The sequence below is a fragment of the Sturnira hondurensis genome, unplaced genomic scaffold (assembly GCF_014824575.4).
Source record: "Sturnira hondurensis isolate 20B ecotype Veracruz unplaced genomic scaffold, ASM1482457v3 Scaffold0011875, whole genome shotgun sequence".
Lineage (NCBI taxonomy): Eukaryota > Metazoa > Chordata > Mammalia > Chiroptera > Phyllostomidae > Sturnira > Sturnira hondurensis.
Genome location: NW_028084506.1, coordinates 600,512 through 744,690, shown reverse-complemented (window position 1 = coordinate 744,690; position 144,179 = coordinate 600,512). Strand labels below are relative to the sequence as shown.

Sequence of the window (144,179 nt, the reverse complement as noted above, 5' to 3'; positions counted from 1 at the left end):
TTGAATAGATTGGAAGAGCTGGCCAAGTGTATTAATCCAAACTCTATAAACAACTCAAAATAACTTTAGCTCATATGAGAAAAAAAATAGTCAGGTGGAATTAGTGTAAGGACACAGGAGTGTCTCACTGAAAACAAGTATAGGAAAGTATAATGTGAACCTCTACATTTTCAGAACATAAGTCCTTTTGAGATACAAGAGCAAAAGCCTTGAAGAATGAGTTGAATTTGGAAGTCACAAGAGAATGATTTCAGGGGAGAGGAACCGCTTGTGTGAAGGCACAGAATCAAGAATAACTTTGATGTGCCGAGAATTACTGCAAAGAAATTAGCCTATGAGAAAGGAAATCAAGTGGAAGCCTGCCCATGGAGAAACAGGGCTCTGGACCCCTACCCCTGCTTCAAGGCAGAGAACATAGAAGAACAAGCAGATACGCCAAGGAGCACCTCAGGTGCTCTCAGGGAATACAACAGACGCAGAACCTACCCAGGCACCAGGAGCTCAAGGAATGGAGTGAAGAGCCATCCACTGAGATCATAAAATTCCAGAAGCAGGAGGCCAGGCCTATGCCAAAGGCTGGAGCCAGCAGCCAAACAGAAAAACATTAGAATGACTGACTTCCGGGAGGATAGGTCCATGCTTTTCTTTCTTTACCTGCTCACCTCATCCACCACCAAAGAGAAAGAGAAGTTCTAGTTGTAGTCAAGGTGGAAAAGGACTCCAAGGGTGCATGAGGGCATAAATAAGGGGGTAGATTATCTCGGAATACAGGAAACCTTGATAGGAAGCACTGAGGTAAATCACCTCTGGCCTCTGGCCCCTCTGTACCTCTGTGGATGGCTGCCCCCTCTGGGAAGTGGTCTCTGGGTGGCAGGCACGGAGAGGGCTGCTCTTTGCGCAGGAGGCATCCCTGGTTGGGAACACCTGACGGAACTTCTCGTGGGTTTTTCTTCCCTTGCCCTGTTGAATCCTCAGAGTGATATGATGGTTCCACATCAGAATCTGAGGGCTTAGGTCTCTTAGAAGCGGAGGCTTAGAAGAGAGGGCAAGAGTGGCCCTGCCAACACTCTCTCAAGGTTCTCTCACCAGGAGGGGAGGGTCGTGCAGTAAAGCCTTGCCTCCCAGTTAAAGAGGTGCCCTTTGCTGGAGTGTCCTCCAAGCACTTTGTCTCCTTTAGGGACCCATGGGGAGTGGCTGAGCTAGAGTTGGATGCCCAATGGGCAATTCAGGGATTGAACATCTGAATCAAATTGATTTGCATCAGAAACAAGTGAGGAGTCCATGACAGAGGTCAGGTTGGTATTCTGAGGCCTGCGGTGGGCAGTGGGCGTGAGCAGGGGTATAGCGCACAAGTGTGGTGGAAGGTCCAAGGGCACAGTAGTGAGGGAAGGGATGAAATGGGCTGGGGAAACAAGTTCACTCTGCTCAAAAGAGGGTATTTCCCTTTTAAAAGATGCAATAGGTGATCTTGGTGTTGTACCCCAAGGCCTGGAAAAGAAAGACAAGCTTCCCAAACTGGTCCTCAGAAAACAGTGCAAGTCTGCTTCCATGAGGTGCCTTAGAGAGAGGCCTCTCTAGACACCTGTCTGATAGAACACAGCATCTGTGCTGGCACCAACAGGACAAAAATAACCAGGACCGCCAATCCTCTTTCCTTCGATTACAAACCAATCATGAGGTGGAGAGGGGGAGCCATTTGTGCCCACCTGAGATTACACAATTAGACACAGTCTGGGAAGTTTTATGCTTTTCTCCAAGGCAGCCACAGAATGAAGAGCAGAGAAATGAGAAAGACCGACACGGGACAGTGCTCTGCTGGCATCAGCCACCCACGCGCTCTGAAGCGTTTAGAATGCAGAGTTAGTTGGTTTCGCTGGTTTGATGCCCATGAGCAAGGCATCTCTGAGGTGGTCATAGACCCACAGGAATGTGACAGCCTTGATTAATATTCTTGAAAAAAAATACCGATTGTGGATTATGCTCAATGAAACTGTCGATGCTGATGAAAAGGCAAAAGAAAAAGTCACTGTGTGAACAAACAAAAATAAACAAACACTCATAGACACAGACAACAGTATGGTGGTTACCAGAGAAAAGGGGGGTGGGGGAGGTAGTAAAGGGTAAAGGGGGCCAAATCTGATGGAAGAAGATTTGACTTTGGGTGATGGGCACACAGTGCAATATACAGACCATGTGTCATAAAAGTGTGCACTTGAAAACTACATGATCTTATGAACCAACGTCACCCAAAAAATTTAACAAAAAGTCATGTGAGTCTTCTGAATGTCTGATTCACCCACTAAAGGCAAAGAACAATGAACAAGGTGTTCTCTCCCTTTTATCTGACAATTTGGATATGCCATCAGCTATTCTCAGGCTGAAATGACAGGAAACAAGCTTACCAACGACATCCTTTGGAACAACCTCGAAAGTCATTGGTTTAAGAGCCATTTTAAGGAACAATGATGTTTCCTGAAACCAGTTTAATGTGGTTTTGTTTCTGAAAATATGCTCTATACAATCATTGTTCAGTGCCCACTCATTTTCTCATCTACAGTTATATAAATATCATCCGTTGGACATAGACTCTGTTATACATATGTGCGTAAACACACCAACAAAGACTCAGTTCCTCTCTTCAAGGAATTTACAAGCAGTTGGTGATTATTATTGTTGATTGCTACTATAATTATTCAGTATCATATTAAATCAGATACCATTTCTGAAGTTATTTTTTCAGTCAAATCTCTTAAGAGCTCCTTTGAGAGATAGAAAAATCTTTTCAGGAAAAAATAACATTGGGAATTTTGAAAAACACAGAAGAATAATACGAAGAAATCAAGAAGCAATGAAAGTTCTTAGACCTAGACTACACTACTTCTTATCACCACTGTAAACCTTCAGATTTGAGGTAGAGAACACTTAGAGCAAAAACCGTGATGAAGCCAAACTTTCCCATCAAATCATTTTAATTATAATAATCATAATCATAATTCCAAAAACGCTTCTTCAGCTACTAACAAAGAACTGGTTCTGTTTGTAGCCTAACATTACTACCTTAACTATGTTCTCTACTTTAGAAGGGCCACATGTTTTGTTGGGAACCAGCCTTTTTCCTAATATTATATAATTAAATACTTATTTTTAATGTGTTGCTATGGCTTTCGATAAAACAATAAAATTAGTTTTAGTTCAAGGAGCTGTGATAAATGCCAAGCCTTTGCAAAAGTGGTTGACCATAATACGCAGAAGAAAAAAAAAGCTAGCTTTAAAAAGATTGAAAGTTAGAGATCCAGACTGCTTAACCATCAAGTTGGGAATATTATCCCATCTCTTCTCCAGTATGCAAATTTATCTTCCAAATTAGAGAGAAAAAATAATGATCAAATATTTAAGGATTATGTTTCTTTTCTTTGAAGTAGTTGGGAGAGAACTGCGAAGAACAAGAGGAAAATGGTTTACCAAAAAAAAAAAAAAAAGACACAGCATTTCACTCAAAATGTATCCATCGGAATGTTTGTCCCTGGACCNCTCTTCTCCAGTATGCAAATTTATCTTCCAAATTAGAGAGAAAAAATAATGATCAAATATTTAAGGATTATGTTTCTTTTCTTTGAAGTAGTTGGGAGAGAACTGCGAAGAACAAGAGGAAAATGGTTTACCAAAAAAAAAAAAAAAGACACAGCATTTCACTCAAAATGTATCCATCGGAATGTTTGTCCCTGGACCTGCTTTTCAAGGAGGCGCTGTCTGCTCACGATGGAATAACATTTCCTGGCAAGGAGAGGACCATCTTCTCTGTCTTTCACCTCTGGCCATGACCCTAAATTCTACCTGCTAACCTGGACATTAATTAACAGAAAAATGACTCAATAGCCCTTCAAACTCATTATATACAAACCTTAACCATTTTCCCTAGCAAAGTCAAACTCCTCACATGCTGAACACCTCACCTAACAGATCATCATTCCCAGTCCCACAAACTAGAACACTACGGGTTAGTTTTAAATCTTCACATTTTCTCTCTTACCTCTGTTACGTCAAGCCCTACCTTAAATCCACCTTCTCATCTGTCTTACTGCCCTTTCCCTAATTTAACTCCCCATGATCTTGGTGGTGAACTGATGAAAACATTCAGTGCCTCTTCCAATCTTTTTTCTCCCTCCCCATAAGTCCTTTGCAGTAATACAAGAGCTATCTCCTCAATTACATGAAGATATGGTTGTGTCTCAATATCCTTCTTGAAAATATCAGCTGAAAAATACTGCTAAGCTCTTCTGAGTGTCATGCAAGGCCCTTATAATCCAGCACTGTTTAACACTGAGGGTCTACTTCAACGTATGCATCCACACACCTCCTGCTACACTGAACTCTTCCTTCCGAAGCAATCAAGATGTTCATACTGCCAAACCTTTCTCTCGCTGGTCCTTGTGCAGAGAATGCTCTCTTGCTCACACTACATGCCCAGACTACACAAGTCTGAAATCCCTGGTTGGAAACCAGAAGAGTAGGGGCTTGTGGAAAACCAGCCCTTGAAGCAAAAGCAGGTGGGAAAACATGATGTGGTCAAATATGGGCAAAGTTGAAGATTATATGGCAAAGCTGAAAGTGCAAGGGCCTTAAAATCTAAAGGGGGCAAACCCAAGTGCAAAGCTGAAAAAATTGATTAAGGAAAAAAATCATGCTTCCTGCACCAGGTATTTAATTCATCTATAAGATGGTGCTGGACAGAGACTCTTGGCTTGATGCTCCTTTGGAGGATTCAAGACCCAACTTTCATGGGTTTTCTCACAAGCGCAGACTTTATAAGGCTAGAATCCAACACACTAACATTACAGCCTGTTCATAGCAGGCATGTGTTAGCAAATATCACTTGCTTAGAAAATAAGAAACTATTTCTCTTAGATCAACTAATAGGTTGGGTTCAAATGTTTTGGGTAGCATTTTTTTGTAATTTTCTCTCTTTGGCATACTTCCTAACTTTAAGATTTTGTTAATAAAAGGCATTGCTGACATGCAAGGGAGAGCTAAAAACAGCACATGCAATTTTATATAACCAGGCTTATCCTAGCATGTCAGGTCACCTTAATCCTTCAGTGAGCAAGGACTAGTTGAACTTTGAGGTATTTCCATTCATTATAGTCTTATTTCTTGAATGTCTGAGCTATCTGTGACCGAGAGCCAATTACCATTGCAGGCCATTAATCATCACTGTTGCTGAATGCCAAGAACTGGAGTGAATCTGCTTATACTGTTTTACCTAAGTTTCTCTACAACGCGCACACAAATGAATAGCTGGCCCCACAAGAGAAGGCCAGTCTTATGTAGGCTCTGAACTAACTGCACATAAAGCTTCACGAAAAGTGCCTGCCGACAAAATGTGGTAGTTTACGTAATTTATTTGTAACTTTTCCACATTTTAGCAATAAAGCATAATTCAAATATCATATATACCATTTTATATTTCATAACATAATACACTTGAAAACTAGTTAAAGTTTTCACTATATCAAAAGATCAGTTAGAAAGTGTTTTGAAAAAGTTGATGTGTATCAAAAACTGTGGCTGTCATGTGGTCACGGAGCTCGTATTTTAAGTCTAATCAATATAAAGTGTATGTTTTCCAAAATAAATACTACTTCCTATATGGAAGAATGCTTCTGTTTTTAATACAGAACTATGTCAGTTAAGTGAATCTAGGCTTTTGTACTTTCACAGACCCCTAGAAGACAGAGTCACAATGGAAAGGAAATACTATTTGCTCAAAACGGACCTGAAGGATTATAAAAACTAATTTCATCTACAAATGGGTAAAAAATTATATGATATGGATTTTGGCTTAATAATAGAAGACTGTCCTGATAGTCTGACATCCTAAAATAGAACGCAGTACCTTGGCGAAGAGAAAAAGTAGAATCAAGGAAACATAGAGAGGTTGAAGCTTGGGTGGTTGAAATGAACCTAAATTCCCCGTGCAGAAATTAATGACTTCTAGGAAAGTAGATTTCTAAAATTTAAATTTAGGGACTGCCCTGTAATTTAAATTTAGGTGTCATCATCTCCTCCATTATTTCAAATCTTTAACAAAGACAACTATACAGAGAATTCTGGAGGGCGAAGAACCTGAGTAGTGCCACCCTCCCACCAGGACAACAGGATTCGGAGGAAGGGATCTCACGTAGACAAGCAGAATGCAGAGTGGAAATGAAGACTTCAGAGGTGGTAGAAACTAAAAAGAATGTAAGTTTCCCAGAATTCATAAGAGATAGGAGCTAATCACAAAAGGGAAGATTTAACCCAAAATTTCTGTGGATTTCAGAAGACATTATAAGCCCAGAGTATACCTCAGTTACCATTTATTTATCCAAATTTATTGAGCACCTGCTATGTGCCAGGTACTATGCTCTAGGCTGTGGAGAGAAGATATACAGCAAGTGATCAGAATGGCTAGGGTACAGTGAGCGAGGAAGCATAGTAGGAGATGGAGCTGGAGAGTTAACAGGGGCAGATGATAGGGCCCTGTTGGCCACCAAAAGGACTTGGTTGGGGAGATGGGAGCTGCTGAGTGAGATAGGAAGCCATTGGAGAGTTTTAAATGGAGGAGTAACATGACCTGACTAACATTTTACAGGACTTCTATCCAAGGTGTTTAAAATCGTCTCAAGAGAATGAGGGGAGAAACAGGCAAACCACCTTGAAGGCCGCTAGAATCCTCCAGGTTAGAGTGATGGTGGCAGGATGGCTCTTCGCTGGGGAGGTGGTGAGAAATGGTGTGTGGGTGTATTCTGAAGGTAAAAGGTCAGGGTTTGGTGACAAATCAGAGGAAGAGTGCAAGAAGAAGAGAATATTCACAGAAGAGTCTAAGGTTTTCTGCCCGAGCAGCTGCAACAATGGAAATCAATGCAGATTTCTAAACCTGAGACTTTTTACCCAACCTTTAAACTCTAGGAAGAGACAGAACTGAATTGTACAAGTGACCATTAGACTACCCAAGAATTTTCCAGCCACATTCAGCCTGTTTTCTTCTCCATTCTCATCCTGAAACATGAAAGAAAGGCGAGCTTTCTCCATTTTCAGCCTGCTAACAGGCTCAACAGTTTTTCACCAGTACCTGAAGTGCCAATAAGAACATTTCACATGTGTTTTCATTAAGTATAACTAATATCTTATTTTGATTTTAAATAACTTTTGAGTAGATTTTCATTATTTGCAATTTTCTCATTTGGAGAAAAGCTACCTCTAGTTATGAACAGTCTATAAATTGCCAAGTTCCTTGAATAATGATTAAGACCACCCTCTAAACATGACCACAAGTCTGATCCCGAGTGGATCAGCCATTAATTCTGGGTGGAGAGAGAAAGGGGACAAGAGAAAGTTGGAAACAGGAGATTGGAACTAATTTTTTGCTATGTAAATCCATCCACCCAGGACATACTAATCCTGGGCCTGTTTTTTCCAATTTGCAGACTTAAAAGTGAAAAAATGTATCACAGGTTTGATGTGAAAAAAAAGTCTTATTTTGCAAATGCAAGCATTTAATGAAAATACTTTGATATTGCCAATGTTTGGGGTAGTGAGGATGGTGAAAAGTAGGTATGCGGTTGTCTATATGGAAAGCAATAATTAATAAATAAGAATAGAAGAATAAACTGTTTCACATATTCACAACTGTGAACCTACTTTTGCTTCACCCTGTGTTTTCACCAAGCAATAAAAGTGAAATGCAGTCGGAGAAAAGCAATCATGACTGCTGGCCAGCTGCTACCCGACCAAGCACTACAATGCACTTCCTTTTGGAGAAATATAGCCATTTTTAGCCATGATTAAATCCTACAGCTCCCAGAGGGTTGTACTCAGAATCACATGGTACAGTGTCCACTCCCTCCCTCAGGAAGATGGGTGAAGGCCTTGCCTACAGACTTGGCCAATCTCCTACCAGCTGCACCTCCACCCCCACACGCAGGAGAAAGCTGAGACTCAGTACTAACCCCTACTTCCTATATATAAAATTGCCTGAGTTATGTTTCATTTCTTACTAATTTTTCAAAGTAAATGACAGAAAGCATACATCTGTAGCTTTCAAAGCAAAAACAAAAGAAGATTCACATTCCTGTTTGATACCATAGGGTGTAATAAAATCCAAAAAGATTTCAGACTTTTATTATTGGTATGTTCAGAAATTTTGTATTTCTCGGTTTTGTGGTCTGTCATATAGAAACAGAACAAAGTAAAGAGTGAGATTTCGGGTGAAGGAATGAGAATACAGCAGAAATTATTTCTTCTCTATGGTGAATGTTATCTGTGGAATTAAAACTTCTTTCATGTAAACTATGAAGATAAAAGATCAGTTATTTTGCCATTCAGAATGAATCTGTCCTTCTACATCCATAATTATTAACACTTCCACTTAGCATACTACATGACCCTAATACAGAATTATCTAGAAATTTTGCAATTTTGTAGGTTGTGTTTTTTAAAGATTCTGAAACCCCAGTTCTCTATCTTGAGATGGTTTTAATGTGCCCTTTAATTGGAGGCAGGAAAATTATCTTAATATTAGACTCTAAAATAATTATTAAATTCCCTTCCAATGTGTAAATTATATGGCTTTCTACTTTGTTTTAAAATAAAATAGAACTGATTATCACAGCTAAATTTTATTAGAACTTTTCTGAAAAAGAAAATTTCTAAACTCCTAAAATTTCTCAATTTCTAAAAAAATTATAGTTGTAATTAAGTTGGGTTAGTTTCATCAATTCAGTAAAAATGGTTATTTACCTCCTTCAAAATATATTGACCATTAATATGCACAACAACAGTCTCCGTTTTGAGTTGGACACTTCTGGCTACACATAACAGAAAAGCCGGCTCAAAGTGGTTTAATCATATCCATTGCTTGTTAACAACATGCTGGGCGAGGTGGTCCCCTGGCTGTGCCGTGATGACACGAGGACCAGACCCACCACCAAGGCCATCTCCTCGCTCCTGACTTTTCACACTCCGATTGGCCACAGCCAGTCGGCTGCTGCTGCAATAAACCCCAAACTCAGAGAGAGAACGTTTCCTCTCAGCCCTCTGTCCTTCCAGGACGGACAGTCTCTCCTAGAAGCCCCAGAAGTCTTCGCCTTTCATAACACTGGCTGGAACTGGACTTCACGCCCCCAAACCAACCATAGCAATGAAAAATGAGGTGGCCGTGATGCCATTAAAACAGTCATGACTCACCCCCTGGCCCTGACCACCCTGTCACTCAAGCAGCCTCGGGATTCTTTCGCAAAGGAAAGAGTAAGAACACCCAAATGTCTGCCATATAGAACATGTGCTAAGTACGATATACGTATTTTCTAAAACTTGGGGAAAAAACATAGCATGTATACTTATAATTCACAAGTGAAGAAACTTCAATGAGGCTTCAAGAAATCCAATGATGCTACTGCTCACAACAGACAAGTCCGCGCTGAGGCCTCACTGACTGGCGGCCTCTGTTGGAGCCAGGCAGTCGCGGATACAACCACACCACGAAGAAAACAAACAGGTTCCTCCACACATTCATATGTTTTTGTTCCTGCAAAGAAAAACTCTCTCTGAAGTTGAGGTGACAGGGACCATCAGTTCCAGGGAAGAGAAAATACGACCCTTCCAGACTCTCCATAAACTGGCGCCGTGTGACTCGAGACCAGAACAGGTGATGTGTCATCAGTGGCGTCTGGTTGATGGTTTGAGAGCCTTGTAATTGTTTACTGACTCAGGCCCAGCTTCCCTTCACTTCTGCTTTAGGAGAAACTATTTTTCTATAATTTAGTGGTAAGTGATTTTTGAATAATGAGAACTTTGAGAGAGGAAAGAGCAAGTTATATGAACAGAGGCAAATAATTGGAGATGTTCACAATGCAAGTCATTTTTTTTCCAGAAGGAGCACCTGCTGGATTCCCTGTTTTTTTTCTTCAGTGGGGCAAAAATAACAAAAAAAGTTCTTTGTTGTTTAAAGATATTGATGCTTGGGTATGAGGTGTCAGAGCAGCTGCTCTGCACAAAAGTAGGCAGTAGCAAAACTGAATCTTCTCCACAAGATGCTAATCATTGTTCCTGTTGATACCGTCTTAGTGAAATGTCCTATTAGGTGCCGTATTTTCTGTCTGTAATCTTCCATCAAGGGAAATTAGATAGCCATCATTCTGTGTTTTTAGATAATGTTTGGGGGCAAATGTTTACTTTTAGAATAAGTTGAATCTCGAATGCTAAAAATAGACTTAATATTGATAAGTGAGTAGAAGGGGAAAAGAAGCAACACTATGGGGCCATAGTCCCAGCACTGCTTTGAACTTGCTCATTGATGTTCAGTGGTAGCTCTTCCTGTCACATTCCCTTTTTCTTAAATGGCACTTGTAAAACCTGTTTTAAGAAAACAGTTTATTTTGGCCTTGGTGACACAGAGGTTAACAGAGATGTGTTACATAGATCTCATGTAATAGCCACAGAACTGACCTGTCCTGGATGCCTTCATGTCCACCTTTGCAGGCAAAAACATAGGAACAGCTCCAAAGAGGCAGAATCAGGAATACAATGGACTTCACAAGTTGGTGAGAAATGAAGAAAGAAAGAACTAAGTCATCTTTTATCTGAAATTATACAAAATATAAATTCCAGTCTCTGTGGTTTCTGTGTTCTATGCTTTTTCTCATACACGCCAAGAAAATCTTTTTCAAGTTTGATGTGATGTCTAAGAAAATTTGTTAATTCTTCCCAATTTTATACTTTTGTGCCTATTATCTTAGAGATGTATTCTTAAGTGTTTTTAAGCTTGGTGATTCCTCAAAATAGTAAATATAGAGTTGCCACATGATCCAACAATTCCACTCCCAAATATACATAGGTGAGAAATAAAAGCATGTACACAAAAATTGCCCACAATGTTCACAGCAGCATTATTGATAATAGCCGGAAAATGAGAACAACCTAAACAGTCATCAACTAATGAATGGATAAACAAATGTGCTATGTCCATACCATGGAATATTACATGGCAATAAAAAATCATAAAGTAGTGATACATGCCACAGCATGGATGAACCTTGAACCATCATGCCAAGGGGGAGGAGTCGGTCACAAAGGACCATATACTGTATCGATCCCACGTGTCCAGAAGAGGCAAACCCATAAGCACAGAGAGGAGAGCAGCGGTTCCTAGGGCTGGGGGAGCAACAACTAATGGGGACAGGCTTCCTTTCAGCACTACTAACACACGGTCATGACTGCACCCTGCGCATGTTAAAGACCACAGAACTATACTGTTTAAATCAGTGAATTGTATGGTAAATAAAATATGTCTTCATAAAACTGTAAAAAAAAAAACTCTAGTCATAGGCCACTATATCAAACTATCATAGACTGAGTGGCTTAAACAGCAGAAACTCATTTCTCACAGTTCTGGGGCTGGAAGTCCAAGATCAAGGTGCCAACAGACTTGCTGTCTAGTGAGAATCTGCTTCCATAGTCACCATCTCCTCACGCAGCGGATGGAAGGTGTGAGGAGTTCTTTGGGGTCTCTTTTATAAGGACACTAATCCCCTTTCTGAGGACTCCACCCTCATGACCCAATCTCCTCTCAGAGGCCCCCACCCCCAAACGCCATCACATTGCATGCAGATTTGACAAACATAGGTTTTGACAAACATATGAAAATTGGAGGGGGGCACAAACACTCAGTCGACAGCATCTAGTACAGTCATGGCAAGTTTTCTAATTTGATCTATTCAAGATCAACTTCGTCAGAAGACATGGGTTTAGGTCTTGGCTTTCTTACAAGAAGAGTATGACCCGGGCAATCACTTAATCTCTCTGCGGTTGCTTCCTCCTCTTATGCAGTCAGTCAGTTTTCACCAGTGATTTAAGATCCAGTCTAACTCTAAAAGGTTAGGACTAGGTTGATCTTTACTTTCACAAAGGCAGGGTAAGAAAAACGTCTTGTGAAACAGACAGACCAGGATGGCACAGCTTGCGTCGCTCTGGCTGCCTTTCCCTAGGGCTCGGACACTGTGACAAGGGTCTGTGACGGCCGGGGCAGCATTGCAGCTTAGGGAAGTTTTGAGTCACGTTAATCGTTGGGCTGTAATAGAGCCAAGATATGTGTGCACCAAAACTCCACTTTTAAAAAATCCATTACAATGTATTCCTGATACTCTTCCTCATAACGTCAACAGACTTTAGATAATCTGTAGAGTTATGGAACTTGAATTTGAAATATTTTTTCCTTCTTTACCTTTCTATGTTTCCCAGACTATTTATGTTGTCCTGTTTCAGTAGCTTGCTCCATTTATTTTAAAAGTGAAGGGAAAACATTCCCCCTGGATGTACAACAACTTTTTAACTTGTTATAAATTAGTGGTTTTAGTTAGTTCCCTTTCACCCACCCCCATCTCCACTTCTATCTCCTTCCCCCAAGTCCAAAGAAATCTATAAATTAACAAAAATAGGTAGGGTTTGTTATTTGATTATCTCTCTAACCACCAGCACGACATGCACACACACACAAATAATTAAAATGAGAAATAATGTACAAATAGCAATCTGAAAGATACACAGATGTATTAATGGCAGTGATATTTGTAAGTTTTCACAACAGGCATTTATCTTAATGCACGTGAGACCCCGCTCCACAGGTGGAAGAGCCAGATAAGGCAATGCTGTGCATACTTTCTCTGATCCTAAAGGAATGAATTCATTCATTCTGAAGAGAGGATAACAGGACTGTCGGGAAAAGAACCAGCCTTTCAGTGCTCTGAAATCATACATGTCTCTCCTTCAATTTTCCATTCTCCAGGTGCCCATAACCTGATACCAAAAGCATTCACAGGAAGCCCTTGAGACATTCTCCCGCAGGGCGCATCTCACCTGAAAGAGGCAAAAATCAGGCCATTAAGGCTCAAGTCCCAAATATGCATCCATTTTAGTATCTATAATGAAAACAAAACAAAAGACAGGGTAACACAGTGATTCCAAGAGTGTGGTTTGATTTTCATCCAATCTAGTAAGCATGCTCTAACTCATTGCTACAAGAGGTCGTATCTCTTTCCTCAAGCTGTACGAACCATTGTTTGCAAAGCTCTCCAAGGCAAGCTGGGAAAGCATGTTTGGAAAACAAAAGATCTTTTAATTGCGGCTGACATGAATGAACTCTCTAAAACAACAGCTGTGTCTTGAGATTACATTACAAGGCATGTGAGCAGGATGCAAAGCATCCTCATAAAAAGACAAAGCCAAAGACGCCTTTTATTCTTTCTGAAAAAACATTCCCAAGCCAGGGATGCCTAATTTCAATTCCTGCAAGAAGCAGCAATCATACGTTTACAGAACGAAATTGAGAAGCAACCTTTATATTTACTGTGGCTGGTAAAAAACCAAAACCCAGGCAGGCAGTTTGGGTAGGAGTAGAAAATCCGTTGTGAAGGTTGTCCTCGTACACAGTCTAAAAGTTGGTTAGTGGCAAGGACATCAGACTATTAAAATATTGTCCAAGGAGATTATTTTCTTTCTGTCTTTCTAGTCACAGAATGTCTGCTGCTAGGTATAAATTACGGACAAAAGAACTCATTTGGAGAAATATTGACCCAGTCATACTTCATAGGTTTATTACTGCCCTGAGAGAAATGAACCTTGTGAAATTATAACTGCTGACCTACAACCAAGATCCCTTCAAAGACAGACCCCAAGGGGAATGGACGAGAAGGTTAAGGTGGGGCAGAGGAAAATTCAAAGTGCCGAAAGAGAGGAGGAAAGGGCCAAGGAGATGGGGATTTAGTGGACAGACGAACGGATGTGACACCAAGGTAATAATTATAGTGCTCTTTCTATAATTCCATTCATCAAGCAGCTTTATCTTAGACATTCAAGTCTTCCACCAAAGCTGCACACAAAATGTGACGAGAGTGCATTTGCCCTTAACATTCACCAGATTTTCAGAAGGCTCTAAAAAATAAAAAGTTAAGGACAATTGTAGGGAGAATTAAAGAAAGCTGCAAAACCTTTGATCCTCCTCTCACAGAAGATTGGGTTCTATTTTCCCACCCCTCCAATCTAAACTGGACTGTGGCTGCTTCCACCAAGAGGGAGCTTCAGGGATGATGAGACCCTAGTTCCGGGCGCAGTCTGGACGAGCCTTGGTGTTCTGAAGGCCTGAGCTACTACTGTCCTGAGACTGCTGAAAAGCTCAACTCACATGCAGAAGGCCCTAGAGGATGAAATGCTATAGGGAAAGAAAGAGAGGTCAAGAGCGCCAAGGCACCAGAGATGTGAGAGAAGAAGCCATCTATGAGCTGCTAAATCCATAAGAGATGAACGACCCAGCCTAGCCCTTCCAGAATCCTGACCCACAAAACCATGAACTAAAGAAAATGGTACTTTTAAATCATGAAAATCAGAGACAAGTTGTTTTAGAACAAGAGATAGCCATAGCACACTTTTGAAGAGACATAAGAATGTGGCATAAAACAAAACTTTTGGACAGTCTGCGAAATTAACTAAAACATGATTCTCAGCCCAAACTTTTTGTGAAGTGTTCGTAGACACTTTCTGCCTCTCATGTTGCTTACCAATGACTTACTTAACAATTCTTTATGATATTAAAAAAAGTTGCCTAAAGAAAAACATGTGGAAAATTAGAACTCATCATTTTCAAACTACCTGTCTTCCAAGAAATGGTATTTAGTTTCAGTTCGTTTTCTTAACTCTACATCACACCTAATTTCTCCCTAGTCCTCAGTCTCACTTCTTTGTATGTTCCACTCAGGGCTGTTCTTTGTTGACCTTGCCTTGTGACGCTTTACTACACTAATTAGTTGTTAGCCGCTATAAACTATTTTTGTTCTCAGAGGACTTACAGATGAGGTTCTTTCTTGAGTAACCTGTGGATGCTTTACTGCCTGATAGCAAGTGCTGATTTGATCTTTGATGAAGATTAGTCCAGGTAACTTGCTCAACACCAAAAGATAGAAAATCCTGGTATTTTTACTCAAGTTTAGATCCTATTTTTTCTCTATGCTTTCACACATATTTTTTCTAGTCTTGTATGACAAAAGGATATGTTAATTATGTAAATCTCAACCTGATTGAAGGGAGCATATTTTTATATAATTTCCTATCCTTCCACTTACCTGGAATAAAAACTTACACAGACTGGGTAAAGCCTAAATAATTACAAGTCCTACAGCCAATTTAAAACTCTAATCATGATTTCAATTTTAAAATGGATTATCCAAGTCCATATAACACTAAAATCTCCATATTTATCTTTACATTAATTTCCTATTTATCTAGTTAGAGCCTGTTGAGAGCAGAAAACCTACAAACCCCTTCCTGCCATCTTCTTTTCCCATCAGTTTTTGCCTTAGCCTGCTCACTTTGGAGTCTGCATCATCCAGTGACTTTGGGAGAGGCCGGTGATGGAAGAGGAAGAGATGGCGAGGGAGAGTTGTTCCCTCACTGATATTGGCAAGAGTTTGCTCCAGGCTTTCTGGACCGGGCAGGTTTTCACAGCCCACTCTTCCTTTCATGGGGTTCTTTGGGAATTCCTTATTTCTGCAGTACCCTTGATGTAGACCATGCACTCTTCTTGGGTTCGAATTTCTGTAGCCCCTAAAAATCTAAGAGTCCACGTCCAGCTAATTCTGCTGGGTTCCCACTTCCCTCCAGACATCTCTCAGAGGTAAGACCTAGGACAACTCCAAGCTACACATCAGTGGATCATGGGATAGAGACAGAGATTTTTTCTAAACCTGCATTTCCAACTTTTCTACCCATAGTTGACTTTCTTCTTTTAGCTGACTAGGATGATTAAAATAATAATATAGTGCAATTCCATTCCAAAGCATGCCCAGCTGTGCTCATATAATCCGAATACCCACACGTTTTTTCTTTCTCAGTGCACAAAAAAAAAATCCCAAAATATTTTCTTTGGATGACATTTTATAACCTATATTAAGTGGTGTTGTGGGTGTCAGAACTAATGTCAGTTCAAACCCACTATTTTAAGTGGACTATAAATGACCATTCAAACATGATTTGGGTATGGTATTTTCTTTTTTCTTTTTTTTAGATTTCTAGTTATTTATCTTTAGACGGGAAGGGAAGGAGAGAGGGAGAAAAATATCAATGTATGGTTTCTTCTTGTGAGTCCCCTGCTGGGAACTGGCCTGCAACCCAGGAATGTGCCCTGACTGGGAATTGAACTTCGATCCTTTGATTCGCAGGCCCGTGCTCAATCCACTGAGCTACACCAGCCAGGGCAAGTATGTTATTTTCAAATCTTTAAATTTAGCGCATAGTTTCAATGATATGAAGGTACAATGAAAGATACCTGCTAAGCTCACCTTTCCTGAAAACACTGCCCTACACAAGGATCCAAATACCATCTCTGCAGAGAAAGTCCCAGGAAAACACCCTCTGTCTTTTTGTTCCCTGATGATAGTACCTAAGGGACCCGGTATAAGAAATTAAGTTCTATCTTCCTTGAACCAGCTTTTTTAAAATTCTAGAAATAAAAATAATTATGATGTTCATTTGCAGTCATTTGGTGTTTTTTTTCTCAGTATCAAAGACGGCAATTTATTTTCATCACCTGAAACACAACACCTGAAGTAGCAATTGGAAATTTCTTGTTTTTCTTTTTCATTTTTCACAAAACTTCTAACCCAACCTGTAACATTCCCCAGGAAAAACACCCATGATATGTAATTTATTCTTCAAACTCTGTATTACTCTCATTCATAAAGAAACTTCCAAAACACCTCCTTGATGTGAAATAACTGTCTTTGTCAAAATGCTCATCATTTGAGGCTTTTCATTTCTTATTTCTTAATCTGATTTGATACTTTCACACCAGTACCTTAAGTTCTGAAAATATAGGAACTTCTCTCCCTTGGTGAAAGAAAATATCATTCCTCAAATGTTCAAGTCAAAAAAGTGCTGATCTTCTAAAGCATTCTTTCAAACTCAACCAATCACATTTCAACTTATTTTCTTTTCAATATAATGTGGCAGTGGAAATGTATAAATATATTTAAGTGAGTTGGTAAAATACATCAACATGATGGAGTATACACATATAAATTCTCTGTAGAAACCTAGAAAATGTTTAAGTTTGTTTAAATAAAAAACAGAATACAAAATAGTATTGCATATTTAAGTAGTTCCAATATGGAAAAGAATTTTCAGGTAATACAGAAACATTCAAAATTTGTGTCAGTTTTTCACAAGACAATGGGGAAACAGTGGTCTTTTCAACAAATTGTACTGGGACTACTGGATACCCACATGTACATGAATGAAAATGGATTCCTACAATTTGTTGTGGACCATAGGTATAAATGGTTATAGCCAAATCCACAAAATTATTAGAAAAAAACATAGAAGTAAATCTTTGTGACCTTGACTGAGACAAGGTTTTTTTGTTTGGTTGTTTTTAAGACAAAGCACAAGTGACAAAAGGAAAAATAAATAAATTGAACTTAATGAAATTAAAAAACTTTTGTGCTGTAGACAGTATTATCAAGAAGGCAAAAAGAAAACCAGAATGAGAGAAAATATTTGCAAAACATTTATCTGATAAGGGCCTTATGTCCACAAAGTATAAAGAACTCTTACAACTCAAGAGCAGACAAATAACCCAATTTAAAAATAGGCCAAAGATCTGAACAAATCATTTTCCAAATGGCCAATAAGCCCACGAAAAAAATGCCATTAGGAAGATGCCAACAAAACCCATAATGAAGTACTACTTTATGCCCACTCGAATGGCTATGATTTAAAAGCCAAAAACAACAACGAGCTCACATGAAGATTAGGAAAAATTGAGAGTGTCATACATCGCTTTTAAAATGGTGTAGCCACTTTGGAAAACTGTTTGACAGTTCCTCCACGTGTTACACATAGACCCTGCAATTCCACATAAATAGCCAAGAGAAATGAAAACACACGTCCACACAAAATACTGCACCTGCCTATCCACAACAGCATTGTTCATAGCAGCTAGAAAGGGAAGGCAACCCAAATGTCCAGCAACTGGTGTACAGAGAAATCAAAGGCAATGCATCCATACGATCGAATATATCATTCGGCAATAAAATAGGAATGAACTGATAAATGCTAGAACACGATGAACCTTTAAATCACTCCACTAAATGAAAGAAGCCAGTCACAAAAGACCACAAACTGTATGATTTCATTTACATGTACTATGTGGAACATAAAAATCCACAGAGACAGAAGTACATTAACAGTCGTCAAGGGCCAGGCACTGGGAGAGGTCAGGGGTGACTGCTAGCGCCTGTAGGATTTCTTTGGAAGTTAATAAAATGCTCTAACATTAGATTGTAATGACAGTTGCCCCATGTGAATGTAGTATAATATATACTGTGAATACTAACATGTTATAGGGTGAAAATACTAAAAACCATTGAATTATATACTTTAAATAGTATATTTATGGTATATGGTATGGAATAGTATATTTATGGCATATGTATGGAATTTATGGTATATGAAACATATCTCAAAGAGCAGTTATTTAAAAAGATGATGGATAGTTGCTTTTTTGAAATGTTCTTTAAACTTTATTAGTGAAATCATGTTATAATACATTAATTTTTGTGGAAATATAAGCACACTGGTCACTAACATGCCAGAATTCTATTGATTTTTTAATTGCATAATAATGATGAGTAAATTTCCTGGTAATTTAAAAATTCATGAAAACAAAAATGTAAGAGAAGCCTAAACCAAGGCTTACAAATACATGTGCCGAGTTACAGAAAAAATAAGCACAATAAAAACATGAATTCAGAAAATTAGTCACTATGGAAATTCTCCTTGGTAAGACCTTTTGATCATGCAAAATAGAATGAGCCCATGAAGAGCAGTGGTGGAGAAACCGAAACGGCATTGAAGTGGCTGCACTGAAGCATCACATTCCTAGAACTACACAGAATCAATCTGCTTCCATCTTGTGATCTTGTGAATCCCACCACTGTTTGAGCATGGTTCCGTTTCTCTTCAGTCTTACCACCTTGAGCTCAAATCTCCCCCTGTAATCATTCTCTTAGACAATAATTTTCTGACTCTTCAATATTCTGATTTGCCATCTCTGTTTCATCAATGACATCAGACAATTCAGCATCCAGACTCAGTTTGAACAGCACAGAATACAGTGCCCATTACTCCTTCTGATCTAGACTAGCAAGCTGGCAAATGTGTGGGGCGCATGTCACCATTCTCATCTCACACTTGTGTCTGCAATATTCCTTCCAGAGGAAGGCTTCGAACCCGTTGCTGCTGGCATATGGAAAAGCAACTAACTGTTGTCTGTTCCTTTGCATCTGGTCATTAAACTAACAGTCAGATGGCCAGAGAGTCCAAGGGCTCGGTTCACCACAGAGCATGAGACCCAGGGAAGCAGGGAAGCTCTGGGCATCGGAAACTGGTCACAGACTGGGTCCCTTTCTCAAGTCAGTATTGATAGATTTGTGAGGCCTCGCATGTTGTTACTCTCCAGCTCCCATGCATAACCCAGTAATCATCTAGGGAGGGGGAAGAGCCCCTCTGGTCACATCCGAGTGAGCTCTCATGGGTGGGAAGAATGGGTGAGATGACGGAAGTGACTGGATGGTCACTCTGGAAAGGTGGAATGGATTGATCTACACAGGGGATATCAGAAAAGAATGACAGCATTTCTAAAGGAAATGGTCTGCACAAAAGTAAGGCCACTGGCAACTTGATATATGAACTTAATCAGATCTGAACATGCTATTTAGATGAATGATCATAAACACAACTATTCCCATGTAATGAAGCCATCCACTGGAAAAACATGGTCACATGAAAAAGTTTGCATTTAGTACCTAGGCAATAATTTTGCTCCATCTCTTCAGCCAGTAGCAGAATTGCAGTCCATCATTGTTAACCTATTGGAGCTTTGGTTGTTTTCTTTGTTTTTCTCTTTATTTCCATGGTGTTTTCTTTATGTATCTGACCTTGTCTCCTTATGTCTTTTTTCCTTGTTGCATATTGGCATGCCAGAGAGCCAGCCAGCTCAGCACAAAAGACAAATAAAACCCCAGAATTAAAATCCCCTAAGTCAAACGACTAACTGAAGAGGAGACCAGGTTGCGGAGCAGGAAGGAAGTTTCATTATTTCAAGCCTGCTGAGTCACAGCCTGTCCTAACAGAAATGTCCATGGGCCAGAAGCGTGTGACTAGGGGCCATGGCCCCATTCTCAGGCTAAAAGAATAGGACCTTAGAGTTCAACTTTTCCAACTCCTACACTTTATAGTCCATGGAAATGAAAATGCTAGTTACATAGCTAGTTAGTGACAGAGTTAATACTAGATTCTGCTTTTTGGTGAACAAGCACACAGTTTTGGGTTGAACTGTGTCTATCCAAGAAATATGTTGATGTTCCACTCCAACCCCTGGTACCTCAAAATATGACCGTATTTGGAAATAGTGTGTCATTACAGATGTCATTAGTTAAGGTGATACTGGAATGGGGAGGGGCCCTAATCCAATACAACGGTGTGCTTGTGAGAAGACAGCCATCTGAAGACACAGAGACACAACGGGAGAATGCCATGTGAAGATGGAGGCAGAGACTGGAGTTGTCCAGTGGCAAGCTAAGGAATGCCAAAGAGTGCTTAGCAAACACTAGGAAGTTTTTCCAGAAGCTAGAAAGAGGCAAGGAAGGACTCTCCTACAGGTTTCAGACGGAGTGTGGCCTAGCCAGCACCTCGATTTCGGACTTCTAGGCTGCAGAACTATGAGACAACAAGTTTTTGTTGTTTTAAGGCACCCAGTTTGTGGTAGTTTGTTAGAGCAGCCCTGGGAAACTAACGTACACACCCTCAGAAAGAGTCTGTCCCTTTCACCTCATTCATGCTGAGCCCTTCGGGTGAGCGAGAGCCTTACTACGCAGCTGCTGTTGAGTAGAATAGTCTTGTCTTTAGGATAACAAATTTGCAGAAATGCTACTCCACAGCCCAGTCACTGTTCCGGTAAAAGCACATTCCCTTTCAGGCACCAAAACGCACATGCCTACAAGTGCAAAAGTCAACAGGCAATTTTTTCTTTTCCTTTGTGCTACATTTTAAGTCACATCAAGCCCAGAGGAGTAGCAGTCACTAGCGCACTCAATTTAGAGGACAAGGAAAATATCCTCGAGGCCAAAACACCTCCCTTACTCTTCTGTGATAGTACGTCATCTGACAGGAAGCCCTGTGGGTTAACCATTGAGCTCGACAGGGTCTCCTCAAATACAAGTCAACCTAGGAGAGACTATACCTGCTTTTCCTAATACCTCAGTGGGCGTGAGTCCCCCTGATAAAAGAATTGTACACAACAAGGCAACTCCAAATAAGGGGCAGAGTGGTGTGGTGGGAAGAACATAAGCCTTGGGGTTATGGAAACTCCAGCTGGGATCACGTTCTGCTCTGTGACCTTGGGAAAAGCATTTCACTTCTCAGAGTTTCATTATCTATACCTACCCTCCTGGGTTCATGTAATGAGTATAGATAAGCTATTTAAAACATGTGGCCTGCTTAGATACACATTAATAACATTAGGTATATATTAATAAATTCTTTAATGTGATTTTGTTGGTATTTTCACTACTGTTTTTTTAAAATCCCAGTCCCAGACAAAGATCTTGGGGGGAAATCTAATTATGTCTTCTCAATTTTCCTCTCTCCCATATTGGAGGCATGACACAGAAAAACAAGGGTCCCTATTTGACAGGTGTATCAGTCCTACTAGACTGCATATTCATGAGGCCATAGCCAGGGACCAATGACTGTTTAAATCCCTGGCCACAGGTACATAGTAAGCAGTTAAAAAATATTTGTTGCATGTTGAATACATGCTTCATAATCAATTTTCCTTGGGATTCAAAACTGAATAGTCATTTAAAATGGGCGAGTTAAAGATTCTTGTCCTAAAAACACCGATTACTATACTTTTGCTAGTAAGGAGCGCCAAGTACAAACTTCACCCAAGTTTCCTGGACTCGGTCGTAAAAGAAGCTACATCACAGCTTCCCAAAGCTAATGTTGTATTATCAATATTTTGCTTGAATTATGTTTATTTTTAAGATTTTATTTATTTGTCTTTAGAGAGGAAGGGAAGGAGAGAAATATCAATGTATGGTTGCTTCTCGTGAGTCCCCTGCTGGGAACCGGCCTGCAACCCAGGCATGTGGCCTGACTGGGAATCGAACCACGATCGTGTGGTTCGCAGGCCCACGCTCAATCCACTGAGCTATACCAGCCAGGCCTTGAATCATGTTTTTAAACAAGTTAGTCCTCTGTATATAGAAGACCAGGGATGGATCATGCACACCTTTTGGATTATCTCTTGACCCAACTTTACGTCTGTAGGTTTCCAAATACTCAATTTTCTTCACATAAGTTCAACTGTGGCCTCAGTTTTTTTTAATAAATTAATACTCAAATATAAATCAAAATTGCCTGATATCTTAATTGCCTGATATATTAATTTCATTATTTTGGAAACAATATACACAATAGCATTTCTGAGCAAGTCATCTAAGTCCCATATAATATATTAATATATTTAATGAATAGTGTTCAGCTGTTACTAGCTATTTCAATTATAATTATTATATGTGTTTAGTATTTGAAATAATGATCTACAAATCATAATTACTGGTATAGTCTGAAAGAGGAAGAGAAAAATCATAATTATGAAAATAAAATGATGCTTAAAAAGAAACAGTAATTTTGAACTGCTGGAAGTCTGAACAAAATGGCTCTGTCATGTTCTGATATCAGAGTTTTTTTTTTCAAGAATGAAAATGCCAGTTCTTTGTACAAACTCTTGTTAACTGGACTCAGTTTTTAAATCTGAAACCTTCAAAGAGGGTGCAATGCACAGAAAACATGACACCTGATAACCTGGAATGGGGTCGCACTTTATTCCTGGGGTTTGACCTCCCTTGATTCTCTATAAGCCTGTCATATTCCTTTCCTCCCTGTCCCAACGCACAGGCTTAAAATGTGCGACATTCTCTGTATTCAGTCTATTGTATCTCAGTTACATCCATTTCCTGAGTTTATTACTCCTTCCCCATTATTTGAGGACTGAGACAAACAAGAAACCCTGCTGTGGAAACTCGAGAGCATATTTAATAGGATCTTTCAACAAAATCAGTTTTTAAAACCCTGTGACTTGACTGCCATCTAGAGAAGACTAGAGATATTGACAGTAGCCGAGAGAACCAAGGATTCTGATGGGTTGGTTTCCTTTTCTCTAACCCTGAGGTGGAAAACCATAAGGAAAAGCAGCTTAAATGAGAAATGCAGAAAATATTTCAGTGTTGTATTGTGGCTTTGGGTGGTGTCATTAATTTGTTGGTTTACAAAATAATATGCAGCAATTGTATTGTTCCTAAGGACATATGACCCTATTAGTGATGGCAATCTGCTTGCCTTCAAATTTATTTTATGGATTCTTTATGGAAATAGACACCGAGGTAATGTAGTTATTACATCTGCACATTTGAAACGCTGTAATTAAAACTGGCTGGTTGTTCTCATTGAATTCTCCAGATTGTTTGAGGTTTATTGCCTCCTGCTATAAGAGTTTTTATCTTAAAACAGATTTCATAACCTGTCTATGCTTCTCTCATTATATTAATGTTGATGTTACTGGACAAGAAATTGCTTCAGCTTTGTAAAATATCTGTTTAGCAATTTTATCATGAAGTAGCTTCAATAAAACTTCGAGACCTAGGAAATTTAAAAATTATTTCTCTCATTAAATCACCCCAAAGTTTTTCTGTTTATATACAACAAAGATGATTTTTTTTTCTTCTGGCTTCTACTACCTAGAAACAAAAGAATTGGCAGTGTTCACTGCCCTTTATATTAGACTAGGAATTATTTGCTATGCAAATGCCAAGAAGTCACAACTTGAACTTACGGAAATTTTCGACCATTGCCACAACAGGATTTTTGTCATGATTTGCAAGTAATGGTAATGAGAGGGTTAAATTCAGGAAATTGGAAAACTGGAAGACATTAGGATGAATTATAAAGAACGAGGCACAGATTAAGGCTGTACATCGGAACTAGAAAGTATGAAGGGACATGAAGAGTCCACAGAGTATTAACTAAACAACCCAGGACTGAATTTTGATCCCACCCTGTGTTGCCAGTTGTCACATTTTTTGTGTGTCACATCCTCTTTGAAGAGGCCACCTCAGCCTATGCAAAAGAAAATGCATATTTGAAAGCCTATGGATGCAAATTTGGGACAAGAGAAAATCCAAAAATTGTAAATAATTCCATTCTTCATCTTCTATATACAAAGGATGTTGATTTATTTTTAAATATAATTAAAGTAAAGTGTCATTAACGCAACATTGGTATGGGAAAGCTCTAGGACAAGGTAATTTATTTTACAATTGAGTCCAGGTAAACTTAGACAAATGCACTCCCAACAGAGGTCAGCAAACTTTTTCTTGAAGGTTCAGGGGGTTAAAATTTTTGAGTTTCCACATGACATGGTCACAATTAACCAACTGCCACTGTGACATGGAAGCAGCACAGGCAATGTGTCAACAAACAGGGGTGGCTAACACGAACACCGCTCACAGTGCCCGCGGTGTCATGGATGGAATTCGAGACGAATTCACACGGACTACCGAGTCCTGTGGAAAAGGGGCAGCACGGCTACTCTCTCAAGGGGAGAGCATGCTGACCCTTGCCGGGACAGGCTTTTATTGGGTTTCAATTTGCACAGGACTACAGGTACAGCTCATTAATCATTGTCAGGCAGTGAGGGTCAAACAATAAATAGCATACAAAACACTAGGAGGGCCTATTCTGAGTCAGGGTCTATTAGCTAAAAGGCTACAAAATTTTGGGAAACAAACTCATTTCCTGCTTGGGCCTTTATTATTTAACTAAGAGCATTCTTAGCAAAGCAGGTTTCACAGGATTTCACGTATTCTTTCTCAGGCCTGATCACCGGGGGAGCCCACCCTTTCCAGCACAGGGCTGCACCGCCCTCTGTCATTGTTTCAGGCTTAAGTCAGGCAGAGGAGACAGATAGCCAAGGAATTCTCGGAGAACTTCTAGAAGACTCAGGGCAGTCAGGCTTCTTCAAAGCCGAGGGGTGAGGGTCCCTCACCCCTTTTCTCCATAGTCCCCCAAGTTCTTCCCCGGGGCCTCCATGTGATCATGCCTGTCTTAGGTGATTCCCGCCTTGGGGAATCTTACCCGTCACTGGCTAACTGATCAAGCATTGGGGGCCAGTTATGAAAAAAGGAGCAGAAGCAGCGCTCCTACCAGGGAGATAAGCTTTGTCTCCTTAGTGGCTTATGGTCAGTAGGTTGCTCACTCAGCCTTAGCCTTGGGGGGTTTACAGCTCATGAAACCAGGCAGGGTGGTTCCCAACAAGTGGCGGGGATGCAATATAACTCTACTCACAAAAACAGGCTGACTAGTTTGCCTACCACTGTGTGAGAGCAAGAGTCTTTAACTTCCCCAATGTAATGAATGTCAGATCGCAAAGCCTTAACATTCCGTATACTCGAGGAATCAAGTCTTAATTTAGGAGATTTCAGTGCAGCTCACCTGGCACCAACCTACTAAAACTAGTTCCATTTTTTTTTCATGCATCTGGTACATCTTCTAACAATATCAAACTTAAAAGAGAGCAATATAAACTCAGACATACACACACACAAATTCAGTAGTCTTCTCAGATTAAGCAATGCAGCAGAATGCGAAAGGTAAATTTGGGGTGGACAAATATCTATTGATGTGTATCTCCAAACCTGTTTTAGGATCTTATGTAATTAAAACTGGATGCATGCTAGCAGTAGTGTCCTATGGGTGGATTCTGTGAAAGCTATGAGATGCATCTTCACTTTAAAACTTAGTTTATATCTCACAATTGGTCTTCTCCTATAAGCCAGGACTATAAAAAAGGCCTCAAGAAAGAATCATTCCCCTAAAAACCTAAATACAGGAGTGACCTTGCCACACTGAGAAGTTCCTTACAGCTTCTCACTGCCCGTGAAGCAGAAGAGCTATGGCTTCTGGCTGGAGCAAATCTTGTTTACAGAGAAACCGAAAACAAGCCGACTGAGACGTTCTGCATTAGCTCAATGCAGTGTTTTCTTCTTTATTTTTTCTTCTTTTTTTTCCCCAGTGTTTTATCATCTCAAAGACAATAAGAGAAAGTTTAATAAGCCAGGTGGTGAAAGACAAATACCATATGATCTCACCTTTAACAGGAACCTAAACAACAAAACAAACAAGCAAGCAGGATATAACCAAAGACACTGAAATGGAGAACAGGTTGACAGTGACCAGAGGGGAGAGGGGAAGGAATTTCAGAGGAAAAGGGGAAGGGTTTACAGGAACTAGTATGAGGGACACATGGACAAAAACTAAGGGGGGTGGAAATGGGAGGGAGGTGGGGAGCATGGGGTGGGGGAGGGTGGGCTGGGATGGGAGTAAAAAAACAGAAAACTGTACTTGAACAACAATTAAATAAACAATTTTTTTTAAAAAGAAAGTTTCATTGCCAGTTTGATAGGTTATCAGTTTCACCTTTATTTTTTTTTACTCTTTCCAAAATTGTTCCCTCCTTTGCCTACTATGAACTCCTATGATCATTTACATCCGTGATACTTTTTTCTTTCATTTACATCTGTGATACTCTTTCTTTCCTCACTGTTAGTGGCCAGTGAGGTGTGGCCGGACAGAACACAGGCTGTAAAGAAAACAGACCTGAGCTGAAATCCCTGCTCCTACCCATACTGGCCCTGTAACCGTGGAAGTGCTACTTAACTGCTGTGAGACTTGGTTTTCCCTATATGAAATAAAGATAATGCTAAGCATTGCCCAACATTTTGTTGGGGCTAAGTGACAACATTTTGGGAGAAATCCTGCATATTGCTCACTGAAGGTTAGTTCACCTCTTCTCTCTCCCCAGACCCCTCTCCAAGACACACACTGCTAAAGCTGGGAACTGACTTACTCATATCCTCCCTCCCTCCAGTACCTGCCAGCAGATTAGACACAAAGTAGGTGCTTCATGAACGTCTCTTGAATAGCCCATGCATTCTCATATTTTTAGTTGTTATTGAAGATCTTACCATTTTAAACTGCTATGAAGATGAGACCAAAGGTATTTTCCGAGTCATGTAAAGAAAACATGTTTCATAAGTTAAAAAAAAAGAACATACTCATAACATTGGTATGCTATACACAGAGTAGGCACTCAAATATTCACTGAAAAGATGATCCATAAGTGTGTGACTGCATTGAAAAGATACAAGTCATGATATCTCACTCTGCTCTCGAGGGAGATGTATGACCCACAATACTATCAAAACTGTGGAATAACAAGGGGCTTTATCATGAGGCTTTACTACTTATTGTTAACTCCTGTAATTCACACCATGGTCTGTTGGTCAAACTTATGCACTGCTTAGCATTGCCCAAGGAAAAATATTTATGTTTATGCTTCCTGTCTAAACTGGCTTCACATTTTAATTTCCTTTTTCAATCATACAGATTATCACAGGCTGAAAAGTTGGTGGATACGTCATTTGGGGAATCAAGATTAGATGTGACTAATTTGGAGTCATCCAGGCAAAGGATTTTTGATCAGAAGACAAAATTAAATTAGAGAATCATCTCGGGAAGATAAAAATGGAAAGAGAATAGGACCCAGAAGTTATTTCAGGGCTTTATCATGAAGAAAAGAAACAGAGCCAGAGTTATTGAGAATGTGAAGAAAAATCACTAGCTATGGGGCCCATGAACAGAGTAACCAAGATGCCAATAAAAATAAAATGGAATTTTTGAAATATCAAGAAGTATATTAAAAGAAACCAATTCAATAGAAATCTCTCCTTTGTTTTTCGGTACCCATTCAGCTCTGGGTGATATGGGTTACAAATCTGTTTCCTTCTCTTTGCGTTTCTAGTCTAGAAGACATAGGTGAAGTTAGTTGTGCTAAGAATTAAATTCTTATCAGTCACTTTTTAAACTTGAATTTTTCTCATGAAACATAACTACTGCCTCCCCTGGCTATCACTGTATAAATGATTTTCCAGATACCAGCATGAAAATAACATGAAATGTCAGACATATGTTCCGATCATATTAACAGACCTCCAAAACTTATGTAGTCCCTCCTGTACAACAGCCCTGACAAGGTACTGGTCTCGCCACACAAGTCAATATGTGTTCAGGGGTATATATGTACATGGAGAAAATCCCCATTCTAGCCTGGCAAAACCCCTAACTGTGCATTCACCCCCTGCCTAGTTACAAGTCATTACACAGGCTACACCTGAACGACTGATATCCTAACCTCTCTCTAACCTCTCAGCATTTAAAAATTATGTGTTGCTTTTTTAATGTCTTCCTCCCAGATAGACCATAACTACATATGTAAAAGGAGAGAGGATTTAGGGAAGAGAAAATTACAGTTTTATCCACTGACGACCTTGCCTAGGACCAGTGGTTTTTCCGGAGAAGTCAAACACACATAGCAGAAGAAAGTCATTCAGTATTTATTAGTGGTACTAGCTTCTTCAGAATAACTGCTAGGCCCTGATTTGTTTTCATCTAAAACAATCAGAGCTAACACTTATGGAGTGTGCGCTATGTGTTAGGCACTGTTGTAAACATCTTTTACATTATGATATAATCCAATCTTCTCAGGAACCTCGGTAAGTAGGTTATTATCACTATCGCCCTTTTGCAGATGTACAACCTGAGGCTGAACAGTCAAGTAGCTTCCCAAAGGGCTTGACTGGTAACACAGCAAGGCTCTGACCCAGGCAATCTGGCTCCAGAGTTCACTCTTTTTTTTTTTGAAAAAAAATTATTTTAATTGTTGTTCAACTACAGTTTTTGGTCTTTTACTCCCATTCTAGCCCACTGCCTCCCTCCCCCCACCCAGTGCTCCCCACCTCCTTCCCATTTCCACCCCCTTTAGTTTTTGTCCATGTGTCCTTTATACCAGTTCCTGTAAATCCTTCCCCTTTTTCCCCTGAAATTCCCTCCCCTCTTCCCGCTGGTCACTGTCAGCCTGTTCTGTTTCAGTGTCTTTGGTTATATTTTGCTTGTTTGTTTGCTGTTTTGTTGTTTAGGTTCCTGTTAACACTAACCTCCCAGGCAGACTGCTAGGGGTGTCTAGTATCTTAGACTTTTAGAAACCAGTTTAGTCTAGCCTACTCATTACTGTCGGTTAAAAAAAAAAAACTTTAAAGAAAAGCAAGTTAGCTAAATGGAGCATCCTTCTGACACGGTTCTATAAAGAAAGAACATGAGTGGAGGAAAAAGCTTTACATTTAAAATCCTAATAACACACATATAGAAATTTCTCCCAAAGCCTGTGAGTATTTTGCTCTACAGAAGCATAGTCAAACTTCTGCATTCTATTAAATTAATCCATGATTCAGCATACCAGAAAATGTCCCACAACTCAGTGTGCTTAAAACAAAAAAAAATTAAATCACAAGAAAAGACATTACTTAACTGCTTAAGAAACACAGGAAACAGTTGAACTAAGGGTTACAATTAACCAAAGAGCTTAACTCAAACTGATTAGTCAGTAGCTGCAAATTTTTTCAAAAATAAAGAATAATTGGCCCTGGGTGGTGTAGCTCAGTGGACCGAGTGCAGGCTGTGAAACAAAGGGTAGCGAGTCAGGGCACATGCCTGGGTTGCAGGCCAGGTCCCCAGTGGGGGCCACATGAGAGGCAACCACACATTGGTATTTGTCTGTCTCTTTCTCCCTCCCTTCCCCTCTCTCTAAAAATAAATAAATAAAATCTTTTTAAAAAGAATAATTGATATCAAAGAGTAAATAATGAATAATAATTTATCTGCCTTTTTCAGTCAGGCATTTAATCCATGTTAAGGTCTTGGTCTTGTTCACAAATATCTAAGTTAATCATTCTTCATAGTTATGTAACAAGGAGGAGAAACAACTGCCACACAGATGACAAACAACCCCACCAGGTCCCTGATTTGGGCTTCCTGTCAGATTGAACTCGATGCTAGCTCATGGAGTACCAAATCCTTTGAGCAAAAAACTCCACTGGATTCCTGCTACCGGCAGAATGAAGTTTAACTATCTATCCTGTGGAATAACATAATTCCTCCCTCAAGTTTAATTCCCATCATTCCATTCCTTGTTTCCTTAACAGCAAAAAAAATACACAAACAAACAAAGAACCTCTCATTTTTTTGGACATGCCCTGTTTTTTTCCCATTTCCATCCTTATTTTTATGCTGTGTCTTCACTTCCAAACATTCTTCCTCCATTCTTTCTTCGAAGTTCAGCTTAGATACAGTTTCTTACACATGCACACATTCTTCTAGCTATTTGTATGTGATATGATTAATTTTATATGTCAACTTGGCCAGGCTGGAGTACCTGGTTTCAAGTCAAACACCAGTCTAGATGTTGCTGTGAAGGTATTTTTTAGATGAAAGTAACATTGAAATCAGTAGACTGAGTAAAGCAGATTCCTCAGTAATCAGTGTATCCGTGATATTTATCTATATCATGGATACACAGATCACTCAGTGTATCCACGATATAGGCCGGCCTCATCGAACCAGTTGAAGGCCCTAAAGAAAAGTCTGAGTCGAGAGTACAACATCAAGACTTTGCTGGCGTGCCCAACAGGTTTCACACTTGCCAGCCCTCACAATCACAGGAGACAATTCTTTAAAATAAATGTCTCTCTTTCTCAATAAATGCACAGATAGAAATAGACTATAAACATAGATAGCTAGAAAGATAGATGATAGATAGATGAAGATTTCTATACATACACACGAACAAGAGAGAGAATGTGTGTGTGTAGGGTATATATTTCCTGTGGTTTCTGTTTCTCTGGGGAATTCTGACTGTTCTCGAAGGATGTCTGATTTCTCTACTGGACTGTAGTCCCCTCAGAAGCAATCATCTTTCTACTCCTCAAAGAACAAGGATAACTAATGTTTTATTTTCTCTTTCCTTTGGCAGTACTGTGATTATGCACTTACCCTTCTTATCCACATTACTTCACATTCCAGACCCTTACAGTCCCTATCCAAGTGTACCCTTCACATCACAACTTAGGAGTCTCTCCAAACCACACCCACGCGCAGAGTCCCGCAGTGAAATATGTGACGTCCCTCCACTGCCTGCAGCCCCTCTACAGCCCTCATCAGATCCACTTCGCCTTCATGGCAAGTTTCTCTTACTCAACTCTCTTACCAAAATGCTCCTCATAGGCTGGTTGGTTAAGAAACAAAGTTTTCTATATGCATCATTTGCCTTGTACTAGCAGTGGTAACTGAAGAAAAAGTGATTTAAACGTCTTAAGCTATTTCCACCTTACAGAAGATGGTTCTTATTGTACTTATTGCCCCAGGAGGCTGGACATCTGGGCTGTGTGCTCCACCATCTTGGTCCCAATGTCTGCCTGACAATTCTCCACTTATCTTTAAAGTTCAAAGGTTACCTCTTCTGTGAAAGCCACCTTCCCTTCTGCAACTGGGTGGTTGTTCCTCTATCCCCCGTATACATGTCCCATGCATGTTTTGTGTGTTTGCCTCTGTAGCATGTGAGTTGCTCCCAGACTGTATTCTCATCTCATTTATTTTGAATCCCCAAATATCTAGCCTATTGCCTGAGATAATTCCCCAACCACTCCCTAATGTACATTTTTATGTTTTATAAGCATGTACATTCCTTCTATATAAGGAATATGTTGAAGTCAGCGGAAACCATAAATTATTGGCTTTTCTTTGAAAATTATTTTCTAAAACGAGAAATAAAATTAGGGAACATGAAGAAGCATCAGATGCTGTGCACCAATGAACAAACTGCTTTTTCCCTTTTTATCTGGGCATTTTGACACGGTGTGGACACAGCTGGTTATTCTGAAATTGTAACCTCTGGGTGTCTCACATTTAATCCTACAAGAATCCAAGAGTTGTCTGTTCTGCATCCAAGAAGACTAACTGTTATTGCAGTCTCCCCTCGCCATATCGCAGTTCACTTATTGTGGCTTCACTGTATCTCAGATTTTAAAACCTGCGATAGAAGTTTATATGTTGTTAAAATTACATAGGTTTAAGAGTGTAGAAAGTGCTTAAAAGCATATGAGGTGTTTATAAAAGTGTGGGAAAGGTTAATAAGAGAGTGGGAAAGGTTTATAGGAGTGTGGGAAGGGTTTATAAAGCCTTAAAATATATATAAATAATAAAATAAATATAATGAAACAAATCTACTTCGCATATTGTCACCTATCTCAAAGATCTCTGGGACATAACTCCTATGATAGGTGAGGGATCACTGTAGTCCAATAAGGTGTTGTTTGTGTGTCATCCAGCCAGAACCCATGAGCCTGCCAGGTTAAATAGTTAATATCACCATTCACTAGAAGTATTGCTATTCTGAAAATGCCTAACTTTTAAGATGGCTGAGCACAAGCAAAGCCAGGTACAAAGCTGAAATCTTTTGATAAATGTCAAGTTGCCATTAGAATGCCGCTCATAGACTTGAGGGCACAGTCAACGACATCATTCTCATCAAAGAAGCAATTGCTTCCTCTCAATACCCTGACAGCTTTGCACGAGTCCCATAGATTAGCACTGCCCTCAGAATTCTCTGGCATGTTTTAAATCTGTTGAAGTATGAAAAGAATCAAGTGTGTTTCACAAAACACGATCATAAAAATGAACTTGGCCAAAGCTGTCTTTGATGGATGATTTTGTATCATGCCCTAGACACAAAAAAAAGGCGGGGGGATTGGAAAGCGGCTGAGACATCAGTACAGAAATGTTAGATTCAGCAGTACATCAAATGCAAGAAGACATGACTGCTCTCTTAAGGGCAGGCAAAGCTCTGATACCAAATAAAACCAACTTTTCAGAAAATTGCTGTATAATAATTTCAGCATAAACGAACCCACATTTGAACATTTATACATAGATATGATACACCTTAAAGATAAATGATTAAATTTAGATTTAAATTTAGATTAAATACTGTTTTCATTCCATATACAAGATGAGATCTGACTGCCCTCTACTTTCTTAAATAGCTGGAATCTCATGTTCTTCTGTAAAACATTCTGACTGCCCCTGACATGGATGTTTCTCACTTGTTTTCTATACTTTCCCTTTTGTCCACAATTTTACTTTGTCACAAAATTATTTGTGTCCCTAGGCCTGGCTATAACTAATCTTTTATTAAGCATTATGTCATCTGATAAAATGAGAACGTAAAAGGGAAGGGTTTGTTCTCTCAATTAAGCCAAGCTGAACATAAGGAAAAACCAATGGAATTTAGTCAAGAAACACACACTATTATCTGATGCCTGGTTAAGATCACTGTGGCAGCAAAAACATGAAATTCAGCAGTCACGTTGCTTGACAAAAGAGGCAAAGGAAAGCCAGTGAAGGCAGAGGGCTGCCAAGCTGCAGGAAGGGATGTACCTCTGTGGCTCCCTTTGTCTCTTCACAGCCAAGGAGCTGCACCACTAGAGTGCTGAGTTGGCTCCAGTACACCATCTTTTCTGTCGTATTCCAGGCTCACTGAGCCATCTGTGACTAATACTAATGAGACACATGCCCTTTCCATTGCTACCTGAAAAATATGCAAAAACCACCCACTGTGCACTCCAGACTCGCCTAATTTCCCAGCAAAGAATAGAACTCCAGCTACTTGACTGACTTTTCATATTGAATCTTGAGGAATCAGAGATGCTTCATGCATCTGCAATGCTCAAGGAAATAAAATAGCTCGCACTTGGTCATATCTGATGTCTAAATTCACAACCCTCTCATTTTTAACATAATTCAGTACTCTGCTTTCCATTTTATTTTCCCTGGTCTTGACTCAGATGACAAAATTTCTATCTTTTTAACCCCCCAAATTTACTAATTTTGACAATTCCAAATATATCAAAGTGTACAATCAATGCCAACTTCACTTATTGGGTGAGTGTGCGTGCATATTACATTTTGGTTTGAGTCAAATTTGAATTTTGGTGGGTGTTGGTTTGAAAATTTTAAAATTTGTGGGAATTTTGAATAAAACAACTTCTATGAAATTATAAAATCGTGCTTAGGAAAAAAATTTAACCCCCTTAGTTTAACATCAGAGATCCTGTCATTTCAAAATGGAAGAAACTTGTTATCCTTATATTTGGAAAGAGGTAACCAAATGGAACTTCGGTGAGTATACATGACAGGAATGAGCTTGACCCATCCTCCATTCCTTCATGTGACCCATATGTACACAATAAAACACAATAAAAACAAACACAGAAAAATAAAGTGCTAATAACACAAGAGGGCTAGTCTACCAGAACGACTAGGGAAAGAACTACACTAAGCTGTTTAAAAGGCCTGATTCCTTGTGTCACTTGCCACATAAAGACTAGGAGGGGAAAAACATGGAAATTAAGATGAGAAAGCCAAGAGGGACTGAAATTCAGTCTAGGAAGGAGACAGAGGAGCGAACCAAATACAATGAGCAGAGGGCTGAAGTCCAACAGAGAAGCACATTTGGGTGTGGCCAGGAGAGCAAGTTCAATTGTTCTCCCAGCCGGGGAGGACGGTTTCTGCACACTTCCTCTTTAGACAGAGGTGAGTCTATGGACTAAATTGTGCCTCCCTAAAATTCTTGTGCTGAAGCCCTAACCTCCAATGTGATGGTATTTGGAGACAGAGCCTTTGGGAGCTAATTAGAGTTAGACGGGATCATGAGAGTAGGATCCTCATGATGAAATGAGAGCCCTTTTACAAGAAACCAGAAGGCTTGCCACTCGCTCTCCCCCACCATGTGAAGACACCACGAGAAGGCCGCTATCTACCAGCCAGAAAGAGAGCTCTCGCTAGAAACCAAATATGCTGGCACCTTGGACTGCACTTTTAGACACCAGAACTGAGATGAAGTAAATTTTTATTATTTAAGCATCCAGTCCATGGTATTTTGCTACAGCAGCCCAAGCTGGCTAAGATGGTTGGCATTCTATAAAAATTAGAAACAAAAATATGGGAAAGTGCCAGAAAAGAATATTCTGCAGGGTAAACAGAAATCGTTGTCAATCTGGTAGGCAAGTAAAAAACATATGATATTGTAAATAAAAGAGAAACTCTGTGTCATAAGGCTTCAGATCCCCTAAGAGAAACCATCTCATGCTCCACAGACCTTTAAGACTGTTCAGAGAGAAGAGGACTTCATGCTAGTGGGTTACCTCCCACCAGTGAGCACAAGGCTGCCCCAGAGAAGCTACTGGAGAAAATCAGAAGGCTTGCTGTCTCCCCAAAGAACGGATGTAGTGAGAAGCAGACCCATGGCAGCCAAGGCCCCCATGCCGCACACTCCTTTAGGACAGCCTCCAGACTCAGGCAGGTGCTATCCGCCCACAGCTCATTGAACTCATCATCACTGCTTACCTGCACCTACTGATGTAGAAGGTGGAAGAAATCCAGAAAACCAGCAAGCAACTCAAGGTACTTTGAAGCTCAGAGTCAGAGAGAAGGGCGCACAAGCATCACTACCGGTCTTACCGGTTCTGTCGAGGGACGACTGTGACTAAAGGAGACAGAAACACGGCAGGAAGAAATAACGGTCCACCTGCAGGATAGCAGAAGAAACGAGTTTGGTTCCTGATCTTCAGTCTATAGAACAACAACACATTCCTGATAAAACACTAGGTACATCTTACGAAAACAGAAACAGTATTTTGTCCAGATATCCAATAATTAAATGAAAGAATCCAAAGTAGATTTTAATATGAAGAAGGGGAAACAAAGCCTGGATCAGAAAAGCCTCTGGGATTTGTCCTCAGACGATTTAGCTTCAGAGTCTGCACTCCTAACCAACACACTAAGCTGTACAGAAATATAAGGCCCACTGAGTAACAAAGTAAGACCACAAAGGCCATTTCAGAAGATCCACAGTTTGAAAAGAAAAAGTATCAAGAATAATGTAAAAAATCCATACAGTGCTCCCTTTTCAGAGAAGTTCCTACAGTCTCTACCCCACACAGTGTGCCACAGAGCACTCATCTGGCTCTGGAGATGCAAAGCAGCTGAACCCATGATGAATTGCCACAGCTTGAGAAAGATGCTAAAAATTATAAATCCTTATCCCAGAATCTGGAGGGTTTTCTAACAACAGTCCTCAAGAATGTCTGAGCACTGCCTCAAGACTGAACATATCTACTCTGATGTCAATAGAGACTGCACAGCAAAGCAATTTCCCAGCCAGAAGCTGCTGCCGAGGGGTGGCTTAGCAAGGCAGTGCCCGTTAAAAGGTTCCGTTAGAACGGAAAAGCTCAGCAGGCTTGTCCTTTTGTGTTTCCAAACTCGGGGAAAAGTGAGCATTCGCTGCCTGGGAATCATAGTTGTACACATATATATTTTATTCCCAGACTACTTAGCTCCATATTTTTCTTTTACCACCTGGTGCAAATTCCCTATTATCCGCAATAGTCTCCCGCTAACATTCATTTAGATCCTTACTTCTGGGACTTTGCTCATGGCATCGCGCATCTACACTGCTTCCTACTTGTATTTGTGTACCCAGTCCCTACCCAGCCCCCAAAATAGAGTTTCAAATTCTATCCCATCTTAAAGTCTCCTATAAAAATTCTGGAAATTATTTCTCCCACCTATGGAGTTTGAGGACATCTGAATTGATAGTTCATGTTTGACCTTTAATTATCTATTTCATAGGGTAGTTGTAAAATGAAATTAATAGCTAAAGTAATGAATGTAAATTGTTTAGGACAGTTTGTGGCATATAGTAAGATTTCTGTGTTGCTATTATTATGATGATTTCTGATATTTCTCCTTATTACATTATTTTATGCTATTATCAAACTAAGATGTTTTATTAATTTTGTTATATGTATCCTTTGCATTTCCAATGAGAATAAAGTCAATATTATATATAGTCTCCCTCAAATTCCCCAGGCTCATAGCAGTGTACTAAACACAGAACATGCTCCCAGTGAATACTTAGATGGTTAAAAACAGAACACTAAAATTGTTGACAAATACTACCTTTTTACACTCGGAAATTTCTGAACCACGGTCAGGGAGTGAAACAGGTGGAACCATTCTTACCAAAGATTTATAGCACAAAAGAGTTGTTAAAATATCTGTCAAAGAAATAAACTGCCATTCCAAGCAATAACTAGGCAGTCTTGACCCCAAGATCTCACGTGAGCTGTGAATTCCAGGGAGAAGATGATTTATAGCTGACCATCAATCTGCACCCATGGTTCCACATAAATTTCAGAAGCATTGGTTGGCTCACAAATGTCATCAGATGTAATCCCCAAGATTCTAAAACTCTAAATAGGCAAACACATTTGACAATGTACGTATTTGTGTTTTAGAAATATCACTCTGAAAGCAGCTTAGAAAAAAAACAAATCACATGTGGAGAGATGAAAAGGAAAGCATTGAAGGCTACCACAAGGGCCCAGGTGAGAGACATTGAAAACCTGATCTGAAGCAATGTGAGTGACAGTCAGACATATGAGGTGCCGCTCTCCAATGCCTTTTCAGATGCTGCTTTCTCTATGCTCAAGTCCCCCTCCTACACAAAGCATTGCCATCCCTGAATTCTGGGTGGAATGAATTCTTTCTACCACTGTTGGATGTCACCTGTCTCCTACCATAAATCACACTATTTTCTCGTAGCTTACAAATTGACTTATCATCCTTAGAGTTGATTGATATCACTCAGAGCACAATTCAGCACTGAGCATTTTCATCATTTGATCTCTTCTCTCCACGCAGGTCTAATCAAATAGCCTCACTCCATATGCTTTGCATATATGCAAAGGTGTGGACATTGGAGTAATTAGGAAAATAAGAACTATTTTAAAAAAGCAAATAACTGACTAAAGTCATGAAAAGTGGAAATACAGTATACATTATTTACAAAGATAAACAGTATCATTTCTAGGTGTCTCTAAGTAAAATGGAAAATTAGTTTAAAGTGCACACACACAAACAAACTTTGGGTAGAAGACAATGATTGTCAAAGAAACACTGTCAGTTTTGTTAAGTAAAAAATTCTTGAAACAAATGAAATTGAAGAAGTTTCAATTAATGGAAAGAAGTCTCAAATAAATGGAAATACATCCTGTGTTCATGCACTGACAAAATAAATATTGTTAAAATGTCCATACTACCCAAAGCCATCAATAGAGTCAATAAAATCCCTATCAAAATTACAACAGCATTTTTCTCAGAAATTGAAAAAACTTCTTAAGTTTGTATGAAACCACTAAAGACTGCAAATAGCTTCTTTCTCGAGAAAGAAGCCAATCCCCAAATGAAAGGAAAAGAGAAAGCCTCAGAAAGAATGCTAGATGAAATAGAGGCAAGTCAGCTATCACATATTGAATTCAAAGCACTGGTTATCAGGAAGTTCAAAGAGCTTACAACGAGCTACCAGAAACTACAGGGGAGCTACAACGAACTCTCCGCAAACTATACCAACATGAAAAAGGAAATAAGAACTATCAACGAGGGACAAGAGGAAATGAAAAATACAATTTCTGAACTGAAGAGCACAGTGGAAGGAATCAAAAGCAGGATCGATGAAGCAGAAGATTGGATCAGGGAGTTGGAAGACAAAGTAGAAAAAACTCCCAGAAAGAGTAAGAAAAGGAAAAGAGGCTCAGAAAGAATGAAGAGGGATGAAAAGAAATGAAAGACAATATGAAACATAATAATATCCAAATAATAGGTATACCAAAAGGAGAAGAAGAAGAGCAAGGGATAGAAAACCTATTTGAAAAAGTAATGATGGAAAATTTCCCTAATTTGATGAGAGGGAAAAGTCACACAAATCCAGGAAATACAGAGAGTCCCAATCAAGAGGAACCCAAAGAGGTCCACTTCAAGACACATCATCATTAAAATGGCAAAATTCCAAGACAAAGAAAGAATCTTAAGGACAGTAAGAGAGAAACGGGAAGTAACATACATGGGAGCCCCAGTTAGGTTAGCGGTTGACTTCTCAACGGAAACGCTCCAAGCCAGAAGAGAATGGCAAAAAATATTCCAAGTAATGAGAAACAGAGACCTGCAACCAAGGCTACTTTACCCAGCAAGGCTCTCAATCAAGATAGAAGACCAATAAAGAGCTTCCAAAACAAAAGAACTTGAAAAGAATACACCTCCACCAAATCAGCTCTGCAAGATATGCTAAAGGGATGCATATCCCTTTCCTTTCAGGAAAGGAAGGAAAAGAGAGACAGGGAGGAACACAGGTACAAAAATGGCAATTAATAAGTACCTATCAATAATAACCTTAAATGTAAATGTATTAAATGCTCCAATCAAAAGACATACAATAGCTGAATAGATAAGAAAGCATGACCCACACAGATGCTGACTACAAGAGACCCACCTCAGGACAAAAGACCTACACAGACTAAAGGTGAAGGGCTAGAAACAAATTTTCCAAGCAAATGGACAGGGAAAAAGAGCCAGGGTAGCAATACTCATATCAGACAAAATAGCCTTGCAAAAAAGGGCCTAAAGAGAGACCCCAAAGGTCACTTCATATTACTCAGGGGAAGAACCCACCAAGAAGACATGAACATTGTAAATATATATGCACCCAACATAGGAACACCCAACTATATAAAGAAAATCTTACAGGACTTCAAGAAAAATGCTAACAGCAACACAATTATAGTTGGGGATTTTAACACGCCACTGTCAAAAATGGACAGACCTTCCAAACAAAATATAAACAAAGATATTGTGGCACTGAACAATGCCCCAAATGAAATGGACTGAACTAATATATATAGAGCCCTTCATCCCAAAGAAGCTAAATAGACATTCTTTTCAAATGCACATGGAACATTTTCAAAGATAGACCACATGATAGGACACAAAACAAGCCTCAACTAATTCAAGAAAATTGAAATCACACCAAGTATTTTCTCTGATCACAAGGGACTGAAACTAGAAACCAACCCCAAGGGAAAAAATCCAAAACACTCAAAATCATGGAGATTGAATAGCATGCTGTTAAACAATGAATGGATCAAGAATGAAATTAGGAAAGAAATCAAAAAGTTTCTGGAAACAAATGAAAAGGAACTCACACAACCCAAAACTTAAGGCAGTCCTGAGAGGGAAGTTCATAGCAATACAGGCTTACCTAAAAAAAAATAGAAACATTTCAAACAAACAACCTAATCCGACACCTGCAAGAACTTGAGGGACAACAAAAAAGACAGCCCAGAGCAAGTAGAAGGAAGGAAATAACCAAGATCAGAGCACAAGTAAATGACATAGAGACTAAAAGCACAATTCTAAGGATCAATGAATCCAGGAGCTGGTTTTTTGAAAAGATAAACAAAGTAGGCTCATCAAGAAAAAAAGAAAGGACCCAAATAAACACAATCAGAAGTGAAAGAGGAGAGATTACAAGTAACACCACAGAAATACAAAGGATTGTAAGAAATTACTATAAAGAATTGTATGCCAAGAAGTTTGAAAACCTAGGTGAAGTAGACAAATTTCTAGAAAAATATAATCTTCCAAAATTCGATGGAGAAGCAGAAAACCTGAACAGGTCAATAACAGCAGTGGAAATTGAAGCAGTAATCAAAAAACTCCTGACACACAAAAACCCTGGACCAGATGGTTTCACAGGAGAATTCTACTAAGAATTTAAGGAAGAGCTAACCTCTATCCTTCACACACTATTCCAAAATATCCAAAATGATTGAAGACTCCCAAATCTTTTTATGAAGCCAGCATCATCTTAATCCCAAAACCAGATTAAGACACAAAAAAAGAAAGAAAACTTCAGGCCAATATTGCTGGTGAACATACATGCTAAAATCCTCAGTAAAGTATTGGCAAATCCCATCCAACAATACATTAAAAAGAATATACACCATGACCAAGTGGGATTCACCCCAGGGATGCAAGAATGGTTCAACATTCACAAATCAGTAAATGTAATACATCACATAAACAAAAGCAAAGACAAAAATCACATGGTCAGATCAATAGATGCAGAAAAAGCTTTTGATAAGGTACAACACCCATTTATGATAAAAACACTCAACAAAGTGGGAATAGAGGGAGCATTCCTCAATATAATAAAGGCCATATATGAAAGACCTACAGCCAACATCATACTCAATGGGCAAAAACTAAAAGCTTTTCCACTAAGATCAGGAACAAGACAAGGTTGTCCACTTTCACCACTTCTATTTAATATAGTATTGGAAGTTTTATCCACAGTGATCAGACAAGAAAAGGAAATAAAAGGCATCCAAATCAGAAAGGAGAAAACAAAACTGTCACTGTTTGAAGATTGTATGATAGTGTACATGGAAAATCCTATAGACTCCACCCAAAAACTGCTTGACCTAATAAATGAATTTGGCAAAAGAGTGGGATATAAAGTCAATATCCAGAATTCAAAGGCATTTTTGTATACCAACAATGAAACAGCAGAAGCAGAAATCAAGAAAAAAATCCCATTCGATATAGCAAAAAGAAACACAAAATACCTAGGAATAAACCTAACCAAGGAGGTAAAAAACCTGTATGCAGAAAATTACACAACACTGAAGAAAGAAATAAAAGAAAACAAACAAATGGAAACACACCATGTTCATGGATTGGAAGAATTAACATCATCAAAATGTCCATACCACCCAAAGCAATTTACAGATTCAATGCAATACCTATTAAAGTACCAATGACATATTTCACAGACATAGAACAAACACTTCAAAAATTTATATGGAGCCATACATGACCCCTAATAGCAGCTGCAATGTTAAGAAAGAAGAACAAAGTAGGAGGGATCACAATACCTGATATCAAACTGTATTACAGGGCCACTGTAATCAAAACAGCCTGGTACTGGCATAAAAACAGGCACATAGACCAATGGAATAGAACAGAGAGTCCAGAAATAAACCCAAATCTCTACAGTCAATTAATATTTGACAAAGGGGGCAGTAACATAAAATGGACTAAAAATAGCCTCTTCAACAAATGGTTTTGGGAGAACTGGGCAGCTACGTGCAAAAAAATGAAACTTGAACATCAACTTACACCATACACCAAAATTAATTCAAGGTGGATAAAAGACTTAAATATAAGCCGTGAAACCATTAAAGCCCTAGAGGAGAGCATTGGCAGGAAAATCTCAGATATTTCATGCAGCAACATTTTTACTGATATGTCCCCTAGAGCAAGGGATATAAAGGAAAGAATAAACAAATGGGATCTCATCAAAATTAAAAGCTTCTGCATGGCTAAGGAAAACAGTATCAAGATACAAAGAGAAGCAACTGTTTGGGAAAACATATTTGCCAATGATACCTCAGACAAAGGTTTAATCTCCAAAATATACAAAGAACTCACTCGACTCCACTCAAAGAAGACAAGCAACCCAATTAAAAAATGGGCAGAGGACTTGAACAGACATTTCTCCAAGGAGGACATACAGAGGATCCAGAGACACATGAAAAGATGCTCGATATCGCTAGCTATCAGAGAGATGCAAATTAAAACCACAATGAGATACCACTTAACACCAGTCAGAATGGCTATCATAAACAAAGAAACAAACAACAAGTGCTGAAGGGGTTGTGGGGAAAGGGGGACCCTAGTTCACTGTTGGTGGGATTGCAGACTGGTACAACCACTATGGAAAACAGTATGGAATTTTCTAAGAAAACTAAAAATGGACGTGCCTTTTGACCCAGCAATTCCACTGTTAGGAGTATATCCTAAGAACCCTGAAACACCAATCCAAAAGAACCTATGCACCCCAATGTTCATAGCAGCACAATTTGCAATAGCCAAGAGTTGGAAGCAACCTAGATGCCCATCGGTAAATGACTGGATCAAAAAACTATGGTACATTTACACAATGGAATTCTATGCTGCAGAAAGGAAGAAGGAACTCCTACCTTTTGCAATATCATGGATGGAACTGGAAAGCATTATGCTGAGCGAAATAAGCCAGGCAGTGAAAGACAAATACCATATGATATCACTGTTAACAGGAATCTGAACAACAAAACAAACAAGCAAGCAAAATATGACCAAAGACACTGAAATACAGAACAGGCTGACAGGGTCCAGAGGGGAGAGGGGAGAGAATCACGAGGGAAAGGGGGAAGGACTCACATGAACAAGTATAAAGGACACATGGACAATAACTAAAGTGAGGGGGCGGAAATGGGAGGGAGGTGGGGAGCACTGGTGGGGGGACAGGGCTGGGAATACAAGACAGAAAACTGTACTTGTACAATAATTAAATAATAAAAAATCCTTTAGGCAATATAAGTTCAAAAAAAGTAAAATAGAAAAAGGACAAATGGACAAAACCAAGGGGGAGGGTGGAAGCAAGGGAGGGGGTCGGTTTGGAGGGGGTTGGCAGGGAGGGGGGAGAAGAAAATATTCACAACTGTAATTGAACAACAATAAAATAATTTAAATTTTTAAAAAGTCTCACAACAGAAAGAAATAATTATGTGAGACGATGGAGGTGTCAGCCCTCCCATGGTAATCATTTTCCACTATATAAATGTACCAAATCATCGCACTGTCCATCTTAAACTTACATAATGTAACAAACGTGTCAATTATATCTCAATGAACCTGGAAACTAAATAAATAAATAAATCTCTAATGTTGGGGGGTAAAGACACCTTCTGTTGAAGATGTTATAAGTGACAAGAGAATAATGTCGATTTTGCACTAGTTTAAAATTTCTCACTCCAAAATCTTTGTCCTCCTTTATCATTTGAATCTGAATATTTTCTAAATACTGGACTCATTCCTGGATTTTAAGAGTATGAAAAAGTCCTTCTTCCAAACGATCCTCTGGACTTTGAACATGTGAACTCAGCCAAATTGTTTTAAAAGTCTAATCTCAAAAGAGTAGCTTCAGTAAGAATAGCGACTTCTCTTGCTACTTGTTACAAAAAGAAAAAAACTCTACACTCTGTCTCTACCAAGTTGAAACAGCTCCTCCTTATAGTACAGTGTTTATTAAAACATGCTCAGGTTACATCCAAAAGCATTTAGAATCACTAGAGATGTCTGTAAAAATCATTCTTATCTTTGTTGATTCCTCAACTTACAATCTTAATTTTTCAGCCTAGGAATTAGTAAAAAATCTATATAATATCCACATGCATTTTTCTCAACTGCTCTATAAAAAGTTTTGTTAAATAAATTCTGCTTTTTAAAGGCAATTTCTATTTATTTTTATTCTCCTGAAGGAACTACTGTCCAGTGGTGTACATTATAATACAACTGTGCACACTTGTGAAGAATGAAGCTTTAACTCACCTAATGACTGCTGTCCACCAAAACTCTCATATGCATCTTGCCCTGGCTGGATGTCTCAGTTGGTTCAAGCACTGTCCCGTACACCAAAAGGTTGTGGGTTCAATCCCCAGTCAGGGCACATATGGGAGGCAACGATCAGTGTTCTGACATCAATGTTTCTCTCTCTCCATCTCTTTCTCTCTCCCTCTCTCCCCCCCCACCCTCCAACCCCCTGTCTCTAAAATCAATTTTAAAAAATATCCTTGAGTGAGGATTAATAAACAAGAATAAAAAATAGACTACAGACCCCAATAAAGCCCACACTGAAACCTTCATCCACCCCAGGACAAGTCCCAAGCAGAGTCGCCCTGTAAGGTGGGCACAGTGCTGATGACAACATCTCCATGCACTACTGGCACATCACAGGTATGATCCAGCCTACCTTGGAGGCTCTGTATGCTTTTATGAATAATAACAAACAGACACTAGACTCTCTCCCCAAGAGACAGCTGCCACAACACCCCACATGGAGCAGCTAGAAAGGAAGAGAATGCCCTGCCACCCAGTCCATCAAGTCAAATCTGGAAATCAAAGCAACATACTGATGAAGCTATTCCTGCCAGCACCCACACATCCAACAAAAGCAGCCACAACAAACCCTAAACCTGGCAAGTAAGAACATTTTTCTGGTGTTCAGTAAATCCCATTGTTGTCTGTCTGCAGGCAAGGTGTTCATATGGATTAATGCCAGGCTCACATTGCCAGTTTTAATTTCCACTATTGCCTACATGCAAACTCTCTGAGAAGATGAAAAAATACAAGTGGATCATCCTGCAGTTTTAGAATTTTACAATAATGAAAGTCACAATGGGCATTTCTATACTTCTTCTCCAAGCTATTGTTAAAGCATCCCGTGTTTAAACATCTTATTCCAGGTTTTAGCATTTTTCCCCCACATTAGCTAAGCAAGCTGTTTTCAGAGTTGAGTCTGAAATGTCAATCAAACCCAAAGAATCCACATGACTAAGTGTGATAACTTGTAAAACAACAGCACCTGAAACTGTTAGCTCAGATGTTAGCAACAATCTCCTAATAATCACATAGCATTTTCTTCTGCTAAATAAAACAATGTATGCCTTAAAAATATCTTTTGCACAGATAATTCTATTTTTTCCAGCTTTATTGAGGTAAAATTACATATAATTTTGTGTGAAGTTAAGATACAAAATGTGATTTGATATATGTATATATTGCAAAATGATTTCCATAATGAGTTATATACCTTTTATAACCTGTTTGTGGCAATGCAAATAAAGTTTGTCCCTGTATAAAATATAAATCTCTGCAACATAAATTATCAATTCAACCCATACTAATGGTGTATAGATTTCCTCAAATGAATTAAATAAAATGCCTCATACATGCTTATTTAACATGTATATGTGGCTCATGATTTTTTAACTTTTTGAAAATTATACTTTAATAATAATGAAATCCTATGCTTGACCTGGAGTATTTTCTTTTCTTTGATCTGTTGTGCATGCCAGAAAGAACTCACCAAATGATTTGTCACAGTACGACTGGAGTCAACTGTTTCCACTTTTTCAGAAATAATCTATCATCATCCACCACCCTACCATTAAACCAATGTCACATATCTTAGATTTTTGTTATAGAAACATTATACTCCCAGTATTAATTTATACATAGCAGGGAAAAGAGGCAGCTAACATTTACTGAGTGCTTTTAAGGTGTGCAAGCCACTGTGTTAATGAGCCTAATATAGATAATCTCATTTAATCCTGCCAACAACAGCCCTGTGAGAAAACTAATGCACAGAAAAATTAAGTAACTTGTCCAAAGGCAACCAGCTGGTAAATCATCAAGGAGGATTTAAACCACTTCAAATGTCTGACTCCAAAACTGTGCTGCCTCTTGGGTTTCTGGCAGATTTACTAATGATATTCCCTTGTTACTTAGCTGGTGGCATAGAGATTTCACTGGTTACCTTATCCAATCTGTCTATGCCTAGAAGGGAGCTCTTTGACTCTGCACCAACGCTCATCCAGGAAGTACTTCGTAAATGTTTGCTGAATGGATGAATCCAGTTTTGAATTTGTTAACAACAAGTGACTTTTCAACTACCCTTTAAAAAATAAGAAAGATTGGCTCAGAATCATCTCACAAGTGCTTACATGGAAACCCTGTGCATTCCGGGCTGGCGATCAGGAAGGAGACATCCCAGGGAGAGCGGGATGGAGAGGTGAGAAGTGGAAGATGGGGAGGGTCATTCTGCAAGAAAAAAGGGCAGGGTGCTAGCCTCAGATGGATGGATCTCTTTGGATATACACTTCCAACCTAAGTTCATAATGAATGGTCAAAAAACCCAAGGGAGAGACACTCTAAAATTTGAGACCCTCAGGGTGATTATTAAAAAAAAAATTATCAGCATTCCACCCTCACTCTACAATGCTCCGATTTTGGAGAAAGTGACATTGGAGATCATCTGGGTCGCCTTGTTGGCTTTCCCAGAATAGTGCCTATACTTGTGTGTGTTTTTTTTTTAAAAAAAAAAGGTGCGGAGGGTGGTACAACATTTTACACAGCAGTGGTCCGACGGGTTAAATCACTTTCTGTGTCCCCACATGCCCGCCAGGTAACCACCAGCGCAGGAAAGCTAAGCGCAGCAAACACCTGGCTGAATGCCCTCTTGGGAGCTCGCTGCGAAGAACCCAAGAAGCTGCCAGACGGTACTCACGGGTTAGGTTCCGGATGAATATCCGGCCCCATCCCCTACTAGTCCCCCAGCAAGATCTCCGACTATGTGTGTATGCCTAGAGGGACACTTCCCTGAGACGACTCCCAGCTGCCAGCAGTCGTACTCGAATCCAACCGATTCAGGTACTGGCCGCGTAGTCTGCAAGCGCCTCTCCACTAACCCTAACCCGCCCCGCGGCCCCGCCCCACCCCACCCCCCACTCCCCGCCTGCTCCCGGGCCTGGGGCGAGAACTCAGACGGGGCGGCACGCCCAGGGCGGCGCGCCCAGCCCGTCAGCTATAGGCTGCGGTGCGGGGCGGGAGCGGGTGTGGCCAGGCCAACCCATCTCCTCCCCAGCGGCAACTGGAGCACGTGGGGCGGCAGAGAGAGTACGAACAGTTCTTTTGCATGTAGACTTTGCTTGTTTTGCCACCCGTCCTAGGCCGGTTCAGGACCCAGACTCGCAGGGTTTCCTCTAAGCCCAGGATTTTTGGCGACCCTTTCCCAGCACGGCGCTTGAGAAATCGGACTCCTTGTGGGGGAGGAGGGCGGGAGTCACCTAAGGTGACGTTTGGAGAGAGAACGAAGAGGCAGCCCTAGTGTTTGGTTGTGCTAGTCTTTAACTACTGAAGAAGGAGCTTGGTGCTTGGGTAGCATGAATTACGCACGGTTTATCACCGCGAAGAGCGCAGCAAGAAGGCCTTCTCCCATCCGAATTTTGAGTGAGTGCTGGGGCAGAGTCGCTCTTCCTGGGATGGGAGCAGTGGTGGCAGGAACGGTCTTCGTAGAGCCTCTGGGTGGTGCCTGCAGAACGACTGCACCCCTTGGTTGCAGTCATTCATTCAACTGTGAAAGCTCAATGTGAGCCAGGCCTTGCGTGCAAATACACATTCCGGCTGGAACTGAAGGCGAGAAAGGAGCTACAATAGAGAAGAACAAGCTGTTACAGGACTCAGTCCTGAAGAGAGGGCAGGTCCTTGCCAAAACTAAGTAGGGGTTAGATACAGAGTGCAGGCCTGTGCAGAGTGAGCCGTTTGGCTTGTCAAGCAGACGGGGCTAAATGGAGCAGGGTTTTCTGTTATGAGGGCCCTTTGCTTATCTTCCCGATCACTCTGCCTTCTCAGTTGGACACCTCCATTCCTTAGTTCCTCCACCAGTGAGGTAGGCCCATGCAAAGTCATTTTAAGTTTATCTTACATTAGTATACTATCACTTGACAGTTGTATTGACTGTAACACAACATACTGAACTATGCTGTTTAGAAAGTCTTCAGTGAAAGTGTCAATTCTTCTCTTCCATATTTGTTGTAGCTGAGTTAACGCTTCGGTCACCGAAATCAGTCATCTCCTTGGCTAGTGGATCACCAAATCCAAACATGTTTCCTTTTAAGACTGCTGTCATCACCACAAATGATGGAAAGGTCATCCAATTTGATGAAGAGATAATGAAGAAAGCACTTCAATATTCTCAAAGTGCTGGGTAACTCATTTTCATGAGCAATATTGTAAAGGCCCCTGATAAATTGACTTGTCTTTTTTTTTCCTGGGCAGTCAACAGTTAGGAAGGCTAGGAGAAGCATTTTCAAAGAATTAAGAGCAACAGAATATTGAACACTTAACGCTCACATTCCTCAGGGACTTCTCACACTTACATGACTGGGGGAGTCTGAAGGCTTCTGGAAGAAAGAGCTCTACTGAGCTGAGACTGAAAAAAGTGAGAAGATAGCTAGGTAGAGAAGTGGGTTGGGAGAAGGAAGGAGAAGGATGATCCAGGAAGCAGCAGTTTTAAGTCCTGGGGCAGTTTTCTGAGAATCAGCCTCTCTTCCCAACTGTGCAAACATGTTGCCTTCAGTTCAGACGTCTTTAGTTCTTAAAGGCAAACTAGAATACCTAGAGTGCCTCTAAGATTTTCCTTAGCTGATCTTCTAATGATAAAGGATAACTTATTGTCTATAAATTATGCTTTATTAAAGGCTTCTTTGTTCTGTGATGGGAAACTATATTGAAAGGCAGTACAGGTTATGTACACATGAATGATATGTAACATGTCCATAGGCTTTTTCCCGCATGATACAAAGAACTTTGGGGGCTTAAACTTCTAGGTAACTTATGAGAATTTTCCTAAAGAGAACAAAGCATCAATTATTAAGTGAGTGCTCTATAGTAAAATAAAGATTGTAGGTTTTTAGACTAAGAAAGATGTAGATTCATATATCAGCTCATTTAATCACTGGCTGATTAACTTTATGTGAATTTCTTAATCTCTAAGTCTGTTGCCTTTTCTTGTAAATAGGGACATGAATATTGGCAAAAATTTTGAGTATTTAGAAACAATGTATAAAGTACCTAGGATATAGCTACAATTTAATTCCTCTCTATTATTATGATGTTTTACAACTATAAATTTGAAAATATATATTTATGCTTTAGAATCCCAGAGCTGTTGTCCTGGCTAAAAGAGTTACAATTAAGACTACATAATCCTCCCACCCTCCACTGCCCATCTAGCCAAGAAGAAATGGATATATGTATCACGACTGGGAGCCAAGACGGTCTTTTTAAGGTGAGGGTGAAAGGAAAGGGTACCCCACTTTAAAATCAAGTATTCATAAATACATTCATGTCTCACTGACAAACCAGAAGATCGTGTTTTGTGAATTACTGATAGTCTTTCCTGTCTTTACCTAGAGTAATAAACAGGGAACTTAGAGACATTCACTAACCTGATTTTCCTTACACATAGATCATGTAGTCAGTGACCCAGAGCTATGAAACATGCAAACAGGATTCCCACCAAAGGAGTACTCAACTCCTACCAGAAGCTGTAGTGAGCACTGCTCAATTTCATCTGGCTCAGAAATTCAGGTTACATTTTGTTCTATGTGGTTTCAGTTATGAAACTTCAGTATAAGTTTTCAGTTTTTAGAGGGCATATCCTGCTACTCTTCAGATGACGTGAGTCCTTTGCATGCCTGCATATGTAGTCACCTGTGTTCGCCACTGCTGGTGTCTCGTCTTTCCTCTGGGTTCTCTCTCTCTCTCCCCCTCGCCCCCTCCTTCCCGCCCTCCCTCTCTTCTGGGTTCCAGGAGCTTCACAGATGTAACCACCAAAGAGATAGTTCCTGTGGCTCTCTTTTATCTGTTTTTTTCTCTCTCAGGACTAATTAGTCCTGGGTAAAGATTCTTTATCTTCAGTCTTTACTTCTAGATTAAAATATGACTCTTATTGACCTTAAACTAGAGTAAGCTTCCTTTTTCTTCTTTTTATTTATGTAAATGTGAAAGCTATAATCTGGTTAACTTTAATGAATTTTAGCTAAATTATTATTACAGGATAATAGAAGGAATAAGAATCTTTAGAATTTTTCCTCCATCTTTTTTAATTAGATGAGATCAGGTGTGTTCAGGGTGGTATGGCCTTGGGCTGTCTTTTTTAACTATGAAAAATAAAAGGAGTAGCTGCTGTTAAAGTTGTTGCTTGAAGAGAAACACTTGTGATTCCATAGACTAATACAAAAGAGTTCTAATCCATGAAATTCTTTCTTAGGAAGGTATACTGTGAATTTTTTTTTTCCAGAAAAATGTTCCAGACAGTCTGTTACAGCATCAGTCATATCAAAGAAGAAAGATAGCATGGGTAGCCAAATACATCAATAATTCCCTTGTAGATATGCTTACTACAGAGTCCTTAGTGGGAATCGGGTTTAATATCTCTTCCCCTTTGTTCTCCAGGAGAGATGCTATTTTAGGTGCCCGTGTTTCTATCTACAGCCATTAAAAAGTGCTGCCAGATAACAAGGAGCCCTCCTCCTCATTTGGGATGTTTGACACCCCTGTGTCCCCTAGTTGACATGTAAAATGTATGTAACTAAGTCTTCATTTGATCTATTGACAATGCACAGACCACCCACATAATTTGCTTGGTCCTGGATATTATGTAAAGCCTGAATCCATTAAAATAAATCCAAATAAAATCTTTAAAAAGAAAAGAAAGGATTATTCGGTGACTTGTGTATGGTTTAGTCATAACAGACACGTTTGATTAGACTGGAAAGATCTACTGTCTAGCTCCATTGATATCAGTAGCATTATACTGTCTGCAAAATCTCCTAAGATTTGTCAAGTCTTGTCTTACTTGACCTCTAAATATCCTTTAACACCGTTGACCTCCCCCATCCACTCTGAAGCATTCTCCTGCCCTGGCGCTCTCAGCACTAGGTGGCTCTCCTTCAGCCCACCGGCCCTGTCTCCATGGCAGCATCCCTCTACTCAGCCATCATTTACTGGGGTTCCTCAGGCAGAGGCCTCAAACGTCTACTCCCTGGGTGCTTCCATTCACACCCATGTGATCAATCAGGCTGGTAACTTCCAAGCTCCTTCTAAGTCCATTTGTCCATCTGTCCACCTGACATCATCACAAAATGCTTTGCAAGTACTTCAAACCAAAACACTCGTCATCTTCTCCTGCATGCCTGGACAGCTTTTTGGGCCTGCCTTTCAGTGAATGGCCCCACTCCCACCATCCTTCTAGTTCCACAGCCAAAAATCCAGGAGTCCTTCTTGACACGTCCTCTTCTTCGTGCCCCTGTAGACCAGGATTATGTCCATTGGTTTTGAGTTCCTGAGTACCTCTCTGCTCTCCTCTCCAACTCCACCATCATTGTCCTACTTCAGACTATTTGTATCTGTCTGCCCTGAATAATTGTAAAACTTCCCAAACTTTCCACATGTATTCTCATTCATCTTTAATTCTTTCATATTTTAGCCAGAATGGTCTTCTTAAAATGCACATCTGATCATGTGATCCCCCTTCCCACACTCTACTTAGTTAAAATTCCCACTGGCTTCACTTGGCCCAGTGCCTGCATGGTGTGGTTTCAGCTCACTTTTGTCTGATCTCACCCCACCCTCCTCGTTACACTCTGATTGCAGCCACAGAATTCTTTCAGTTTCTTAAAGTGTACCCATTGTCAACCCGACCCGGCCTCATCACTTCCTCCAGAAACCTCTGAATGCCCTACATTTCCGGAATGCCCAAGTCCTCCTCTGACGAGGTCTTTTAGCATTGTGCCTGTGTACTTAATAGCATTCATCACTGGTGTACATAGACATTTATTTGAGTGATTACTTGATTAGTGTCTAGCTTTCCTAGTGGACTAGTATCTCTATGAGGGTAAAAACTGGCCATTATGTTATTCATTTCATCACTTTGTCTTCTATAGGACTGGCTTCTAGTAAATATTTAATACCTGTTCAAAGAAGAAATGAAAGGAGAAAATGAATTTGGGGAGCCAAACTAGTTATGTTTATGTTATTTTTCATATTACCCTAGAACAGAGGTTAGCTAACTGTGGCTTGAGAGGCAAAACCAGCCTTTATCTGATTTTGTAAATAAAGTTTTATTGGAACTCAGCCACACTCATTGGTTGACATACAGGGATGGGCAAAATTAGGTTTCCAGTTTTATGGAAGAAGACATGCAGGTTATGACTATAATAAAGTAATAAAGGAATAAGGTCTGTTTCACGTACTCAGAACTCTAAACCTACTTTTGCCTTCTCCTGTATTGTCTATGGCCCTCATTACAGAGGTAGAGACAAGTAGCTGCAATGGAGACACCACAACCCACAAAATATGTACTACCTGACATTACAGATTATTTGCCAACCTCTAATCTATAGCCATGATGAGCTAAAACTGAAAGGGTGGGGGTTGTCCTAAGAATGGAAACAGTACTATCCAAGCTAACCTATGCTTCTTTTGTTAGGTGTTTGAAATGCTCACTAATAGTGGAGATAATGTCCTCCTAAGTGAACCTGTTTATTCAGGAATACTTGAAGCTGTGAGTATACATTTCTATAAAAGGTAACTCTCTTTCTTATAATAAATAAGAAGAAACCATTGCACCTTTAGCATTATCTGTCCACTGAAAACTAAAATAGTATCTTTCATCTGTAAATAGGAGAATCTTAAATGTTATATGCCAACTATGTTAAATATACCCTCTACTTTATACATTTCTTGTTACCAAATTTAAAGGAATAGGTGCTAAAATTAGGTTGTGCAAAATCATGTCCGGGTTTCTTAAGATTTCACTTGAAATGTGACAGTTTACAAAAACTCATTTTTTGTTGCCATCTGTAATTATCATATGCATAATTATAATCATATTATATGTCAAGTTAATATAACTGTAAACTAATATGGTATAATTAGGGCTTTCCACTCCCGTGTTAAATTAATGGGACTATAATAACCACAAAAAGGAAATGAGCCATCTGGCTCTGCTGGCTCTGGCTCTCATCTGGCTCATCTGGTCAGAGCACACAGCTGAGAATTAGGTGTGGTCGGGGCACGATACTTGAGGATAGGTAAGTATTCAAATTGGAACAAAGAAGAAGAATCAGAGTCAATAGGAGACTGGAAACCATACTATATGATGACTGATTTTAGAAACTGTGGCTGTTTCTGCAAAGAAAGCGGAAGACTCGATACATATGAGAACTGTCCTCAAAGACATAGAAGTCAGCATGCGACCGGGGAATTAGATTTGTCTGTGTGTGTCCTTAGGTGAGAGAACTGGAACCAGAGGTTAGAAACCACAGGGAAGCAAATCCAACTCAGTATACCAATTCTCCAACTATCAGTCTTGCCTGACTGCTCCTCAGGCAGGTAAAGCACTGCCCATCACAGCAGATGCTCATTACACTTGATTGCCACCGAACACAAATATTGCAGAATTAATTCTAGCCTAAAGAGGGGAGGTGAATGAGGTGACCTTTATGCTCTATTGATTCTAATTTCATCAATTTTCTTTTTCATTCAAATTTAAAATGATCTTTGTAAAAATCAATATATAGCCCTGATTGGTGTGGCTCAGTTGGTTGGGAGTTGTACTGCAAAGCAAAAGGTCCCTGGTTCAATTTCTATGCCTGGGTTGCAGTTTTGATCCCCAGTTGGGGTGCATGTGACAGGCAATTGATTGATATTTCTCACATCAATGTTTCTCTCCCTCTCTTTCTCCCTCCCTTTTCACATTTCTAAAAAATAAATAAAATTTAGATAACCTCCTTTAAAATCAATATATAGAGCAATTAGCTAGTCTTCATGAAAGTTATATTATTCAATATCCCCAAGTAGAGATAAAATAAATATTATAAAATTTTTTTCCAAAGAACAATCTGAAAAGAAAATTAAAAAACAATGTTCATTTATAACATCCAAGACATCACCTGTTCATGGACTGAAAGAGTTAATATTGTTGAGATGTCAATACTGCCAAAGAAAGCTACAGATTCAGTGCAATCCCTGTGAAAATGTTCATACCCTTTTTGCAAATATAGAAAAACCAATCCTCCCTGGCTGGTGTAGCTCAGTGAATTGAGTGCAGGCTGTGAAACAAAGGGTCACCAGTTCGATTCCCAGTCAGGGCACATGCCTGGGTTGCAGGCCAGGTCCCCGGTGGGGGCCATGTAGGAGGCAACCACACATTGATGTTTCTCTAACTCTCTCCCTCCCTTTCCCTGTGTAAAAATAAATAAAATCTTTTTTTAAAAAAAGATTTTTTAAAAAAGCCAATCCTCCAATTCGCATGGGATTGGAAAGAGCCCTAATAACCATAAGAACCCTGAAAAAGCAGAACATAATTGGAGTCCTCACACTTCCCCGCTTTAAAACCCTCTGCAAAGCTGTAGTAATCAAAACGGTGCAGCACTGGTATAAGGATAGGACATCATTCCAACGGAACAGAATTGAGAGTCCGGAAGTAAACGCATACAGTTGTGGCCAATTGATTCTGACAAGGATACTGAAACCATTCACTGGGAACCACTCTGCCTGGTTTCAGGAGTTGTAACTGCCTCCTGTGGTTAAGGCTGAGTGAGCGACCTCAGGAATGCGAGCCACTAAGAAGACAAAGCTTGTCCCCTGCCCCCAATGCTCGGTCAGTTAGTCTGTGACCGGTAAGACCCCTCAGAGGAGGGGCAACCTAAGCCAGACACAATCACTTGGGAGGCCATCATGGAAGGACTTGGGGGGCTGCAACAAAGAGGGAGTGATGGACCCTCGCCCCCTGGCTGTTCTGACATAGCCCGAGACCCCTTTCCATCTGGGAGAATCGCTTCCAGGCTCTAATCCATTTAAGCCTAAAAACCTATGATGGGGGAGATGGTGCAGCTCCTTGCCGGCTAGAGCGGCATCCAGGGTGATCAGGCATAAGAAAGAGTTCCTAAAAGTCCTGTGAAACCTGCTTTGTTTAGAATGCTCTCATTTTAATGATAAGGGTCCAAGCAAGAAGTTTGTTCCTCAAAGTTTTATGGCTCTTTAGCTATCTGACCCCGGCTCAGAATAAGCCTTCATAGTTCTTTGAATACTATCTATTGTTTGATCCTTACCTGTATTCTTGTGCAAAACGAACCCAATAAAAGCCCATTGAGGAAAAGATTCTTGGCCCTTCTCCTTTGAGAGATTGGCTACCTCTCCTCCCCAAGCAGATCATGTCTTGGTAGTTTCACTTTCATCCGTGGCGGACAGGGTGGCTTTGCGGGCAAAGTTGCTCCCACAACCATTTAGTACAAAAAGAACAGTCTCTTCAGTGAATCGTGATGGGAAAACTGGATTTCCACATGAAAAAAGGAAAGAAAATGGACCCTTACTCCACACCATATAAAATTTTAACTCAAAATGAATCAAAGACCTAAATGTAAGAGGTAAAACTATAAACTTGTAAAAAGAAACATAAGGGCAAATCCTGACCTTGTGTTTCTCATTGAATTCTTAGATATGATACTAAAAACACAAGCAACAACAACAAATATCAATAGATAACTGGACTTCATTAAAAAGTTAACTGTTAAGCATCAAACAACATTATGAATAATGTGAAAAGACAGCCTAAAGAGTAGGAGAAAATATTTGCAAGTCATATATCTGATAAGGCATTAATATCCAGAATATATAAAGATCTATAATTCAACAACAAAAGACAAACAAATTTAAAAATAGACAAAGACTTGAACAGACATTTCTCCACAGAAGATATACGGATGGTCAATAAACACATGAATAGATACTCGATGTCATTAGTCATCAGGGAAATGCAAATCAAAACCAGAGGGAGAGATGACTTCACTCATACTAGGATGGCTGTTTGTTTAAATGGAACATTGCAAATATTGGTGGATATGTGAAGAAATCGGAACCTTTGCACATGGTTAGTGGAAATGTAAAATGGTGCAGCTACTGTGTAAACCATTTTTTCAGTTCCTCAAAATTCTAAACATAGAATTACCACACCTGATTCACCAGTTCCACTCCTAGTATATACCCAGAAAGAAGTGAACACTGGGACTCAAACAGAAACACACACATGCACTGCAACATTATTCGCAATAGCCAAGAGGTGGGAGCAACCCAGGTGTCCATGAGCAGATGAATAAATAAACCAAACGTAGCTTATACACACAATGGGATATTACTCAACTACAAAAGGAGCAAAGTTCCAGACACCTGCTGCAACAGGGATAAACCCTGGAAACGTTATGCCAACTGAAAGGAGCCAGGCACAAGGGATACGTATCATGTGAAATACCTAGAACCGGTAAATCCATCGAGACAGAGGCAGAATAGACATCACCAGGGTCTAGAGGGAGGGAGGGGTGGGAGTACAGAGTTTCTGTCCAGGGCGATGAAAAGAATTTGGAAATTGATGGGGGTGACGGGTGCACACACTGTGAATGTAATGAATGGCACTGAATTATACACTTTTAAATGGCCAGATTTTTTATATAGATCTTACCTCAGTTAAAAAAAAAATAACTTTTTTCTAATGATTTGACACTAATTATTAATTATTTTTCTAAATCCCTAAGACTTATGATTACATATGCCTGTAAAGATAAAACTTGTGTCTACATAAACAGCAGCATGCAAACACACAAAACATTTTCACACACCCAAACAGAAACCGTGTGCCAAGCCGTGAGGAAGTATGCTAACAAGCAATATCGTCCATTTCATGGCCCAATATAAATTTGTTTTATTCATGGTAAGACCTTTTATTTTATTTTTTATGACAGTTATCTGGGTGACATTAGTTAATAACATTATACAAGTATCAGGTGTACAACTCTATAAGACACCATCGGTATATTGCACTGTGTGCTCACCACCCAAACTCTTGTGTCCCCCCTTCAAGGACCATTTACATTTGTCATAAGCAAGGTAGTGCATAATTCGACGTTGGACTGTTAAAAAGAGTGTTTGCTTATCCTTTGAAAAAAATTGTTGAGAGCCTCATTCAATTATTGCTGTTTCTTCATTTATGATTTTTTAAATGTCTGTTTTCATCCAAGAATAAGATTCCACAGTAGTTTATAAAATTACATCTGTAAGCAAGGCCACTACTCGCCAGTTCAGCCTTAGCAGGTGGTAAAACATTGAAAGGCTTCCACACTCGGTTAGCTGCTGCCCAGTGCCCCGTCACACCCTGGTTTTCCCAGCCTCTCTCCTAAGACCACCCTGAACGTCCCATGATACAGAATTGATGCTGACAGGGAGCCTCCAGGACCCCCTTCCAGCTTGCAGGTATATCTGATGTACCCACTGCTACAGCACTTGTTAAACATTTTGAATGCCCCCTTCACTTGTAACTATTTTATATATTAGCATAACAGATGCTCTATAGAATTCCTCTGTCAAAAAATGTATTAATAAACACCTACTTTACGAATCAGTTCTAACTATACTTATAATGATAATTCAATCAGAAGAGGCTGGGTTGTGCTATACCAAAAAATGCCCCTAGTGTCTCAGTAGCTTACAGCTACAAAGACTTCTTTCTCTCCCACACTACATGTCTACTGCAAGGTGACTAACTGTGTTTCATGCCATCTTCATCCCAAGCCCCAGGCTGACAGAAGCAGTCTCTTTCTGGGATACTGCCAGTCTTAGGGCAGAGAAGGGAAAGAGAAACAGAGAAGTGCAAGCTGGATTTTAAAGTTTCTGCTTGGAAGGAACACACACTACTTCTGCTCACAATTTATTGGCCAGAGCAAGACACACAGCCAAGCCCAATTTACAGGAGCAGAGAAGTGTGATCCTTCCACTGGAAATTGATGGGCTGTTTTTGAATGATAATGGGATCTCCCCCAGGGTAACAACAGCATTACAATATGGACCCAAGTTGGACCCTCTGGAGGTAGAGCTGAGTGCAGGTTGTATGTTTAACGGTATCAAGGGTGACATTCTCAGCATGAGAATTATTTTGTTACCAGTTCTGAATCTTGGGCTTTCTTTTTTCCTTTGTGCTCAACAGCTACAACCTCTTGGCTGCAACATTATTGGTGTTCCCTGTGATGAAGATGGGATTATGCCAGAGTCCCTCAAAGCAATACTATCCAAATGGAGACCAGAAGATTCAAAGAACCCCAAGAAAAATACCCCAAAATTTCTTTATACTGTCCCAAATGGCAACAACCCTACTGGAAACTCACTCACAATTAACCGCAAAAAGGAAATCTACGAGGTATTTTCAAAGGTGTTACATGGCCAGTCCTTGGTTTTTGTTGTCGCTGACTTTTTAGAGGATCATTCTGCATGTGCCCTTATTAGCTTCATGCTTTCGAGGTAGATCAGTTTCAATAAGTGGAAGTCATCTATGTCAAGGGTCCTAATAAATTTAAACACAAGAAATTACTACATCCTTTGTTAACTATGAGATTTTTCTTTCCCTTTAATTGATATTTTCAGAGAAAGAAACAGAATTCTTGGCCTGATGTTAAATTTTATGAAGCTATTTAATATCTGAACCCCAAGTTTGATTTTCACTCTTTTATATTTATAGTTTCAACTTGTCTCTTTTATTTCTATTTGTCATTTCAATTTACAAAGAAACTCTTTGAAAATAGAGGCATGTTCCTTTTGTAAAGTCTACTTTAGCTACATGAAAACGATCCTTAAGCTTTTCACCATAAATATGTAAGTATCAAATAAATGTGGAGCTATTCAGAAATCTTTGAAAAATAAGAGAAATGTGCCTTTTGTAAAGTCTTTTGTATGTACCTGTGATCTCTAGCCTTTCACTACCAACAGTTTTTCAAAATAAGTACCAAACCCTAATTAAAAAAATACAGAGTTTAACCATTGCAGGGGAGTCATAAGAAAGATTTCAAATGGTTCCTTATATTCAATATGTATATAATGAAAAGATTGTCTGATTCTTAGTTTTCATACACTCCTGGCCCTGTCCTTGGTGTCTCTTCTTCACATACTCCCCTTGGACACCCTCACCCAGCTCCGTGGCTGTAAATTGCATTCCATTGTGGAAATGCCTGAACTCCACACTTCTTGACCCAACTTCTGTTTCCAACATCCAACACAAATGCCTAATAGGCATTTCAGACCTAACATGGCCACACAGAACTCTTCATTTTGTCCACTCACACCCCAGACCTCTCATCCCCAACCAATTAACACCCTTCATCTCCATACACTGTGCCAGCATGATCAATGACCTTTTATTCCTCTTTCCCTCTCCTCCCCAACCATCCCCGCCGCTATATCCAATCCATTCTGTGGGCTCTACCAACAAATTTAGCCAAATCCATCCGTTTCCCTCAGGCCACTGCTGTCACCACCTCAGAAACTGCCTCCTTCCCTCCCCGGTCTGCATGGACTTCCCACTGCTCTCCACTCTTGATTCTAACCATGCTTCATATAGCCACCCATGTCCTTTTCCTGCTGAAACAGAAGTATAAAGCCAGTCTCAGGTCCTCCTGTTTCCAGTCCTCCGGGGGCTTCTGCTTGCAGTTAAAATCCCCAAATTTGGCGTCTGCCTGGCAGAGGCTCTTACTGTCATTGCATCCCCCTTACAGCACTCACACTGGCCATCTCTCTAACCCTTACATGTGCCACGCTTCTGTCTCACCCAAGGGCCTCTGCTCTTTGCTCATCCCTTAGTCTAGAAGCTTCTTCCCTGATATTTGCACAACTGTCTCTTTCCTATCACTCTGAGACCTGTGTTATCTTGTCAGGAATGATTTCCCAGCAATTCAACCCAAAATAGCTACTCTGTTTCTCTTTCTCAAACATCACCCTGTTTAATGTTTTGCCCAGACCTTAAGTCTCCCATCTAACACTTCTGCTCATTATCCATTGGCTGATGTGTATTCTGCCTTTCCCACTAGAATGGAAGTTCCATGAGAAAAAGAGCCTTCACAGCCTCATCTCTTTGTCTTCATTGTCTAGACAGTAGGCCCTCAACAGCTTTTCCAGTGAATGAGCATAAAGAATTGTGATTCCAAATGCTTTTAACTTTAGCTAGCTCTTAAGAAATAAATGCATTACTTTAACCTTTTTTAGCTCGCAAGAAAATATGATTTCCTCATATTAGAAGATGATCCATACTATTTTCTCCAGTTCAACAAGGTAAGTGACGATGTGAACTTATTTCACAATTAGAAGGTAAATTGTAGTAAGTTCTTGCCCTGCACTTGATTTTCGCCTGCCTGCTAATCCACTTTGACGTTGGAAGTAAATGATTGTTAATTTGCTTCCACTTCAACTTTCAGTCTCTTAGTTTTATTATGGAATTAGTACTTTTCACTGCTGATATTACAGCTCTTTCTAGGAATTACTTACCTTAAAAAATAGTAGCCGGCTCTCTGTACCATACATTGAACAAAAGAGAAATTCAGGGTCAATGGTCATGAACTCCATTTTCTAGGGCATAGCTCCTTAATCATGGTACCAGAGGTCTGAAAGGGTTTCCTCTTACATATCATCCACAGTCTCTTGGTAGCGGCCGACTGGAATGGTGTCTGAAAAGGATTTGGAAGCTGTGTTCAAGCTGAAAGAGAAGGGCTGTGCTCATTAGTGCTGTCCCTCACGGACATCAGATAAGGCATTCCAGGCAGCAGGACACTATTTGCCCTGCCTGTGGTAAAGGTCCTGGATCGTGCCTGCAGAAACATGGTTCTAGCCTCCCTCTGTAGCTCACCGCTTTTCACAATCACTTTTTCCTAGTGGACACTATTAGCGATGCATACTCCCAATGCCTGATTTTCCAAAATTAAACACTTTATTTGCTGTCAGGGCTGCAAAGGATACATACGTGGATTTGATTCCTTCTTTAAATCTACAGAAAAGAAAAACTCTTGATTTTTCTGGATGTATTGCCTGAATGAGTTGCACCTCACTCTCATCATGGCCACGGCCCCTTCCTTATACGCATCTACTTCTTGAGTAAATACTTCAGTCAGTCTTTCATGTTGACAAAATTTCTCCCCTTCAGTCTCACCTTGTTTATACATTTCCGGTTCTGAGAGGCATCATTCTCTCCATAAACAACACTGAATGCTGCTGGTTATCTGTGCTTAGTGTACCTTATCCAACCTCAGTTTTCTTGAATCCTTTCTCTAAATCTGTTGTTCATCTTGGTTTTCAATCCATGGGGCAAGAAGGACCTAAATTCATAATAATGTCCTCTCAAGAAAATGAGTAAACTGTGATTTGTACTTTTGGCAGAAAAGTCACGAAGACAGGCATATGCTAATAAAAGAACACGCATCTCTGTGTTCCATTTTAGAGAGGTGAGGTAAAGGTAATTGTTCCGTCCCTCGGAACAGTCAACTGGGGTCCCGAGTCTACCTGAAACGGATGAATAGGGATGGGAACAAGAGGTGCAAAGAAAGGCAGCAAGACAAAGGATTCTGATCAAGCTGCAAATTTTATTTTAGGCGGGGCTGTTATATAGGGGGCAGGGGAAAAGGGGAGGTGGTCCTGATAGATTGTCCTGTGCATGCTCACTGCATGCTCCTGGCGACGATTGGTAGGTGGGCGCGTGATCAGCATCTTGATTGGTAGTTAGTACTCGTGATCCAGGGATGCCCCCAAGGGTGGGGCCACCTGGCTCGGCTGCAATATCCTGTTTGGGTTGCCTCAGCCAAGCCCTCCTGGTGCGATCTTCTTGATAGATCGCATCCGCCGTCTTTAGGCCCTGACAGTAATGGGAAGGATGGTTGTGCTGCTGTCGATCTGAATCCACACCCTCTCCAGTCTCCACAGGAAGTAATTACACAGTTACTAACCGGGTTCTCAAACCAATAATGTTTACTCTTTCCACTTCAAGCCCTGGACACCGTCGTTTCTTTCCATGGACAGTGATGGGCGAGTCATCAGATCTGACTCTTTTTCAAAGGTCCTGTCTGCTGGGTAAGGCCGTGTCTCCAACTCAAGGGTAGAACTCAAAGAGACAGAAATCTGCCTCCGCATCCTTCTGGCCAAGACATTCTTCTCATTTAAGAAGCTTGTATTCTACTTGCCTTAGCACGCCAATTAAATTAGTAATTTGAATATAGGCCATTTCTCTCTGTTCATCTCCAATGATCATAGGAACCTGAACATTAATCTAAAGTTGCAGAGGAATAGATCAGATGTTTGGTTTCATGTTCAAAGGCGCACGTTTAAGAATTCTTGGTCAAACTTGCATTATATTTTAAATATACACTTAAATTTAAATTTGAATGGTAAACAAGAAGTAGTTAGCCTTATTAGAATGTTTTAATTATCTAGGTCCATTTGCCCCAGGTCATGACTCTCTCCCTAAAGCAATCAGGAGAATAACAGGGACTCATTGTTGATACAGGAGTGTGCTATTGTGCCTTTTCTCTTTTTTGTGTAGGTTGAGAACAGGGTTTATATCTGGTCCAAAACCCTTGATAGAGAGAGTTGTTTTACACACACAAGTCACAACAATGCACGCCAGCACTTTTACACAGGTAAGGACAATTTAGGAAATAGACAAAATGTTTAATTTGATAAGAATAGAAAATAGTGGAGAGGTTGTGGGGAAAAGGGGACCCTAGCTCACTGTTGGTGGGATTGCAGACTGGTACAACCACTGTGGAAAACAGTATGGAATTTTCTAAGAAAACTAAAAATGAACGTGCCTTTTGACCCAGCAATTCCACTCTTAGGAGTATATCCTAAGAACCCTGAAACACCAATCCAAAAGAACCTATGCACCCCAATGTTCATAGCAGCACAATTCACGATAGCCAAGAGTTGGAAGCAACCTAGATGCCCATCGGTCAATGACTGGATCAAAAAACTATGGTACATTTACACAATGGAATTCTATGCTGCAGAAAGGAAGAAGGAACTACTACCCTTTGCAACATCATGGATGGAACTGGAAAGCGTTATGCTGAGTGAAATAAGCCAGGCAGTGAAAGAAAAATACCATATGATATCACCGTTAACAGGGATCTAAACAAAACAAACAAGCAAGCAAAATATGACCAATGACACTCAATTACGGAACAGGCTGACAGGGTCCAGAGGGGAGAAGGGAGAGAATCATAGGGGAAAAGGGAATGGACTCACATGAACAAGTATAAAGGACACATGGACAATAACTAAGGGTGGGGGGTGGAAATGGGAGGGAGGCAGGGAGCATGGGGTGGGGGGCGGGCAGGGTTGGGAATATAAGACAGAAAGCTGTACTTGAACAAGAATTAAATTTAAAAAAATTATTTAAAAAAAAAAAGAATAGGCCCTGGCTGGTGTAGCTCAGTGGATTGAGCACGGGCCTGCGAACCAGAGGATCGCAGTTCGATTCCCAGTCAGGGCACATGCCTGGGTTGCAGGCCAGTTCCCGGCAGGGGATACACGATACATTGTGTGTCCTCGGCAGAGGCAACCATACATTGATATTTCTCTCCCTCTCTCCTCCCCTTCCCCTCTAAAGATAAATAAATAAAATATTAAAAAAATAAGAAAAAAAAAGAATAGAAAATAAATGTTGGCAAGTAAGATTGCTTTCCCCCTCCCTGGCAATACCAGGGAGGGGAAATCACTGGTATTGAATCTCTAGTGCCACTATGGACTGAATTAAAAAACCTGACGCTGCCCATGTTTACTCTATCAGACCAATGAGAGCTGGTGTTGTAACCCGGTGTTATTTTATAGCGTAGACTAAACTCCTTGAGCGTCAGGCTGTCTCACTCATCTGGCATCCCTGGCATCTAGCCCCATAAAAACTGCAGAACTGTACAGAGTGGAACTGAGCCTGATGAAAGAGTGGAACGTGAGCTTCTTTGTCTTAAAACCTATAATGAGAACAAGAATTGCAAACCTGCCTAGTGACTCATCACCTTCACTGAACATGTGCTAACCTTCCCCAAAACACTGGTTGGTGTGTATTTGAATTAAAATAAAATTAATTTTGGAGAATGTGTAAATTTCCTCCAAGCTTTGAGAAATATTGGATCCATCCCTAATGTGATCTTGAGAATTAAATCATAAGAAGAGAATTGCTCCCTAGGAACTCAAAGTGCATACAAAAGTTTATGTGGAATAGGATATTTGTTTGATATTTTACATTCCTTAAAGTGCCTTATCAAGTTGGAGATGTTTTCCTTTCTTTTTTTTAAATTTTTATGTCTGTTATCAACAAAAATTCACTATCCATTTATGATGCTTAGAATTTCCATTTTAAATAGAAAAACACACACATATGTTACACAGTTGTATATATTACACAGTTGTATATATTATAAGTACTACATATTTCTTGTATTATAGAGGAAATGTAGTATGGCTGTCAATGGCACAGACCTGGCACTAGACAGTCTGACTCCCAGGCTCTGTGACTGCCTGTGTGACCTCAGGAAAGTTACCTTAACCCTTGTTTCTCAGTTTTCTCATCAGTAAAATAGAAATAATAACCCGCCTCATAAGGTTATTATAAGATTAAATTAGCCAAAATATATTAACATAGTACAATAGTTCCTGGCACATAGCAAGTACTATATAAATATTTGCCTTTTTTATTGTCACTGTTATTAATTAACATTTATTCTAAATCATTGACTGTATAAAGCTTGGTTCAGCTTGCTGTAGTTACTTATGGTGGTTTACATGTAATCAAGAGTGACTGGCAAAAACACCTTCTAGAGGATGAACCCTGACATTTGTTACTGTCTTCTCTCTTTTAGCTTATGATATCCCATCTTCTGCACCAGTGGGGACAAGAGGGCTTCCTGGCTCATATAGACAGGTATTGTATTTCAGGTCCCATTTTTCACATAGAAATGGACTTCACTTTATAATCCTCAATTTTTCATTATTCCACAATAAAGGGGAAAACATAATGGTAGAAAGTTTACCACCAGGTCAAATAAATACACTCTATTCCCTTATCAAACATTCATTTTAATCATGAGAGAACACATAGAGCCTCTTAGCTTCTGCAGTCAATGTACTACACACATGCTTTTCATTGTTTTCTTCTTCCAGGGTTGCTGATTACTATAGGAAGCAGAAGGACGCAATATTGGCAGCCGCAGATAAGTGGTTAGGTGGTGAGTGGAATGTATATCCCGTCCTGGGCTGAACAGTAGCACTGATATGAATGGGCGATAAACACTGCATAGTATTGTTAGTAATCCCAGGGGGCAGGAAACAAGAGTCCAGGAGTATTTTTGCAAGAAAATATTACCCTATAAATAATCTCAGAAGTAACAGTCTACAAACTCTGGCACATTTCCACCTATCTCCATTTTACCTGTCCGCTGCAAAGAATTTGTGGTTGGAAGAAAAAAAGACCAATTAGTCTAATAAGCAACCAGCAATAAGTTATCGCAAGCTAAATAAGCTCTGTTCTCAAAAGCTTTTAGAGTTATTTCCAACTTTTCCTCTAAATAGAAGAGGAACTGTGAAACAAACAACATGCTCCTTTTCTAACTAGATTACGTACAGATAAAATAGTACAAATCTGTGGAAGATTTCTCACTACAAATGATTTGCCTTTTAGTCACTAATCTCATTTATCTGTCTAACAGTATGTATTGCTGATTTGATCGAGGGATGGTTTGTATTTAATTTTCTATTAAAAATAAGAAAGTAAAATGAGTTACATGGCTTTAATTACATCATTAAAAATGCCTTTGGCATAAATAGTAGTAAGCAAAAAATGCCAATTCCTTAATTCTGTCATACCTTGCTTCCTAGGAAGTCTTGGTAAAAACAGAATTGTGTTTTTCATAAAGAGTGCTGTTCTGCCACCACAGAGTACTGCTGTACTCAACCATTTTGTACAGCGACGTTGAAGAAAAGGTTTTAATCAACAGCAACTTTGTTTTTAAAAGAAGATAGCAATCAGAATCCAAATAATTGCCTTTCCTTCTTGGTCTTTCTGTCCTAATAATCAACACAGCATAAAACCTACGGAATGCACCTGGAATTCCTGAGCTTAAGTACTTCTTGTCATAATTGATTACATTCTGATGGAAACTTTCATTCATTGGACTTCTACACCGTTACATAAGTGATAGGATTTACTAAAACACAGGAAGAATTCAGAAAGAGTTGAAGAATGCTCTTCTAAAACTGAAAGAGTCGTATTTGGCTCAGGCATGGTTCTAACTCAGGCATGGGAAGTAGATGCAAGCACGAGATTTCGTGCACTAACCTGAGACTAACCAAAATTGTAAACACGCACACATGAGTCTCCCTCCCTCCCTCCCTTCACCCCCTCTCTCACTCGCTTTTTGAAATAAAGCTCAAACACCAATTTCCAGGACTTGTAAAATTATATATATTTTTAAATACTAAAGGAAATTGTATGGAAAATACTAGTTTAAAGTTTCTGCAATTATGTCATTAAATGATACGTGTGGCATCAAAAGTAGCTTTAGGAGATATTTGTTCCCTTTTATTTGCAGGCTTGGCAGAGTGGCATGTTCCTACGGCTGGAATGTTTATATGGATTAAAATTAAGGGCATTAATGATGCAAAAAAACTGATTGAAGAAAAAGCCATTAAGAAAGAGGTAAAAAGGGGGGAGTTTTTTCTTTAACATAGTTTCTTACTTAAAAATGGAGACCTGTGCCAGTCAGGGTACACGCCTGTGTTGCGGGCCAGGTCCCCAGTTGGAGGCCTGTGAGGGGCAACCACACATTGATGTGTCTCTCCCTCTCTTTCTCCATCCTTTCCCTTCTCTCTAAAAAATAAATTTTAAAAATCTTAAAAAAACAAAAATGGAGCCCTGGGCAGTGTGGCTCAGCTACTTGGACTGTCAACCAATAACTGAAATGTTACAGGTTCAATTCCTGATTTAAGCATATGCCTAGGTTGCAGATTTGGTCAGTCAGGGAGCCTGCAATCCTCAGTCCAGATGCAGGGGATCCCTGGTCCCAGCAAGGAGGGGAGGCAACCACTCACTGCGTCTCTCTCACAGCGACGTTTCTCTCTCTCTCAAAAAGCAATGAAAAAGATGTCCTCCAATGAGGATTAAAAAAAAATGGAGAGAAATGTTTATCAGTGCCCGCCACCCCAATTAGTGTTTTAATATCAGATGTTATCTCATTATCAAAATCATAATAGATTGGGGGGGGCTACATAATTCTTCTTCTGGTCTAAATTAATGGGAAGATAGTCATTCATTTAGCTACTGGTTGGTTTCATGGCTAAGAGCACAGTCTATGGAGCCACATCCCTGGGGTTTGAGTTCCAGCTCCACCCTTTATCGGGCATGTGGCTTTCGGTAAGTTACCCTCCCTGAGTTTTACCTGTAAAATAGTAATAACGAGACTTCCTCCATCACAAAGTTGCTATGATGTGTTGTATTAACTGTATGATTGTATTATATTAATATGTATTAATATTATTAATATGAATTAATATTGTATTAATATTAATACAAAGCATTTAGAGTAGTACATGTTCGATAAGTATTAGCCATTTGGTGTTTAAGATTAGAGGATTTCCAACACCCCCCCCATTATGAAATAAAGCATCCTCATGGTAGTGAACCTAAAAGATGAACAAAAGTATCATGAAAAATTTTTAAATAGACCATAATTTCACCACCCAGATTTTATGGCCATTGGTGGTATATTTCCTTGGAGAGCTTATATATAGTTGGTATTTTGTACAGTTATTTGACATGGTTAAAATTACACAGAAAGGTTTCTGTCCTGCTGTTTTCACTTCAAATTAGCCCATAAGGATTTACTCTATGTTTTTTTAAAATTCTCCTTTTGTACTTAAATAATAAATCTATTTAGATTTCATTCAGGGGCATTGATTAAGCTTAGCAAGCCAAATATTTTTCTGATTAACTTTCCAATTTACCGAATAAATCATCCTTTCTCCATTAATTCCTTTATCATGTTTGTCACTCTTTTGTAAAAACTAAAATCTATTTCTAACATTAATTTTGTCTCGAAGCAAAGAATAGATTGTACAAAAGGACAGGGGTTGATGTTGATGTTAGTGTGTACGAGATGAGGGGTCTGAGGGTCAAATGTGGTGACTGGCTGGACTCCAGGGCCGGCCCCACTGCATCCGGAAGCTCCTTCTTCCTGTCTGCCCATCTCACTGGAGGGCAGGACACATGATTTATGAATTGTTCTAATCCTAGTAACAGCACACAGTAGGTATTTAATAAATGCTTAACTGATTTATTTCAAAGAAATACATTTTAGTATAACAAATCAATCTTGTATTTTCTTTGCTTTTCTATCAATGCCATTATCTTTAAGAACATTTGGTAAGTGGCTATTTGTATGTATCTCTGAGCTATGTACCAAGGGTATAGATTTCATATTTTATTGTAGTTTTTTTCAGTCCTCTTAATTTATTCCACATATCCTGTTGCATGTACCTTTACTCTTTCTAAATAATCTCCAATTTTATCCCCACTGCCTGAGCCGAGACTTTGGTCATCTTGTAAAGCTTCTTTTTTACCGCTCCCTCCTTCCCTTTCAGCAACGTGCTTCTAGCATATCCCACAACTTTTCCGCTATATTGGCAAAAGTGATTTTTCATTTTATTGTTACTGAAGACACTAAAAAAAACTAACTTCCTCCTTGAAATATTTTCCCCAGAGTGCTTCAAATCCTTTCACTCCCTACTCATCTTACTTTAGCAGACAGTGCCCAGATTTATACTATGTAACAGCAAGCAGTTACTTAATGCTTTTGAATGTCATGAATGCTTTTTATGATACTACATAACAATCTTGAAGACTTAACAGAATCAAAGTATATTCCAACTCACACAAAATTCTCAAATATGTGATCTGCAGGCAGCTCTGTTCCAAGCAGTGATTCAGAGACCCTGGTTCCTTCCATCTCCTTGTTCTTCAGTCTTCAACATATAGGTCCCACATGGCTACAGAATGGAAAGAGGATGGTGGATCCCACAGGGGAAGGATTTCACAGGTCAGGCCTTGAAGTAGCACATGTGACTTCACATCCATTGGCTGGGATGCAGTCATGTGTCCACATGTCATTAGAAAGAGGCTGGGGAATTGGATATATGGGTATGCCCAGGAAGCAGAGGACATGTATGTGCAATACACATATGTAATACATATGTGGTCATATACATACATATGTATAGTGTGTATAACAAAAGTGGTTCTCACCACTGTGTCTGGACATGCTTACTTAACATTGTTAATCTTTCACTTCATATATTAAATTTTTTACTTTCTTTCAGTTAAGGGGGGCAATTTTCTTCCCATCTCAAGGCTTTTACACTATATTCTCCCTAAAATACTCTTCCCCTACTTCCTCTACATTTTGCTTGGCGAACACCTACCTGTCTTTCAGATCCAAGACTAAAAGTCATTTCCAAATTTGATAACTTAAAATGGCATCTTATTGTTTGAACTTACATTACTTTTCTAGTTAGGTTACACATTTACTATTTTTATTTCCTTTGTAAGTTTCCCTTTGTTCATTAAGGCTAGAAGTCTAGTGTTTTTCTTCTCAGTTTCTGCGAATTCTTTTTATGTGGAGAAGATGTTGCATTTGCCATATTCATTGTAACCATTTTTCCCATTTCTCTGCTTTTAGTTTTGTTTATTGTATGCTATACAGAATTTTTATATAAGTTTTCTTGTGATTTTATTAATTGCCTTTAATTTTTAAAAGTCCTTCCCCATTCTGAGCCTTGATTTACCTATATTTTCTTTCCATTTTTCTTTAATGGGATGTCACTTGTTTTCCATAAACTCTCTTAGATACTAATGGTTCCTGGAAATGCTTTCTACATCGATAACTCAGCTCCCAGCCCTTACTGCAGAGCATCCTTCTCTTTGGCCTCTCCAGAACAAATGGATATAGTAAGTACAGTATTTTCTTCAGAGTAACATCAGCTATCAACTCTATTTCTTGGTGCATAAGTTTATTTTATGAAAACCAATATGTTTTAATGTCTTCTTGGGTTTCTCAAAAACACGTATTAGTGGAAAAGTCATGAACTACCATTAAAAGACACTTTACTTTGTTGCTAGACTTCTATAAACAAATGAAGAGAATGAGTTGAATTTAATTTTATTGTTTTCATGAATAGTTTTCAGACCAACTGAACAGTGTTCATTGATTAGCAGTAAGGGATGAAGAAAATCTCTTTCCTTTGTAGAATTAACATAAGCCAAAGGTACAAATTGAAGCCAGCTGTCTCTTTCATTAAGGAAAAAAAATCAGCAAGTCACAGAAAATAATATTCTCAAATTAATCAAAGTCTACCTTTAACCAAGATAACAAGCAAAGAAATGAGTTCCTAAGAACTGTGTGTCTGGGAATCCAAACAAAAGACCCAGAAATTGAATGGTGCCATTAGTTTTAAGATGAGTTTATACTTATATTTGCAGATGGACTGGTTCTTTGTGTGTTCTTCATTTACTTGCTTTCTTATGTCATTAAATATGCTTTGCGTAATTTTTTTGTTTTTATATAATAGAGTTGGACAATTGAAACTCTATAGGATGTATATATATGCAGGTGAGAGATTACATGAAAAAATAAAACGTGATGTGGAAAAAAAAAGACAATTATGACCTTGAGAACTACAAGAACAACAAGAGAAAAATCCTGGGCATCTAACATGCTTATCTCTACACATATTGTGACATTGATGGCATCCTACCATGATAAAATTGATGTCAAACTTGGTTTTCATTGCCTTATCTCAACCTTAGCTGGATATTCTGTGTTTGAATTTTTTAAGTCCTGACACTTTTCCTAAATAACATCCTAATTTCATTAATTCCTATCTACTTTCAATTCCAGGCCTTCCAGAGGTTAGCACAACTTATAAAAGAATCTTTATGAAGATATCAGACTCTTGGCAGTTCTCGCCAATTTTTTAGATAAATTATTCCTATGTTTTAGCAGCAAGAGATGATCGCTGGTGTTGGTACAGACTGGGTTGCATCAAACGTGTCGCATCTGTGGTGATTTAACTGGACAACTTTTCAAGTGTCCTTAAATCCACCAGATTGCTAAAACATACTTATAATCCACATACCTTCTGATAAACTTTCAACCTGCAAAAAAAATATTTTTATTGTGAAATTTATTGTAAAAAAAACTCTGCAGTTGCTCTGTAATTTCCCATAAATTTTCTTTGAAACTAACAATGATAGGAAATCATTTTGAAAATGTAAGAAAATAAGTTCAAGATGGTATATAATGTAAACTTTTTCTATTTTTAAAGAAAATTTAATGAAGACTTGTTCCAAAAATTATTGGAATTTGAAATCATCATAAGCGATTTCAGTAAGAGTACCACAGACATTATGTTATGCCACAAAAATCCATTTAAAATAAAATTCTGAAATTAAACATACCTAAAAGCATCAGACCTATTAATTCTCAGTAAGGAGAGAGATTGGGACTTAGAAAAATTTACTACAGTGTTTTTTCATAGCACTACTGTGTACAAAAACATATTCTTATCAGTTATGTAATTTGAGTCTACATGCCCCTTTGAGGTATTTATGATGTAATTATTTTGATGATTTTTTCTCACCTTTTCAGAGGTTTATTTTCTCCATCTGGGCACATTTTCTAACGACTGATGACAGACACATTTAGTAATGTCTTCTGAGGCTAACAAATCACAACAATGAAGCTAAGTGCTTGTCATGCATCACCTAATTTAATGCCCCAAACAACCGGACATATCATTAGTAGCCCTGTTTTACAAATGAAGAAACTAAGGTTCTGGGATGGCCTGAGTAATCCAAGGGCTGTGCTTCGGGTCGGCCAGAAGAGTGGGCAGCAGTGCAGGCTGCTGTCCTAGCAGCATTACCCCCAGTGTGTGGTGCGGTAGGACTCCCCAAAAGGAGAGGCGGAGGAGTGCAGTTCTGCAGGGGGCTGAGCAGCACTTAGTCACCCCTCCCCTAGAGGCACTCAGTGACTTGAGGGAAAAACGCCTGAAGGAAACTTGGCCCTGTAGAAAAGACTCCGAAATATATAGCCATAGATGTGTTATCAGTGGTCATCAAGAGGCAAGAATAAATGTGAAAGGCGTATGGTTATGACAATTATTAGAACATTAAGCTTCAATAATTTGTAGCAACCTAGGAAATCTCATAAGTAGGTAGAAATGCTTCAAAGTGTATTACATCTCTATGCTGTAATGAAAAATGCAGTTTATTTGAAATGTAAAATGAAGTAACAAATCTTAACCAGCAGGGGTCAGGCTTACCCTACAATTTCTTTAAAAGTTTGCAGAAAGGATTACATACTTAGTTCTGAGTGATATTACAAAAATTCAAATATATCTCATTTAGCATGAATTATGAATTAAATATTATTTAATAATACAATGTCCTGGAGTTTCATGACTAATGTTGACTAAATCTGTTCAATGAACTGCAGGAGTACAACACATTTGGGTATTAAGAGAAATCATCAAGACATTTCTGCACCCTAGACATGAAGTACAATATCAAACCTTTCTAAGTAATAGTGGGTAGAAGGTGATATATTTAAATGTTGATTTTCCTATTAATATATTTAATATATTTTGCCTTCCTAGGTGAGGCCTGTATAATTTTATATCTCATACTCCTGTTTCATTTAATTACTTAAAAATTGTTTAAGTTTTTATTCACTCTAGAAAAATATTAAAATTTATATTTAACTTTTTAGAAAGGTTAATATGTGCTTTCAATTTTTACATATACTTTAAAGTATATTTTAATACGGTTCAAAATTAAAGTGGCAAATCCCATTGGATAATCATGGTAAATTTATGTTTACTCTCAAAATATTTGCTAAGTCTAGTACAACAGACAGCACATTTTTGTCTATGAAGTTTGTTTACAGCCAGACAGCCTCTGGCTTCACTAACCAGCACAGTAAGTCCACAAGCCGGCCCGCCCCAGCGGTGTGTTGGGCCCGGGGGAGGAGAAGAGCCCGTTCCTGTCCCAGGGGGCATGTACCTTGTTACAGAGACAAGGCCAACAGAGTCTGATGTCCCTAGGAACTTCCTTAACAGGATCACACATACATTCCCCCCAAAAGGCTTACATTGTCAAAGTAGAAATGGGCAGCGCACACGAGTTTTGGGTGAGGAATGGTACGGTAAGACTCCTTAACTCAGCCACTCTCCCCGCTTCACTCCGTAGCCCCACCCCCAAACGCTCACATGTCCAGTCTTCAAAACTCAGGTCCTGAAAACTTGGATCTCAGAAAAGTTTCCTGTGCCTAGCTATCAGAGTTCCTTTTAATAATAGAACCAGAAAATTCTCACTCTATCAGTGCCAGGAGTCTAATAAACGCACGCCATGATAAAAACAAGGTAATATATATGTCTCAAATGTCGGTTAACGAAAATGAGCAGACAGACTGGGCCACGTTGTTAAAGGTTGGTGGTACGGACTACACGTGCAGCGGTGGGCAGTCTGCTGGTGAGAACGGCTAAGGAAGATTTCCTGGTGGTGAGGAAGGTGTGCTGGAGTGGAGATGGTGGGGAAGAGTCGGAGAAAGAGAAGGAAAAGGAGAAGAGCCACATTTTTGTTGGAAGAGAGTCATGAGAAAACACAAAAGAACTTTAATTATTATGGAACATTGGAAGGACCCTTCACCTAATTTAATTTTTAAAATATGTAACATGCCCTCTACTGCTCACTGATCTCATGTGCACAATAAGACGGTTGTACCCAATGATCTTCCAGGATCCTACTTGTGCTAACCCTCCATAGTTGATTATCTTCATGCCAATCACAGTGCTAGGGCTGAACTGTGCCCCGCCCCCCACCAATTTATATGTTAAGTCCTCACTCCAAGTACCTCAGGAGACCATATTCAGAAATCAGTTTGCTGCAGATATAGTTAGTTGAGCCACCCTGGAGGAGGGTGGGCCGCTAACCCAGCATGACTGATGCCCTTGTAAAAGGGGAAATCTGGACACAACATGCCCCCAGAACACCAAGTGACGGCTGGAGCAATGCTGCCACAAGTCAAGGACCCACTGGACTCCAGGACAGAGCCTGGGGCACATCCTTCCCTAGCACCACCCGAGGGGGGCTGGTCCTGCTGATGCCTTGATCTTGAATTTTTAGCCTCCAGAACTATGAGACAAGTTTCCATTTAAGCCACTCAGTTTGTGGTCCTTTGTTACAACAACCTGAAGAAACTAATAATACACCTCAAACAAAATTAACTGTCTTTATCTAATATTTTATATGTGTGTGCATAAACACATACAGTGAAATCCAACTTAAGTACTTAAATGTAGACAGCACATTAGAATTGCAGATTGGGGGGAAACTGTTTTGTGTAGAGGCTGTATGAATTCAAAGGCTGGCGAAATCTTCTTTTACCAATTTAAAATTAAGCGTGGATGCTGACGGAGCGAAATAGCTAAGGGGACCAGAAGAGGCTGCTCTCCAGGCTCTAAATCCCACAGAGGGCTGGTCACACCGCCGCTCTAACCACCCGCTGTCTGGAACGGCAGCTCGGCTGTAGGTATTCACAGCCCCCCACCACCACCACCACCACCACCACCAGCCACCCTTCTTGTTCTTGGTCAAACAGTGCCTCCGTTGGCACGTTGGGTGGGTAATGGAGGACATCTGTGATAGTGTCAACGATAAAAAAATGTTACTCAATTGCTCTGATATAAGCTGATTCCTCTCTACTGGGAGCCATGAGTCAGGGCAAGGATGACACTATGTTCTAGACAAATGGTTTCTGGAACCACACCGTGTTAGTCAGTTTGGGCTCCTACGACAAAATACCATAGGCTACGTGCTTAAACAACAGACATTTATTTCTTGTAGATCTGGAAGCTAGAAAGTCCAAGATCAAGGAGCCAGCACAGCCAGCTTCTAGTGAGATCCCTCCTCCTGGCTTACAAAGGCCTGCCTTCTCACTGGATCCTCATATGGGGGTGGGAGACAGAGAGAAAGGCAGAGGGGGGGGAGAGATATTGATCCTCTCTTAACTCTTCTTATAAGGGCACCAATCCCATCACGAGGGCTCCATCCGTATGACCTAACTACTCCCTACCCCAAACTCCCAATACCACCACATTGTGGGGTAGGGCTTCAACATGAGTTTTTGAGGACATGACTCAGTCCCTAGCACAGATCCAGTATTCACCCAGTTTTGCCTGCCCCTCCGAGGTCCTCTCCCATGTAAGTTACCTATGGGTACACAACTGCCACACCAACCCCATGGATTTTGATGGAGCTGCTAAAATGGTACACAGGCTATCTCAAACATGGTGGTATGTTGTATACATTTGTGTACAGGGCTTTACGGTGAACACTTACACAACATACAGTCAGCCTGTTCATAGATAAGACTACAAGCACTTGAGGAAAGGACCACCATGCCCATTCTGTAAATGAAGAGCAACTCAAATGGCAGGAATACGCAGGTGGCAGGAGAGAGGCATCCATGGCAGACCAGCCAGAGGACACTGGCCAGACACACAACACACAGATAACACTCTCAGTCCGGGTGGAGGTCCAGCTACTCTGCCACCACGGAACGCCAGGCCTGGGGAAAGGGGTTCCTTATACTCCACTCCAGGCTGAAGATACTGAATGTAACTAAGTGAGACGTGCACAGAGATTCGTGGAGCTCCAGGAGTCCTTGCTCTCCACATCCAGCTCAACAACACGGCGAGTGTCAGTGCTCTCGGGACCTGTCCTGCAGCTGCAGCTCTCTGCAGTGTCGCCAGCACTGCATCGTGTCGCTGACCCCACGCCCACTGACATTTGAAACCTAAACTTAGTCTGCATTCCTGGCATCTAAACCATCAAGTTGTTTCAGGATAAATCTCGCAAGGGCTTTGATCATCCAGGTTCCTTAAATAGGTTACAAACAGGCCCTGGATGGCACTTTCGGTAGTAAGGATATCATTAAAGGAAAAGCTGAGAAATGTCCAGTGCACTCACAGAAAGGACACAGAAGTATTCCATCTTCTGTCCAAAAGCATGATTGATGATGAACTTCAGATGGCCCACCAGATTTTCATTTTTTCCAGTAACAGTGACAAGCTGCACTAATCTACTCTGCCTTGTGCAATCTCCCCTGTGACACTATCCTAAAACAGTTAGAAAGAGTCTTCCCAAAATCAAAACGAAGTGAGATGAAATCCCAAACATAATTAATACCTCGGTTTTACTGCCCCACTGTCGTGGGCTGTGATCTGACAGCACTGACCAGCCAAGCAGGTGGCCATCAAACAATGTGAGTAGATCAAACCTGTCTGAGCCAACCCCGCCCCAGGATGGGCACAGCCCGGAGCTGCAGCAACTCTCAAATCCTTTCACTGAATCAAGGGATTGCCCTGGGCTTCCTGTTTCCCTTCACATGGTTAGAAACCTCTCCAAAACAGAGACAGCGGCATCTCTGACTTGAGCATCCAACTCTACCCCAGGACATAAGATACAGATCATGTGACTCCTTATTCGGTTGGACCCTCATGGTGATATGAGTCAAAGCTATAAAGGTTTAATATTAAGACAGAATGGAGTAAATCCTGTGGGCAACAGGAACTCTTGAGTATCCAGCTGCAACCTCAATTCACCTGGAATCCTGACAGACGTCTTCGAACAGACAGATCTGGCTGCCCAGACATTCGTATGGACTCTCATTTCATCCCTCGCTTTGGAAGGAGATGGTATACTCATATAGGTATGTTAAATTTTATGGTCAATGTGAGGGGTTTTCATGCTTAATTTTCACTACATACTAATTTAATTTATTTTATTTTTTAAAAAGATTTTATGTGTTGTTTTTTTTCAAGAGAGAGAGACATGAAGGGAGGGAGAAAAAGACAGAGAAACATCGAACAGTCACCTGTCATATGCACCCCAACCAGGGACTGAACCCACACCCTAGGCACGTGCCCTGATTGGAAATACAACCAGTGACCTTTAGCTTTGACAGACAACACCTGAACAACTGAGCCACACCGGTCGGGGCTACACACTAATTTTGGAACCTAGCCCTCCAGGAGAATACCAACTTGCTTCTAGCCAAATCCCATTCCTTAATTTTTTTGGTAAATAACTATTCAAAATGAAGTCATTGCCTTTCTTTCATATTATTCCTTTCCAAATGTGGACTAGTTTATCTGGAAACTGTATAAATCACTACAAAGTTCACATTTTATTCAACAGACATTTAGCAAGTACCTACCATGTTCAGGATAATACCTTGGATGCAGTGGCTAGACACAGCCTCTATCCTTAAGGGGTTTTAACAAGTTTGAGAGTATAGGCAATGTAAGTTAAACATACTTTGCATGATAAGACAATTTTAGTGTACTAGGTAAAAATAAAATAAATTTTCTGTTTCATAAAATTCTTTAAACTGATTTACAATGTAAATTCATTATATTTTTATTGTTGCTGATATTTATTCTTACTATAACCTGTCCCTGAAAATTCATTCATCATGCCCAATATTTTTATTAAATGCCCACCGTAAATAACCTATGGGAGAAGAGTCACTCTCCAATTTGTTTTATAGCTTAAAAAAAAAGCCATCCTGATTCTTCTGTAAACGAACTATCACAATAAATTATACAATGTTCCCAAGTTGTGAGACAAATCTGGCATATTTATTTTATAATAAATTAAAATTGTATGCATTAGACTCGATGTTCCCACTTATTTTCAATATTAGTTTCACTGGTCCAAAATACTACATCTAATCCATTCTAACCCTCATGAATTACATGGCTAGTTTCTTGTGATGATATTTAAGAGCCAATCGTACTGGAGCTCATAAAACATTGCCCAAATTACCACTTCCTCATAGGAGTGCTGGTGATCTGCCGTCACCTCCATGTTCAAGATGATACAGGTTGATAGTTAATGCAACAAATGAAAAATATTCTCACTCTAAAACTATCAACAGGCATTTGTAGATATTAAAAATATTGATTCCATTTAAAAGTTGCACTCAGCTGACTAGAGTATGAGGTAAAGATATACATATCCCCTTCTTAAATTCCTTCTTCCTGTCACTGCATGGTCCCATCTCTAGACCTGCTCAGGAGCTCAAGGCTCTAACTGCAGCTCCAGACTGAGCTGCCACTCTGAGAGGCCTCCTGGCTTTTTAGGGGCTCTGAAGAGATCCCCAGGGGTGACCCACATGAGGGCAGAAATCTCTGACAAGATTGGGTCAGGTGTAACAAGTGCCTCTGCATTAGAAAGTAGCAGGTGCTGGGTGAAGTGGAGTCGATGGGAGGACGGTGGGGGAGTCATTCCAGCCCCAATACCAGGCTTCCACCGGGTGCCACCATGAGAGGTTGCGTAGTTAGAGGGAAGTTAAGGGCAGTGGCAAACGACCACTACATTCTTCCATCCCCCTCAACCTTGACAACAGTGGTCAGGAGCCATGATGTAGCTGGAACATGAAGCAGGACAGAACACTCCTGATTCCAGGTGACCTTGGGCACCCAGAAGGTCCCAGCACCCTGCACCTTTGGTCTTCAGCCTCTTGGCCCTCAGGCACTGACAACAGGGGGGTCCACTTAGACCGTGGCCTCCTCCTAACTGAAGTGAGTCTCTGGTGGAGCCAGGAGTGGGGGTGTCTGAGTAAAGAATTTGGGGGTGGCTGAGTAAAGAATTTGACAGCACGGCAGCCTCTTAAAAGCTGGCAATCCTGATTTGCTCATGTAGCTTCTACAATTAAATGCATTTGTAAGCAGATCTCACAAATACAAAGAAAGGTATTTTCATACAAAATGCTGCCATCCAAAAATTGGCAACCCTTAAATTATGTAACTTCTATGACCTGTCTGTCATATCACATTTTTAATATTAGGCAGATGCCTACTGTTTGAAGGAAAACTATGCCTGAGTCAGACTCTTACAAGAAAGGAATCAAGCTGACCATTTAAGGATGTGGTATTTGGGAACTGCCCCAGAGGTCGGGCTAACAGGAATGGTGGCTGACGGCTGCAGCCTGGCTTCCAACAAGTCTCTCAGACCCTTCCAGTAATGGCTTCAGTTCTTCCTTTCCCCATGGCTCTTCTCATGGGTCTCCCCATTACATTATGAAAAGAAAGCAAATAACAATCTCAAGAAAAATAAATTGCATGGGAGTAAATACAAGTGAACATAATAAACGGAGATAGAAAACCAAGTAAATAAACCAGTATAAATAAACTAGATGCTTTAAAACCAAACCATCTAGTACTGGAAAAAGTACCCAGGAATTTCAACCTACCAACGATGCCTAGCTGAGAAATGAGTGTAGGGCAGGGTCGGGGGGTGTGATTTTCCTAGGGATGACTGTTTCGGTGCTCTTGGGTAATACTGAAACCTTCAGAACTGTTTTTGGTTCTCCTGAATTGCTGAGACCCTCAGGAATGGGGGTCCAGTGCTAGGTGAATGATAGGTTAGTAAATGCCTCAGAGATGACAAGCTGTTCTCGTCCAGGTGAACTCGTTATCTACCTTGTGTCTTGCGGGCAATAAGCAACAGTGGACTTTTAATGCAATTAAATGTAATATTCCTGTGGCAGTAGAAGATTCCTAAAGACAGGACGGGTGTTCCCATTTCAAGTGTAGTCCACTTTCAGTCATCAGCACTACAGGCCACGGCACGCACCCAGCATTACAAACCGCTGCACTCAGTCACAACCAGACCGATCTGCAGGGCCCTTTCAGGCGCCTCTCTTTCCTCCCCGCCGTGGTGGGCCAACGTCATCGTGCTCGTCAGCAGTTTTCCCTGCTCTTCTGAGTCACCTTAGCCTGCATTCCATACTTTAAGCAGCAAATTATAATTTTTATTCAGCTTAAGAAAAGTGGCCCATTTAGTTCATAAATACAGCCACAAGATTCCTCAGATTTTAGGGATGGTTAATTTCAAGACAATTTTAAAGTTCCTATAAAAGCACAAGAAAGGCTCATTGCAATTAATAGCACAACGTGCTCTCCCTCTGGGGAGCATGACGGTGCCTTTCCCTTCCTCCTCCACTTCCTCTACAGGCATGAATCTTCTAAATTCTGAAGGACCCCCCCTAGACTTGCAACCAGGGGAGCAACGGGCAGCAGAAGCTCTTCCCAGGCTAACCTCCCGAACTTGTCTCCAAGGCCCGGTTTTTTCTGACTTCCCAGTGAGCCGAAGCAACCCTGCCTCACCTCATTTCTTTCCTACAACATTTTCAGAGAAACAAAGGAGCCCAGGCTGGACTCTTCTGTAGCTTCTTCCTTGTTAAGCCCTTCCTTGTTTCACTGTCTCCAGCTTTAATAAATGTACTGTCAATAAAAAAAAAAGAAAGAAAATAAAGAGAAAGAAATTAATAGCAGAAATGCTCTATTACAATAAAGAATCCATAAACTACGATACTGAAGAATAGCCACTAACTATTCCTTAACTTTGTCCTTCAAAAATTTTTATGCATTTGGTTGATCCATCCACATGTATGATCAGCCTTGCCTTTTTGTCAGCTGACCCAAATCAGGGAGAAACATGCTGGTAACAGATCGGAAACACTTCTTTGGGAAGAAAAGCAGACTCAATACCAGACAGACTGAGGCCAGAGTCTGAATGGTATTTCAGACCAACCAAGTGACTGATGCTATCTGTATTTTTAAATGCCTGCCTCCAAGATAATCCAATGTGGAGTTCTACCACTGACTTCTAGCATGTAATTAAACAAAATTTACTGGTATCTATATATGCTAGTATCCACACTAGATTAAACTGAAAAGACCACTAAAGAGAAGCAGCAGGGCTTACAAACGCCTGCAGAGCAGGTGTGGTCCAAATGAAGACACCTATTCCTCCAGCCAGATAAGTGCACTTATATTATAACCACCGCATGGTCCACAAGTGAGGGACACTATTGATTAGCAAACTTCATCCATAACGGAGAACAAACCAAGCACGATCGTTCCTGCAACCACAGGTAGAAGTGGTACCAGTGATTTGGGAGGGGGAAGGTGGGACCATACTGAAGGTGAGAATATTTTGGCCTGTGTCTTTGTTAGGGGGCAGATGAGTTTCAATGTGTTAAGTAACTTCATTCCTCACACCGATTCAAGCCACAGTCATAGAAGTATCAGAAGTGAACTTCAGTCCTTGCCTATGGTGACAATTCACTAGTAGATGTCCAGGGCCTTCATGCTCCACACTTTGTGGTCTTGCAGGGCAGGACCTGGGCTTTGAACAGCAGCTCCCTGATGTGTCCAAACGTCACCTCACTGAGGGGGAGGCCTGAGAAAGGAAGCCGGCCATCCACATACAACAGGGCTTCTTAGCTTCCTAATGTCCTTCAAATCTTACCAGATGAAAACCAGCTCCTTCCAACACTGCCAGGCCAGCCTCTCATTGGTGTCCTCCTTGTCTGTCAATCTCCTAAACCATCAGAAGGGCTTCTAGTCCCGCCACCCACCTCACCCTCCGATCTCCCTGCACTGACCACACACCAGGGCTTCTTTCCAGCCTCCGCCCTGCCAAGAGCTCCCCTGCCCATACCAAGACTTTTGGTGTCACATGTACTGACAAGATAAAAAGAAAAATTATAACATTTTCTCTCTTCTTAGTTCTAGTCAGTAACTACTCACAAAAGAGAGGCTTGAAAATCACAATCCAACTTTCCAGGTTTACTTGGGACCCTTCTCATCATGCGGGTTTCTCGGGTTATTCCTGCTGAGGTTGCAGCGAAGCCGCAGAAGCTCACCTGGACCTGTGGGGCCCTCAGTTCTGAGTGACGTTCAAAGTGGGTGCTGTCGACTGTTGTCCTTGTGGACCATGCTCCGGGAGATCACGTTGGCTTTTTCGGATGCTTGTTTTCCCACTTGTTGACCAGTGATTTGTTTCTTTGATCAGTTTTATCAGCCAACTTTGACCTCCTCTATCCTATGGCGGCTAAGTGGATATTATGCCTTCTGTCCTTCCCAAGGATATTATACACTAAAAACCGAACAAACAAAAAAAACCTTCAAGCTATGTACATGATGTAACTTTCCCAGAGTCTAAGGTAAAGCACCTGTGAAGCCAAATTTACACAAAGGAGCCCCCTCTGGGACTCAGCTCGTCTCCCCAGTCAGGCTCCCCACACTTCTCACAAGGAGAGCCCCTCCTCCAACCTCACTACGCAAATGTCCAGCCACTTGCAGGAAGGCCCAGCACACAGGAGTGTCTGAACATTCATCCCTTCTCCTACCAGTATCCGTGCCCTGAAATCTGTGTCACTGTCTGCAATGAAGCCCTGAGGACAAGGAGACTTGGCTGCAATGCCCATTAATGTCCCAGGGTGGGAACCTGTCCAGGAGAGCGGAGCTTTGGTGCGGTCTCAAACGGAGGTCCAGGAAGGGCCTGCTCCTCCGAGCTGGGTCCTCTGCCCTACACGACCTGCAGGCACACCATTTGCTCTCCTCCGCTTTGCAGCTGGCTAACCGGCTGCACCACACACGTGCACACACACACACACACCTCCACACAACCAACATCAATGCTCAATGTAAACCATAACGAGGAAGGGAATATTTTCCTAATACTGACTCAGACTTTTTAAGAAGCTTTGTTCTCCTCAGCAAGTCACAAGATTATAGAGAAGTGTTTGCTTCCTCTCATCCCTCCCCCAGCCTCCTTCCTAATTGTACCCTTTTAGACTCCCAGGAACAAGGAAAAAGCCAAATGTAGGGTCACACAGCTGTGATTGTCCTCTTCCAGGGAGGAGGTAAGGTCAGAACCCCCACTGTCCCATTCACCCTCTGTCAAAAGAGGCTGAATTTGGGAAAGAGACGCAGGAGAATAACACCTGGCCTATATGAGTCATCAAGTAAAATCCTGCTCTAGTCCAACATGTAGAAAAACAAGCAGCTGCCTTACCACGTGCATATCCATCTATATTCTCCAGACTCACCAACACAAGCCAAGGCTATTAAATGAGCACGAACATGAATAACACCTTTAATAAATGGACAAATTCTTCCCAACCACATATATCTTTTTGCCAATGAAAACCAATTTAGGGGCTACTTGAAGTTCTAGACAAACAGATAATTTTTTCCTTTTATCCATATGATTTAAAACTATATATCTCATAAATATCATGTGAGATCAACTGGAGAGGCTATAAAAATTACTGCCACTGGACCACTATACTCAGGAGGTCTGGGATGAGTTCACCTTCCCTGGTTAAGCCAAAGGAGGCAGTTTGTCCAGGCATAGGAAGCTGCAGGTGCTCCCAGCAGACAAGGGGAGCTGGTGGAACTATAAACATTACATTCATTCCTAAATGGTTGGTTCATCTGCCTTCCGAGTGCCATACATTCAACAGAAAAAATAAACTAGAGTTAGTCTAAGAAGTAACCATATAATTAGGAGGTTATAACTACACAGTAGAAAGAAACACAATGCAAGAGAACAATGGCCTTTGTAGATTAATAACCAATACAATGCTAAGCTTTGTGCAGTTACAGACTGATAACACAACTACATCAGACTGGCTCAAAAAAAAAATCCTGATTTCCGCAGCTGAAGAAAATCACTGGGTTTCAAATCAAATCTGAGATCTTGCTTATTACTACTCAAAAGAGCATAACCACACAGCAGGCTGTATATGATGTGACTGTTCTGATATTTTTTCTTTTCACTCTATTTACAATTCTCAGGAAGAACTTTAAAAATTAATAAACTATAAATATTACATGGATATATATGTCCATTATTCATTTATCAAGTAAAATTTTCTTGAGGACAAAGATACAAAGATTGTTGAAAGGAGGTTGTGTGGTCATGCTGCCTACAATGTAATGGGGGAGACGAAGGAAAATAAATCAAGGTTAGGTGTCAAAATAGAGAGTAGGCATATGGTCCACGTGAAGTATTCAAGAGGAAGTCGCATTAGGGAGGCCAGAGGAGAATCAGCCTAAACTGAGTCTTGCAGACAATGTTTGCCAAGGAGTGAGCAAGGGGAAAGGACAGAGAGAAGGACTAAAGGAACACAGAGGCATGAATTCTCATGTCAAGAAATTCAGATTGCTAGGACATGGGACCTAAAGGGACACTGGCTGGAACCTCACCTGGAAGCAGAGATGGGGCCAGTTCATGTCTGAAATTTAGATTTTATCCTGAAGGTACTACGAATCCATTGGAGGAGTTTTAGCAGACATGTTGAAATATAAATTGTTTAAAGGGAATACCTGAGGAGGTTTGAAGAATGGATTGGGCAGGAACACAGAGAGGAGGCCCTTCTGGAAGGGAAGATGGAGGTGGAGGGTCTGTGTTCAGAGATGTCCAAGGGAAGGGTGGACAGTGCCAGTGAGCAGCCAGACGACAGGGAAAAGGCAGGTGGGTGAATCTGAAATAACGCCCACATTTGTGATGTGCATAGCTGAGATGGTGGGGGAACCAGTGTACAAGCTGGGGCACGTAGGCAGAAGAACAAGTACAGCTCCTGAGTTCTCTCTGGGACATACTGGGTTCAAATTTCCCGAGTCGCAGCAATTAAGATATTTCGTAGATTACATATAAGGGTCTGAAGTCAGGTAGATGTGTAAAAGAAGTAATGGTTTCAGGCAAAGACAAGATTTAAAATATTAACAACTGTCATGGGCAGTCAGGCATAGACAGTGACTAATCAGAACAGAGGCCTGATGGACCAGAAAGGATCCCAGCAATAAACAACTAACATGACCATATGTGCACAGGCCAACACGACCTTGGTACTGACAGCCCTCAGAGTGGATGAGGGCCCTCAGAGAGACAAGAACGGAATTGACCACAGTGCACCTGCAATGGGGGTTGGTGCAAAGTAAAAGAACCTGCAGAAGGAAGATGAGAAGGAACTGTCCAAGAGGTTTTGATTTTGATTGCATATTTCTGTATATTTTAATCATGCTGGAACACAGGGGACCAGTCAGCTTCAGATGGGGAGGAGTGGTAGAATGGGCTATGGAAGAGATGCCAATACCTGTTCCCAGGCCAGACTGTTTGTGCTGGAGGTGTCTACTGGGACCTGGGCGAGGTGAAGAGCAGTACTCGGGTGTACCAGCAAGAATGCAGTTGGGAATTTCGGGGAGGAGGATGACTCCAGCACAAGTTAGGAGCCTAGGGGGAATACTCTTCCCAGCAGTGGCCTTCCGCCAATGATGGTGTGTGTCCAGCCATGCTTAAGCTGGACAGGGATGCCCGGCTAGGAGACACTGAAATGGAACCAACTCTCACTGAGGGCATTTCCCACTGTCTGTCGCAGCAAACCTCACTGGGCAGCTGCCCCACCTGCCCATCGTCCTCCTCCCCAGATAAAAGAGACAAGTATCCCACTCACCTGCCTGGGCTCAATGCAAGGCTCTCTGAGTTCCCGAGTTTACCTCAGGCCTGTAAAATCTCTTCCCTGTAAACGTTCTCCATTTCAGACTTCTCTTCAGTAACTGAGGATTAAAAGCAAGTTTTCCACACCTGCCTCAAGTGTATTAAAGACAACAGGAGAACATTCTGCAGGTTCTGAGATTTTGAAAAGGAAGCAAAAGGAGAGTCTGAGGGTGAATGCAGAATAGCCTGAATAAAATAAATGGAATATAATATTGCAGAATTACTTGAGAGAGGACAAGATCAAATCTGTGATAAAGCAAGTGAAATTTTAGTGTTCGAGTGAAACTGTAAAGAATGCTTATTAAATACTTGAAAAACAAATGAAAGAAGGCTTGGGTTTCCTAAAAGAGAGCCAGACTGGAAAGTTCTTAGAGCTAAAATGTGTTGTTATTTGAGATGCCACAAAAAGGTGAGGTTAAAATATGATTTTTAATTTCAACCTTTTAGGGAAAAATCATGCTTTGACTCATTTGTAAACCAAATCCCATGCACCCACTACCCCCGCACCCACTACCGGTCTTGGCAGGGAAACCTGTCGGTCCACGTGTCCAGGCTATCACGCCCCTCTAGGGTCCTGCTTCCACCTGCCTCCTGACCTTCCGTATGGTGATGAGTGAGGGCAGCTACAACAACCTTGGGCGACCCAAAGCAGCCACAAGCGGCAGCCAGGCACTGCTCAGAGCATGCTCAGTCGGGTCTTGACCCACTTCTTTGGGTCCGAACTTGGGGCAAGGGGTCTGCGGTGCTATTTTGTCTCGTTTGTCAATGATCGAGAGAAGCAACAGAGGAACTGGGAGCTGCCAAAAGCCTCCACTCTAGGTAACAGCAGTCCCTAACCGTCGGCAGAGCAGGTCCAGTCTGGCTGCAGGAGCCACAACCGTCAGTGTGTGGAATCCACCTTCCCGGGTTTTAGCAGCAACCATAGAAGAGGGCGGTACTGGACTAAAAGAACCTCTGGAAGCGTGGCCAAGGGGCGGGCCTAGAAGAGCCAGGGAGGTCTAGCCGGGTCCAGGCCCCTGAAATTGACAGCCCTTGGCAAATCTAAAAAAAGAGGGGTGGGGGGACGCTAACAGTGCAAGATCTTGCTGCCAGACATATGCGAGCGTTTTAGACTAACCCACCTTTTTTATTCAAAAAGCTCCATTTTGTAATTAGAACAAAACTTAGGAACTGCAAATTATTTAAAAAAGAAAAAATTTAGAATCCCCGGAACCACACCACTTAGAAGCCACCAGTGAACGTCCTGCGTATTTCTGTCCAGCCTCTTATGCGTGAGATTTAAACTGCGGAGTAACCCGGGAAGGCCTGTTAAACTTTTGATCACAAGGTGGTTTGACAGGTGGCCCCGGAAACAGGGTAGGTTCAGGGGTTGTGTTGTTGGTTCTCTTCTGTCCCAAGATGGAATTCTAACAAATCCTATTCCTGCGCGTCCCTGAACAATTACGCAATACGACACTCAGAAAAGTTGCGGTGGAAGCCTTGGTTGCGAATGCCTCTCAATTATCAGTCACACTGCCTATGCGCTACAGCCTCAGAAATCAGTGTCCTCTGCTCTGGTACTAACTTCGGAGTACTGCAGCGGAGCCCGGGGGGCCACCAAGTTCCGCCCCAGCGGCTAAGCGGACTGAATGAAGGACTCCGAGGCACACTCAACCCGCCTCCTCCGTGGCGGGTGGATCCGAGGCTCCCACAGGTTCCAGCAACCCCGCCTTTCCCCGGTGGCTGCTGCGAAAACCCGGCGGAGACACCCCGCCCGGCTCCGCGCTTCCGCACCTCCGGGCAAGCCGCACTGGGCATGCTCAGCGCCAGCCAGCTCCGGCTCCAGTGGGTGGAAGCGCCGCACTCCCGGACGCCCGCCCGCGGCGCAGCCGGCTACGCTGCAGGAGCTGGCGGAGGTGGCTGGTCTGCAGTAGGTGCTGCCAGCCATCAGAGGCAGAACGCGGCGCAGCGGCAGCACCGAGGCTGGCCATGGCGAGGAGCGCACGGCGGCCACCTGAGTGGCGCGGCAGCGTCAGGTTAGCTGGGGCTCCCTGCGAGCTGGGGCCGCGGGGTGCGGGTAGCTGAGAGCACCGCACCGGGTGGGCGATCGAGTAGTGGCTGCGGCTATCTCCGCGGAACTTTATCTGGCGCTTAGGCTGGCAGAGTCCACGATGCAGCTTGCGCCTTGGGAGGAGGCGAGATCCCGGCAGCAGGCTCCTGGGGTCGCAGGATGTTTCAAGATCAGTGCGGGGCGCGACCCGGTGGGGACGGATGGACTGGGGGACAGCAGCTTCTCAGGCTCATACCATAAGCCTCCTACATCGTGGAACGTGGTGTCTACCGCGCACTACCGAGGAGCCTCGCTGGTCTACCGGGGGAAGGGGCGCAAAGGCGCGATGGGGGTTTTCGCCTGACTCCAGGTTGCTCGGGTCACCGTGCCTCAGTTTCCCCGAAACAGAAGGTAGGGTTTACTATCCTGTCCCGGAAGGCCCTGAGTTCGGGTTCCGGGTCCGTACCCGCGAGAGCTCGTCGTCTTGGTGCTGTAGGAGTGTGGGAAGCTGTGAGTGCCTCGAGCCGCCGCCTCGCGACTGGAGCACTCAAGAGTTTGTCGCATTTGACTTGATAGCAAGTTCACATCGAATTGCTTCATGGCTTGGAAAGGGAATCGTGCATCCTTGGCTTGAAAAACAAAGTAATTGCAGAGCTGGTTTATGTTACACTCGACCGTTAACCTGCCTTCCCCTCCAAAAAAACTGGAGCATGCAAGTTGCAAGAATTATAAAGCAAGCTAGAGAAAAAAAGGTTTGCAGGTTTATTATCTGCTCACACTGTTGAAAATAATATACTACGGTTGTACTGCCATTGTTTTTTAAGATACTTCTTGCAGAAAAGTTTGGTTACTGTAGCAATATTTATGTTACCTTGGCTTTATATTAAGAAGTTGGAAAGCCTACCATTGCAGAAGCTCAATGTTTTTTGTAAAGTTTTCTCACTTTTGTTTCAAGATGAAACACATTTGTTCAGTTGCTACTATGCTGAACATAGTGAGATTATTCAAGATGAAATGCAAGATGAAAGGAGATATATTTACAGAAGAGTAAGTTAGAACAATGTAGTTCTACTGGCATTTTACTTTTACAAAAGCAATTTGTAGATTCCATTGCGAGTTCTACTCTTGAGTTCTCCTAAAACATTTAGTACCATTACCATTCTTAGGATTATTGGACCTAATAAGAACAAGGTGAACAATCCTTGTTTTAGCAGGAACTAGTTCTGCCTCTAACTAAAGCTATATTCTCAACCTTATTTCCCTAAGTGTCACTTAATGGGTTCAGTTGTTTTGTTTATTAAGCTTATTACAAAACTTTTGTTTGCATTCTTGATAGACCTTAATAGACTTCTGGGGTGCATTGACTTTTCATTGGGTTGTGACTAGGTTTAATGCTTGTTCTTGCCTGCCACGGCTGCAGTTGTCATTCCAGCTGCCCCGATGGTTTCCCCAGGTGGACTCCATGCCATGCCCCTACAGAACCAAGATCTTGTAAAAGGCAAGGCTTGAAATGTCCATACAATAGAACAAATGATTTCCATTTTTACAAGTTAGGCCTGTAATCTTCCATTTTAGCCAAATAATTTGATGTTCATTGTTCCTAAACACATTTCTGAATACATTTATAGAATAATTTAGACATTTAAAAAACCCAATACAAATATGCAGAAATTCTGCTTCCCTTTTCTATAAAAATGCATCAGGTTAAAATCTACCATGAAGCAGTGTGTATGTGCACAGCGCACCCTGTACCGCAGGTCTCGTTGTCTCAGGCTGCGTTCCCAAATGGAAGTTAGTCTCCCCTCACCCTTGGGTTTTTCCTGACTTAGAGGAAGCAGCTAAACCTTAGTTTTCCCTTTGTGAATGTGAGGTTTAATACAGATCAATAAGCCCCTTTTGGGTCTGAAAATCATATATATATTAGTTAGGAAAGACAGTGAAACAATGAAATTTTAGCAAAAGACGTGTTTAAACACCAATCTTGGCTTCAAGAATGCCACATTCTCCTCACCTAAAACTAACAAAACCAATAGGGTTTAGATTGAAGTGGGGTTTTATTATTGCTAGTGAAGAAAAAATAGCAAAGAAGACTTTGTATTCAAATTAGGAAGCAGGTAATTTCTTCTCTTTTGTACCTAACTGTTGGGTTTTCGCAGCTCAGCTGCCAGGCACATATTTTTTTGTTTTCTTCCAATGTGTTTAGGTTTCTGTACTGCATGGTGTTACTAGTGACATTAGATATTCATAGCAAACTACTGCCTTTAAAAACAGATCTTCCCCATTCATGTGACCTGAATCTATGTAACTCCTTGTTTGGCTTGCAATTTAAATATTCGAGGCTATGTAAACTTTGCTTCATTGGGCTTTCTGTTCTATTTTTCTAATGCAGGAACTTCTAGATACTGGAATAAATATTGTGGCAAAGTTGTTTTTAGTCTCCAACACAGTACAGTCAGACGTGTTAGATGAGTATCATTTTTTTTAGAATTCATAAAGCATGTAGATAGGATCTGTGCTAACTCAGCATCTAACCAAGCCCTTGGGGGTGGGGCCTGCAATTTGCTAGCCAGGAGAACACTTAACAATTTGACAACATGTTGTGACCCATGGCAGATTACATCGAAGTTAAAAATGGCTTTAGATGCAAATGGTTGGCTTTATATACGCTCTAATACCTCCCTGGAATGGTTAAAGGATTAAGGAGTTTGGTTGATTGGGTGGTAATAATAACAAGGTAAGACCTGTCAGATCTAGCTTCTAAATTGTACTCAAAACAGAAGTCCTGTGAATTTACTAATCTTGCCTCTGCCTCCACCTGAGGTCTTTCCTCATTAAAACAGCGCCTGTATTTTCCTTCCCCACAATCTTTTATAGTTAGGCCCCTGAGGTCACAGAAATGAATAAGGCACAGTGACTCACAGTCCAGTCAGAGAGACAGGCTTGAGGAAAGATAGACTGTAGTGCAGAGTGAGTGCTGCAGGGGAGGTGGTCGTGCGTGGAACCAAGGAGGGTTGGGAATGAGCCCCTTGGGTTAGAGGGGGAGGGGCCTCATAAAAATGGTGACATTGCTACAGGACTTTAAGGAATGACTAAGGAATTAGGTAGGAGAAGTAAACTTCCAAGCAGAGAAGTAACTTTCCAGGCAGAAGGAACACCATTATTGTAGCAGAATGACAGCCCTTCCCCCCCACTTTGGGACTTTGCAGATATGATTCAACAGAGGATCTTGAGATGGAGAGATTTTTCAGGATTTTCTAGCAGGCCTGGTATAATCACAAGAGTTCTTTTTTTTATTATTAAAGATTTTATTTCTTTATCTTTAGAGGGGAAGGGAAGGAGAGAAATATCAATGTATGGTTGCCTCTTGTGAGTCCCCTGCTGGGAACCGGCCTGCAACCCAGGCATGTGCCCTGACTGGGAATTGAACCGTGATCGTGTGGTTCGAAGGCCCGAGCTCAATCCACTGAGCTACACCAGCCAGGGCTAATCACGAGAGTTCTTATAAGTGAAAGAGGGAGGCAGAAGTCAGCATCAGAGTGATGCTGTGTGAGAAAGACTTAACCAGCCATTGCTGGCTCTGAAGGTGGGAGGGGTCCACCAGCCAAGGAGTGAGGGCAGCTTTTAGAAGCTCACACAGGCAAGGAAATGGATGGTCCCCTAGAACTTCCAGAAGGACCACGGCCCTACCAACTCCTTGACGAACTCATTATGACCCATGCTGAACCTCTAACCCACAGAAATGAAAGAAATAAATGTGTGTTAAGTCACTAAGGCTGTGACTTACGTGCCATAGAAAGCTAACACAACCATATACAAAGAAGAGCTCGGTGTGATGGAATCCAGGCAGAGGCAGGAGAAGGGCAATGGAGTGGCCCTTTCATTGTGAGAAACTCAGGTCATGTAAAGGAGTTTGGATTTTATCCTATTACAGGAAAACAATGAAAGCCAGCAAAGGATTTTTAAATAGGAAGGTGCATTGACCAGTCTGTAGCCAGCTCCATCGTCCCCAAAAAGCAACGTACAGCTAAATCACAAGTTTCACAGGGCATTTTGACAAAGCGTATATAACCAGAGGGGGTCAGTGATGGATAGAGATCTGGAACAAGCATCTTATGTGATTTGGTTTTCTGAAATGCTCCGAAATGACATTTGTAGGCATGTCTGAAATTAATCGCTTAAGAAAACTTTTGTTCACAATTCCTAATAGAAAAGCACCATAGAAAGTGACGCAGAAAGGCCAAGCTGAATTTGACTGCTTTGTTTCTGCCCATTGTCCTCTTAGCGCACAGCTGTTCTGTGACTGCACACCATGCGGTCATGAGCCAAGAGCTGCAAAAGCTCAAATGTAACACATTTAAGTTGAGCATGTTGTTATGTCGTCTGGACCGACGCTGACCAGTTGGTGGAAGCTGCTTGCAGTGCTTTGGGCTTCTACAGGCTCAGCTGAGCAACTGCCGGGATCAATTAGCCACGCTTGCCCTGGGCTCCATGTTTGCTGGGGGATGGGTGGCAGCTGTAATATTAGATGTCACAGTGCAGACGTTGACCTAACTTCTGCATTAAGTATACGGAATTTAGGCATTCTTTCAAACATATTTTATTCAGACTCTTTTATGTTCAAGGGCTTGATATCTGTCCTCTAGAAACTTATAGCCCAGTCGAGTTGACATCTCTGTCTGGAAACCCTAAGCTGAAGAAATCATCTTAGTGTTACAGGAGAGGCTCTGAATTGAAATGGAACTGTATGTCAGAAAAAGTGTGAAAGACAGAAATGCATTTTTCAGACAGCAAGAAAGCCCTAGGCTGGCAAAATCTGATACTGGAAAGAACAGTACGACTTGATGAAGATTCATACTGTTGAAAACAAAACTGTGTATCTGTATTGTGTAGCTTCTAGTTGCATAACTTTTTGAGATTTTTACCCAAACTTCCCTATATAATTATGCAATAATGATTGTTTTCCACTGCAAAGGAAGAGCTCAGTGTGCGCTGTTCCTCTTTTTTGAATCTCTTTTGCTTTGGTCTCTGGGGTGTGTACCGTAGATGTTTGTTTCCTTTTTTAAATTTTTAATTTTTTTTATTGCTCTTTCTCTGAGTGTTTGTCTTTCAATTTCACTGGGCTCTGACCTTTGTTTTCTCATCTTGTGGCCCACTGTATTCTTTCCAGGTAATTTAACTTCCTCGGGACTGCATCAGTCACCCATATACCAAACCTGTATCTTCAGACCAGACTCTCTCATCTATTCATTAATTCATCGATTCATTCAACAAATATTGATAACCTGAGAGTTTATAATCTAGTGGAGGGACAGATGAACAAAAAAGACAATGCCAGTGAAATCATGAAGTTGTGCATACAGGTCGGTGAGGAAAGGAGAGCCTGGGGCTCCTGGGGGCGTGCTGGAGCGGGAAGCAGGGGTCCGCCAGTCCTGCAAGGTGATGGAAGGCAGCGTGGCGAAAGATACAGTTCCAGGGGCCTTCAAAGGGTTCAGGAAGGGGAACATGATGGGGGTGGGGAGGGGATGCTCCAATGACCTGGTTAAAGAGGTAGATGGGAGTTCGGCCATGAGGGATCACGTATGTTCTGCCAAGGACTTCATAGTTTTATGCTACTGACAAAATGAAGACGTGGAATATGTTTCAGATCAGATCATTTAGAGTCAGCTGACTTCTGCAACAACATGGTGTAAGGACTGGAGGCAGGCAAGACTAGAGGCAGGGCAAGAAGGAAGGAGTCTGTTAAGTGATGCCAGTCATAGATGATAAGCATGGGGACCAGGGAGTGGTAGCCACATGGGCAGGAAAGGAAAGGATGCTCTGAGTAGACACAGAGCTGTGTGTGAGGGAATAAGTCAAAACTTCATCATCACAGGGCATAGATGTCATAAGAGAGACATCAAAGAAAAAAAATTAATTCCTTGATGGTTCTCAAGCTTGTGGTCAGAAGCATTTGGGGTTTGCTAATCAGACTGAAAGGAAATTAGTGTGGGGTGGGCTTCCTTAATTCTGGATTACAAAGTAACTGTTGTAGAGCCTAGGCTGAAGTGACTCTTTGTAAGCAGTGGTAAAGAGGAAGTTTGCCGAGCAGACTTTTAAATATAATCCCAACTCTTTCCTTTCATTGAGGATTTGAGTTGGCTCAGGGTGCCAGGAAGAACATAAGGGGAGGTTCTGCTGCTCAAGGAAATAAACAGGTTGGGGTAAAGTGCTCCTGAAGTATCCACTGCAGGGGCACAGGCAGTTCAGCTAGGGCCAGAGGGCGTGGCCTGGGGCTAAAGCGGATCCTTCTGATCTGTTCTGAGAGCAGTACCTCTCCTAGACAAGATGGGATGCTTCTGTTCCTGGGTCTGTACTTTTCTGTACTGTCCTGAAACTAGTGAGAGCTCTACAGCATTTATAACAGGGGAGACCATCCCAAGTTAACTAGCAGCTGACTCTTTTCTCAGAGGCCTGGCCCCCCTGTAAAGAGTAGGTGGATGCACAGGGACTGTGCCTTCTTAAAGATGTAAATCCACTTACCCTGGTTCTCAGCAGAGGAAAGCGTCTGAATGAAAACTGCATTAGCGTTGGCTCCAAGATTCACCCAAGACTTCCAGTCATCATTGATGTTCCTTGCTTCTCAGCTGCCCTTGTTAATCTCATTTGGTAGATGTCTGCTTCCCTAGTGAAGCCAGACGCAGGGCTGCTTTGCCCTGTTGCCGGCCTGCCTGTCCCTCTGCTCTGGCCCTCTCCCCACCCCTCTCTTTGTCCCTCCTGCAGTCAGTCCCAAGTGGGAGGGAAAGGTTCGGACAACCCTAGATTACCTGGGCTCTGAGCGAGTCTTTCTCTTAGTAGACGTCCTAGAGCTTTTTCTCCTTTCTAAAACACTCTTGAGGAACTTGAAATTAATTTCGAGAAAACATGGGAGTATTACTAATCCTTTGCTCTACCGGAGGCTGAGCATTTCTGCCCAGTGCCTGGGAACCCAGGACCTGTAGTGGACTTTGGATCCTCTCCTGCCTTCTTAGGGCGTTTCTTCCCCACCTCCAGGTCATGGCCACCTCCCCTTCCTTACAGGGGTGGGCACTTTTACATCCTAAGTAACAGATCATCTGTCCCAAAGTCCTCTTTATTATTTCTCTTAAGAGGCCCTAGAGGCCTCTTATTAAAAGAATTTTGGAAGGGTGCCTAATATCCAATAGAGTTTTTCTGGCTGGGCCTTGCTAAGACATATTGTAACAGATTTGTATTTTTAATTGGCATGCCATGTTTATTTCCACCCCTGCTTGTCTAAAGTAAGCCATTCCTCCTGCTGAGAAACTGCCCTGTCTCTTTATTCATCTTCCAGGACTTGGCTCGTCCCAGGGAACAGTCTGTGACCTTTCCAGCTGGCCCGCCACTGAATTTCTGGTATTTACCCAGTTTGGTGCTTCATTATATATGACTTTGTAAGCAGTTGTCATCAAAATTCTAAGCACCTTTATGGTAAAGACCCAATCTTAAAGTGTTTTTTTAAATCCCCATAAGAATCTGGTACTAAATTGATAATAGCAGCCTAATAAATACTTTCGAGTTCAGTTCATTGATATGACTGGCTCCTCAAAAATTCTTCGTGGAAACCATTAAGTCCACATTTTCAACTTTCTTCTGGTGTCTTATTTTATTTTCCATTGTCACACTGAAAGTGTCTAGGGCCACTTAATTTTGGGGATTGACTGATCTTAGGATATGTGCTAAAGTATTGCTTTTATGTACAACATTTAATTTTTTAAATAGTCAATATTTTTAAATTATCATTTTAAAATAATAAATATGATGGTTTAGACATCTGTGGCACTTAGACTATGACCCAAGCTGTGGCATTCACTCTGAGAACTTGTGTCCAGGTTCCCAGAGCCCTGGCCTGAGTCCGAAGATGCGTTTCTAGGAGTTTGGCCTCCGCTTCTTTCACTGTCAATGTGTACACAACCACACAAGCCTGCACGTGGCTTAGGGTGGTGTCAGATCAGATAACTTCTGTGGTAGTGTTTTGTAACCCAAAATGCTAGGTAAACATAAGAAACATTTTATGCTCTTAGTAAGAATTAAATCAAGCAAAATTTGCCCTGGCTGGTGTAGCTCAGTGGATTGAGCATGGGCCTGCGAACCACACGATCGCAGTTCGATTCCCAGTCAGGGCACATGCCTGGGTTGCAGGCCAGTTCCCAGCAGGGGACGCACGAGAGGCAACTATACATTGATATTTCTCTCCCTCTCCCCTTCCCTTCCCCTCTAAAGATAAATGAATAAAATAAAATAAACAAAGAATAAAATTAAGCAAAACTTGACTTGCAGGGCCTCTTCTGGTCTGTTTTTCACTGAGATCAAGTTCTTAGTGCAAGACTATTGGAAACACTGGCATGAGCGAATCAGAGAAGTGATCATTATGCAATTCCTCTTTGTGGTAATGGGCTGGTAAAGGAGGAAGGAAACAGCATATCTCAAGCTTTTTCAACTACCCTCTCCGGGTAGAGCATATTTCTTCAAATAGATGAAAATCTGATAAAGGAAGAAACCCCGGGTGACCCAGTTCTGTGCTGTGGCTCTGAATGGCCCTAATCAGACAACCAGAGAGACGGGGCCTGAAGACGGGTTTCGACATTTTGAAGTCTAAACTAAGTAGGCAGTTAGTTGCTTTTCATTTCAGCAGTAGGAAGAACCTATCTTTCAGGGGATGGGGAAACTTTCCCCTTTCCTTCTGTGTTAGTTCTTCTGGCTGGGCAAATAATTAAAATGACATAATGCAAATTAACAGGAGAAAATCCAGCTTTAAAAGTGCACATGGGGAATTCACATAAGCATGAAAACCCCAGACAGTGAGGCAAAGGGAGGTATAGATGTCATTCTGGGCTGAGGAGGGGAAAGAAGGGGTCTAGGACTTGAGAAGGGATTAGTCAGTTCACAAGGAGATGACAAGAGTTACTGTTTAGGAAACAAGCGTTCGCTGGGCCCTCCTGAATCAAGGACACAGGGAAGACAAGACCTTGATGAACTGGGCTTTGCTAGGTCCCTGCCTGTCTGCCACACCTAGACCAGGTTAAACTATAGTTACCTACGATGACAGTTCCCTTCCTGGAGCAGGTACTCCTTAAATTCTTTTAGGCAGTGAGGTTCTTCCTGAGCCTTCTGGGCCTTGATTGTTTTCGCTCAAAATGATCTGCCTACCAGAGTGGCACATCTTAGGGCTCCCTTGTTCTGGACCCCCACACAGGCACCGAAGTGAGTCCCCATAAACCCACTCAGACAACACCCCAGCCCAGATTCCCACAGCCCCCTCCGGCTCCCAGGGCCCTGTCTGGAGTGCCACAGCCTCCTGGGTTATGTCAGGAAAGGAGGCATTTCTGAAGACTGACTTTTAAAGAAATCTCAGTTGATATTTTTAAGTCAGCTTCATGATAAAGAATAGATATATTTACCTAGAGTTCCTAGGAAATGAGTGGAATTTGTCAGAAATGCAGGGCAAATGTAGCTGCCCAGTGAGTTGGTAATATGACAAAATGAAAGGGCATAAAAGTACTGTATCTTCGCTCAGCAGGTATTCAGGTGCTTGGAGCAGTTTCTAGGCGGGGGCGGGGGTGGGGGGGTAGACAGTGAACAATGTCTGCAACAGAAGCAGACAGATGTTCCCAGTTCCCAGTCCTCTTGGGAACTTAAAGCTTAGTAGGGTCAGACATGTACACATATGTGGTAGTTAATGCACAGTAGTTACCAAAAACAAGGGCAGAGTAAAGGTGGACAGCAAGTGATGGGGGCAAGGCCCACTCTTTGGTTAAGATGACTGGGGAAGGCTGGCTGACGAGGGGACATATGAGCAGGCACCTGAGAGCCAGAAGGAAAAGTGTGGGAGTGAGTGTTCCAAGAACCTGGGGAACTGCTTCCAGATGGAAGGAATAGTGAGCTCAAGGTTTCTGGTGTCTGTGGCACATTGCAGGATGAGCAGAACCCTGTACGGCTGGTAGGGAGTGAGAAATGAAGATTTCACGGCAGCCAGAGACCAAATATCACTGAGGCCATGGAAAGGCCTTGTCTAGCTTTCACCCTGGAATGAGGAACCCCTGAAAATGTACATTATAATAACTTACTTTAATTTTCTTTGAGGTATTCCCCATGCACAGACTGTTACTGATCATTAAAAAAAAAATGTAATGAATGCCTTGTGCCTAGCACCATCAACAAGTATTTCAGCACCAACCACATTTCATTAGAGGGGGATTTTCATGATAAAAATTATACCCCAAGTTGCAAGAGAAGACACAATAATTCCATAGGAGTTACCCAGTGAAATGAAGATTTCAAGGCCCCAGGTGAGGGTACTGATAATCACCGGCCCCTCAGCGGTACAGCAGAGATGTACAGAGCTAGTGGTCCTTGGTCTGAAGAGGGAATTTGGGGTCAGTGGCGTGGCCAAAGGTGATAGATTCGTTAGCCCCCTTAGTCCAGGTAGCAAGGCAAGAGCAGCAAGGCTCAGTCCTTGAACTGAGCTGCCCCAAGTGTGGGCTTGAAGGGACAGGCCTGCGTCTGTAGCCATGAGGAGCATCCCCACCTGGCAGCCTCCCAGCTGGCCCATCCTGCTGCCTTAAAGAAGCCCTACAGGAATCTGAGCTGATTCACCTCTGCAGGGCACTGAGGACAGGTGGAGGTTACGGATGGGGGTGTGGGGGGAGGGGTGGTCCAAAGGCTTCAGGAGCTGGAATCTCTGTTCTCCCTCACCATGTAGTCCAGGACATAAGGAACATACAGGAAGTTGCATTTTCTATGGAGAACTAGTTCCCTTGAACTGCACAGTATATAAGCTGGCCCCTAAGCCATCCACTGAATCACAAATGGCCTGGCGATCACAGTACTTGGCCCTGGTTGAAATCTCCGCAGTGAGATTTTCAACTGTACATAAACAAGCTGCTTGCTTTTCCCCTCTTCTCTCCTCACCACACCATTTCTTTCCTTCACCAGCCCCAGTCACGTCCCTGGCTATGGTTTGTGGTCACTGAATGGTAGATTTGGAAGGGACATAAAAGATGGGCCTGTGGCTCAGAGGGATCAGCCGACTGCCACAGGCCACCTAGTAGTAAATGGCAAAACTGAGGAAAGGAGCTAGTATGTCACTCTCAGTCTGTGCGTCTTGATCCTAAAAGGCTAAATGGGCCCTCTCTTCACCCCCAAATTTCTGTTCTTGCTCTTAACCTCAGGGCCCATCTCATTTTACATCTCAGGAGCCTAATTCCACCCTAATTTTGAGCTCACCCCCTGGCCCCAGGGAGACCTGTGACAAGTTCCCCTTCACAGTGGCTGTCCCTTGGAACACTGGACGTATTCCTCTTGTTACTCTCAGTCTTTGTTAGGCACTTACTGATACTATCCTTCACACTCAGCAGTAAGTTAAATAGCTTATTGTGGGCAGTCAGGCTACAAGGTAACCAACCTTTGTAAGGTGGCTTCTATGAACTGCCCTCCCAGTTCCAGACAAATGCACTGCGTTTGGCCGGTCGGGAAGCCATCTGTGTATAATCCAGTGGGGAAACCAGGAAAGGCACTTGCACTGCCAGGGCCTTAAGAGTTTACCGAGGATGCCAGAGTCTGCGTAAAAGTGTAAACTCGCAATTGCTTCAGGCCGTGAGTCGTATTTAGGAAAGCACGCTAAACTCTGATTTAGAGACCAGGTGCTCTGTAGGCTGCACGGGGGGACATGTGTTTGCCTCCTCCACCCAGGCGGAGTGCGGGCCCACCTGGACTTGCAGTCAGCAGGGAGGGGCCGGCGCCCTCATGAAACAGCCCCCTGATGCGTGGGATCATCTGGCCGTCTTTCCAGGCCAGCGGAGGGTTCTGGTGCACCGAGGTGTGCTGGCTTCCAGGTATCCATCCTCTCCTGCCTAGTTTCACTCTGGATGTAGGTGCTTACATACTAAATACATCCAGATCTTCTTAGGAAACGGGCTTGAGACGAAATTAAAACAGGAGGAATTGAAAGCTGGCGGAAGTAGTGCTGTTGGTCGGCAGGCAACAGAAATGAATTAGACTATAATAAAAATGTATTAATCGCCCTGTGTGCATATTCCGAAAGAGGAAGGAGAACGTTTTTGAAAGGACACCATCTCTTTAAAGGGGCTGGAGAGATGCTGGAAACACTGTCTGGTGGTAGAGACAGGCAGCAAGATGGAAGCAGCCAGAGATGCTTCTGAAGCAGCCGTGGGCTGACTGCAGACTTTGATGATGATGGTGTCAGAGATTAAAGAAAAATGCCAAGCCCGCAGGCTAACCCTTTCATCTGCACTGCAGTGTGTTTGGGGGCGTGGCTTGGGTGACAACAAGGCACTGTCCACCAGTGCTGAAGCCGTTCGCATGCAGTTCCCAGGTTTGGTTTATTCCCTGGCCCATCAGGTCTGTGAGGAAACGTCTGTCTGATCAGTTAAGGATTTATATTAATTGGGCCCCAAACTATTTCAGACTACTCAATTAGAATGAGTATGTGAAGAAATAAATACACACTAACACATCAATAAACTCTTCTAAAAGATACACCTGTGATCGAAGTAGCCTTCATTGAATGTCCCGACTGCTAGAACAACTTAAAAACTGCCTGTATGGCAGGAGATTTTAATGTAGTACCAGACCCGATTTGGGCATGAGCTTTTTTACCCTGGTTCTGAGCCACTAAGTTGTGTGACTCTGGGTCATTATGTTCTCTGGGCGTCACTTTCTAGTGTCATATAAAGAAAAACTTTTATGAGAAAACATCCAAGTTTTTCCAGATCTAAAATTCTAGTTCTGTAAACAAATATCCATGGTAGACCTGTTTTTATCTTGCTTAATGATAATTTTATCTATAGAGAAAAGCATATATATCTATATATGCACACACAACCATGCACACACATATACACACGTACATATATAGATACACATACATATATATGTATGTATACATATTTTTTATCCTCACCCAAGGATATACCTACTGATTTTAGAGAGAGAGAGAGGGAGGGAGAGGGAGAGGGAGAGAGAGAGAGAAGCATCGATCTGTAGCCTCCTGTACGTGCCTCAGCCAGGGAGCAAACCAACCACCTCGGTATGTGAGTCGAACCCACAATTTGGTGCACAGGACTGTGCTCCAGCAACTGAGCCACCTGGCCAGGGCTGTAGAGGACAGCTTATAGTATCTTCTCTTTCTCCTTTTTCAGTCATTTTATTTATGAGAGCTTTATGTCATTTTTTAATCAGAAAAACATGTTACATGGAAAAAATGTGATAAGGACCCAAGAATGATTCAATAGCTTACGCCACCACAAATTAAGTCCTGCAAAGATGGTGTCTGGACCCACGTTTCATTTTTACGTTGGAAAACAGTGACTTAGATCAGCTTTTGAAAAGTGTGTACCTCTTGCATATCAAAAAAAAATAAGAGCCTAAAACTCTATAGATGCTTTAACCTTCGTGCAGTTGATGGGAGAGAATGAGACCCTTAGTTCTAGCTGTCTGAATGACTCAGGGAGCTTACAGCGCTCAGCCCGTGGTCCTTCACAGCAGTCCGTTAAGTCAGGGTGTGTGTTTTGTTCTCTCCATTTAGTGGCTGGAAATCACCCTAATGCCACATAGTCAAACAGAAGGTGTACCGAGAATGCCATGGGGCCCCCTTTCCTTATTTAGTCTTTTTCCTCTTATGAGTGGCTACTTTCATGAGACAGGTCCTCATTCTTCCTCTCAGTTTGTGACAGTGCGTAATTTACCAGTCACTGCTGCTGCTTGTCATGATACCTTCCATCAGTCGAGTTGCAGAGACAGAAAAGCGTGAAGCTAGGAGAGGTGAATGGACCCGGCGAGAGCCACAATGGACTCTGCTTGGCCACTGACCGCAGGTAGGCCCTCCTCCAAGTATAGCAGCAAGTGTGCTGGGCTGCCCAAGGGAGGCGTCAGCTGGAATCCCCGATTCTTGCATCTGTGCGCATCCCACTTACAGTGCCAGGCATTGGTTCTTGACAAATGAGACTCTCCTTTCCTCGGAGAGCTGTCTGTGTGACCAGAGGCCCCACTGCTGGGGACGTCTGCGGTGACTCAGCTGCTCTGTAGTCAGTCAGTCGTTAAATCTTGCACATTCGAATTCCTGTTCCTCTTTTGGATTTGCCTACATCTTTCCTTCCCCGCTGTGTTTCGTTCTAGCCCATTTTCTCTCTCCTTCCTGGATGTTGTAATAGGCTCCTAGCCCAACTCCATGTCATCAGCCACACTATGAACAAGGTGATCTTTCTAAACGCAAAACTGGCCGTGTCACTGGCCCCTCTCAAAACCTGCGGGACCACCCCATCCTTGGCATTTCATACCACCCCTCCATTCTCTGGACCAGCCTGCCTTTCCAGTCTATTCCGCTTTCTTCTTCTCTACACCACCAGCAGTGCCTAATTACGTACATTTCCCCAGTTGTGCCAGGTTCTGTCTAGTCACCAGGTTGAACATGGCTTTTCCTCTTTTTGAGTCAGCTTCTCTTCCCTGGTCTGCTTGGTGAACGCCCTGATAAGTAAACCACATGTCCACTACTTACAGAAAGTTTTTCCTGGCCCCCGGGCCACTGGGGTCTTCCTTCGTACACCACAGTGGCTCCTTGACGTGCCTGACGGGGCAGCTCTCACGCTGTCCTGTGATTGTCATTTTGCTTTTCTCTCTCTCACTTCTGGATTCTTGGATGATAGGGGGAAGGACGGTGTCTTACCTCTGTACTCCTCGCCCCTGGTGCTGTGCCTGGCCCAACGAGGCTATTGATTTGGACTGAATTCACATGTCTGGATTCTTCTAAAAGTAAAAATGATGCTCCTCATATTTTCATGTAATGGTCACATTTGCCATGTACATCAGGAATTACCTTTGTGTGATTAGAAGCATTAAGAATCTCTACTGAAATAGATTCTTGAATGTGGGTAGGGAACAAAGGTGGACAATGTGAATCTCTTTCTGTAATATGACTTTGGACACTGAGATAAAACTTAGCTGATTTGGCATGTAAATGATTTGATTGTAGACTGCAGTGATTGCTATAGGAACATTCTTCTTCTCTAAATTCCTTGGCCCTTTGACTCTGGGCTCCCCTAGTCCGTATTCAGACATCACCTAAACTGCCTCAAAACTCAGTACACATTGATCTTGAAAGAAGTTAGGGGAGAATGAATGGGCTAGTGAGAATTTTGTTGGTTAATTTTTCTTAAAAGTTGCAAAAGAAAATCATTTTTAAATGCTGTTTAAAAAAGACTAGTGTGTATATTTTTCACTAATTATGACATATGGGAAAGGAAGGGGCAGAAGTATATTCACAACTAAAATGGTCTCAGCTGGCTGCCAGTTTTGTGAACTCAGCGTTCGTGACACAGCGAGCATTTGAGTGCCTCCCCATTTCACGTGAAGCCGGGGTTTCTCGTCCTTGCTTCATGAGGAGAAACCTAGCAAGAGCGTCTTAAACTCAAAGGCAGCGTTTGTGGCATCATTTACGTTCAAGTGGAAAACGTGGCAACTCTCCGAAGTTGTGAAAAAATCCAGTTGTATGACTATAAAATTATTCATCATAGTTGATGGGAAAATGCCAGCATGAATACTGCCAAGAAAAAAAACAATACTGTATATTCATTTAGTCCAAAACACTCTTGAACAAGAGGCCCTTTGCTTCCCAACTCCAGAAATACAGGGTAAATGTTTTATTGCCAGCAGAGAAGTGAACAAACAAAAAGATTCAATAGAGCATATTATTAAATGTTTTTAGATAAAATACAGTTGTTGGAGGTAAGGAAGGAATCAAGTTGAAGGACATTTGATGTTTGCTAAATATTTTCTTTTTTGTTTTATTTATAGAGATATTCTGTGGAAGTTTTCCCAAAGGCCATGAGCAAACACATGAAGCTTAACAATTTGTCCACTGTGGCTTCTGTGAGACCCGGTGTTGGAATCTAGGGCCTTTGTTCTTGGATTCTGAAGGGCTGCATTTTAAGCTGCTGGATTGTAGTACTTGAGGTTTATTCTTCAGTGGCTAAAGCGTCTTTCACAATGTTATTTAGTGTTATTAGCTGAACTTTTCATAATGCGGTCCATAAAATCTGACAAGCTGAACAAAGTATATTTGTAGACTATTTCCCCAGTGTCCAAAGTGGTGTGATGGCTCTGTGCTCTTCTGGTAACTCATCGTGAGTTTACTTACCCAGAACAACTGCCATCGGGTTCCTTACAGGTGTGGTTTCTTACAGCAAGTGCATAAGCATTACTTCGGCTGCCCAGTACTGAGGAAATTCTAAATCAAGAAGCTGTCCTTGCCATTTGAGACAAAACCGAGACAAGTGCAAGCTCAGGTGCTGGGAAGAGTGCCTGAGGTTTGGAACTAGCTGCAGGCACCATGGGCAGATTAGAAGGCACCTCTGATCCATGGGGTTCACGGGGAAGGGGTGCTTGGGGGCTGTCACCCAGTCAGGCTAATGCTCCTCCTTCTACCTACCCACCCCTAAGCGTATTCCAGCTGCAGTATGTNGTGTGGTTTCTTACAGCAAGTGCATAAGCATTACTTCGGCTGCCCAGTACTGAGGAAATTCTAAATCAAGAAGCTGTCCTTGCCATTTGAGACAAAACCGAGACAAGTGCAAGCTCAGGTGCTGGGAAGAGTGCCTGAAGTTTGGAACTAGCTGCAGGCACAACGGGCAGATTAGAAGGCACCTCTGATCCATGGGGTTCACGGGGAAGGGGTGCTTGGGGCTGTCACCCAGTCAGGCTAATGCTCCTCCTTCTACCTACCCACCCCTAAGCGTATTCCAGCTGCAGTATGTATTGGAATCTGTCTTTCCCCCCATTAGGCTAGAAGTGGCCATAACCTATGACTGATTGAGCTTTGTAGAACTCCTAACCCATCCCCCCAAACCCCTGGCAGTGTGCCCAGCACAGAATCATTTTAAAAAATGAACTGCAAGGGTATGGTGTGAGATACAGTGGAGTGTTACTATAAATGATTATTTTATTAGTGTTAATTTAATGGTTGATTTTCAGAAATAAATGTTCAGAGAGTTTTAGAATAAAAATGTGTTGATGCAAACAACCTATAAATTACACATAATGTTTCCGTATCTTAGTAACTTTTCAAAATGAGAAAGGATGAGGGAGAATGGGGGGAGGGAGGAATGAGTTTGCTAACTGAAATGCCTACATTCCAGTGAAAAATCTTCCTCCGTACATCTCAAGGTCTCTAAGGGAACTAGATGCAGCTTCAGAACAGTTACTATGTTTCTAGCCAAAAGCCTACTGGCATTATTAAAATACGCTAGAGCAGCACGCAGTATCGCCTTCTCTTTATTCTGCTGGCATAGTGTGTTTGAAAATGTAACACCCATGTGGTTGGGCTTTGTGTGAATACAGCCCCTGTGTTATGCTTGTTAAAACTGATCATTCCATGTGTTACATTCATCTTCATTGGGGGAAAAAATGCTACAGTGTATTTACTACACAGATTTATTAGAACCTACCTCCCATTTTTTCTTGTTTCTCATTCTCTTCCAAGGTATTTAGTTGGGTGTCTGCTCTGACCTAAGACTCAGGGAGTCCCAGATGAGTGACCCCCAGATGAGTGACCCCCAGGTACTGCCCTCAAGATGCTCACTGCTGCATCTGCCTAGAGGGGCAGCTGACCCATTTTCAGACTTGAGTCTCTGCAAAAGGACCCAGAGCTGAAAAGCATTCGTAATTATTTCTAGTGGTAGGATGACAGTTAATGTATTCAACAAAACCAAAAATAAGGTATGTCTTTTAAATGATACCGTTTGAAGGATAAACTAAAGATCCACTTGAAAAGCACAATTTCAATAAAGGCTATTTCATACATCCTGTTAATATTTCTTGTTTATCAAGCCAAGCAGTGTGGAAATGCTTTATGTACCTTTGGCCATGGATCATAATACCTGCCCTGTACTTGTGAGTACTTGGTCAGAAAAACACAGCCCAGGAAGGTGGTCAGGTCCTGGCTCAGCCTGTCTAAAACCTGAGGCCATGCTCTCACCAGCCATTCTGTATTGAATAGATCGCATTTACAAGTTCCCTGTTAGAAGGAAACCACACATTTGGCCCAGTGAGGAGAAACATTTACAAAGTCATGGCAGGGTTATCTGTCGTGCCCTTTTAGCCTGTGCTATCTGCCTGGGCCACACGATTCATGCTGGTGGAATAATGTGTCGTTCTTCCTGGCACAGGAAGGCACTCTGGTCTCTGGGGCGGGGCGGGGGGGGGTCATCTATGGCACTAGGAGAACTCTTTTCTTTCCCAATGAACTAATCTATGGTCCGAAGAGAATTTGTCACCCACTTCCCCACTGCCCCCAGGACCTCTTCAGTTTCATTGTCTACCAAGTTGGAATAATAATTCCAGCCTTTGGAGAGAGATTCATTAATTCAGCAATTCATCAAGCATCTACCAGGGGTGTCCAACCTTTGGGCGTCTCTGGGCCACACCGGAAGAAGAATTGTCTCTGGCCACACATTCAATACATTGTGACATGTAATCACAGAAAAATCTCATGTTTTAAGTAAATTTACGATTTGGTTCTGGGCCTCATTCACAGCCATCCCAGACTGCATGGATACCCCTGAAAGTGTGAGGGGCCACTTCGGACACTGCAGATACCAAGACAACTGAGGCAGACAGATGGTCAGTGTGGGACTGGCATAAGGATAGACCTAAATATTAGTGGACTGGAATAAAGAATTTAGAAATAGACTAGTTTTGTTTTTTAACAACAAGGCAAAATAATCCATTGTACAAAGGACAGTCTTTTTTACAAACGGTGCCAAAACAACTGGATATCCATTGAGGGGGGACTGAACCTTGGTCCATACCTCAGCCACCCCTGAAAATGAATGGATCAGTGCACCAGCTCAACTGGAGAGGGACGCAGGGGAACTTTTGGTAGTGACGGGAATATCCTATATCTTTTTATTATCTTAGCTACATGGGTGTATAAATTTGTCAAAACCCCAAGTGGGTATACATTTATTGCTTGACAATTACTATGCCAGTAAAGTTGATTTTCAAAAAGAAATCATGTCCTTTGGAACCATGTACATTGGAAGATTCCAGTGAATGCTGGATAAAACCCAAATGCTTTGCTCCGTCCTGCAAAGTGCCAAGTGATCTGGGCCTGTCTACTTCTTGCCGCCTCCATTTGCTCTTGATGTTCCTTCCTCCTGGAGTGCTGTTCTCCCAGGTTCAGGTGCGGCTGATTCCTAAAGCAGCCCAGTGCAGGGACTGCCTCCTCAGTGAAGTTCTCCCGGATTGCCTAACCACTCTAGTGCATTGGGGAGTGTTTTCCAGTTGAAATTCCTATATACATGGTATTTATTTATTGTCTGCTTCTCCCCTTGAGAACATAACATCCATATAACAGGGAAGGTGTCCTCTTACTCTTCTTCTGTCTCCAGAACTAAAATAGTGTCTGCCTAATAGGTGTTCGATAATCACATTTGAATGGATAAAAAGGGTAAGGAATTCGGATTCTGTGATGTAGACACTGCAGAAACATTAGAGGTTGCTCAGTAAAGAAGTGGCACCCTACGCTTTGTGCTGCAGAATGGATGAGGGACTGGACTGGAGCCTGGGGCAAGAGTGAGGGCAGATCCTGTAGAAGGCTGCCGTGCCGCTTCTGGTAAGACGGGGAGGCCTGAAATCAGGCTCTCAGAGTAGCCGGGAAAGATGAGCGATGTAGCAACATTCAGAAGGTGGAACCAACAACGTGTAATTACTGAAGTTCTGAGGGTACGAGGGCAATAGTCAAGCTGGGGATGAATACCCATGCACACCTGTGTATTCGGTGCTGCTCTGAACTGAAATAAGGACTCCGGGAAAGGTAGCATGTTTAGCAGATTAAGATGAATGTGGTTGGCAAAGCTGAGTTACCTTCAGAACATTCTGGCAGGATGTCCAGTGGGCAGTTAGTAGTACCAGTGTGAAACCCAGAACCGAGTCAGGACTGCAAACGTGGAGTTGAGAGTTACAAGACCGGAAGTGGTAATAAAGGCATGGGAATGGAACCTTAGGAGGAGGGACAGTGATGAAAGTCTAGGGGCTGCCTAACTTTCAAGGACTGTGAAGAAGAGGAACTAGTGAAGAATAATGAGAGCGGCTAGTGGGAGCAGAGTGTAGAGCCAGGGAGAGAGTTTGAGAAAGAACAGTTAACAGTGCCAATCCCCACAGAGATTTGTCGAGAGAGAGACTGAAAACTTGGCAACTAGGAGTGACTGGTGACTTGAGCAAGAGCTGTTTCAATACAGAGCAGGCAAAATGCAGAGCTGAGTAGTTTGAAGTAATTGGCAAGGGAGGAACTTAGGATAAAATGTAGGATTCTCTTTAAAAGACAGTGGGAATTCATGCCTACGAGTCTTAGGAAGAGAAAGGTGTCTTTTGAGAACGGTAGGAACAACACTGGGCCAGGGTGCTTGATTTGAAAACTGATGACGTCCACAGCATTGTGAAAGCAGGCACTGCACCATCCAGGCGCCAATAACCAGATCGCCAGTGGTCACCAGCGACCTGGCTAGGGTTGGAGATGGTTTCTTTAATTTGGCAATTACGTGGTTGTTGCTTCTCTCCAGTAGTGCTTTGGATCCCTGAGTGTAGGAGCCAAGACCGTTAGTTTGATCTTAATTGTATACTGTCAAAGTCATGCTGGCAGAGAACAAGGGGTGAGGACATTGGGGACTGGTTCTAGACTGGGACTGAACTGGACCATGCAGGTGGAGGGTGGAGGGTGGAGAGGGAGATAGACATGGAGAAAAATGGAAGGGCTGGAAAGTCCAGTGAGAGGAGTAGGAGATCTGGAGGAAAGTTGGGGCCCAGCTAAAGGTAGTTACTTAGAACTTCAGAATTACTTGGAACTTCAGAATTTAGAATTTGGACAGATGAGAGGTCTCGAGTGTGGCCATATGATCAGTGGATGAAATGGGGCAGAGATGAGGCGAAAGTTAGATCTTCGCAAGTGGAGGTGCTGCCACCCATAATGTCACTGCATACATACTGATGTCCACCCCAGGGTCCGGGAGGCAGACGAAGAAACTAGGGGATCGAGTGAGTGATCAGGAGTCCATAGGTAACGATTACATGAGACAGACTTGGATGGCATGAAGCTCAAAAGAGCGTGGACGGCTACAGGAACAGGAAGGGTATCCTGGAAGCCACAGTGGGGAGTTAGGAGAATGCCACACTGATTCTGGAAGCTCCCATCCCCACACTGGCAGAGCCGGGACTCTGCAACAGGAGCTGGGCTCCCTGGAGGAAAACCGGCCAAGGAACACCCTGTGAAGAGTCAGGGCGTCCACAGTGAAGACAGGTGACGTGGTGGGAAGAGACCTTGTCGTGCTCAACAGAATCAGCCCAAATCAGTTTTTGAACTTTCTGAAATAATGTGACAGATTTAACATGAGAAATATATATATTTGTTCCTACTAATAGTATATATATATCAGTAGCAAAAATATTAGAGTTATTTGTCATGATGCCTGCGTGGAAAGTAACAATATTTGAAACATCTGAATTTGAGTGTTGTCTAAAAATTATGTAGATTTGTGTTTTAGCTGGGTTTCTAACATTTTATAAATAATATTTTAAGGTATGAATGTTAATATGTATGTGTATGGTCTGTTTGTTTGTTTTTAACAGGTTCTTCACCAAGAACCAACTCTCCGGAACCAGCACAGGTTTGTCCCATGGCCTGCTCTGAACAGCGTGCTGTCTGGTAGAAGATCCCAGTGGCAAACCATCTCTGTTGCCTTACAGAGCAAGCGAAGAAGATGGATCGACTGAAGAGCCATCTGCCTGTGTGCTTTCTACCTTCTGTGCCCTGTTTGATCCTAGTATCCACTCTGGCGACTGCGAAGAGTGTGACCAACAGCACTTTAAATGGCACTGACGTGGTCTGGGGCTTTATGCCCGTAATCATTGCCAGAACGGACCATATCATAGTCAAGGAAGGGAGTAGTGCCTTGATTAACTGTAGTGTTGATGGCATCCCCAATCCACAGTTCAAGTGGTATAACTCCGTTGGCAAGCTGCTGAAAGAAGAAGAGGATGAAAAGGAGAGAGGAGGAGGTAGGCTTTAATGTTGGGTCAAATGTCATAAAATGTAAATGGACTATGGCGCCAGCACCTGGAATGTAAGTTATTCTTATTCAGGTCTCACTTTGTCTTTCTGAGGCAAGAGAGTGAAGTATATATCCTTTAAGATTCAAAGCAGTAATTAATTCATTTTTTTTCACTCTTTGACTCAGAAAACAAAGGGCAAACATCAGTCTTTTAAAAGGCCTCTTGGCATTTTCTAATTTATGCACACAAAATGTTACAGGGACAAATGTAAAATGGATTTTCCCTTAAGTATATGTTCCATGTATACGAGGGAGTTTTATTCTGGTCTTGGTTTGCTCAACTGGCTCAAACACACAATGTAGTGGTTGTTATCTTTAGATGTCAGTTTAATCCATGGACTGTGGATTTAAAGGCCACACTTTGTAAGTCTCTGCAAGTTCTCAGCCACTAACCAGAGATCATTCTATGCTCTTGGAGACCAAGAGCTGAAGAGATTCAGCTGAAGTTTCCAGACTGTTGAGGCTGAGGCCCAGAGGGAGGAAGAATGCAATAGAAAGAAAGAACATGGTAATAAGAGAATGCTTGGTTTTTAATAATGAGTTTCCGACCCAAAAGTGTGAATCACCTACCTAAGCACTGAGTTTACCTAAAGGAAATTTCCAGCCAGAGAAGGGACTGGTTGGGTCACTGGGAATCAGTTCATTCCTTGTTTTAGGTGTGAGAATTGTCTGAAAACCGAAGCTTGTCCCACTTTCCTGAAGCAGTTCATGTATTTCCCAAGCACTTCCTGTGACATCGAGCAGGGGATTGGGGGCCAGGGAGTAAAAAGACCACTGTTGTGAAGTAGCAGCTAATTGGTTTCTGCCACCCTTTTGACCACATCTTCCTTCCTATCCTAAAGCCCGTTAACCGATGAACAATCCCCAGAAGAGTTTCTGCTTCTAGAAAACCCACACTTTCAATCTCTTCCCCCTCGTTTTATCTTAATTGCTCTGAAAAAGGAAGTGAGGCTAATGCCTTATGTCTCCCTAGGAGCAGAGTGAAGGGAGTTTTCTTGCAATTACACACTTCTTGTTAACAGCTGTGTGCCTAATGGTTAAGGCAGCTCAAAGTCTAACTTGGAGGGATTGGGTTTCTAGGTCGCGCTCTGATGCCTGTTGCTTTTGGTCGGCCATTCAAGGATACACAACATAGAAAAGCTTCTTCCCTGTAATGAAGATATTATGTACTGGTGTCATCATATGCTTCTCTGTTTAACCTGGAAGAGTGGAACACTTTCCCTACCAAGTAAACTTAAGGGGGCCACAGAATATTTAACTTTTGGGGACAAATCCATCCTTTACTCAGATTTTCCCAAGGTCTTGCTGTTATTAAGAGGCCATGACTAGCACCCTCACTACTAACAGTGGAAAGATGAGATGCCACCAACCCTAGTCCACATTTGGTGTCCACCTTCCCACCTACAAGGCAAAAGGAGGTGATATTACACTTGCGAAGAGGGACAGTAACTATGGTAACATAAACACACAGGTCCCTGTCATTCCTTAAGTCTTTCTGCAGGGCTGGGCCACTTCAAGGACTATCCAGGTGACTGAATTGAGGGGAGCAAGGATCTTGAAGCAGAGGTTATCCTTGGGTATATTGAAGAGTTGGGGCTGAGGCAGAGAACTCCTGAGGCCTAGAGAGAAAGAAAATGGTGGGAACGGCATGGTATTGAGGCCCAAATTTCAGTTGTAACATCTTGAGTGCTGTCCCAAAGTAGTACCTCATTGCTTCAAAGAGATCATGTGATGTCTTAATTGAAGAGGTCCTTATGCTATTGACTCAGCCTTGGCAAGCGGAGTCTGCACCTTGCCTTGATCATCTGTGTATTGGGAACTTGAACTAGATGGAAGTTACATTTGGCTCAATATTCTTTTGTTTGTGGGTACTCAGGTGGTCTGCGGGAACAGCCTGTCAGTGACCCCTGAACTTCAGCAGCTGCTGGGAAGCCTTTGGCACAGAGAACCACCTGCTCCGTCAGAGCCCAGCACTGTCACTGTGTGTGCAGCCAGCAGCCTTGCTGATCAGTCAGCCAGTTTTAAACCTCATGAGGAAGATGCACTGAAGATTTTTAAAAAGAATTCTCAATACTAGCACTTGCTGTTCTAACTCAGCTTTTGCAATTACAATGCATAATAATAGTAATTTTAGAACACAAGTAACATGTAGCAGAATAAAAATACTGTACCTAACAACGAAGCAAAACATAGGAAATAGTAGAAATGACACTCTTCACCATAAAATATTACAATTTTAGTCCTAGAATGGCCTATTAGAGGACCCATAGTCTTTAATCCCTCCGTTCTAAGGGAAAAATATTATATTTTAACACACACATATATTATAAGCCTACAGTATAACACAGACATAGATTTTAGTTTTCAGGCCAATAGGCCAGGAATTTAAATAAAGTAATATTTCATTTATAACTCAACAAAGAGGTGACTGAATATAATGGAAAATGACGCTAATATCCTGGAACGTTGCCTAGGTACAGTAGAGTACTGTTAACAATCAAACTAACAAAATGAGTATAATTTTCATTAACAACCACTACCATTGATTAAGCCCCTGTACCACATTACATGCATTATTTCTAATCTTTACAGTGAGCATGACAGGTAGGTATTATTAATGCTCGTGTTTACAGATGAGACAGTGGGTGAATGGAGAGGAAATTACACAACCAGAGTGCAGCCAAGCTGGCATTTATTCTCTTTCTCTGCCCAACCAGCATCTGCTTATCCCTCAGGTCTCAGTAGGTGAAAAATGATGAAGACCATCTAACCCAGACTGAATGAATGAGAGAAGCCCCCCCGGAGAGAAAAGGTGTTGGAACCACCACCGTCATAGGTTGACAGTGTCAGGATGCATGCTGTAAGGTGTAGGTACAGAAATGCATTCAGACCCCTAGGGAGTTGCTCGCAGAGCACACACCATCTGCTTTGTGAGTAGCTGGGAAGGGGACGATTTCTTGTTTATACTGAAAAAGTGAGATAGCTATTATTCATGCCGGCTCTGCCAGTCCTAGAGAAAGGGGGCCATTTCTTGTCATCGGAGGGTGCCACAGCTGCTTTGCCTTTCTTCCCTCGTGTTTGTCACTTCAGTTCCACAGGATTGGGAGAGGCCAGTGTGTAATCTCTTTCTGGAGGAAGACTTTTTTTGTGGTCATTCACTAAAGGACTTGTTTAGGGGGCTCCACCAACTATATTGCAAAAATAACTCAGATTTCAAATAACATGAATAACCACAGATGGCCACGCAGTGTGCCGGTTTCAATTTTCCTCTTGCTAGAGTAGAAATAAATATAGACTGTCAAAGTATTGTGGAAAAGCCCCACTTATTTCAGGTATGAATTATCTGGTGCATTTTTGCTGTGACTTCTTACCCTAATTTTAAACCATTTTAATGCACACTGGCACCTTTATCAGATGATAAATAAGCATTTGAGGAAGTCATCTGGTGTAACAGGCCTTTGTAAACTCGTCTTGCTTGTTAGCAATTAAGTTTAAAATCGTCCTTGAAGTTAGGTTTTAGACCTTTCTACGGATTTGTTTTCTGTACTCTTGTAGATTTCTGTCACCAGAACTAATTAAGAATTGTCTTCAAAAGTAAACATGACAGAGTACACTGAACTGAACTCCACAGAGTCCATAATTGTCACAACTCCTCCAGCTTTGTGGAATTCATCATTATAAATTCTGCATTTAGTATGCATCACTGTTTTATTTTATCTCTTTGCTTTTCAGATTTTTTGAATAGGCTATGAATTGCCTTTTAACTACTGCTGCAAAGGACATCAACAACCTGTGCCAGCCGAGTTTTAAGACAGTAGTATGTCACTTCTCTAGTTAATGTGTAGGGAAGGGGTCAGTTCCCTCAGTGTTAAGTGTAAATTGTCCTTGGCCTCTAAGATTAGCATGAAGTAATGTGTTAACTTATGGAAATATCATACTGAACTCCTCTTTTAGACCATTAAATATTTGACAGTTAAAAAATCAATTTATCAAAAGGCATTAATCAAAAAAATATACAATGAATATATTATTGGAAATTCCAAAGAAGCACATGATAGTTTTTCTTTGAACAAGTTCCTTAATTTTTCTGAGCCACGGTTTTCTTATCTGTAAAATAGAGATAATTCTTTTTACTACCATGTGAGGTGGTCAGTCTTAAATAAACTATTGTATATTAAAAGCTTAATATAGTACCTGGGACATACCAAACTATCACCGAATAACAACTGCTATTATTAGCAATATGATCCTACATCATTGCAATCATAGATGCTAAATGTTTAACTCTGTTTCATAATACAGTGTGTTTTATAAAGAAAGATACTGTTTTCTAAGTAATTTCTTATTCTCTACCTCAATTTCTCAACCTTTTAAATAAAATTTGATAAGCACACAAAATTTATATCCCTTAAATGTTATTTAAAATTTCTAAATAACGTGACTTGCCATGAAAGCAAGTTTGGAAACCGCGCCCCCTGCCCCTCCATCAGAGGCCCCCCTTTCCCAGCACTTCGCTCTTGTGAGCACAGGGCCTGTTGATATCCAATATTCTGTCTCTGAAACAGCAGTGTGTGTGGGGGGTGGAATTACAAAATACCTCTATTAGTACAGGATGAACTTTACATTCGCTTCACCCAGTGTTTCTAGGGATGCTGTTAAACTTCCTACAATGCACAGGATAGGCCCCTACGGAGAACTCTCCAGTGCAAACTGTCATCAGTTCCCCGAGTTGAGAAGACCTGCTCTAATCCAAAGAAGCACTCCTCAGCTAACTAAAGAATCATTGCAAAGTAGACCTTCAACCCCTAATGTATTTTGCCATAAAGTGGTTTATTTTATGGTACTTTGATTCATTTTCCAAATTGAGTCATCTTAAGAGCCAACTTGGTAACAAAGCACCATTTATAGTGTTTCTTTAAATGAGTTGTGCTGCATTTTCCAGATGTGAGCCTGGAAGGCTTTAGTCTTAGCCATGAAGAGATGCTTCCAGACCCACCTCAGATATAAGTATGACAGCTGAGATTTCCAAAGTGTCATCTTTTTATATGAACCCAGTGTAGGGTGTTCTGGTCTTAGAAGACCACCTACAGCTATTGTCAGAAAATACTCTTGCTACTTGGCATGGAATTACATACTTGGCAATTTTAAAAATTAAGATTCCCAGATCAAGTGAGCTAGAGTGTCAGACAGTTCCTTTTGCAGGAAATGAAAATATAGGTTCTTTTCAGATACCATTCATGCCTGTAAGCAGAGGAGCAGCACGAGCTCCCAGCAGCACAGTCCTTCCACCCTACCTTCTTGAGAAAGCTGAGCTGAGCCTGCACTGCCCTAAGCTACTGTGGCGCCACGTGATGTGGGCACTAGCTTGCTAGAGCTGCCCAGTAGTGCTCTCTAAAGAGGTCCCGGGGAGGGTTGGGACAGGAGACTCTGGCGATGTTCATAGCCTGACAGCAGTGTCTTTAAGGAGCTGACAGGTACTGCAGAAGCCTGGTAACAGGTGCAACCACGCGGTGCTAAATTTGTTTCCAATTATGTTTAGTAAAACGGCATGAGTCCTTTCCAGAAGCCTCTATTTCACTTAGTGGAAGGTAAGGGCCACATTTATCGCCACACATTCACAGTGCATTTTGTTCTTACTTGACAAGTGTCAATTCAATGTGGTAGTCATTCAAGTGAATGTTACATTTCATTTATGTTTCCATAAACATTCACTACAATTCTCACTACCCTGAAATTTTTTAAGTTGGTTTCGGGCAACTTAAATAAAGTCTATTTGTTTTGGCGGATTGAACTCCTTCTTGAAAAGCATGGGTGTGAGGAGCTTAAGAGCCTAAGTATCTAAATGGGGTTGTGAACAGTTTTAATCTTTTTACACCACTCACTGGGGTTAGACACAAAGCATACATCAGCTTGTGTACACATTCACAGAACTCTAAGGAAAAAGAAATCCTTTTCTTCTAGTAAGTAATTTGACAGGAATTCTAAGAATTCTTAGCATTTGAGTATAATGTTAATCTTTAATGCTCAGTGATCCTCAAGAAACCTGGAAAGACTTAGGATTTCTCAGACATGGTATTTGGAGAAAGGCTGTAATTACAGTGTCTTTGTTGGTTGTGCTCTCACATTCCTTATAGTTCTTCAGTTCCAGAAAGTGTCGCTGCAGCTCATTTCTGTACGGCAGGACTTTGGAGAGAAGTTGTTTGGGTGGTAGGTATGATCTGGTGCCATGTATTGGTTACACTTGGAGTCACGATAACCCCCATCCATAGAATTTGGGGGCGTTCACAGGTTTAACTGTAGCCATCCAATGCTGTTGATCCCTTCTCTAATTGCTAGACAGTCTTCTTGACACTGTCCTATTGACGTGACATTGTGCCATCTTGAGTGACTTCCCCTCCGTGTGTGCACGCAGGCCCCGTGGTAACCCTCCTTTCTGGATGGGATGGAGGTTATGGCTTCTCTCAGAGAATGCTGGCAGGGGAGGAAAGCCCTAGAATTACATCCCTGGAGAGAAAAACTATTCTAGAAAGAAATATTTTCCACTACCTTGGTTTTCTTGCATTCATTAATATTTTTCCCGTCAATCCAGGCTTTCCTGATTTGAAGAATTTCAAGAAGTCTAAACATGAGTCACAGATTACATTCATTTTAAACTTTGAGGGACTCCTCCAAATCAGCCTTCCAAAGGTTGCACCCACCCAGCTGCACCCTGCAGTGTATGGGAGTGTCCCTTTCTCTGTTCTCTTGGAAACGTCATGCACACTCAGTGCCCCCCCCACCCCAACTTTATTTGGTATTCCAAAAGGTGAGAAAGTTGTTTTTTTAAAATTAGTCCTTTCATATTTTAATTATAATTTCATCATTGGTTGTTTTCTTCTCTTAGATACCATTTGCTTTTTTTTCTGTGACTTAGCCATTTATATCTTTTCCGTATTTTTTTTTCTTTTGGGTTGTCTTGATTTGTACAATTTTTTTATGTTTTATAGTTATTGAGTATTTGTCAAATATTCTAGAATTTTCTTCCACTTTTGCATTTGCTTTTACCTTTAGCATGACATATTTTCTAGTACAAAGGATTTTAATTTGGGAGAAATTTAAACCATCAGTGGTTTTCTTTACATTTTCCACAATTCTTGAAATGCTTAAAATAGCCTTCCTATTCCAAGGTTATAAAAATGTCTTCATATATTCTGTTAATTTTATACCTTTAATTTTATATTCAGATCTTCAGAATACTTCAAATTTATTTTTACATATCACATTAAAAAATTTAACTATTCTTTCAAACAAGAAGTCAATTATCCCAATATTGTTTTCTCACTGATTTGAAATGACATCTTCCTTATTTTTTACATTTCCCCTACTTCCCAGTATCTGCTTCTGGACTTTGAGGTTCTCTCCACTGGTATAATCAGGGATCAGAGAAAGCTTTCACAGCAAACAAGGGGAGATGTCAAGGTGGTGTCTCAACTGCGCTAATGTGTGAGGTGGGGAAGGAGGGGAGCATTCCAGGCAGAGGGAGAGCATGTGGGAGGGGCCTGAGGCCCCTGAAGACAAGAAATCAGGGAAAGTCTCATAAAATGAGGGACTCCTTTTCTCCGACAGCATAAATATTTTAAGCTCTGGAATATTCTGGCCTTGTGCCCCTCTCAAGACTTGTCTCTACCCTAGCCCTCCTTGATTCTAAAAATGGTTTGTCAGCTACAGGAGTGTTGTACACTGGGTCCTCTCTTTGGCTCAGTGGCACCCTATTCCACCTACCATCCCTCTCTGGTCTTAAAAGTCCTTTCTCTCTACCTTCGTTTTCCTGCCTGCCTGCACCCTGCACTCCACTGTGTCCTGGCCCTGGCCCTGGCCCTGGCCCTGGCCCTGGCCCTGGAGAGCACCTCACATCTGTCTAGGAAGTTTGTCCTCACTGTTCCCTTCGTCATCCTACTGTGCAGTACCAGTGATCCCTCAGTTATTTGTTGGAGTCTGTGTCCCCCTTTTGGCCTAAGTGGTTTTCAAAGTCAGGCATCATCTTTATATTTGCACAGTTGAGCGTGGAACCTGGTATATGGATGATTTATTCAATAATTGTTGACTGAAGGTTTGAACAAGATAGAAAAGGATTACTGCCCTTCTAAAAATGTCAGCTTTGTTGTGCAGCATAGCACACACTGCAGTACAGCTAAGAACAACATCTGTTAGATTTTCTCTTTGCAAAGGAGGCAGTGTCACCACAACACAACTGTTCACGTGTGGGTGATCTTCACGTGTGATTCTCGTGCCTGGAGTTTCTTAGGGAAGACTGTGAGATTCCTGGGGTGCCCAGCAGAGATGCAGCAGCCCTTCTCCTGCTGCACGTGACAGTGTCTCAGCCTGAATCTTTCAGGTATGCGTCACCTTCCAGGACCAGAGTGGGAAGAGAGGGGGTGGAGGAAGGGGGTTCCCAATTGGGGAACTATAGTCTGAGCAAGGCACAGGATGGAAGTGAACTTCCATCAAGAGTGTTTGGGAAATATTTTGACAATCTCTTGTATTATATGCAGAAAATAGTGATCGAATAACTACCTCTTTTATTTCCTCCAAAATCTCTGCACGTAGAACTGACTTAGCATCAGATGCTGACATTTTAGGTTCTTATTGGTTCTGAAGTGATGCAACATCATGAAAATTCAACATGTAACTTCAACATTCTCACTCAATTACAATTTAAAATACATGGGAACAGCACTGGGTGTGCCTGATTCATGTGTAAAACACTGGGGGTGTTTTTATTTGCTTATCTGTCTGATAGCTGAAGTTGGAACTGTTCCAGAGTAAGTCTGGGGGCACAATATTTATAGACAGAGGTGAATGGTTACGGGCAGCACAGAAAATGTTCTTGAGATGATCTCAGCTGGGCGGGTGCCCTGTGGAGATGCCGCATGAGCCCAGGCTCAAAGCTGGGGTCACAGGACCCCCAAAGTGGAATTCGTGCTACCTTCATAGTTTTATGGGGTTCGCATAATAGTAGGACATGCAGAAATCTTTGTCACCAGTCAAAGGTCAAGCTGCAGCTTCCTTCCTAGGAACTAACTCAGAGCCTCAGTTCCTAGGAAGGGATGGGTATGATGTATCAGCCTCTCAAAGGGAAGCCATACAGTCGTACGTCACCTTTGAGGTCGAAATTTTAGCTCTTGTGACATTATAATCCTTAGGATGTGTGTGTGTTGGCTTCCAAAGACGTGCTTTGTGATCTGATAATAGAATGTTTCATCCAGGTTGAAGCCTAAACATCATTAATATTACCTTAACCCATAAAATAAATATGATGGTTGTTTCAAGAGGAATCTAGTAAAGGAGCAAAAACTAAAGAGATGTCCTGGTGTCCTCATGTTAGATTGGAAACAGGAAGTTGCTGGCAGAGAGAGATAAGGTCTCAATCTCTTAACCGGGGTGTTGCAGCTTAGACTAGAGGTAATAACTCAAGGGTTTTAGGATCATAACATAGGTTCATTTTTGTCATAGAGTGTAGGTAAGCAAATACAGCCACAGATACATAGCTGGACTTCCGAATTCAAAAACAAGCTAAATTAATGACTGAATAAAGCACGTGAAAGATGTTAGCCTGAGGATCCGCTGTCCTGAGCCGAGTGAGAAGCACACGTGCCCCTGAGCAGTCCTCGGTCAGAAATCGCCGTTACCCCCCAGACAGGCCACAAGTGTCTCGGCATTAGGTCGTGTCTGGTTCCAGACTGGGCCTCTTCTCACAGTGCGGTAAGAAACTTTCTGAAATGTCTAAATTCGAATCTGCATTTAATCACTCAGGCCCAGAGTAGATAAATACACGTCAGTACACAATGACGGTATGCCTGAAAACAACTGTAAACATTTTTAAATAGAGGGAAGCACTGGCATGTTGTAACTAATACGGTTGCTGCAGTCCCTGCGCCTGTAACAGAATACAGTCACCACTAAAGCTGTGATGTGGCTGTGAGGAGAAAGCTGTTTATATTCCCATCAGATACACACCTGGCCTCCTCCTTTAGTGGTCTTTTCTGCTTTTGCTCTTCCACACCCAGGTTCACATCACTTTCTTTGAATTTACAGTCAATCCCTCCATAAAAGGAATGGCAATGGGGAGGTTAGTAGATGAATGAATTGCTCCTGATCACACCCCATACAAATAACCTCACCTCCTCACCTCTTCCACCCTATTTCCTAATATGTTTTCTTATAAATGAAGGAAGGTAAACATGAGAAACTACTGTGATGTAGTCTGTGATTCTCTGGGATCCAATACCTTCCGTGTCTATAATAAGCTTTAAATCAACTAGAGTTTTTCCCCCCTATGCCTGCTGTAGTCTACTTTTAGGAAACATGCAGATGTTAAGAAAATAAATTAATGATTTCCCTTGCCTCATCTGATTATACATTTGGATAAATCTGCAGCAAAAGTATCAACATTCAGGTTCAGGGAATGAAAGGGGTGGAAGGCTTGCTCTTGCCCCATCTGAACGAGAGGAATTTCACAGACCGGGTGCTAGGTTTGTTTATTCGTGCACATTCACAGAGACTGAAACTTCACTAGATTTTTCGACCCAGTGTTTTTGCTCCTGGGGAAAATACACTGGGTGAATTGTGAGAACAGGGTTACTCAGGGACGCAGGAACCACTCTCCACAGATGTTCTTTCAGAAAGCAAAGGAATGTGGCAGCATCCAGCAAAGGCATCCTGCCAGACTTGCCACCGCGGGCAAGTCGCAGGGACTGCTGGCCCCCAGGAGGGAAGGACACTCATTGGACTGTAGTCACCATGCCGTAGCAGAGCAATGCTAGCATAAAGGAGGCCCTCTGTTGCCTCATTTCTCGGTCCCTTGAGACTTTGATGACGTATGTGCTCATGAATTTAAAAAAGGAACACTTTGCTTATTGCTTTGGGGAAATATCAGACTTATAATTAGAATTAAAAGTCACTGCCAGGAGGGAAGAAACAAAATACAATTCGATAATAGACATTTGAAACTACACATTACTTGTCTCATCTCTCTGGAGAGGTCCCTCTAGTTGGCTTAGGGACCTGGAACACTTTTATGGAGAAATATCTGCCTGCTCTGTTCCTTAGAACTCCCAAGAGGGCTGACCTGGACCCTCCATCCTCTATAGGACAGTGTAGGGAGGTGGGTGGTAGGATTACAGAAAGGCTCAGACCCAAGATCTACAAGCCAGCATTGCTTGTACATTGTCCAGGGCTCCTCTGACCTGCATGTATACAAGCAGACCAAGAACCCCAACTAAAGAGTTTTGCCTGACTCAGAACCCCATTCTGAGGGCAACACTAGGTCCTTTCCAGGCCAGAGAGGGGAGGAAGAATTGCTGTTATCAACATGCATGCTCTCTCTTGTGTGAGGCTTATTTTCGATTTGATGGTTCTATAATTTATTTGCAAGGCTAAAACAAATTGATACTATATGCAGCCTCTGAATCTGTACGTTGTTGTCTAAGCTAATTCAGTTTAGATTCTCAAAGTTAATGACATAATTATGTTTTAATTAGCTGAGGCCATAGAAGGATAACGTCAATATCAAATATGAGGAACCCAGGTAAAAATTATAATTTAATTGATTTACTCCAGATCTTAGATTGGTCCTGAACTACTGTAGTCTGAGAAACATTAAACGCCCGGTGAACACGTATTCAGCAGAGTCATGCTCCCAGGCAGGTTAGAAAAGCAAATGCTAGCATGAAGAAATTCCCCAGGAAGAGTCCAGCATTTTCCAGGCGGTCCGTTTTTCTTATTTTCCCTGGGAGGTGAAACTTACACGGCATGGCCTGGTGGTTAAGAGCAGAGCCCCCTGACTCTGAGCTCCTCTCCCAGCCCTGCTGCCTCCAGACTGCTGACCTTGGGAAGGTCTAATCTCATTGTGCCCGTTTTCTCATCCTGTACAAGGGGCTAGTATCAGTACCTGCCCGGCACACAGTAAACGGTCACTGTTGCGACTGTCAGTGGTGGATGCTTCTAGTGACGTGGAGTCTGTAGCCACATCGGTAGGTGTCTGTGTCCTGTTTTGAATGTTCTCCTCTCCCTCCCAACAGGAAAGTGGCAGATGCTCGAGAACGGCCTCCTGAACATCACCAAGGTGTCCTTTTCAGACCGAGGTAAATACACATGTGTTGCTTCTAATGTCTATGGCACTGTGAACAACACGGTGACCCTGCGCGTCATCTTCACCTCTGGGGACATGGGTGTCTACTACATGGTTGTCTGCCTCGTGGCCTTCGCCATCGTCATGGTCCTCAACATCACCCGCCTGTGTATGATGAGCAGCCACCTGAAGAAGACTGAGAAAGCCATCAACGAGTTCTTTAGGACAGAAGGCGCAGAGAAGCTGCAGAAGGCCTTTGAGATTGCCAAGCGGATCCCCATCATCACCTCAGCCAAAACGCTAGAGCTTGCCAAAGTCACCCAGTTCAAAACCATGGAGTTCGCCCGCTACATCGAGGAGCTGGCCAGGAGCGTGCCTCTGCCTCCCCTCATCATGAACTGCAGGACCATCATGGAGGAGATCATGGAGGTGGTCGGGCTGGAGGAGCAGGGGCAGAACTTCGTGCGGCACACCCCAGAGGGCCAGGAGGCCACAGACGGGGATGAGGTGTACACCATCCCAAACTCTCTGAAGAGAAGCGACTCCCCCACCGCCGACTCGGATGCCTCGTCGCTGCACGAACAGCCACAGCAGATTGCCATCAAGGTGTCCGTTCATCCACAGTCCAGAAAAGATCACGTGGACGACCAAGAAGGGGTGCAGTTTGAAGTCAAAGATGAAGAGGAGACAGAACCATCGGCCGAACACTCCCCAGAAACTGCAGAGCCTTCCACAGATGTAACATCCACGGAGCTAACATCCGAAGAGCCCACACCTGTGGAGGCATCTACAGGCAGAGTCCTGCCGCCAGCTCACCTGGAAACCGCAGAGCCGGCAGAAGCGCACGACAGAAACACCTGCATTGTTTATGAAAGCCATGTCTAATATCAACTCCGAAAAGCTATGCATATCAAGAAAATCAGGGGCTGCTCCTCGTAGTCCAGATGTAGTATATGCACTTGCCGCTAAGCCTTACCAGGAGACTCTCATCCCTTAGGTAGGAGTGATGCCATTTTAAAAGGGGAAACACCTGTGTGCAATTCATGTGACTGGACCCTCCCCAGTAGAAAAGGATGCGGGAAACATCAGGGTGCAGAACTGATAACTTTGGACGGAAGGAGTCTGTCCAAGTGATACGAATTTTAGAGACTCTTCTCTGCCAAGTACCTTAATAGGTGATGCCCTTTTGGCAAAGAGTACACTACTGTAAGATAAATTCTGAGTTCAAGCCCTGTCCAATGCACACTGCATTACTTTTCTTTTAAAAAATTATGGGTCTGCTACAATAGCAAATGCACGTATATGGGTTTGTTGCACTTTCTTCTCAGTTTTTACTACTTTCACCGTTCCTTTATAATGGAGTAATTGTTGTTATACTGATACTAATTGCTCTTTCTGGTTTAGTCCTCTTGGTCCTTATTTTCCCCTCGAACATTTACCTCAGAGGCTTTGGTATCAGTCACTAACCAGTACCAGGTCTGATATCTTGTAAGTCACTTGTAATGTTCCAAAGTAGTTATTCCGCTCCTTATTTTGTTACTTCCCAGGCTTGTTTTCATACCTTGATTTTTATTTGTGTTCAGTGAAGCTGCTGTTGTGAAACTGAGAAAAACTTTGCCCAGGCATAGCACTTTAATAGCCAAATAAAATTGTGTTTACCTGTTCAATCAGAGAGCATTTTGGTGAGCTCAACTAAGGTATGGGTGGGGGAGGTTATAAAAGGTTGAATATATCCACAATACTCGTGGCATTTGATGAATTCCGCTGTAGAATACCAGCTACTCGGAGGAGCTTTCAGGGAAGGATATAAATATTATGACAATAGCATAGGAAACTGCACCATCAGATTTCATGCCAAAATTATTTAGTCTCACAAGAAGGCAGTTATATGCAAGGCAGAATGATGTTATAGACAAAGACAAAACTGGTCATTCAAAGGCCAACACCTTGCCTGACTGTGCTAATAAACCAGCTGCCTGGCTTTGGGCAAGTCTGGCTTTCAGTTTTCTTATCTGTCAGATGGGCCACACTAGATGAGCCCTGGGCACCATTTAAAGGGTCTCTTTCTCTCAGAAAACCAAACCCATGTTTTCATCCTTGTGTTTTTTCATGGTCACTTTAAAGATAGTTACTTATATCTCTGGGTTTACCTAACATTGTTTATGCTGCATTACTTACTCAAATAAATTGTGATGATTTTTAAAAATCATAGCATTTTAAGCAAGTTGTGGATCTCCCTCCGCCCCAAATTAATCGTTTAGAGACCACTTCTATGGTTTAGGTCTAACCGTGATAAGAATGAGTGGTGTTCTTTCATTTTCTCTTAGGAGCAGGGAGACAGTGGCCTTGCAGTAGTTATACGGGCCTTGGCCACATCAAGTGATGGGGTCATGACAGTGGAGGTTACATGGACCACAGTGGTCGTGGGGAGAGCAGATGCGGATGTTCTGTCACTCTATGGATAAGTCAGTCCCCTTGGACAGTCCTCTTTCTTATTCTGGGGTTTAATCTTTCTCACCTGCAAAATAGAGGGGCTGAATTATACCTGATGGATCCCAAGATCCCTTCTAGCTCAGATATTCATATTTTATAGAAAGTTTGGACTGTCTCATGTTGGCCCCCATTGCAAGAGACAAGCAATATTAGGAGCAAAAATGGGTACATGAGGTCGGGTGCTTTTGCCGTCCAAACTTTGCAGCAAATACATCTAGCTCTATAGCTGAGGGCAGAGGGTTTGGCTTTAGGAATGGCTTTGGCAGGCTTATTTTTGTTCATAGATAACTGATGTGGAAGGCATTCTACAAGACATGGAGTTTGATTAGACATCTCTTGGTCAGGAATGAACTGTTCGAATCATGGGAGGTCACAAAAAGAAATTAGTAGTGAGCAATTAAGAGATGACATGATTCCTGATTCGGCTCTCTTGACTAGGATTTTATGTATCTGGGTTGCAGAACAATTTTATCTCCAACTCTTAGAATATAAACATTTCCACTTGTTATGGAGGTAACAAATTCTTACCATGGATCTGTACACCCCAAACAACAGAAACTGAAGCTCATGCTGTGGCATTATGTGAGCTTCTCAATGTATTCAGTTTTCATTCCACCCAAACTCATGTGCACCTTCCACATGAAAATTACAGAGGATGGCATCTATTTAATTTAGACATTGATTTGGAATGAAAGGTTTAAAGTGGGTGAATTTTTTATGAATTAGGAGCAGAAATGTGTGACTAAAGAATGTTTCCATTTTGCTTTTAGCTTCTTTAGACTGGGAAGATTATATAGATTTTTCAGAACTTCCCCCCTCTTTAAAGTATCAAAAGACTCTTGATACAATAATAGCCAACCTAAAGGAATATTGGCTTACAGTGGAGATCTCTCCTTCCAGAATCTCTACACTCTTCCTATCCATCCTCTAGCTTCTTTACGAAATAAGAAAGTTTCTCCTGCTAGAATATGAAATGGAGGAGACCTTGTGACTTTCAGCTGATGTTTAAAGATATTACAGCTTCATAAAATTCATAGACATATGGATGTGTGTATGCAGACTCACTTGGGTGGTTTTAAAAGCTTAACACTAAATCCCAAGCCATGTTCTTTGAGTCATATGTAGTCATTGTCAAAATCAGTTTCTGGTTTCTGAGTCATCTGGTTATATCTCTAGCAACTTTTTTATCTAGAAATTCTGAAAATGATTCAGATACATGTGCATATTTAATTCACTTAGTCTAAAAATTTGGATGGTATTTATTCTAAGTAAAAAAAACAATTTTATACTGAAAATCTATGTAATTTATAGTGGTTTTGTTTGATATATTATATTTTCATATTTTACGGCACATCTACTTTTCTCATCTTTTTGTATATCATACTTGGTAAAAAGAAATACTAATACTTGACTAAAATCTCTAGGAACTAAATGTGCTACCTAATGTATCGAAATCACTCTAAAAATATATGAATGTTCTCAACCATCCCAAGCATTATTGTGTCCTGTCTTTACATCAAGAATGGTTTGTCTCAGATGCTTTAGGAGCATTCCTTTTATCAAAACTAAGGCTAGGAGGCCTGCCATCCCACACAATGGATTCTGCAATCTCTTTCCTTTTTCTTTTTTTATTGTTTGCTTCATTTTTAATTGTCTGTGTTATTTAAGCTTCCCTTTAAAGAGCAAGTGTTATGTAAGAAAACAACCTGGTGGAAAGACTGAACTATGGCTCTGTAAATTATTTAATGGACTGAGAACCCGTTTTAAATTCAGTGCTTGGATTGTTATTTATTAGTGATCTAAGACCTGCTCACTTTGTCGGCACTTGAAGCAAATGTGAGGCCCAACGAATATTTGCATGTTTTGTGCAGGTGCACTGTCAACGTGGTGCAGCCAACACAAGTCAAGTTAACTGTGGAAATACCAGTCTCAGCCACTGGAGAAACGGTTTTACAAAGGCAAATCAGACACCTTCTGTTTACAAATGGAAATGGTGTCATCACAGTGCTGAACCTCTGAAATGGCAGCCTCCACTGTTCTGTTAATGGGGGACTTCCTCTGAGTATTTCATTTGCTAAGACAATGGAGGGTGGAACTTGTCTTTCAGATACTCTATTTTATACTCAGCACAGTTCAGCTCCCATCCTGTACCTATCTTCACAAGTCCTTTTGGCAGGACCTTAAGATCATTGGTCTGTTTCTATTTTTACTTTTTAAACTAATTTATTATATTCTTTAAATACCTACCAAATCTCAGTGTGTATTCCCACACATATTTCAAGCACCTAATATCTTCAAGATATTAGTCATATTTATACTCATCCATTCATTTAAAAATTCTTCAGTAGATAACAAAGAGCTCATTTTCCTAATGACTTTCTTAGGGTTTGTACAGTAATTAATCAGGTTTGGGTTAAATAAACCAGTGATGGAGGAAATAAAATAAAACAGAATTGCTAATTATGTTTTCCAGAGGACTGTTATACAAGAAAATATCATATGAGGCTAGTAACAATCTTTGAGGTTCTATAAAGATATCATTTTAAGGAGGCCAATATGTAGAATACTGCAATCAAAATTGAAGCTTTTAGAGACTATAAGAATAGAAAACACATAGTTCTAACAATATTTTGACATAAATTATTTTTATTTAACCAGTAACCAAAGCCTTCAAGTTATCTCTCAGACTCCACAGAGCTGTCTACAGTGATTTAGGGTCAAAGAAGATGCTTGTATGTATGTTTGGTTTGCTGTATATCTAGTTCTGGATAGCCCTTGTTACAATGGGAAAACAAGATAGAAAAAAATTTACCTGAGCATAAATGTCAAAGCAGTGATTATGTGAATTCTAAATGTTCACTTTTTAAAAATAATTTAAACATGGCAACAGATGACTACTATTTAAGTCAATGTTATAGGAGAAAAACATGTGATCCCTCCTGTGTTTCGATTGCTGCATTAATCAAGGGTGTGCACAGGTGTGCGGAATGTGTGCCACGTCCCACCCAGAGGGCACGTCACTGTTGCCTGATTTCTTCTTTCCAATGATATGAAACTAGCAGTCAGTTCTTTTCCCTATCTGTTGCACCTGAAGCATATCTTGGGAAAAGAAGGAAAAATAAAATAATTTTTATGTAAAACTACAAGCTTTCTCCAAATTCAGAAAACTAACTCTGTCTTGATAAACTTTATAGCAACTTCCTTTTCTCTATATAAATAATTTTTGACATATTACAGCAAACTTAATGATGAGAATCCGAAAATATCAGGAGGCTCACATACCCAGAACTTCCCACGGGAGTAGGCATGAGTAATAGATATGCCCCAAAACGCCAAGACAATACCAAATCCAGGCCAAATCTAAGATCAAACTAAGAACATAAGTTTCTTAGACAATCAGTAACCTTCAAAAGCTGAATTCCTCTCAGGTAAAGATGTGGGGTGTGTAAGAAAAACAAGAAAGGAGACTACCAAATGGGAAAAGTAAAGCACATGAAAAGGGCAGAAAGTCAGTATTTTACTGTAGACTAAAGAGGCAAAAAAACGTAGTGAGTTATCCAATAAACCATGCATATAACTAACTATTCATAGGTTCTCTCAAAAGAAGGGTCTAAGAGAATTATGCTAACGTTCATGAAAAGTATTAATGATTGTGTCCTCATAAAAGAGAAAATAGGAAAGTTTTGTCCTAATCAGGTAATTTTGACCGCTGTATATTTTCAGACCCAGAACAAACAGTTACTAAATTATTCCTGCAGGGTTTAGAATGCCATGTTCTTCATGGGTCTTAATCAAAGGAGCTAGGTAAGGCTTAATGTTAATCAGTGATTTTTAAAGGACTGAGTCACAAAGTAGGAGGTTATCAGGTTTACCTATCTTTTCTACACCGTACCTCACAGGTAGTAGTTCAGCTCTGCTTGAAAATTCCTGATAAGTAGGAACCTCACTACCTCATGCAGCAGCGTATTCTGTTGTTGACAGGTTTTAAATTCTGAGTCAAGAAATCTCAAAAATAGTACCACACTGGTCCTTGAGCTATCTGGAACTGAAAGCATGAGTTAAAATTGTCTTTTTACTGTCAAAACTAAAATCTTAAATGTATTCATATAAAAGAGAGGATTGCAAAAATTGGGCATGCCTCTAATACTACATTAATTACATGCCACGTGACGCTCACCCTTTTGCTTGCGTGGTTTCTGCCAACTGATGTTAGAGGCAGAAGTCAGGTGCTTCCCCTCCCCGACTCACAGCCCCTGAGATGCCCCAAGGCTATACAGCTCATTCAATGAAGGACAGTTCCACAGGTCCAAACAAAAAGGGAACAACCAGCAGATCAGTTGCCTCAATAGATTACGGTTTTGAAGAACCATTAGAATCGACCTACTGAAAGAAGTGTGTATATATATATATGTGTGTGTGTGTGTGTGTTAAGTAGAATATTGAGGTTTTTAAAAGAGCAATTAATGAAACCAGCACCAATTGCATTTGTGGAAAATGAAGACTCCAAGGGTAAAATAAGAAATTTACTAAGATACTAATACCTAACAAGTATTAAATAAGCTAAATATGAATGAAGATTGATAGAGCAATATGAATTTTCAAAAAAAATTCTCACTACCAGTGGAGTGGATTTTCTTTTAATTGACTCATGCTCTAAAGTTCGTTATCGACTAGGAATCCCAGTGAATCAAATGCACAGATGTCTAACAATATCAGAGGATTTTTTTAGTGTAAATGCTGTACAGCATCTATTTCCTGAAAATGTTCATGAGTCAGTGAAGCTGATGCACATTAAAGACCTTTAAAGTGACCAGTGCCTCTGGTTTTAATTGATTATCATGTATGCAGGTACTGTGCACTTCTTCCACCTAGGCATCTGGTGGGTTAAGAAAATTCCTAATTCTAACCATCATGCTTTTCACATGCAGTGGGGAGAAAATGACAGGTCTGAAGAAAAATAAAGCTCTGTACCAGCTGTGCAACTTGCCTTCATTGTCAATGATGTTTCCTATTCTCTTCCCACCTGGCATTCCCTCAACTATCTGGCAAGTAGACCAAGTTATCATGCGTGAGCTAAAATGCTTGATTACACAATAGATTCTATGGGAAAACTGAGCTAGCGTAGTAGACACTTTATCAGTTTAATATAAAAGAGGTAAATTTCAGCGTTGGTGGTGGTTAAAATTATTTCAAAACTGAAACATTAGACCCAGCTGGTGGATTGAGCGCCAGCCTACAAACCAAAAGGTCACTGGTTCACTTCCTGGTCAGGGCACATGCCTGAAATGCAGGCCAGACCTATGGTTGGGGGTATGCTAGGGGCAACTATGTTTCTATGTTTCTCTCTCCCACTCTTTCTCCCTCCCTTCCCCTCTCTCTAATAAGTAAAACAAAACAAAACAAAAAACGCTAAATCAATTACTAACTTATTTAAAAAACTGAAACATTATAAAAACTATGACTTGGCATCATATTTGTAGAAATGTCTTCATCTAAAGAAGAAATTTGAAAATATTAAGACCTCAGAAATTGCAGAAAATTTAAATACATTTTATTTATAAAGAAAAAAATGATAGTGGATGTGGGGAATCTGAGATCATCACATTTTTTTAATGTGTAGAATATAATTTTCCTATTTTTCTCATTGCAGTAATTATTGAGATACATTAATATTTTTTAAAAACCCTGCTGAATGCTGAAAAGTAACAAATTTAACCCCAAATTTAAATAAGTATTCTTTATCATATTATCTACTTTATATTAAGTTCTCATTCATACTGATTGAGGTGATTGAGTTAAATTATATTTTACTGTCTGTGAATCTTTTGAAATTGGTAATTGCTGTTTCATTCAAGTTCATTAACTCCATTAAACATTTTACTCAGTTCGAATCAATGAGAGATTTACAGTATGATTATAAACAGACTGTTGGATGATCTATAAATGTTTTTATCTGTAGCTAAAAAACAGAAGCCTTGTGCTCTAACACAAGGGTAAGACATGGTGGTTATACTGTACTATGCTCACAAACAGACTGAATATTTGTGTTCACCCAAAATTTATTATATGTTGAAATCCTAATCCTTAATGTGATTGTATCAGGAGGTGGGGTGATTAAGTCACGAAGGAGGAGCCCTTTTTAAAAAGATCCCACAGAGCTCCCTGGCCCCTTCTGCCGTATGAGGACACAGCAAGAAGACAGCATTCCATGAGCCAGGAAGCCAGCCCTCACCACACACCAAATTGTTCAACTTCTTCATCTTGGACTTCCCAGCTTCCAGAACATTAAGAAATAAACCCTTGTTGTTAAGCCAACTCAGTCTATGGTGTTTTTGTCAAAGCAACCCAACTGGACTAAGAGAGGGTGTGTCATGGAAAATGGCACGGGGACATGTCAAACATGCACCTTGTTTTTTCCAAGTCCCTACATGTGGATTTGGATTGCCTTTTAAAACATTTTCCTTAAGAGATTTTTTAAATGCCTCAATATACCTAAAAATACCTAAACATAAAACTGACTCTTGTGAGTCCTCAGAATGTGTATGGTAGGCTGAACCTTAACTACTTATCTGTGGATATGTATGTTTGCTAATATGCATGTACGGATTTCATCATTCTAAATACTCTGACCCTAGAATAGAAAACACATTTTTTAGATTTTATTTTTTATTTTGAGATAATTGTAGATTTGCTTGCAGTTGTAAGAAATAGTGCAGACCTTTCTCAATTCCCCTGGACCCTTTACTCAATTCCCCTCAATGGAAATATGTTGCAAAACTATAGCCCACTATCACGATCAGGGTATCAACATGGATACAATTTCCCAGTCTGAATCAGATTTCCCCAGTCTAATATGTAGTCATTTGTGTGTGTGTCTATTTTATTCTACACAGTCTTATCATGTGTAGGTTTGTGTATCCACTACCATGGTCAAGATACAACTCCAGCATCGCAAATCTTCCCGAGTCGCTCCTTTTAAGCACACCTACCCACCTCCTACCTGAGAACACTTGGTTTTAAATCAGTAAACTCCCCTTACACAGGTGTAGTTTGTCTGGAATCAATTATAATAATAAGCTTGTTTTCCATAGAAATATGCTCAAATTTATCAGTTTCTTGATGTCTGATTTCCTGTTGCTTTAGAAGGACTTACACAATGAAGACCAATGGTTTCTGAAACATAAAGGAAGGACAGCCACACATTTGAAACCCTAGAAAAGTAAGGGATCGGAGGCAGCAAGAGGCCATAACGTTCTTGGTGGAAGAAGTCTTGGACACTGAATTCACACTCGTAGCCAACAGATGCAGAGCATAAAACACAGGTGTTTTCTATATGCCTGTAAAAGTCTCAAGGAAAGAGGAAGCACTCCCAGCAGCATCTCACCACCCCTCATGAAGTTCCAAAACTAAGGGCACAGAGTGGCAGGAAATCTTGAGTAAAGGCTCCAACAATCTCAGTAACGCTGATGATCTTGTTAACCTGACATTCTTTTCCCTTAAGAAGACAGGACCTGGAATTAAGTGCCCAGCACCTAGGCCATAATGAGATATCTATCATTTCTGATGTTATATTACACAAGCATTAAAGCTCTAATGCCAGTTAGCATCTCCAGTATTAAAATTAAGACAACCAGCCACAGTGTTGAGGGAAAAAAGAGCCTCTACTCAATTCAAGGGGAGGTGCAGGAGGCTGATTCCTGAGCAGGGTCACTTGAGGAGTCTTGAAAGATCCTCAGTCAAAACCACAGCAGTGCCACCAAGAAAGATTCATTCTTTCAGAGTAACAATTGTCTCTCATTATGCAAATGCCCTAGACTTGTAATCACAATTAGCTTTTGTCAGGTATTATTAATTCGTAGTATGAATGGGTTTAATCCTATGACTACCTAACAACCAGTGGAAATCTGATCAGCTAGGGGCACAGGAGTGTTAAGAGGGATGTTGACTCCGAGGAGACCCAGGGGAGGGCAGGCCTGGGTGCAGGTGCAGAGCAGCCGGGAAGCTCCTGCCTGTGGACCCTTGGAAGCATAGGAGGAGTTGCCTAAGGGAAGTCCTAGAAAACTAAAAATAACTTCTACTTCCTACTGTAACCCAGACCCAGCCATGCTGAGGTATCAGTGAATTTTTAAAATAGAGCAAATGGAATATGTGTTAGCTTATGTGACTCAATCGTAAAATTACAAAAATTAATACTCATTATCTAATATCTAGACAAGAAACCCCTTCAGTTTTGTCCTTCTTGTCTCCTCAGTGACAAACCTCAATGTCTAATGCAGATTGGTCTAAGATAATCAGAAATGTTCTGTTATAAAAATCAAGTTATTAAATCATTTCTAAAAAAATTATTCCCAGTGATAGTAGAGGGCATACTTTCAGCTAAATAGCAACATCAAAGCATCTTTCAAATACTTGTATATTTTGAGTATGATACACTAATTAGGATACTTGATCTCCATCAAGTTCAAATGTTTTTCATAATCGTCACATAAGTATCATTGTTGTTCCGTATTTTCACTCAAAACTGAGGATTAAAGCGCAAGATCTACACCATATCTAACGCTGATGTTCAGTTTTATTCTATACTGTTTGCTTTGTTTTCTCTGTATATGCTGTATTTCAGTCTTACAAAATTGTTATAGTTGTTTATCAATAGTGGGATGTAACATTTCCTGTCATTTTTTAAAAACAATCAGTATTTAGACAAAGCCAGGTAAACCCATAAACATTTTCTTTGGTTTTCCTTCAACAATACACACACTTCTTCCCTGACAGACAGGCGGTTTCGCCTAATAAGTGAGCCCCATGTTCTAAAAACAAACAAGGACTCCCCCCAAGACTGTAATAGACTCCCCAGCTCCGAGACTGTGAGCTCTGCACAGACAGGAGTCTTATCGGTAGCCCCACAGTGCTTCCCGTGGAACATTAAAGATCACTGGCCTTTAGTAAATGTTAATTGAATGAAAAGAAATATGTACTCAGGCTAATTAGGATTTATTGGAATTGGGTTAAATGCCTTCAATCATAGGGCCCAGTGAAGGGTAAAAAGTACATTTTGAAGAGTCTCTTTGAACCTGAAACCATACTTGTACAGTGTTCCCCATTCTGAGGGTGATTTTTCTGGGTGGATTTCTTTTTTCAAGAATAAAATATAAATTTCTTTCCATGTTCTTTTTGTTTGCACTTTAACCTAATTGTTGAAAGGGCTGATTAAGTCTTTTGTCCACTCTTGTTGTGTCACAGTGGGACACCTGTCTACAATCAGAAATCTCCAGTGAGTTTAAGGGACAGGAATCGTGACAGTGAATTTGCTTCCGGGCCATTATGAGTCATGTTCTCTGCAGACACTCAACAGTCACTGGAAGACAGCAGGATCCAACCACACCCTGCAGTGCAGATGTTGGCAGGGGCAGTCAAGGCCTCTCCTTCAGAGGTTAACACATTAACTGTCCAGATTGTCCTGGCTTTGTTCTAGGTGTCTTTTACCGCAAAAGAAACAAAACAAGATTCCCGTAAAAAATAGGAATAGAAAATCTGGTTCCTGGGGTCTGTGCTATCTTCTCCTTAAATTTTTACCAAAGCAGAGTGGCTCCACTGGAAAATTAATCTGCAAACGGTTGATGACTTCAAATTGTCCTTTCCTAAATGATAAGGTGTTAATCTCCCTGATTTGCTTGCCTGGCACATCTCACGAAATAGGAACAGGAAAATGTGGCTCATTCAGTGAGGGAATTATTTCAAGACTGAGAAGGGGTCGGCTATAACTGGCACGGCATACCAACTTAAGGCTGCGTGGACTTCGACATCCTGAGCCTGTGCATTCTGGTGTCGCCCACCTGCATTTTTCTTTACACAGCCAGTGCCTGTGCTTGTGGAGGGCTACCCACCATTCACACCATTCAAGGCACGATGGACTTCTACAGCTAACTGGGGTGTCATTTTCTCAAGGAGTCACCATTTTCTCCCCACCTCCTCAGAGAAATCCAGTTTCACCTGCTTTTTATTCCTCTCCACCTTGGTCTTGTTATGGGACAAAGTGGACTGGTTATTTGGCTCTGGCTTCAGCCCCCAGTGGGTAATGAAAACCTTTGTTCTCCTCCTTCCTTGAAGTTAGCCACGTGCTTCACAAGTAGGCTAGGGCTCAAATTTACACAGGCAACTACTGAATATGCCCCAGGAGATATTGGCTTTTTTACTGGTTCTCATATTTCTGCTGTAATTATATCTCATTCCCTCCAGCCATTCTTTGTCACCACATGTGCCCACCAACACATAAAAATGCCTAAACATTAAGTGCTTTTAATGGTGTGGGTTAGTTTTTTTCCTCATACTTTCCAATGACTCTTGAGAGATAAGCCTGCACATTTCCTTAATTCAGTCTCTCTTTCCAAACCTCATGACTGAGCAGGCCTAATTTATCTCTACTAGCCTGATCCTTCTTACTGTTCTGATCCCTGGACCTCACAGACTCATTCTCATTCTCCCCCTCTTGAGCCTACCCTCCACTGGCCTGCACATGGACGTGGAACCACCATCAGAATGTTACCACCATTGTTCACCCTTGTTCTCAGGGACACTGAACAAATTTGTCTTAGAGGCCTCAAGCTACTGACCCCGAACTGCTTCCCTATGTAATAAACTGCTTACGTCACATGTGCCCTACTTCCTACACTGTACCTACATGTGTGTTCATGTGTGTACATGCACACACTCACATACACACAATGCAGCTCTCCAAGGCTACCAGAGCCAGACAAGGAAGCAGAAGAATGCTAACAAGATTGTGAGCCACTCTGAGGATTCTCAGAAACTGTAACTGGATCAAGAGGATGGGTCTCATAATGGCGGAATCGCATCACCATAGACACACACACACGATCTTACAACAACAGTGGGATTAATATCTGCAACCATGAAAGTCAACCTATTCCCTCTCATGGCCTCCAGGACACCCCAGCAAACAGAAACACAATCAGCCAAATCAGCCGGTTCTTTGTCTCGGTCCTTATACTATCCTCCCATCCTATCTAGAAGCAGTAGCCAGGGTGGAATTCATAGCCAGGTTTTAAACATTTCTCCTAGAGTCCCTTTGCAGCCTCTCAGCCACACCCCTGCTTGGCCTACTGCAATAACTGCTGCCACCGAATCTGAGAAGGGTCTTGGATCCCAGGGCTCTCCACTGACCTGGCCTCAGGCCACGTGGCTCCGGCTCAGCTGCTGCCTTCTCATGTAACGTCAGCCCTACCCAATCTCACTGTAAATCCTCTTTTCCAGCATTTGCAGTCACGAGAGGCTGGACTCTTAAGTAATTTTTAACTACATGGTAGAAATCCTTTTCAACCCTTTTTGTAAATCACTTCTCTCCTTTTATTTGCTGTGTTTTTTTGAGCTCCACTTGACCTCTTTATCACCACCTGATAAAGGAACTGTTAGATCCAGACAGGGATCAAAATTGGGAGCAGTTGGTTTTTCCTTTTGTGAGAATATTTTGCAATAAAATCTTGTTATTGCTTAACGCTCGAATTTAATTTTACCAATTATCAGTAGCTTACTTTTTAATCTGTCCTTATACTGAGTTGGAACTAATCCTACTGTGGTACAGAATTACATTATCTTCTTACCCAATAAGTAATAAGTTCATGGAAATGAATAGGGCATATTTACCATGCATTTGTCCTAATTTAATAACCTCTGGATCTAATTCTATTTTACACTGTGTACTAAATTTAAGCTAAACAACAGAGGAAAATTAAGAGCAAGAGAATGTGGAGAAAAATCTTCATTATTTCTCAGACTTCCCACGGGCGTGGGCACGTGTTGCCTTTTTTTTTCCCGCAGACCAGCTGATCAGGGGCTCCTGAGGTTCAACAGGATCTTCCTCGTGTTAACTGGAAACTAGAACTAGGTGACTGTACATCTCATCAGGATACCTGCAAGTGACCGCACCACACTAACCTTGGTAAGGAGAGAAGTCTGCCCAGGGAGTAAATAGGCATTTGTGCCTTTCGCCTTGATACTGATGCATACAATTTCTTTTTTTTTTTTTTAGATTTTATTTATTTATTTATTTTTAGAGGGGAAGGAGAGAGGGAGAGAAACATCAATGTATGGTTGCCTTTTGTGCATCCCCTGCTGGTAGTTAGCCTGCAAGGAACCAGTTTGCAACCCAGGCATGTGCCCTGACTGGGAATAGAACCACGATCGTCTGGTTCGCAGGCCCAAGCTCAATCCACTGAGCTATGCCAGCAAGGGCTGCATACAATTTCTTGACTCACTGAAAAGTAGTGGGTTTTTTTTTTCTGTAAAGTAAAACATTCTTTTGTAAAGTTCAAATAATAATATTCAGATGAAATACCAAAAAGTCTACAAATTTGTAGAATAATCCTGAAGTATATATGTTACAGCGAATCCTCACTTAAAATTTTCAATAGACTCCGTGGCTTTAGGCAAAATGTCACATTACAAAACCAATTTTACCATATGTTAATTGATAGAAACAAGATTTAGTTCCTACACCATCCAGTCAATATTATAATAAAACAATGGTGAATGAAGTGATGTTATTCAAGGACCTGCTGTATTTAAACTCTATCAAATGAAGAATATCTTTGAGATAGAAAACCAAAGGATGTATACTGTTCTGTAGTTAATAAGATTCTGAATTCATCACCCCTTACATTTTAATTAAAATATAATAAGTTTTGGGGCAGGAAAAAGGGAAATTATTTGGTTCAGCCAGTCAGTCACTGACCACATGAGGAACTCCTTAAGGGGTAATGAATTCAAAAATTTACTACAGAACTTTATAAATACCTTACTTTTCTATCTCAAAGATATTCTCAATTTTAAAGACTTTGAATACATCATGTCCTTGAATGATGATAAGCTTTGGACACACAAAACTGGATTCAGTAGAAAGTCTGTCACTCTTTAGTAATTCAGCTTTATTTACTGGGTGTTTCTCACAGTCAAGGAAATATTAGGCTTCAGGAACACAAAAGGAACAAGACCTGGTTCCTGCCTTCAAGAACTTTACCTTTTTAGGAAGTACATACTATATGTAGTAAATAACTATAATATTAGTAGATGGTTAAAAACTAATAAATGCTTCACTGATGGATAAAATCCTAGTAAAATCCAGAGGAGGAATAGCATACTTGTTGACTTGAAAAAATCAGAACTTTGTGAAGAAAACGATAATATCAGATAGTCCATGAAAAGGAGTATTTGAACAGATGAGACTCAATGTGAGATAAAAGGCTGATGCAATAAAGAGTAAAAGCAGGACCTTCCACTGGACTGCCACGGAGAATACAAGGCAGCAATGGGGAGAAGGTCAGGAGGTTGGCTGGAGCCAGCTCTTGGGACCTTGAATGCCAGCTCAGGCTTTACCCTTGAGCAACATGGACTCACAGAAGAGAGAGTGAGCACAACAGCTCCATGCTTTAGAAAGATCAATGGAGGGAACTGGGGCTCTGTGTAGAGCAGTCAGAAGGCTTTGAACAATGGTCTGCCCTAGGTTACAGGCAGTAAAGCTAGAGCATATGGAAGGGATGTCAGAGATATTTCCAAGATGGCATCATCAGGGACTTAGCAACACACACTTTCTGGAGCAGGAGAGTAGGAGGAACCAAAAATAAAATGGAGATTTTAAGCCTCAATGACTAAGAGAATTATAATGTCATCAGCAGAAATAGAAAGAAGAACATAAAGAAAATAGGACATTCAGAACAATTACCATTATTAGTGTAATTTTTTAAAGTTCTTTTTAGCTCCTTAAGATTGATATAATATCTCTGTATATATTCATGTAATTTGACAGAAATGTTTCCTTTCATTATATTTGGGATTATTAAAAATCTTCTTGTCCTTGAACTTCCTCACATAGAAGGCCTTTATGAGCCTGCTATGATATCAGAATATGAAATGACATTTTGTATATTGAAAATAAAATGCACATAACACTGAAATTTCTAGTGCTTAAAATATAGTCAATGATTTGTCATCTGTTGGAGATAGGCTCATCATATTTGATATCTTGGCCTAGTCACTACTAGAGAGTCTTGCTGTTATTCGAAAGTTCCCAAACCAATGAAGAGTAGGTAATTATAAAGACATGTTGCATGAACAGCTAGAAATGAAATGGCCTAGTTAGGATGCTTTTGGCTACCAGTAGAAGAAAACCCAACTCAAAATGCATTAAGCAACATTAGAGCTTTTGCTCACTTAATAAGAAGTCTGGAGGGGGTGAGTTTCCCAGACTGATTAGATAATTAGCATAACTAAGGACTAGGGTTTTCTGCAGCCCTCAACAATGACATTTTCTCCTTGGTCCTTCAACTGGGTTCCCTAACGGTCTCCAGGCAGCAAAAGCAATGGCAGGCATTGTCTCTTCATGCTTGCCAGTTGGGACAAGAAAACACAAAAGGGCTATTTCTTCTTCTTTTCATTTGTTTGTTTATTTGCTTTTTTAAGTGTTAAGGATAGGGAAAGTACTTTCCTCAACTTTCTCAGAAGTACATGCAGCAGATTTCCTCTCAGGACCAAGTGAAATGCCCAATACCTAAATCAGTCACTGGTTTATATCAATCATGATTAATACCTAGTGAATAGGGCCAGTCTTCTCTGAAACCTACTCTTAAGAGGGGTGAGCAAAATCAGGGTATAAAGGAAGGAGGACAGTGGAGACAGATGGTGCTTGGGGGCTGGGGGCAACCAGTGCTATCTGCTCCAGTCTCCAACAGTAGGGGAGAGAGAGAGAAGGGGTGCGGGAGAGGAGGGGAAATAAGCATCCTGAGAGGGGATTCAGAGACGGGATTTTTAGAAACATTTTACATCAGCGAATTCAGATATTGAGAAAAATCTGCCCTTATTTTCTGTCACTCTTTCAAGGGACTTTTGTAGCCATAGAAACTAGGATGGATGGAAATAAACTTCTTGGCCTCTCTAGCCACAGTCACCGTGTGGAAGGGAATTCTGAGTCACCAGAGAGCTACTGCTTATTCTTGGGAGAATGGGAGAGCAAACCCTCTCCCGCTGCCAGCTGGCACGGATGCCGCAGGCACTCTGCAAATGAACAGTACACAATAAACAAGCTGAGGGAAAGAGCTTCAAGTTCTAAATGCCCTCTCGAGAAAAGAGAGAATGCAGTTACTGGGAACAGCGAACAAACGCTGTCAGAAAAGTGGACTCATTGATCTCTATCATGAATGATTAATGATCATTATGGTATGGTTTAGAATAGCAATGCAAGTTCTGCAGCCTAAAAATGACTGACCCTATCTCTTGTGATGTCTCATTTATACTCACTTGATAACAGCATACCGATAAGTTAGACTGTCTCAGATCTGTTTAAACCCATTCACCTCAGATTCAAGAAAATATTTACCCACAAATCCAATTTTTATTTCTGTTTGTCATGCCTGCAGGATTTTTTTTTACTTGATTAGGGACGGCTGGTGCATGTCTAAGGCTTTGGGTGAGATGCATGTTGCATACATAGCTAAGTTCTTGGTATCTTCACATCAATGCATATAGTCCTTTTAGCATATCAATTTGATAGATTTATGCTTTCGCCATCACCTTGGCCTTGAAAAAGTCACGGCAAAGTATCCAAATCCAACTGACTGAACATTTATTCCTACCAACAAATGTACAAACCACCCTGTCTCAACCCACTGGGTCATATATAAACACTACCACAGCTAGGTGATGGAGGACACCTAGCCTATCTGTTGGCAGTACTGTTCCCCGTTCTCCTCTCTTCATCTTCTTATAAATCAATATGTAAAATACATATATCAACAGACTGAAATCAAAATATGATACCACAGCAAAAAGTGATGATAATGATAACCATTATCATTCATTTAACAACTGTTACTAGTTGACAACTCGTGTATATGCGAGGTACTACTATGGGCGCTGGAAACACAGGGGTGAACAATACAGCATCCCTGCCCTTTTGGGGCTTACACCCTAGTCAGCACGGAGTAAAGTTGTAGCCCACTGAGTAAGGTAACTTTAGAAAGTCATTTGTACTATGAAGTAAATCAGTATAATGTTTAGAAAGTTATAACATAACCTGTTTTATGTGTGCATGTCTTTTTCTTTCCCACACATTCACACACAAACTTGTTCAAAAATGATTACCAAAACCCTTGTTACAGGTGTGCCTGCATCCACAGAGACCTCTTCTTAACTGTCAAAGCTCCAGATTTGTTTTACAATACTCACAAGTTGCCTCAGACCACAGGCATCAAACCTAGTGGTTCCTTCACTTATGCAACAAATATTTACTGAGTGCCTGCTGTGTGTCAGGCAGACACTGTTCTGGGCACTGCAGATACAGCCCCTAACAAAACCAATTCCCTTCCCTATGTAGCTAATATTCTAGGGGAGAAAATAGACAGTAAGTAAATGGATATGTCGGCTATCAGACGGTGGTAAGTGCTAAGGCAAAGATAAAATGCAGGGTAAGGAGAAAATAACTCTGGTAGGTAGAGACAGCTCCCTGTTCCATATGTAGTGGTCTTTATATGGAGACCTCAGGAGTAAGGTACTATTTGAGCAGACCCTTGAGGGAACTGAAGAAGCAAGCCAAAGTGGTATCTGAGGGAGGAACTTTCTAGGCAGAGGGAATAACAAGTACAGAATCCCTGGGGAGGAGAGCACTTGGTGTGTTTCAGGAACAGTAAGAATCCAGTATGTGCAGGTGATGGGGAGCGGCAGGAGGTAAGAGAGGAGAGGCATATCTCATAGGCCCTTGTCAGCAGTTTTAGGAACTGGGACTCTCATTTCAGATGGCATGCCATTGGAGGAGTTTGGTCACGGGAATGATAGTTGCTGCTAGAGAGGAAAAAAATTCCAGAAGCCCAGGCAGATTTAAAACCTCCATCCATTTTCAGTATGTCAGGCTACATAAGCAAGCCACCTCACAACAGCCATCAAAGAACAATCCTTTTCAGACGACTCTGGGTGTGAGGGTACTGACTTTGGCCATCGGGTGAAACAGAAAAGAAATAGGAAGGGAACTAAGAGGATATGCTGTGTATTTTGACTTAAAAGTAGAGAGTTATGCACAAAGAGTGACATTTTACAGGAAGGCTCTGGTTCTTAAATCCCACCTACCTACAGATTTATTATTTATGAATAGCTTTTCACTCAGATGGCCCAAGTTTTGCCTGGAAATAGCATCTTGCCATTAATTCATACTTCTCAGCTATCTTAAGGGTCAGTGAGCAAATATAGCTATGAAACATCATGAGCTCCCAGAACATTAGAGGTATATAATATTATCAACCATGATTGTGGCCATTCACGTGAAATGCTAGAAAACTTCCTTTTTTTTGCCAATGAAGCATAAATCTCAACTATGAGGGTGGGGAGAAATGTCCTTACCAGGTTGAAATCTCTCAGAGGCAGAGATGCATTTCCGTTGGTTTCCCACATAACTATTTTAGACCATAGTCTTTCTACAGACTGGACTTGTGCCTAATCATACAATCAGATTGCTTTAGCCCTCCAGATGCATGCGGGCAAAAATGGTAATCCCACAACAAGTTATTATTAGCTTTTGCAGCCTGAATCATGGCTGAGATCTATTTGTTTTTAGAAGTGATATTGACACAATCAAATTACAACTAATTTGACTATTTTCTTCCCAGCTCATGCTCCTATTAGCAGCTCTCAGTTAGAAATCGTCTCAGAAATGAACACAGTGTTCTTACTTAATTGTCAGTTAACCCATAAAACCTGAAACTTTAAGGAAGCCTGACTTCCTGTTAGAGTAACAAGCTTTTTAGTTGTAAAACATCAGTACTAGATGTAGCTACTATTGTTTTAGGTCTAGAGCTCTAAAGTTCAAACTAATCACCCAACAGGGTAAGAGATTCTGAAACACTGAGAACTGCATACTACACGAACTATTAGAGTGGGAACAGGCAAGGCCACAATTTAACAGGACAATGCCCTCTACCTAACAGGGAGCGTGAAGTACAGGAATCAATACATAAATTAAAGTGTCTGTGTGTTTAATTAGAGTGATCATTTGGGAAGTTTTATGTCACTTGGTTTCAAATAAGCTTTAAGTCTTAAGGTAACAACTTTAAATCATGTAAAATCTTTTCTACCAGAGGATGGACTATAAATATACTAATTTGAAATGTAGCTATAATAACAAATGGTGTTTCATTATCCAGAAGGTAGGAGTCTAGTGTTACTTTTAAAGACAGTATTGGGTGTTAAAATCTTTTCTATTATGAACAGAATATAAATATACCAATTTGAACTACAACTTTAATAACAAATGGTATTTCATTATCCAGAAGGTATGAGTTGGGTGTTCCTTTTAAAGACTGTATTGAAGACTTCCGCCAAGATGGAGGCATAGGTGGAAACACTGTGCCTTCTCCCACAACCAAGTTTGAATACAACAAAGGTTTAGTAAACAAACACACAGCCAAAGAACAGAAAATTGAACTATACAGAAGTCCGACAACAACGAACCGTTCAACCTGGACGGTAAGAGGGGCGGAGCCAGCAGCGGAGCAGGGTCAGGCGGGAAGGATCCCAACCCCACCCCCAAACCCCAGGCACACAGGCAGCTTGGACCCAGTCAGGGTGTGGGGCAGACTGACTGCAGTTGCACATTCTCGCACAGTGAGACGGACCACGCAGGCCCGACCAGGCAAACCCAGTGGTGGAGGGCTGACCACGGTGGCACATTCGCGTGCAGTGGGACGAAACGCAAGGGCCCCAGTGATGGTGGCAGCTGTGGCGGCAGCGGCGGGAGGTGGCAGACGAGACCGCCATTGCTCCTCTTTGGCCCCACCCCCACGTACAGCTTCACAACCCAGCGACTGAGTTGCCCTGCTCTGGTGAACACCTAGGGCTCTGATCCTGATACGTAACAGGCACAAACAGTCTAAAAGATGGCACAAGAAGAACTCAAAGCCCCAGAGCCGATAACTCTAAGTGACCAAAAAATAGGCAGCCTCTCAGATGCACAGTTCAAAACACTGGTCATCAGGATGCTCACAGAACTGGTTGATTATAGTCTCAAATTAGAGGAACATATGAAAGCTAAACTAATTGAAATGAAGGGAGATGCACAGGAAACCAATAGTGATGGAAAGGAAAATGGGACTCAAATCAATGGAATGGACCAGAAGGAAGAACAAAACATCCCACCAGAAAGGAATGAAGAAATGAGAATTCAAAAAAATGAGGAGAGGCTTAGGAACCTCCAGGACATCTTTAAACGTTCCAACATCCGGATTATAGGGGTACCAGAAGGGGGAAAGAAACAGCCACGAGTGGAAAACTTATTTGAACAAATAATAAAGGAGAACTTCCCCAGTCTGGCAAAGGAAATAGACTTCCAGGAAATCCAGGAAGCTCAGAGAGTGCCAAAGAAGTTGGACCCAAGAAGGAACACACCAAGGCACATCATAATTACATTAGCCAAGACTAAAATGAAGGAGAGAATCCTAGAAGCAGCAAGGGATAAGGGGACAGTCACCTACAAAGGAGTACCCATCAGACTGTCAGCGGATTTCTCAAAAGAGACCTTACAGGCAAGAAGGGGCTGGAAAGAAGTATACCAAGTCATGAAATCCAAAGACCTACAGCCAAGATTGC

The 144,179-nt window shown here is 41.3% G+C and overlaps 2 protein-coding genes and 2 long non-coding RNA genes across 6 annotated transcripts; 3 read left to right on the top strand and 1 right to left on the bottom strand.

Annotated features, from left to right (window-relative positions):
* The first annotated feature begins 1,121 nt into the window (after nt 1–1,121).
* LOC118996849 (uncharacterized) lies at nt 1,122–8,328 on the top strand. The gene is made up of 4 exons (XR_005068566.1): nt 1,122–1,295; nt 6,050–6,240; nt 6,632–6,718; nt 7,846–8,328. It is a non-coding gene; the product is annotated as an uncharacterized LOC118996849 (long non-coding RNA).
* Nucleotides 8,329–47,613: 39,285 nt separating this feature from the next.
* Nucleotides 47,614–71,797, top strand: AADAT (aminoadipate aminotransferase). 2 transcript variants are annotated; one of them, XM_037060417.1, is made up of 13 exons: nt 47,614–47,880; nt 48,469–48,637; nt 49,588–49,720; nt 52,925–52,999; nt 58,472–58,681; nt 60,517–60,582; nt 62,285–62,367; nt 62,837–62,933; nt 65,154–65,215; nt 65,455–65,519; nt 66,882–66,988; nt 70,190–70,291; nt 71,241–71,797. In XM_037060417.1, the coding sequence occupies exons 1-13, from the start codon at nt 47,814–47,816 to the stop codon at nt 71,280–71,282; spliced, it is 1,278 nt and encodes a 425-aa protein (XP_036916312.1). In that variant the 5' UTR covers nt 47,614–47,813; the 3' UTR covers nt 71,283–71,797. The 2 variants fall into 2 exon arrangements, with proteins under 2 accessions (XP_036916312.1, XP_036916313.1); XM_037060418.1 differs by lacking the exons at nt 62,285–62,367; nt 62,837–62,933.
* An 8,955-nt stretch (nt 71,798–80,752) lies between these two features.
* LOC118996847 (uncharacterized) lies at nt 80,753–87,498 on the bottom strand. Its single transcript, XR_005068565.1, has 3 exons — nt 86,356–87,498; nt 82,119–82,351; nt 80,753–81,652 (listed from the first exon to the last, which is right to left on the bottom strand). It is a non-coding gene; the product is annotated as an uncharacterized LOC118996847 (long non-coding RNA).
* A 120-nt stretch (nt 87,499–87,618) lies between these two features.
* Nucleotides 87,619–129,637, top strand: MFAP3L (microfibril associated protein 3 like). 2 transcript variants are annotated; one of them, XM_037060419.1, is made up of 3 exons: nt 87,619–87,774; nt 109,458–109,886; nt 121,999–129,133. In XM_037060419.1, the coding sequence occupies exons 2-3, from the start codon at nt 109,589–109,591 to the stop codon at nt 122,931–122,933; spliced, it is 1,233 nt and encodes a 410-aa protein (XP_036916314.1). In that variant the 5' UTR covers nt 87,619–87,774; nt 109,458–109,588; the 3' UTR covers nt 122,934–129,133. The 2 variants fall into 2 exon arrangements, with proteins under 2 accessions (XP_036916314.1, XP_036916315.1); XM_037060420.1 differs by lacking the exon at nt 87,619–87,774 and adding an exon at nt 88,179–88,199 and having other exon boundaries at nt 121,999–129,637.
* The last annotated feature ends 14,542 nt before the right edge of the window (nt 129,638–144,179 follow it).

Coding starts and splice junctions, on each gene's coding strand:
- AADAT (XM_037060417.1), top strand. CDS start 47,814: ATGAATTACGCACGGTTTATCACCGCGAAGAGCGCAGCAAGAAGGCCT. Junction 48,638..49,587: donor CAATATTCTCAAAGTGCTGG/GTAACTCATTTT, acceptor TTTATGCTTTAG/AATCCCAGAGCTGTTGTCCT. Junction 58,682..60,516: donor GCAAAAAGGAAATCTACGAG/GTATTTTCAAAG, acceptor AACCTTTTTTAG/CTCGCAAGAAAATATGATTT.
- MFAP3L (XM_037060420.1), top strand. CDS start 109,589: ATGGATCGACTGAAGAGCCATCTGCCTGTGTGCTTTCTACCTTCTGTG. Junction 109,887..121,998: donor TGAAAAGGAGAGAGGAGGAG/GTAGGCTTTAAT, acceptor CCCTCCCAACAG/GAAAGTGGCAGATGCTCGAG.